Source organism: Trichosurus vulpecula, chromosome 9 (genome assembly GCF_011100635.1).
Source record: "Trichosurus vulpecula isolate mTriVul1 chromosome 9, mTriVul1.pri, whole genome shotgun sequence".
NCBI classification, from domain to species: Eukaryota; Metazoa; Chordata; class Mammalia; order Diprotodontia; family Phalangeridae; genus Trichosurus; species Trichosurus vulpecula.
In genome coordinates this window covers 110,503,048-110,631,707 of record NC_050581.1, presented here as the reverse complement: position 1 = coordinate 110,631,707, position 128,660 = coordinate 110,503,048, and the positions used below count along the sequence as shown (strand labels likewise).

At 43.5% G+C, this 128,660-nt stretch overlaps 1 protein-coding gene across 2 annotated transcripts; it reads left to right on the top strand.

Annotated features, from left to right (window-relative positions):
* The first annotated feature begins 10,440 nt into the window (after window positions 1-10,440).
* PLXNB1 (plexin B1) lies at window positions 10,441-82,479 on the top strand. Of its 2 annotated transcripts, none has more exons than XM_036737872.1 (38): window positions 10,441-10,510; window positions 29,813-29,873; window positions 35,669-36,811; window positions 38,925-39,107; window positions 39,545-39,673; window positions 40,256-40,356; window positions 40,825-40,957; window positions 41,826-41,982; window positions 42,254-42,362; window positions 43,386-43,494; window positions 44,430-45,260; window positions 45,539-45,664; window positions 46,407-46,529; window positions 46,995-47,088; window positions 47,459-47,625; window positions 47,830-47,981; window positions 48,976-49,081; window positions 50,168-50,304; window positions 55,895-56,071; window positions 56,241-56,424; window positions 59,182-59,424; window positions 60,188-60,355; window positions 60,440-60,588; window positions 61,066-61,166; window positions 61,290-61,507; window positions 62,650-62,828; window positions 64,318-64,384; window positions 65,240-65,386; window positions 67,491-67,659; window positions 67,877-67,980; window positions 68,078-68,162; window positions 68,361-68,533; window positions 69,728-69,888; window positions 70,143-70,290; window positions 78,606-78,670; window positions 78,875-78,950; window positions 80,384-80,458; window positions 81,545-82,479. In XM_036737872.1, exons 3-38 carry the CDS (start codon window positions 35,675-35,677, stop codon window positions 81,647-81,649), a joined length of 6,588 nt encoding a protein of 2,195 aa, XP_036593767.1. In that variant the 5' UTR covers window positions 10,441-10,510; window positions 29,813-29,873; window positions 35,669-35,674; the 3' UTR covers window positions 81,650-82,479. The 2 variants fall into 2 exon arrangements, with proteins under 2 accessions (XP_036593767.1, XP_036593766.1); XM_036737871.1 differs by having other exon boundaries at window positions 10,450-10,574.
* The last annotated feature ends 46,181 nt before the right edge of the window (window positions 82,480-128,660 follow it).

Here is a 128,660-nt window from a genome sequence, read left to right as displayed (position 1 = left end):
TTCTCCCTACTTACTTACAGCCTTCTCCACCTTAGCCCCTGCCCTTATGCTTGGAAACACCAATAAACATGATGATGTTCCCTCAAATATACTGGCCTCCAAGTTGTCAACCTTGAGTCCCATAACTGATACCTTTACTCGACCTTTGCTACATACAAGTATGATTAAACCCTTGATCTCAACATCATCTAAATGTTCTACAAATGTGTCCTTTTCCCCCACCCTTACAAAACCTTCATTTGATCTATCTCAAGTCATCACCCTATATCTCTCCTTGCTTTCAGAATGGAACTCCTGGAAAAACCCATCTGGCATATAGTAAGCACTTTATAAATGTTAACTTACCATTATTATCTTTTCCCCACATCCTTTTCTCTTCCTAACTTCCCCATATCTTTTGAGGACACCATAGTCCTTCTGGTTACCCTCTGACTCTTCGTTTTCTCTCACCTCTCATATCCAATCAATCGCCCAATCTTGTTGATTCTATTTCCAAAGCATTTCTTTTATTCATCCCCTCTCTACTCATATGGCCACCACCTTAGCTCAAGTTCATCATTTCTTGCCTGCACTATTGCAGCAATCTCTTAATTGGTCTCCTTGCCTTGTCTCTCCCCTTTCTGATTCATCTTCCACACACCTTCCAAACTGATGGCCCTAAAGCACAGGTCTGACCATGCCACTCTTACCTTTAGGGTAAAATACATTCTCCTCTGTCAAGCGTTTAAAGTTATTCACAATCTGGCTTCAGCCAATTTTTCCAGGTTAGTTACATATTACTCCATCTCATAGACTTGACACTCCAGCCTAGAATACTTCCTACTCCCCCCTGTCGGAGAGTCCATCTCCCTCCTGCATGCTCTGGCCTGGAATGCTTTTCCCTCCTCAGCTTCCATAAAGAATCCCTAGCTTCTTTAATGGTTCAAATCAAATGCCATCTTCTACATGAGATCTGTCCTCATCTGCCCAAGTTGCTAGTGCCCTCCCCACAAGGAAATTACATATATTTTGTATTTCCTTATATGTTGTCATGTTACTTCCTCTTATAAATTTGAGGGTAGGGACGTGTTTATTTTTGTATTTCTATCTTCATTGTCTAGCATAATGTTTGTTACATATTACAGTGCTGTTGGTAACAATGTATAATTGTACCTCTTATGCCCATGTTTTACATATTATTGTAGTATACGTGATGTAATTTCTCTACTAGACTATAAGATCCTTGAGGAAAAGAATCTTATGTATCTTAATGTCATTTATTTCTCTTAATATTTCCCTTATGACCAGCACTGAATGGTTGTTCAGTGAATTGGAAGGGGAAGACACTAGAGGCAGGAAGAGTGGAAGTCTTTGTAATAGTTAATGTGAGAAGTAATGAGGGGGCAGAAAAGGGGACGGGAATAGAAAAGAGGGAATAACATGAAAGATAATACAGAGGTGGAATTGGCAGGATTTGGTGGCTGATTAGGGATGGGACTACTGGGAGAAGTCAAAAGATGAATTCATTCAGCCCAGGTACCTGGGAGAATAGTGGGGAGAATTTGCAAGTTGTGGAGGAAACATGGAGTTTGGTTTTGGACAAGAATTTATTATATGTACTATGTGTGTAGCGGGTACTTTAGGCTCTGCAGGGGTTGCATCATTTATATAATAAAAACTGGCATTTATAGAGAACTGAAGCATTTACAAAGCACTTTGTAACCATCTCATTTGATCGTCACAGCCTTGGGATATTATCTCCATTTCGCAGATGAGCAAACTGAGGCACAGAGAGGTTAAGTGACTTGTCCAGGGCTCCACATCAGGTAAGCATTAGACAAGGGCAGCATTTGATCCTATATCTTCCAGACTTCAAATCTAGCACTCAAATGGGTCAAACTCAAAAAGAAACAGATTAGAAAACTGCAAATTAACATCATGTTTAATTTTATGTTTATTTGTTTTGTTTAGCATTTCCCAATTACATGTTAATCTGGTTGCAATTGTGTGGGCTGTGTGCCAGGGCTGCAAGTTTGATGCCTGTGCTGTACCTCATGCTGCTATATGTATGACATCATCCCTGAACTCCAGGAGTTTACAATCCAGATTAGAAGATAGGTACACAAATAATCGTACGGTATGAATGTATAGGAAAAAAGCATTTATTAAGTGCTCGTCATGTGCAAAATAAAGCATTAAGTGCTGAGAATATGAATAATAATAACTAACATTTCTATTGTGCTTACTACGTGCCAGGCACTGTACTAAGCACTTTATAATCGTTATGTCATTTGATCCTCACAATGACCCTGGGAGGTAGGTGCTATTATTATCTCCATTTTACAGATGAGGAAACTGAGGCAAACAGAAGTCAAGCGATTTGCCCAGGGTCACACATCTAGTACGTGTCTGAGATCAGATTTGAAGTCAGGTCTTCCTGACTCCGGGCCCGACACTCTCCACTGCACCACAGAAAATTCGAGCCTAAAAATTGAGGCCTATTCCATAGGTATTCATACTTTAATTGGGGGAGACAACAAATAAAATGCCAAAATGGCGAATGGCAAAACCCAGAGATCGATCCTTAGGTTGCATAGGACAACAGTGCCAAGAGACTTTAGGACATTAAGGCCGGGCAGATGGTAAGGCCTGGTGGTCCTTCAAGTCACCAAAAGGAGTAGAGTTGTTGACTCCTGTTTCATCCAAGTCATGTGAACTTGTTCTCTATAAGTACAGTAGATAACAAGTGGTATAGTTATAAACTTAAGAGAGTGCTTCTGGCTTGGGGATCAGTGAGGGCCTCATAATACGGAGACAGTATTTTAAGAAAGGGTAAGATTCTGATAGCTACAGATAGTGGGTGAGTGTTCCAAGTAGGAGGAACAGCAAAAATAAAGGCAAAGAGAAAAATTAAGGTGTGTTTTAGGGGGATGGTAACCAGAGCAATATGGCTAGATTAGATTAAGATTAGAAAGGTAGATTGGGCAGCCAAATGGTAGAGGGCCTTGAACTATCTTGTAGTCAAAGGAAAAACAAACTTGTTCTGTAAAACTTGGATTCTGTCAAAAGGCCTAACCCAAGGACCTAGAAGGCCACGTGTGGACCCCTGGCTACAGGTTCCCTACCCCAAGTGGATATTGTAGTGATCTAGAGAGATAGGGAAAATTGATTGGGAATTAATAATTCATTAGATGTGAGGAGCAAGTCAAAGCAGGGGACTCTTCCTTCTTGGGTTATGTCACTTTTCTAGGTAAATACAAATGTAAGTAACTCCAAAACTCCCTGAGCTGCTTTCCCAATCTGGGAGCCCCATATATTCGTCCCCTATTGTGCAGAGTCCCATCCAAGAGAGTGAGCTCATTTGGATCCTTCCCAAGCTCCAGGCTTTGAAATTCTCCTGAACAGACTTTAAGATGCCCGTGCATGGCAGCGGAAGGGAGGTGTTGTTCAGTCTTGCTCTTTCAAGCTTTCTAGAAGAAAAATCTAGTTCAGAGGCAAAGACACATTCAGTGTTTTGGCCCTGGCAAATGAGACAGCTCATTCTTCTGGCCTGTAGTTGGCTAGTCCTGAATTCACTCAAAGGGACCTCCTAGGCAAAGAGGAAGAAGTAGGGAGGAGGGAGAGTTTGGGGGTACTAGTGGGAAAGGATTTGATAGGTTGACCGGGCAGTGGACAGATAAAAGGTGGTGCCTAAATTCTTAGAAATATTTGTTAAATTTGAGGTTGTTAGGGAAGCTCTGGGGAAAAGGAACAAGGACTGGGACGATTCTAAATAAAAAAGTGATTCTTTTAGGTAAGAGCCTGAACTGAGGAGTTGTGGGGGATTAAAGGAATAGGGACAAGAGACAAACATCCTTGAGATAGAGGACTGATGGCAGGTATGCTCGTAAGATTTGCAGGTAATGCAGAAGTGGGAGGGGTAGCTACTCCAATGAATGACGGTGTCAGGATTAGCCTGACAGGCTGAATCTAACGAGATGAAATTCAATAGGGATCGATGTAAAGTCTTACACTTGGGCACAAAGCATCAATTTCACAAATAAAATGTGGGGGATCATGGGTAGGCAGCAGTCATTTTGAGAAGGATCTGGTGGTTTTAGTGGACTGAAATCTCACTATGATTAAGCCATATTGACATAGCAGCTAAAAAAAAAAGGCAGTGTAATCTTGGGCTGTGTTAGGAGGGACAGAGCTCCCAGAACAGGGGATGGATAATAAGTCTACCGATAGTCCTTTGTCAGACCTCATCTGCAGTGTTGTGTTCAACTCTGGGCACCACAGCTGAAGAAGGACATTAATAAACTAGAGGGTGTTCAGATGGGATGATGGTGAAGGATCTTGAGATCATGACTCACAAGGATCACTTGAAAGAATCCAACAGATCTGGCCTGCAGAAAAGAAGACTCTGGGGGAACGTGATGGCTGTGCTGTGATCGAGTATTGGAAGTCCGCTTAAGTCTAAAGGGAGGGATTAAGCTTGTTCTGTTTGGCAAAACCAGGAACAATTTAGGCTTGACATAAGAAAAGATTGCTAAGAATTAGTTGTCTAAAAATGGAACGGCTTGCCTTCAGAGGTGGTGGATTCCCCCTTCTTGAAGGCCTTCAGGCTGAGACTAGATGGTATTCCTTGGTATACAGGTTCAAATAAAATAGTAATATTAACATCTACTATTTTTATATTCCAGGCACCATGCTAAGTGCTTTACAAATATTATCTTGTTTGATCCTTAACAACCACCCTTGGAAACAGGTATTATTATCCCATTTTACAGTTGAGGAAACAGAGTCAGAAGTTAAGAGACTTGACCAAGGTCACACAGCATCTGAGGCTGGATTTGAATTCAGGTCTTTGTGATGCTAGGCCCAGTGCTCTATCCACTGCACTGTCCAGCTGCCTCTAGAGACATGGCCACTGAAGTCCCTTCCAACTCTCAAATTCTATAATTCTGTGACACTATTGATTGAAACTTTAAATTCAATACGTATATAACTTGCTTACATGATGAGCTAGGTGAGAAGCACTGTGATAGAGCTGGCCTTGGAGTCTGGAAGACCTGATTTCATGTCCTGCTTCTATCACCATACTATGATTGTAACACTGAGCAAGCCACCTCCCTTTTTGGTGCCCCAGGCAAATTGCTGCAAAAGAACCTATCTACATTGATGGCGTTTCTTTACCAACAGCTTCCTATACAGATGAAATCATATATCTGGTTAAAAAATAGTGCTAGGCGCTAGGGATAAGATGACAAAAATGAAAGTCCCTGCCCTCAAGCAGCTTATGTCTCATTGGGGGGAAATGACAGGTACCCAGATAAGTAACCATGAATTGTACATAAAGTAATTTCTGGTGGGGTGTGGGGGGAGAACTTTTAACAGAGGGTGATAGAGAAGATGAGGACAGAGCTGAGCTCTGAAGGTAGCTAGGAAATCTATGAGGCAGAAGTGAAGTTCAGAGAAATTTCAGCCAATAAGTCAATAAACATTTATTAAGTGCCAAGATGCAAAAGACAGCCCCTACCCTCATGGAGCTCGTAATCTAGAGGGGGAGAAAATAAGGAAGCAAATACATACAAACAAGCTATATACAGCATAAACAGGAAATAATTATGAGAGGGAAGGCACTGGAATTAACAGGGGTTGGGAAAGGCTTCCAGGAGTGGAGGTAGACTTTTTAAGTGCACAGAGGTTGAATGGAATATCTTCTATGAGCATCATAGGATCATAGATTTAGATCTGGAAAGGATTTTAGAGTTCACACAGTTTGGATGAATTGCAAATTTCCTGAGAGGGAGAAATATCAAATTAGTCTAGAAAGATAGATGGGAGCCAGACTGTGAAAGGCTTTAAATGCTAAATACAGGATTTTGTATTTTACCCTTGCGGGCAATACGGACCCACTAAAGCTTCTTGAAGAGAGGTATGGTAACAGGTGAGAGCTGGTAGAAAGTGAATGGGGAGTGTTTGTTAAACAGCTTTCCAAAGTTTCTTTAGTTTGGTCGGTCGTGGTGGGGATTTGGGAGTGCTTTATATTTTTGTTTGTTCATGGGCTCCTGTGAGCCCTTCCTAGCTTATCCATTTTCTGTGGTATGTGAAATAAAGGCCATCCCATATCCAATATCCATATTAAACACTAAGTACCTGTACAAGAATTGAGGACTTTGCTACCTACTTTTAGGGAAACCTAGACAGGAGCCATACCCTGACTACATTGTAAGATTTTCCTGGAGAACTCCAGGTAGAAGCATTGAGCTAAAGAGAGAAAATGACCCTAATGGTGTGAGGTCCCATCCATGTGAGATCAGAGTCCTTGGGGCCCTGGGTCATGGATGACAAACACAGATTGGCTTACCTTAATTGGGGGAAATGAAGCCAGGGTTATTTTGCGAATGCGGAACAGGATTTCTTTTTAACTCAATAGAGCATGTCCAGTACCATGCAAGGATGTGAATGTATTCTGTTAAGTATAATGCATTACCCCCCTCACACACTACCTTCCAGCCAAAGTGGCTGACATTCCATGTCTTGCCTTTGTGCTTTTGCATATGCCTGGAATACACTTCTTCACTTCTACCTCTTGAAGCCTTCCAAGCAAGATATCTGTACCCCTTGTGCCTCGGATACTGCCTGGCACATAGAATGTATTTAAGAAATCCTTAATGATTGTCAGTTTGGCAGTTGTGTGGAGGATTGGAGGTGCGGAGAGAGAATGAAGGCAGGGAAACCAATTAAAAAGGAAACAGTGATAAAGGCTTGAGCTAGGGTATAGAGAGAAGGGAATGAATTCTAGGGATGTGGAGGAAGAAACAAGATTTGGTAACATTGTGTGGGGCAGGGAAAGGGAAAGTGAAGAGTTGAGATAGTTGTGAATCTGAATGACAGAATCCTGAGAATCAAAAACAACTTGTATCCCAGTAATTAGCACAGTGCCTAGCACACAGTAGGAGCTTAATAAATGTTTACTAACTGACTGACATCTGGGACCTTGGGAACAGCCAATGTGGTTGATGAATCTGTCAGTTTCTGAAGGGGACTGGAATAGACCCTGACAGGTTGTGGATGGCAGGAGGCAGGCATTGGTTGACCAAGGGACAAAGACTAAGGTCCATATCTTTCACCTCTAGATGAGATTTCTTCCACAGTGTCACAGTGCAGTGAAGCATGGAGGCAGGTTGTTAGAATGGCTGCTGCCCATGCTTTCCCTCTTTTCCAGGCTGGGGAACAGCAGTGCCTTTTGGTTTTCTGAGGCTAGGCTTTTAGTCTTTTGCTCACCTCTGGCCAGATAGCACCAGGGAAATTAATTAGGCCAACGCAAACTAAAGGCAGTCGATGAGGGCCCAGCCCAGACCCCCAGCTGTCAGACACCTGAGGTCCTACTCAGCTTTGCCTGGTAGGTGGGGCTTAAGAGAAAAGACACCATTGAGTAGTTCGGAGAGTTGGGGAGAGGGTTGGCTCCAGTGAGCATGGGCGGTGCCAATGCAGCAGGGAGAGTTGGGGAAGGGTGGGGCAGGCCAGCTTTGAAGGTAAATCCCTGTTCTTGCCTGAGAAGGGGCCCAGACAGGGGCAGAGTGTGTTCCTGGGGTCCGCCTCTCAAGCTCCCCTTGCCTGGACAACATGTAGGCCACGTTTGGCAGCTAAGTCCTCACTGCCCCCCAACATAAATGAATCCCTTTGCTTTTTCCACTTCCCTCTTTACTCCCCCTACCTCAACTATCCCATTCATCTCCCCTTACTCATTCCCCATAAGGCTGCATGAATTAGTGGAAAGATCTTGGATTTGAAGTCAGAGGACCTGATTTCAAATGCTAACTCTGCTATTTATCATCCCCTGTGTACCTTGGGAAAATAACCTCTCTAGGGCTCAGTTTCCTCACCTGAGAACTAGATGACTTAAGCCTCTCCCATCAGTTAACTCTCTTATGGTCTCTCCCTGTCCCCTCCCCAAACTACTTCGTCTCATTGAGCCATCTTTTGTCCTCTCCTCCCCCATCCCTAAAATAAAGAATTCCCAGAGAACTCTAGAAAATTCTAGATGTTGACAAGATGTTGGTGGGTATGGTAAGAAAATAGGAATCAAAGGATTATAGATTTATGGCTGGAAAAGACCTGAATGGAGAAAGGGTCTCTTTAACCTGTTTCTTCACTGTCTTTTCATCCAACTCACACCCCGCTAAAGCGAGTCCACCACAAGAATTTAGTCTTGGTTCTTTCCTCTCTACATTGTTACTTGGCATTCTCTTTCACTCCTATGGTTGCAATGACTGATTCTAAGATCAGCCCTCAAATCTCTAGCCCTGATTCTTCTGAGCTCCAGACCTACATCTCCAGTTGCCTATGGAGCATATGACACCTGCAGTCTGGAGGTTCCACTTATTTAAATTCCATTTATTTAAACCTTTAAACCTCTTCCTGACTTCACTGTGGCTGGTACCACACGGTTCACCCCTTGTCACATGTTTGAAAATGTAAGGTTATCTTGGATTCTTCCCATATCCAAATGCTTAGCAAGTTCTATTGATTCCACTTCGGGAACATCTCTCCCATCCATACCCTTCTGTCCCAAATGACTCCACCACAGCATCACTTATTCCTCCCCCATGTCCCCCCCAGCTATTTCAATAGCCTAACAGGTCTTTCCCCCTCCAGCCCAACCTTTATATCACTGCCAGATTACCTTTTCTAACAAATAAATCTTGTCTTATTCCTTCTTGCTCAGAAATTTTTGGTTACTTAACTATTGCTTTTGGCAGTCAGGGCTTTCACACCCCGGTACCGAAGTCACCTTTCCATCTCACACTAATTCTCCCCCTTTACATTCTCTGAGCTCCAGTCAAATTGGACGACACTGTTCTCCCAGCTCAAATGTCCCACTTCCAAGAAGGCTTCCCTGACTCCCTCTCATAACCCTGTTGGTAGCAATCCCAGACAGATTTCACATATTCCCGTGTGCACTCTCTCATAGACTCTTACATTATTTGGCTTTGTGTGACTTTGTGTCATATCCCTCATTATATAGTTAACTATAGCGCATGGACTGTGACTTATTTAAACTAAATGCTGTCTCTCCCAGAACCTAGCCCAGTGCTTTCCCAGGGCTTAATGTTTAATTGTAGGAGGAGAGAGGGCGGGAAGCTTCATGGGGGATGAGGAAGTTGGGGGGGGGGAGGGGGAACAGGGGAAAAGCAGTTGAGAAAATGGTTGAGGGAAAATGGTTGAGAAGGAAGGGCAGCCCCAGGTCGGACTATGTCAATCCACTATTCAAAAGTCTTCAGTGCTTTTCTATTGCCTTTTGGATAAAATGCAGACTCCTCAGCCCGGCATTTAAAGCCATCCACTAACTTGGCTTCCCACCTACATTTCCAGATATTGCACCTTCCTCCCATCCACATGAGTAAAATTGGCTTTCTTGATGTTCTAGGAACTGGGTATGCTATGTCTTTTCTCTATTCATAGATTTAGACTCAGGAAGGGTCTTTCGAGATCTAGTTCACCTCCTCATGCCGAGAGATGTTAAATGACTTGTCCAAGGTCACACAGTAGAGCCGGGCTTTGAACTTCGGTCATCCCATCCCACAGCCTCCCTTTTCACTTGACCACTTTGCTCCGTTTGTCCTGACTGTCCGCACCCCAGTTTCTGGAATGTATTCCTTCCTTACCGCCACCTCACAGGACCCTGAAATTTCTTTAAGTGTTCAAGTATTCGGTCCACTCCGAACTCCTTAGTCGAGCTCACTTAGTATTTACTAATATATCCACCTGTGTGTGGGTAGTCCCCCAAAAGAATGCGAGCAAACCTTAGGGATGCTTTTGTCTTTTTCTTTCTTTCTTTCTTTCTTTCTTTCTTTCTTTCTTTCTTTCTTTCTTTCTTTCTTTCTTTCTTTCTTTCTACCTTCCTTCCTCTCTCTCTCTCTCTCTCTCTCTCTCTCTCTCTCTCTCTCTCTCTCTCTCTCTCTCTCTCTCTCCCTTTCTCTCCTTCCTTTCTTCCTAGTTTGGCGGAGAAAGTGGAGAGGAAGGAAAGGTAGAAAGAGAAGTGAGAAGGCTAAGGACAAGCAGGTGAGGGTTCTGGCGGAGAACATGCGGTGCCTCCCTTTGCTGCCCACCCTGCTTTATTCTGCAGCACTTTTCGGCCTGGTGGCTGGCTGGGGAAGGGACTTAGGGGTGGGGGTGGGGGTGTCTCTGTTCCTGGGCAGCCGGGGTCTGGAGGGAGGGAGAAAAGGAAGGCGCAGAGCCCGGGGGAGGACGCGGCTTTGTCTCCATTGTTCCTGGAGGTGAATGCGCCGGGCCGTGGGGGATGGGCGGGCGCAGTTTTCCGCCCCTTGGTCTCCGGGTAACAGCTGTGGCTTCGCCGGATCCACCTCCGGGGGCGGGGGTAGGGGAGGCCCGCGCTGCTCTGGGGCTCGGCTCAGCCCAGCTCAGCGCCCCGCCGCGCCGCGCAGCGCCACTCGGCTGGGCTGAGCTCTGCTCAGTCCCGCGCAGCGCAGCCTAGCGAAGCAGAGGATTCGAGCGCAGTGCAACGGTGTGCAGTCCAACGGTGTGAGTGCCTGCCTGCCTCCCTCCCTCCCTCTCTCTCTCTCCCAGCAGCTGGGGCCGGAGTGGTGAGTTCATGCGTCTTGGGGGTAGGCGAGGAATCCTAGCACCCCGGCAAGACTCCCCGACTCCCCTGAGGTGGAGAGCCGGTATCCCTAAGGATAGCTTGGGAAACAGACTTACTTGGGCCGCTTTGGGCTTTCTGTTGTGTCGATCTCCTACCTGGACGGGGAGAACTCTTGATCTGGGGACTGGCGGTTGGGCAGAGGGCTATTTCATTGGGGGGATTTTGGACCGAACTTCTTTGGTGGAAGAAAACTTCAGGGTGGTTTTGATTGGGAGAGGCGGGAGGCGGGATCGACTCCCCCTGAACTGGAGCTGAGTGCCCCCTCCCTCCGCCCCCGAGCAGCCCCTCCTCTCCTCCACCTCCATCCTTAGCAGCCAACAGCCTTTCCCTCCCCGCCAGGACCAGATAGGGTCTTTACCTCTTGGACTCTAGGGAAGAGATTCCTGTACTGAGGAACACTGGAGGTATACCACACCTCGAAGAGTGAAATATGTGGGAGAGAAGGTTCGGGGCTCCTGCACCCTGCCTAGGTCTGAGGAGCACTGGGAGACTGGATCGTAACTCTGCCTTTCTCACCCCACTAAATTCAAACACTCCCTGGATTGCGACCCCCCCCCCCCTTCAAAGCACACCTTAATTGTGACCCTCGTCCCTCCTTCAGAACACACCCTACATTATGACTCCTCCTTCAATATATATACAGTAGATTTGAATTTTGACACTTCTCGAATACGGGCATCCTTAATGTTACTACCCTCCTCAACCTCCCCTCCTCCTTCAGTACACATACCCCAGAGAGCGACACCCCTCAGTCAACAAACTGGATTGTGGCCCCTATAACACCAAAACACATATCCTGCGCTATGACCCTCCCCTTTCCCCTCATACATAATCTGAATTGAGACCTCCCTCTCCTCAACCCTCTTAAATGCTCAGATCAGAGTATAACTCGCTCACATTCTGCTGTTAATGAGTAACTGGCCAGCTCAGAGACAGGGGGAGGAAGCAGTTTCCCCGGCCATTCCAGTGAAAGCTGGTTTCTCCTGATTATGGCACCCAGGGAGCCAGCCAGGTGGTGGGCACCTCTTTGGGTACAAGCTGGGGGGGAGGGAAGGGACCGGAGGGGCAGGGCCTTAGAAGAAGGAGGGGGAGTTCCCTTGCTAAGAGCAAGGCTCTCTGCCCCACCTTTCACCTCTTGTCTCCTGCGAATGGAGAGGAGGGCTAAGCCTGGACTCTGGGGAGGGGGTGTTGTTATCTGGGGGCCATAGCTCTTGGGCATCTTCTTAACTGGTGGGTGAAGAAATCGTACTCCCCCTGGTGGATGAGATGGGGAGATGGTCTGGAAGAAGTGGGGGGCCCTAGAGTGGCAAAATCTGGTGCCAATTTTGACATTGTTGGAGGAGGGATTTTCTAGCTAGCATATTGGGAGGAGGAATAGTATGTGTTCAGCTCTGAGTGTTAGGGTGCAAGGGGGAGGTAGGGTGCAGAGGCCAATTAGGAGGCAGTATGAGCTTTGAAGAAAGTTTGGGGAGACTGAAGGACTTGCGCTGCTCCCACGTCTAATTTGTGTACAGATATCCTTAACAGACTCTAGTTCATGGTCACTAATTAGTAAAGCTTTTTCTGAAGCTGCCCAGATTCTCCACTTGACCTTCATCCTTCTTCTTTCTGTCCCTTCCCTTGACTCCCTTCACTTGACCCCTGTGTTGTCCTTCCCTCTTTCTCCTCTGTTACTATCCTTGGCACTTACTAAGCACTTACTAAATTGTCTTTTCATTCTCATTCATTCTTCCCTGACCCTCTCCATTTTATTTTCCTTGTCCTTCAGTCTTTCCTTCTCTGTCTCCAGCACCCTGTCTCCATGACTCTTCTTGCCTGTCGCTGGTTTTTGTCCGTAATGGGGAGAGGTATATAGGGTAAGCGAGCCGTGAGTCCTGCCTGGGAGGAAGCTGATGATAGAGAACAAAACAGAAGCAGTCCTGTCCTCTCCAGCCCCCTTTTCCTAGAGTCACTCCATCCATGCAGACAGCTCCTGGGAATCCCTTGGGAGGGGAAAAAAGAACTGATTGGCTCGCCAGGGTCAGTAGAGGAAAGGAGGGAGGAACATGGAGGATGAGAGCAGCTTTGGACCTGCCCTGCTCAGGAACCCGTTTTGCCTGCCCTCTGGCCCCATCTCCCCTCCAGTGCTCCTGAGTGGGAGAAGTAACAGTTCAGACCTTTCAGTTTCCACTGTGGCACAGGACATGAGTTCTTTGAGGAAGCTCCTGCTTGTTCTTGAACTGGGCAGCTATGGAAGTTGGCAGCCCTCATAACATTTCTGGATGCAGGGTGATTATCTTCTGTTGTGTGTTATGTTATTATGGTTTATATGGGCATCTGCTTCCACTCCCTCCAACAAACACGCTCCCTATCGGCTCCAGATGCCTGTGATATCTGTTTGATCAGCCTTCTTGAGTTCTTATCTGCTTCCTGCTTGGGGAGGTGGGGGGAGAGAGTGGAATGGAAGACCACAGAGTAGGAGAAGAAGGTGCTAGAGAGAGGAGAAGAGCAGTTGAATTGGAGGGGGATGGAAATCTCACCCTAGGGGATTCTATGACTTTAGGTTCATCTAATACCCTTCCCCAGGTTCCGGCCCCATTAACTAGTCCGAGAACCAACTGAAAGTCTTTGGGGAAAGCCCCATCCATGCCTTTTGTTAGGGAGAGGTACACTTGAACTTGAGGTCCTTCTGAGCTTGTCTGTTACTGGGTCTGTGCTGTAGGCATGTCCCTGCAGTTTGTGGGGGTGTGGGGTGTGGGGGCGGGGCTCTGCCAAGATCTCTCTCCTAAGGCTGCTGTCCTCCGAGATTGCAGTACAGGCTGTTGGAATCTGATGCTTTGGCTTAAAAGAAAGTCAGAAGCAAGCACTACATCCAGACATAGACTTCTTCCTTTCAAATTAGGAACTTTAGATCTCTAGATTCTCTCTGGTCCGTGGTGTCTTGTAGTAGTTTCTGGAGTCTGTGGGATCCTGGGAGAGAAGACATCCCCTCTTTGCTTTTTCTCCAGTGGCATGGGAAGCAGGAAATTCCCTTATTCTCCCACAGTGGGATGTATGGGGTAGAGGGAAGGTTTCAGGCAGCCTCTACTCACCTTTTTCCAGCCCTCCTACTCTCCATCCTCCCTTCTCAGTTCTCACCCCCACATCCTCTCTTCCATGCCACTCATTCTCCCCCCCTCCACCTTCATCCTTCCCCCCACCCGCCTGAGGCGGATAAACAAAGGCAGTGTTGTTCCCGCTCCCACAGAGCTGCCCTGTTCTCTCCACACTAAAAATGGAAACCCCCGAGCTATTTTGGGAGCAGTGCCCAGGCCGGGCCGTGGCCTACTGCCTCCCCATTCCCACCCAGCTTGGTCCCCACCCCCTCTTTCCCAGCTCCTTCCTTCTGGGGCCTAGGCACAGGGTCCAGCTCCGAGTCCCTCCCCTCTGGCCTCTTCTGTGTACTGACCATTCCCTGCAGTGCTGTTCTCTGACTTGATTGGGTCAGGGGGCAGGGAGGATTGGTTAGTGGGGAGCAGAGTTGAGTGCCAAGGTCGTCACTGCCTCCTGATTGTTCCTAATACTGGCAGCCGGTCTAGGGGTCTTAGGAGCTGTGCCCTCTTGCCTTTCCTCATATGAGAGACAGAGATGTCTGAGTACACACAGAAGAGCTTTTCTAAATAGGCTTCCACAGGACACTAAAGAAACTTCTCTGGCTTGGCTTACTTGTCCCTTTCTGACTGGGATAGACTGACTCCCTAGGCCACCAACAGCATACAGAAAGAGACTCCTCAACCCCCAGTCACTTAGGAGATCAACCTGTTGGGGCCAGACAGAACAGAAGGAAGCTGAAGACTGAAAAGATTCAGGTGCTCCACCCCCTACTCAGGTCCCTAATTATCTCCCTCATCCCCCACTCCTTCCCTTCTCAGCTCCCCAAACCCTGTAACATCCCCAACCCCTCAGAGCTCAGTTTCCTAATACCTTAGTCACAACTTTATTGAGACTCTCTCTATGGCAGAGTTTCTTACTCCCACAGGATCTTTAAATTTGTTTTAAAAATATTTTAATAACTATTTCAATATAATTGGTTTCTTCCATGTCTTATTTTATGCGTTTAAAAACATTATTCTGAGAAAGGTTCTACCAGTTTGCCGAAAGGGTCTATGTCATAAATATTCTATAGGCAACGGTGTGCAGAGCGCCCTGGAGTAGACACAAAGATGTGTCCTCCATGAGTGATTAGTCCAGTTGAGGAGACAACTAGTGATCAGTACCAGACAGGAAATAACCTCTTATCCTACTACTCAACATTTCTTTTCACGCATGACCTCCGGTACTTCTGACTCATCCCTGATCACCAATTCTATTTCCACTACCCTGGTTTCACTTTCCTCTAGACCCATCCCCTGGGCTGCCGCTTTAATATTTGACTGTTTATTATGGTAGTATGCCTTGATGTCTTGAATCTGTTAATCCTCATCGCTGGGTAACCCCTACTGTCTGTTTTCTCTGCTACTTTTAGTCTGAAGGGCAGCGGTCAAATTAAGCTAATTTCACCTACTACAAATTGATGGCACATAACCCCAGCTGAGACCTTGCTTCTCTTTGATAGACAATTCAACAAAAATTTTAAGTGCCTTCTAGGGGCACTGTGCTAGGTGCCAATGATACAGAGAAAAAAACAAAACAAAAGGAATTTATATCCTACTGGGAGAAACAATGTGTTTACAGATAAGTTACCATAAAACGTATACAAAATAAAGACTAATTTTTTCTTTTTTTGGAGAGGAAACACTAACAGTTGAAAGGATCAAGACCTCTTGTAGGAGGTGCTGAACCTTTGAAGGGAGTTAGGGATTCTAAGAGGTGAGGGTGAGGAAAAGGATCATGACAAACATGAGAAACAGCCTGTTCATAGGCAAGGAAGGGCAAGATGGAATGTTCTGAAGGAGGGACATAAAATAGACCAGTTTGGGTAGAGCGTAGTGTGAATTTGGAGGAGTAGAGTGTAATTAGCCTAGAAAACATAGGCTGGAGTCAACTTACAAAGGGGTTTAAATGCCCGGCAGGTAGGGTTTCTACTTTATCCAAAAGGCAGGGGGGAGCCACCAAAGCTTCTTGAGCCAGAGGAGTGATATAGTCAGACCTGTGTTTTAGGAATATCAGTTTGACAGCTATGTGGAGGATGGATTGGAGAGGGGAGAGACTGGATGTAGCAAGCCCAGTTGGGAGACTGTAGGAATATTCTTCATGTAAGAGAGATGTGGATGTGGCATGAATGGAGTTGAAGGGGATAGATGCAACTGGTGTTGTGGAGAAAGAATCAAGACAGACTTGTTAACTGATTGGATCTGGGTAGGGGCAGGGCTGGAGGGGGAACGAGAGGGAAGAGTCAAGAGTGGCTACATCTCCTTCCTCTTTGCTTCTGCACAGGCTCTCCCCCTTGCCTAGAATGTGCTTTGTCATCACCTCCCTCCATCTCTTAGTTTCCTTCAAGCAAGGATCAGCTCAGGTGGCACTTTCTTCAAGAGACCTTTCCTGCTTGCCCTCAGTCGTTAAGGCCTCTCTTTAATAACTGAATATATATATATATATATATATATATATATATATACACACACATTTGTATACACATATACACATATATATGCATATATCTCCCTCATAACCTAATATATGTATACATATATGTATACACAGATATGCCATATTATAGAATATATGTATGCATATATATAATATATATTATATATGTGTCCTATATTTTACTCATAAATGAATTAGTATCTCCCTAGTAGAATGTAAGCTCCTTGAGGTTAAGGACTATCTATCTCACTTTTGTATCTGTAGACCTTGTGCCTAGCACATGATAGGCACTTGCTTGATTGAACTGCGACTTCTAGGTTGTGATCCTGGATGACTAAAATACTGGCAGTACCCTTGAGAGAAATGAGGAAATTTTAGAGGAAAGGAGGATTTAGGGGGAAAGATAATTAGTTTCATTTTGGATATATTGAGTTTGAGATGATATCTAGCAGATGGTTGGAGATTAGAGAATGGAGTTCAGAATCCAGATGCAGCCTTGATATGTAGATTTAGACAATGGCATAGAGATATTAGTTGAACCCGTGGGAGCTGATGAGATCACCAAGAGGAGGGAGAATATATAGAAGAAAGAGAAGAGGACTCAGGTAAAGGGCCCTGGGATATATACCAGGGCCGGATGTGGGTGATGATCCCACAAAGGAGACTAAGAAGCATGAGTCAGACAAGTAAGAGGAAAACCCTTACAGAGAAGTCATAAAATCCTGGGGAGGAATTAGTGTCCAGAAAGAGGGATACTCAATAGTTCAGTAGTGTAAAAGGCTGTGGAGAGGTGAAGAACAAAAAAGGTTATTTAGGAATAAAGAAATCATTGGTAACTTTGAAGAGATCAGTTTTAAAAAAAATGTTAACTAATCCCTTTTATTTTTGTATTTATATGATGGCTGCATTTCTGATTATATCTCTATAAAATATCTCTTGTAACAAAGAAGAAAAAAAAATTCAACAAAACTAAGCAACACATGAGCGTAGTCTGACAGTACATGCAATGTTCCACACCCATAATCCCCCACGTCTTCAAAGAAGGAAGGTTATTATATATATATATATATGTATATATATATATATTTAATCACTTCTCTAGAGTCAAGCTTGGTTATAATAATTACAAAGTATACAGTTTAATTTTTTTGTTCCTTCCAAGTACATTATCATAGTCATTGTGTATATAATTTTTCTCGTTCTCCTTCCTCCTCTCTGCATCAGTTCATATAGGAGAGAGCAGTTTTGGTTGAATGGTAAGGTCAGAAGCCAGATTAAAAAGGGTTGAGGAGTGAGGTGAGACAGTGGAGACAATAAATTTAGAAAGATTTTTTCTGTAAGAGTTTGGCCGTGAAAGGGCAAAGAGATCTAGAATGGTGAAGTTTTGGGGAGATTGAGCATGTTTATAGGCAGTAGGGGAGGAATTAGTGAGTAAGAATAGACTGAAAATTAGGGAGAGAGGGGAGATGATTGAAGAATCAAGTTGCCTGATGGGATGTGATCAAAGGCAGAAGGAGACAAGCTAAAGTCTAGTAAAGAGAAGAACAATTTCTTCTTTTTGAGGATGAGCAACAGAGGAATGAAGGATTATGCCTGTCCATTTCTATTAAGAACCTACTATGTGCCAGGCACCATACTAAGCACTGAGGATACAAAGAAAGGCAAAAAACAGCCTCTGCTTTCAAGGAACTCACAATCTCATGGGGGAGAGGGGGACAATATGACAATAGCTCTGAACAAATGATATATCTATATCTATGCATATATCTTGTTTGTACAGATATTCTCTCTCTCTCTCTCTCTCTCTCTCTCTCTCTCTCTCTCTCTCTCTCTCTCTCTCTCTCTCTCTCTCTCTCTCTCTGAAAGCCAAAAGGTAAAGAAGAGGAAGGATAGAATTCTAGATATGGGGAACAGCCAGAGAAAATGTCTGGAGGAGGGAGATGGAGTATCTAGTTAAGGGAACAGGCCAATATCATTAGATTGCAGAGTATGGGGGTGGTGGTGGTTGGAGGAAGTAGGATGTAAGAAGATTGGAAAAATAGGAAGGGACCAGATTATGATGGGCTTTAAAAGCCAAATAGGATTTTGTATTTGATTCTGAATGTAATAAGGTATCCCTGGAGTTTACGTTAATATATTGAGTGATGAAATGTACAACTGAAGACCGGAAGGAGCTCAGTTTTTCCAATCAAGTATAATGCACGGTCCTGAGAGGTTTGGAATAGAGATGTTAGACTGCCTGACCTAAAACTCCCCAGTAAGACTGAAACCAAATTAAAATGTAATTGGGAAATGTTTAACAAAACAAACAAAAATATAATATAACATGGATAATGTAAATTTGTGATTTTCTTAATTTGACACCACTGTTTTAGAACACACCTTGTGGGAAGTATGATAGTCAGTCATGGAAAGGTGAAAGGTTTGTCATGCAGCAGTGAGGGTTCTGTTGAGATTATATAACATAAATTTGCAATGAACTGAGTCAGCCCAATAATATGACTGACTTCATCATTCAGCAGCACATAAGTAGGAGTAGAGAAAATAGATTGGGAGTAAGAGTTGGTATCTGAAAAGGGATGAGGGGACACTGCTAGAATGAGAAGGCAAGGGACTCAAGGCTAGAGGTCATTGCTCAAAGTTAAATTTGTAAACTACAGGGCTAAGATTTTGGAGGGAGACAAGTGAAGCCAGAGCAGAGGAAATAAACTGGGAGAGCATCGAGCATGGAAAAGCTGGAGGTTCTGATGGGGACAGATGGGAGAGATGGACAGATTGGAGGTTGTGCTCAGATAATTTCAGGGCTATGCATAGTGGAAGTGGACAACTACTTGTCCCCTGTGTGTGTCTAGGTAGAATGACGGTGCAGACCAGTGGACAAAGAGAATTGAAGAACTGGGAAGCAAGAGTAATCGAAGGGACAGCAGTATGTAAACTGAAGTTGCCAACTATAAAAGAAGGGGTCAGGGTGGAAAGAAGACTGTGAGCCAGGTGTACTTCTTGAGAAAGGAGGGAGAATGATCTGGAAACCATTGCAGAACATCTACTAGGATCTGGATAGGGTGATAAATCTGGATATGGTGATCCTCAAAGGAGATGTGGCCGAGGGATGGTGGCGGGGGCAGTCTGGAAGTGTCAGTGAGGACTGAGAACTCTGCTTACTGTTCTTGGCTGTCTTGTGGGGCAGGAGTGAAACAACATATACTACTGGACACATTAGTCAGAGTTGCACTGTCTTTTGGGAGGAGCAAGGTTTCCAGATTGCAAGAGGATGGAAGGAGTGTGAGAGGAAGGGTTTTAATAAGAAAAGAAGGGGAGGGTGGAGCAGGAAAGGGAAGGATAGGAATAACATGATTGCATACAAAGGAGTAGAAAATGGTAGTGCAGAAAGTGGTAGTAGAGAAAGCATGCTTTTGTCTAGGCAGTCTATGACTAAATCATGGGGATGCTGAGTGGAACCATAGGGCAAGAGATGGTCATATTCTTCCCAGTGGCAATAGTACTGTAGGGGAAAAGTGGGAATTGGAGGGATAGGGCTTGATCTTGGTGGTCAAAGCCTGATTAGGAAGGGGCCTGAGACTGGGTCTTAGCTACTTATAGAATAGTGAGTCATGGTTGAGTATTCTAACCCTCCAATCATCAATTGGGGGTAGTTCTGCCCCATGACCAGCTCTAATATTTAACCTACTTTCTCCTCTTGGGTGGTGTGTGCGTGTGTGCGTGTGCGTGTGTGCGTGTGCGTGTGCGTGTGCGTGTGCGTGTGTGTGTGTGTGTGTGTGTGTATGTGTGTAGGTAGGTTAGGGGAAGGGAGAGGATGGGTAGATTGGAAAAAGTTGATTCTTCTACTCTTTGTGCCCTATCTCATTTCCTCAATGATGGTTCCACACCATTTCTTCTCTAGTCATCTTCCTCACCACCCCCCCCCCCCCATAGCAGGTGGTATATCTGTTTACTTAAGTGTGAAGACTGAAGATTCCTTCTTCCATTTCTCAACATTTTCCCACATCATCATCCATTCCTATTACTCTTTCTCCTGTTAGGGTTCTACCCTAATTCCTTTATATCTGACCTCTTAGGATCTTGCTGTAATAGCCCTCCCTTCTCTTTTATCTGTATTCAGTTTCTTCCTTTCTGCTGGTTCCTTACTATTTACCTACAGACATGCCCAGATCTTCCCAATTCTAAAAAAAAGTCTTTCTTTGTTACTTCTGCTATTCAGCTACTATGTGCCTTATCTCTGTTTCCACATTTTCTATCAAACTTAAAAAAACTTTGTGCCTAATGTTTACCTTCTCTTCCTCAGCCCCTTGCAATCTGGCTCCCATTTCTACCACACCATTGAAATTGCCTCTCTAAAGTCACCAATGCCTTCCAATTTCCAAATCAAATAAACAGTTTTTTCTTAGCCTTTGTCATTGTTAACCACACCTTCCTACTGGATACTTGTCTCTCTTGGCTTTAAAGACATCTAAGTCTCCAGCATGATGCTCCTATTTCTCTAATCTTTCCTTCTATCTTCTTCACTAGGTTCTTAGCCTCATCTTAATTCTCGTCTAGATTTTGTTCTTGACCATCTTTTTTTCAATATTTTTTACCTTGGTCATGTCATTCACTTCTACAGTTTCAGCTATCACCTCTATGCACAGGAATTATAGGAATACATACAAAGTACTCTTTACAGAACTAAAGGAAGACTTAAATAATTGGAGAGGAATTAATTGTTCATGGTTGGGCACTGCTTATGTAATAAAAATGACAACATTACCTAAATTAATTTACTGACTCAGTGCCATACCAATCAGACTACCCAAGGATTACTTTATTGAAGTAAACAAAATTATAACAAAAGGAGGAACAAAAGGTCAAGAATTTTAAGGGAAATAATGAAAAAAGTGGGAAGGAAGGAGGCCTAGCAGTTCCAGACCTCAGAGTAAATTACAGAGCAGTAAATCAGCAAAATGATTTTGTGGTGGTTAAAAAATAGAGTTGATCAGTGGAACAGATTAGGTACACAGGATCAGAAACAACTGAACAGAGCAGTATAGTGTTTGGTAATCCCAAGGATACGAACTGCTAGGTAAGAATTCACTATCTGACAAAAAGTGCTGAAAAAATTGGAAGGCATTCTGGGAGAAATTATGCTTCTATATGATACCATATTCCACAATAAGCTTTAAGTGGCTTACATGACCTATGTATGAGTCACATACTGAATTAGATGAGAATGAAGGAGACGCTTTTTACAACTGTGAGTAAGGAAGAATTGATCAAACAAGGGAGATTGAGGATGAAAGGAGATACACTGTACAGTTTTTTACATAATATTGAAAAGTTTTTGCACAGACAAAAACAGTGCAGTTAGAATTAGAAGGGAAACAACCTGAAAAAGTATTTGCACCAAATTTCTCTGGTAAAAGTTGATATCTAAGGTATTTAGGGAATATATGTGTGCGTGTATATGTATATATGTATATATATGTACATATACATGTATATAGTGCCATTTTTAATGTAAATATTGGCCAAAGGATTTGAGCAAGCAGTTCTCAAAGGAAGAAATCTAAGCTATCAATAACCATATGTTAAAATGCTCCAAATCACTAATAACAAGAGAATTGCAAGTTAAAACAACTCAAAGTGCCACCTCGTGTGTCCATCAGATTGGGAATAATTATCAAAAAGGAAAATGACAATTGTTAGAGGTCCTTTGGGAGGATAGACCCACTAATGTACTGATGGTGGAGCTGTGAGTTGGTAATAACCATTCTGGAAAGTAATTTGGAACAATTCCCCCAAAGTTACTAAATTGTTCATATTCTGACTTAGTGATGCCACTTGTTGTTGTTTAGTTGTTTTAGTTGAGTCTGACTCTTTGTGACCCATTTGGGGTTTTCCTGGCGAAGATACTGGAGTGGTTTGCCATTTCCTTTTCGGGTTAAGGGACTTGTACAGGATCACACAGCTATTAAGTGTTTGAGTCCAGATTTCAACCCAGAAGTCTAGTCTTCCTGACTCCAGGCCTGATACTCTATCCATTGCACCACTTAGCTATCAAGTGACTAGTTATAAATATCAAAGAGACCAAAGACAGAGGGAAAGGACCACTGTGCACAAAAACTCTTTATAGTAACACTTTTTTTTTGCGACACATAACTGGAAACAAAGTGGGTGCTAACTCATTGGGGAATAGCTGAATGAATTATTGCAGGTTATTGAGCCATGAGGAATGAAAAGGATGGATTCAGAGAAACCAAGGGGGGACTCATATGAACTGATACAGAGTGAAGTAACTATTTATAAAACGAACACAACACTATTAAGGAAACTAAATGAACAACTCTGATCAACGAACCAATCTCTGCTCTAGAAGACCGATCACAAAGTATGCTTTCTTCTTTTTTGTGATAGATTGTAGATGTAGAGCAAGACATACATGTTCAGACCAATTCAATACAAATTTGTTTTTTCTTGACTGTATTTATTTGTTATTAGGGAGATTTTTATTGGCAGGACAGAGTTGTGAGGGGGAAGGGTTGTGATAGTGATGCATAAAAAGCATCAGCGAGACAAAGATGCAAAGAAGAGAACACAAGGCAGGTCAGAAAGGGACACAGACAAGTATGGCATTGTTGTTACTACCATGTTAATTTATATATATCTCACTATAAAAAAACTATTACCTTTATATAGATGACCCCAGAATTTCTCTCACTGTCCAATTCTGTGTTCCAGACCCACATTGCTAACTTCCTACGGGATATCTTTGCCTGGAAATATGACACAAACCTCTAACTTGACATGTCCTGAACCAAGCTTATTATCTTTCACTCTAACCTTGTTCCTCCTTTTGTTTTTCCAGTTTCTGTGGGTGGCCTGATCATTCATGGAGTCAAAACCATAGCTGTTCCCTCTCATCTCTCATATCCTATCAAGTGCTGTTGAGTCTGTTCCAGTTTTATACATTCTCTTGCATCCATCCATCCTCTCTTCTCCCTTTGCTATCACCTTAGTACAGGTCATATTACTACCCATCTGGACATTCTTTATAGCTTAATTATTTTAATTGACAAAAATCCATTCTCTCTATTGAAAAAAAAAGAAAAACAAAACCTTCAGAACAAATATATATAGTTAAGAAAAACAAATTCCTATATTGGCTGTGTCCAAAAAATACATGTTTCATTTAGCACCTGGAGTTCATCACCTCTCAGTCAGGAGGTAGGTAGTATGATTTACCATTGGTCCTTTGGAATTGTGGTTAGTCATTGTGTTGATTAGAGTTCTTAAGTCTTTTAAATGTTTGCTTTTACGATGTTGTCATTGTATAAATTGTTCTGGTTATGCTCACATCAGTCCATACAAGGTATCACAGGTTTCTCTGCACCTCTCCTTTGCATCATTTCTTACAGCACAATAGTTTTCCATTACATTTATCTATCATGATTTGTTTAGCCATTACTCAATTGATTGGCATCTCTTTAATTTCTAGTTCTTTGCCACCATAAAGAAGAGCGCTATAAATATTTTTGTACATGTGGACCCTTTTCCTCTTCCTTTGATTTCTTTGGGGAAAAAGGCCTAGGAATGTTATTTGAAATAGCCTTCTAAGGGCACCTTCCCCCCTTCTCCCTGTGTACTCCAATCCCTCCTTCTCACCATAGCCAGAATGCCTTTCCTTTGGAATAGATCTGGCCATTGAATTCAATTCAACAAACATTTATTAAGTGCCTACTATGCGCTGTTATGTCTTTGCTTAAAAATCTTCAATGACTCCTTCGTGCTTGCCAAGTAAATCACAAGGTTTTTGTCTGGCATTCAAGGCCACCCACAACCTAGAGCCACTCTCTTTTTCCAGCTTTATCTTATATGTTTCTTACCTCAGCATATATTGCTCTAGACCAGCTATGCTAGTCTCTCTTTCCTTCTTTACCTTCCTACTTTTGTTCAAACCATTCCCCAGGCTGAGAATATCTTCTCTGTTCCTCTGCCAGATCTCTACCCAGTCTTCAAAGGCAAACTCAGATGCTTGATGAAACTTTCCCTGTTGCTTGTTGGCAATGAGCTTCCCCCTGGGGCTTCGCATACCTGAGAGGCATTGTGGTGTAATGGAAAGAAGGGGCAGGTTTAGGAGTCACAGAGGCCTGGGCTTGAATCTTGCCTATCATGCTTACTAGTTGTGTGACCATAGACTCAACTCAAGATTTTTAACCTCTCAGAATTGTAGTTTACTTGTGTCTGAAATGGGGAATGATAACACCATAGTCCTTCCCTCCCAGGATTATTATCAGGATCAAATGAGAAAATGCACATAAAGCGTTTGGCAAACTTTGAAGTGTTCTATTAATGGCAACTACTATTTAAAAAATATTGTTATTTTTTGTTTTCATATCACCTTTATTTCCCATACTCTTCTCCTCTCCCCTAATCCAGAGAAGCGTCTCTAGAACAAAGAATTAAATAAAAAGAGAACTACACAGTTAAATAGTATTAACTGGCATGTTAGTCTAGTCTGTCAGTGTATGCTGTGTTATACCCCCATAGACTCCCACTCATTCAATGAATGGAGCGGAGTGCGTTCTCCTGTTTCTTCTTAGGGGCCAGGCTTGGTTGCACACTTGGTTAAACACTTGGTTAAACTAATTACACAGTGTTCAGTTTTGCCAGTATTGTCGCTTATATGTACATTGCAGTAAGATTGTTTTTCTGCTTCTGCTTACTTTTCAGTTTATGTATCTTTTCATGCTCCTCTGTGTTCATATTTGTAGTTTTCATGAGCACAGTCACATTTCATCACATTCCTGTACCGTCATTTATTGATAAACACCTCCTTTGTTTCTAGTTCTTTGCCAATACAAAAAGCACTTGTGACAATTATTTTGGTATATATTGGATTTTTCTTTCTATCTTTGACCTCCTGGGGCATATGCCTTTTAGTAGGACCTCTGGGTCAGAGGGCGTGGACATTTTAATCACTTTTTTTAGCATCATTTCAAATTACTTTCTCGATGGTTGGACCAATTCACAGCTTCAACAAGAGTATGTCAGTATGCCTGTCTTTCTACAATCCTTTGATGTTGACATTCCCATCTTTCATCATCCTTGCTGACATGTTGGGTGTGAGGTGAAATCTGAGTTGTTTTGATTTGCATTTCTCTCAATAGTGATTTGGAGCAGTGTTTCAGATGGTTGGTAATAATACACAATTCTTTTGAGAATCATTTGTTCATATCCCTTTTTAATGTTAGCTGTTATTAGAGTGCTATGTTTTGAACCTTTTTAGCATGCTTATCATAAAACATTCTACCTAAGAATCATAAATTCTCAAAGTTGGAAGAGAAAACAGAAATAATCAAAATCCTACCTGATAAGGCATCTCCTGATTTTCTTGACAGACTGTTATCCAGACTTTGCTTGGGGTCCTTTGTTTTATTTTTTTTCAAATTACAAGTAAAAAGTTTTCAAACATTCATTTTTTAAAATTCTGAGTTCCAAATTCTCCCCCTCTCTCCTTGAAAAGGCAAACAATATGACATTGATTATACATGTGCAGTCATGTAAAACATACTAGCCACGTTATAAAAGAAAATACAGACCTCCTCCCCCCACAAACCCCAAGAAAAATAAAATCAAAAAACCTTAATAGTATGCTTTGATCTGCTTTCAGTTTATCAGTTCTTTCTCAGGAGGTGGATAGCATTTTTCATAAGTCCTTTGGAATTATCTTGGATCATTGTATTGCTGAGAATAGCTTAAATCATTCACAGTTGATCATTGCACAATATTCCTCTTACTAAGTTCAGTGTTCTCCTGGTTTGCTTCACTTTGCAATCAGTTCATATAAGTTTTTCCGGGATTTTCTGAAACCATCCTGCTTGTCATTTTTTTTAAATTAATAGATTTATTTTTTATTTTTGGTTTACAGCACTCAGTTCCACAGGTTTTTGGGTTCCAAATTTTCTCTCCCTCCTTTTCCTCACCGCCCCCCCCCCAAGATGGCATGTAATCCAATATAGGTTCTTATATACCTTCACATTGAACTTATTTACATAATAGTCCAATTGTAAAGAAGAATTATAACCAATGGAACGAATCATGAGAAAGGAGAAATGAAACCAAGAAAGAAGGGAAAAAAAGGAGAGCAAAAAGTTTGCCTCAATACGCATTGAGACTCCATAATTCTTTCTCTGGATGTACATAACTTTTTCTATCATGAGTCTTTTGGAGCTGTCTTTGAACCTTGAATTGATGAGAGGAGTCAAGTCTATTAAAGTTAGTCCTTTCAGATACCGTGTGTCTATAATTGTGTATAATGATCTCCTGGTTCTGCTCCCCAGCATCAGTTCATATAAGTCATTCCAGGTTATAATGAAGTCCATCTGCTCCTCATTTCTTATAGCACAATAGTATTCAATTACCTTCATATACTATAATTTGTTTAGCCATTTCCCAATTGATGGGCATCCCCTTGATTTCCAATTCTTTGCCACAACAAAAAGAGCTGCTATAAATATTTTTGTACATACGGGTTCCCACTTGTATGATCTCTTTGGGATATAGCCTTAGAAGTGGTATTGCTGGGTCAAAGGGCATGCACATTTTTATAACTCTTTGGGTATAGTTTCAAATTGCTTTCTAGAGTGACTGGATCAGCTCACAACTCCACCAACAATGTAACAATTTTCCAATTTTCTCACATTCTCTCCAGCATTTATCATTTTTCTGTTTTGTCATGTTACCAATCTGACAGGAGAGATGTGGTACCTAAGATTTGTTTTGATTTGCATTTCTCTAATCAATAGTGAGTTAGAGCATTTTTTCATATGACTATAGATGTCTTTAATTTCTTCCTCTGAAAACTGCCTGTTCATATCCTTTGACCATTTCTCAATTAGGGAATGACTTGTATTCTTATAAATTTAGTTCAGTTCCCTGTATATTTTAGAGAGGAGGCCTTTATCACAGATACTGGTTATAAAGATTTTCTCCCAATTTTCTGCTTCCCTCCTAATCTTTGTCGCATTGGCTTTGTTTATACAAAGGCTTTTCAATTTAACATAGTCAAAATTATCCATTTTGCATTTTGTAATGCTCTCTATCTCTTGTTGGGTCATGAATTCTTCCCTTTCCCATAAATCTGACTGGTAAACTATTCCTTGATCTCCCAAATTGCTTATAGTATCAGCCTTTATTCCCAAATCATGAACCCATTTGGACTTTATTTTGTATATGGTGTAAGATATTGGTCCATGCCCGGTTTCTACCATACCGTTGTTTAATTTTCCCAGAAGTTTTTACGAAATAGTGAATTTTTAGCTCAGAAGCTGGATTCTTTGGGTTTATCAAAGAGTTGATTGCTATAGTTGTTGACTATTGCGTCTTGCGTACATTACCTATTCCACTGATCCACCACTCTGTTTCTTACCCAGTACCAAGTAGTTTTGATGACTGCTGCTTTATAGTAGAGTTTAATATCTGGTATGGCTAGGCCACCTTCCCTAGAATTTCTTTTCATTAATTCCCTTGATATGCTGGACCCCTTATTCTTCCTGATGAATTTTGTTATTATTTTATCCAATTCTATAAAATAATTTTTTGGTAGTTCAATTGGTATGGCAGTGAATAAGTAAATCAATTTAGATTAAATTGTCATTTTTATTATATTAGCTTGGCCTAACCGTGAGCAGTTGATGTTTTCCCATTTACTTAGATCTGACTTTATTTGTGTGAAAAGTGTTTCGTAATTGTGTTCATCATATAAGCCCTGGGTTTGTCTTGGCAGATAGGCTCCCAAATATTTCATAGTGTCTACAGTAACTTTGAATGGAATTTCTCTTTCTATCTCTTGCTGTTGGGCTTTGTTAGTAATGAATAGGAATGCTGAGGATTTATGTGGGTTTATTTTATATCCTGCAGCTTTGCTAAAGTTGTTTATTATTTCAGGTAGTTTTTTACTTGATTCTCTAGGATTCTCTAAGTAAATCACCATATCATCTGCAATGAGTGATTGGCTTGTCATTTCACATAGCACAATAGTATTACCTCACAATCATATTCCACAACTTGTCCAGTCATTCCCTTGGGGTCCTTTATTGATGGAGAAGTTATTCTTAACCTCTTACAAAAATATAAGATTCAGGGGTGCGAGGATTCTCTCTTATCTAAGCTTTATATTTCAGCTAAGATTCAACAGAGGTCCCTGTCCATAACTGTCATTTAATAAATGTTTGCTCAATGGATAAAAGTGTTAGAATGGCTTAGTCTTTTAAATCAGTAAGCATTCTGAGAAGAGAAAAGTTGCATATGAGTGTGCTGTATTGGGTACTGGATGGAAGACCATCATGGCTGGAGATGAAAAGTGGTGAGAGATCAAGTGGGTGTAGTCTGTTGAGGCTGCGAAAATCATATAGAAAAAATTAGATTTGATGTGATGGGTAACAGGTAGCAGCTGAAGGCATTTGAGTCTGAGATATGACACGGTGAAAGTGATACTTCAGGAATATTAATGAGACCACCACAGACATGCAGGTTGGGTTGTAGGAGGCAGAAGCTGGAGGGAAGGGAGGCTAGCTCCAAGCTTGAAGATCATTGCGCCTGTTGTCAGTATCTTGTAGTCATGGCTGTGATGCCATGTGATAGCTCACATGGGACTTGAATGTTGAGGGCTTACCCTCTCCCCTGATAGCACGGGGCTAGCATACCTAGCCCCTGGCTAGCCTCCTGGTGCTCCTGTTCCCAGACTCCTCTCTGATCACCTGTTCTGATTCCCTGCTTTCCCTTGTTATAGCCTGCCAAGGCTATAGAACCATTTCCTGGTTTCGTCTTCTCTGTGGAGCTTCTCCTCCACCCCTTTCCCCACCCCATAGCCCAGACCACAGACTTAGACTTGCTAGGGCTGGGATTCTTAACCATGGCTCCGTAATCTGAACTTGGATGGGGAAAAAAATTTACATCTTTATTTTCACTAACATCTAACCAAAATTTGACATCTCCTTCAACTTTTACAAAAACATTATTCTGAGGACTTCACCCTGGTCAGGGGTTCAGGACACAGAAAAGGTTAAGAGCTACTGGACTAGGGCATCTCTTAATCCCAAGACCCACACTGGGTTGAAACCTGCCTCCTTTTCTATTTCTGATTAATTTGCCTTGGGCTTTCACCCCCAGAGATGCCCCAAATATCTGTTACCAGGGCTGTGTAAAGATTCCTTTAGGGGCGTGGAGGAGGGTGCAGGGAAGTTGAGGACTATAATTCCATGGTTCACTTGCTTAGTAGGTATGGGGAGAGGAGAGGCAGTCCTGGAGTCCTGGGAGGGGAGCAGTAGCCTACTCTGGAATGCAAGTACCCTGCTCCCCTCCCCCCACCCCCACCTCATTGGAATGTGTGTAGTGGCAGGCCTCCAAGATAACTTCACTGCCTCTCAGCCCTCTGTGGGGACAGTGAGGGGAAAGCCTGACCACAGACAGCCTCCTGTGAACCCTAATGACTTTACTAGGGGTGGGGTGGCCCTGCTCCCTCCCTCCCATGTGCAGTGTTGGGATAACCTTCAAGTGTCTTCTCCATCCTTGCTGACACTGGCAGGGAGTGGTGTTGTGACCTCAGCTTTTCAGACTCGTTATGTGCTCTTTCTCCAGCCCAGGTGACCTGATCCATACTGGCCATGCTGCTGTTTGTTTGCTTTGCCTGCTGTACCAGGTAAGTTCAGCCCATGGCTCCACTTGACTTTATCTGGAGGATCTGAGTTAGTGGAGCCCAGAGGCAGAACTCCCCAGAACTATATTTGCCTGCTGTGAGAGCCAGAGGTCATGTTTCCCGAGGGGAGCTGGAAGGGTGGTAGTCCCCTGGCAGATCTGGGGGTGTGTGGTCCCCTTAGGGAGCTGGTCTTAGTGTTCTCCTTGGGGAACTGGGAGCTAGCAACTCTAGGAGGAGATGAAGAAGGTAATGGTCTTTGGGGGAACAGGGAGAGTAGCATTCTTGGTGGGAGCTGCTGTTCTCTGGGGGAGCTGGGTGCTGGTGTTCTCTGGGAGAGCTGGTGTGTTCTCTGGGGAAGTTGGGAGCGTGGAGCTGTTGTTCTCTGGGGAAGCCGGAGTTCCCTGGAAGAGGTGGAAGCTGATGTTTCCTTGAGGAGCTGGGAGCTGATGTTCCCTGAGAGAGCTGGGATCAGGGAACTAGTGTTCCCTGGAGGAGATAGGAGCTGGTATTGCCTGAGGGGGAGCCAGTGTTGTGGTTTTCCTCAGAGGATGGGGAGATCATGTCTCCTGGGAAAAGTGAGAGGCAGTATTTATGGGGACTTTATGTACTCCAGCAAAGTTCTGGCACCACTAAACTTTAAGCCCCCAAATGTTCCATCATCTGTCACTAAATCACTGACCTGCCTTCCTGAGCTCAGCAAGTTGATTCCTTTGCCAGATCTCCCTCATTTCTGCTGCCCCCTCCATCTGACAATGGTTTATTACCACTACCCCTAAGCCCACACTATTCTCTTTGATTAAATCTCTGTCCACTGATCCAACTGATAGTCCTCAGGACCTGTGATTATCTACTTTCCCACACTGGGTCACTGGTCATGGTTATGCAGACTAAGCTCCGCCTGTCCCCCTCACTCCCCCCACCCCTCCTGTTCAGCCTCTGTCACAGCTGGGCCGGATACAACATGGCCTCACATCCTTGTCCCTCTGTCCAGGAAACATGTCAAGTTGTGGGAAGAATGGGGGTGGCATGCCTCTCCCTCCCCTGCCCTCCCTTCCCCTCCCTTCCCCTCTTCTCTGTGCCTCTGTATGCCTTTTATCCTATTCCACATCTCCTAGTGCCCTGATGTGGGTCCTGTTTGTTTTGTTGTTCACTTTCCTGCTCCTTTGGGGGAAGGAGGGTGAAATGCTCCTCTGGTGTCTATGTCGGGGCTTCCTCTGCCTCCTGTCTCCCGCCTCCTGACCTAGAGAAGGGCAGGGGTAGACCAATACCTGGGGATATGGATCCGAGGGTTCTGGTTGTAGGGCTTCCCTGGAGGTCATCTCACCATCCTCTGCCTCCAGGCAGGATGACCATACAAACTGGGTTGGGGGGGTCCCTTTGCTTTTGTAAGTTTCTAGTAAAGGGCTTGGTTTGGTTACCTATTTTTAGTAACAGTTGCCACCCCTATCTCTCACTAGTTCCTCCTTAGGTGTAACTAAATTCCTACTATTTCAGAAATTCTTGTATTCCAATAGTATTCCTACTATTAAGTCCTCTTACCTCCCTCTCCCTCTTCCTCTCCCTCAAAACAAAACAAAACAAAACAAAACCTCTTGCAACAAATAAGCATTGTCAAGCAAAACAAATTCCTACATTGACCGTGTCTAAAAGTTCATGTTTCATTCTGAATATTAGTCCATCACCTTCCTGTCATTTTCTTCTTGTTTTAACCTGATTTAAAATATTCATCTTCTCTAAGTCCCTTGTCAAGAGAAAGACTATCTTGCAATGATCTTTAACTTTTCTCAGACTAAACCATTTCTTCCTCCTTCCCTCCTCCCCTCTTCTTATCTCCCACTCTTCAGCCTTCCTTTCCTCCCTAGGTGCCCTTGAATTCTCCACATTCTTGGGCTCTGGGGAATCTCAGGCTTCTGACCACGATTTGACACCTAACCTGAACTTCCCTGCCACCTCCCACTCTAGTCCTTCATTCCTTTCTTTCATTATATCCTTGGACATACCAGGGGACAACCTGATGTTCTGGCCATGACTTGTTACTTACCTCTGATCACAAGGATCCTGATTTTTTTGTCTCCTTCCTCTCTAGTGAGTGCACCCCTGCAGACCCCCCTCTTGTTCTTATTTGCTTATCCAGTTCAATTCAACAGACTTTTTTAAGGGTCATACTAGATGCATATGGGGCAGCTAGGTGGTTCAATGGATAGAGTGCTGGGTCTGAAGTGAGGAAGACTGTCTTCTTGAGTTCAAATCTGACTTCAGACACTAGTCGTGTGACCCTAGGCAAGTTGCATAACCCTGTTTGCCTCAGTTTCCTCATCTGTAAACATGAGCTGGAGAAAGAAATGGCAAACCACTCCAGGACCTGCCAAGAAAAACCCAAATGGGGTCATGGAGAGTTAGGCATGATTGAAATGACTGAACAACAACTAAATGCTTAACACTGTGCCACTGTGCTAGGCAGGCCTTTAATATTCTGAGACAAAAAGTAGACAGTGCCTCTCTTCAAGTTTGTGGCTTCTTTTTGTGTGTTTTGGGAAAGCATCCTGTATATGGCAAAGTAATTTGAAGGTGTTGAGAACACAAGCACCTGGGAAGATTTCACAGAAGAGATGGTACCTAAGCAAAACTTTGAAGGAAGATATGGATGCTGAAGGGTAGAGATGAGGGAGAAGTCCATTGTGGGTATGGGTAGCAGCTTGCCTGAGTGCACAGGTAGCATAATGGAAATGTTGATATGGGCAACAGCTTTAAGTCTGGTCCCACTGATCCAGAGCATGAAGGAGAGTAATAGGATATAAGGATGGAAAAGTAGGTTTTAGCTATGCCATGGAGGGCCTTAAGCCAGTGTAACAGCAAGCACCCTGGCACACCCAGGATGGCCTGCTAGCACAGGTTCTTAGATCTGCTTTTTAAGGAAAGATAGCTTTTAAAGGGGTCAACAGTCTTACTTTAATTGCATTCACTAGTTCAGGGGAAAGATCAGCACCCTGAATGTGGAGAAAATGCAAGCAGAGAAATTAGCACAAAGACCAACAGACAAGGCTCCAGCTGTCTGATTAAAGTAATACAACCACCTACATATACCACTGGATCGGGGGAGCACAGATACATCTGAGTAGCTGGAGGGCTGTGAACAAAAGCATACTCAGAGACTTGTTCAGGGCATCAAAAGGTCCTTCTCCCCAAAGCAAAATCTTACCTCAGAGTATATATACACTTTTGGCTAATAAGCTTAGAGCCAGAAGGCATCACAACCCTTGTGACTCAATGCCTAATTAGCTTAATACCAAAAGGAATGAAAACCTTCCTGCAAGCAAGCTTCCATTTAGGCAAGTTCCTCCCGCAATGGGCTCTATGTGATTCAGGATGTATCAAAGCTGTGATTGAACACATGTGGTCACATAGCCTTATTAATGGAGGGGGAAGATCTTCCTATTCCCTTAACATTACAGTCAGTCAGTTAGACAACAAGTTTTTATGAACCATTTACTATGTGCTAGGTACTGGAGATGCAAAGAAAGGCCAAAAAACCACCAGTCCCTCAAGGAGCTTCCATTCTAATGGGTGAAACAACTTGTAGATATGCAGATACGTGCAAGATGTATACATAGTATATGAAGGTAATCTGAAGGAGGACAATAACAGTCATGGGAACCAGGAAAGCCTCGTACTGCAGGAGGGGGAATTAGAGCTGAGTCTAGAAGGAAGCCAGGGAAACTTAGAAAGTCAAGGCATAGAGGCAGAGCAATATAGGCACGAGGGGTGGCTGATGCAAAGGCATGGGTGGATATAGGATGTGGAGTGTCCTGTTGGAGGAATTACAAGTAGTCCAGTACAGATGGATCATCAAATTCATGGAGGGGTGAGGTAAGATGTAAGAAATCTGGTAAGGCAGAAAGGGACCTGGTTATGCAGAAATTTAAATGCCAAAAAGAGGAGTTTATATTTATTCCTGGAGCATCACATGCAGGGATGATGGTGATATGGTCAGACTTACTCTTTTAGGAAAATCACTTTGGCAGTTGTGGAAGATGGGTTGGAGTAGGGAGAGATATAAGGTAGGGAGGCCAGGTAGAGGGCTATTGTAGTAATCTTGATGAGAGGTGATAAAGGCCTGAACTAGGGTCATGGCTTTATGAATGGTGTGAAGGGGATGTATGTAAGAGACGCTATGAAGGTAGAAATGACAAGATTTAGCAGCCAAACAGAGGAATTTGAGTTTTTTCTTAGAGGACAATAGGCAACCACTGAAAACTTTTGAGTTGGGGAGTAAAATGGTCCATTGGGTTACTTCAGAAGATTTTAGTCAAGGATGGATTGGCGAGGGGAGGGACTGGAGATGGTCTGGGCATGAAGTGATGAGGATCTGAATTAGAGTGATGCCTGTGTGAAAAGAGAAAAAAGGAAATGTGTTTGAGAGTTGTGGTAAAAATCAGTAGGACTTGGTGGCTGATTAAGTCTGGGGGTAAAGGAGAAGAGAGAGTTAAGGAAGAGTTTGAGCTTATAAATCTGGGTGACTGGAAAGATGGTGGTACTCAACAGAAATGGGGAAATTTAGAGGATGTGGTTTGGGTGAAAATAGGATGCGAAAGATGATGAATCTCATTTTAGACTATTCATGGCACCATGAACCATGATCAACTCTGCCATTGTTTTTAGATGGGTATGTCAATGTACTTCTCTATGGCCACAATGACCATCTTTGTATCTAGACCAGTAGTAGCTCCTCCCTGTGTGCTGCTTCTCCTATCAGAGCGTAAGCTCCTTGGGGGCAGGGGCTGCCCTCGCTTTTGTATTTGTATCCGAAGGGCTTGGCACATTGCTTGGCATATAATAAGGGCTTAAAAATACTTTTTATTCATTCATTCATGTTCAGCTTGAGATGGCAGTCAGACATCCAAGTAGAAATGTCCAGCAGGCATTTGTGGGACTGGAGTTCAGGAGAGAAATGAAGGCTGGATTTATAGATTTGGCTCAGTGATGAAAGATTCTGGCTGAAAGGCTAGAGAAGGTCTCTAAGCAACAGATGGACTCCTAGAGAGGATAATTACATCTGCATAGAGATGATAATTGAATCCATGGGAGTGGATGAGGTCACCAAGGGAAGGAGTATAAAGAAAAGGGTCCAGGACTGAGCTTTGGGAGACACATAATTATGGAAAAGGGGATGGCTGATGGTCTCGTAAAAGAGAATGAGAAGAAGTGGTCAGACAGGGAGAGGACCAAGAGAGAGAGAAGCTAAGGGAGAGTAGAGTATATTGGAAAAGCTGCAGAGAAATGAAAGAGGATGAGGACTGAGAAAAGGCTGATGGATTTGGCAGTTAGTAGATCTCTTTGAGAGAGCAGATTCAGTGGAGTGGTGGGGGTGGAAACCAGATTTTAAGGCATTGAGAAAGGAGAGGGTAGGGAGGAAGCTGAGGTAACAGTGCTTGTTGATATGTTTTTATAGGAGTTTTAAAGGAAAGAGAGATTCAGGATGGTAGAAGGGAATGAGATGAGCTTAGAGAGAGATTGAAAATGAAAAAAATGGGTGTGATCAGTGGGAAAGACACAGGTAAGGGTGAAATTAGCGCCCAAGTAGAGGGGTTAGACCTAGGCCCTTTCCCCATAGGCCTCCTTATCCAGACTAATTTGATCTCTCTTTCTCTCCTTCCCTCCTTCTCTCTCTCTCTCTCTCTCTTCCCCTTCTCCTTCTCTCCTTCCCTCCCCCTTCTCTTCTTCTTCTTTTTCTTCCTCCTATCTTCCTCCCCCCTCCCTCTCTTCCTCTCTGTCTGTCTTTCATATTTTACTCCCTTCAGGTGACCATGCTTATCCTTGGCTCAGCCCTTCTGCAGCTGCTCTGGGCTGTGTGTGTTCCAGCTACCGTGATGCGACAGTCCACTCTCGCCTCCTTCACCCCCAACAACACTCACCTTCAGCATCTGGTCAGGGACCCAATCTCAGGGACCCTCTATCTGGGGGCCACAAACTTCTTGTTCCAACTGAATTCAGAGCTAACACTTGAGGCCACTGTGTCCACGGGGCCTGTGCTGGACAGCAGAGACTGTCTACCCCCTGTGTTGCCTCTTGAATGCCCACAGGCCCAACCCACGGACAACCCCAACCAGCTGCTGTTGGTGAGCCCCGGTGGGCCTGGTGGAGATGAAGGGGCCTTAGTGGTGTGTGGGAGTGCACACCAGGGAGTGTGTGAACAGCGACGCCTCGACCACATTGGGCAACTCTTGCTTCGTCCAGAGCGCCCAGGGGATACTCAGTACGTGGCAGCCAATGATCCAGCCATCAGCACGGTGGGGCTGGTGGGACAGGGTCCAGCTGGAGAGCCTCTCTTGTTTGTAGGCCGGGGGTATACCAGCCGGGGTGTTGGAGGGGGCATCCCTCCCATCACAACCCGTGCACTGCGTCCCCCTGACCCACAGGCTGCGTTCTCCTATGAGGAGACAGCCAAGTTAGCTGTGGGCCGGCTGTCTGAGTATAGCCACCACTTTGTGGCTGCCTTCGCCCGTCGAACCAGCGTCTATTTCTTGTTCTTGCGGCGAGACCTGCAGGCCCATTCCCGAGCCTTTCGCCCCTACTTGTCACGCGTCTGCCTGAGTGATCAGCATTATTATTCCTATGTAGAGCTTCCACTGTCTTGTGGAGGTGCGCCTTATGGACTGGTGCAGGCAGCAGCTGTGGCTGTTCCTGGGATGGGGTCCCAGGGGAATGGTGGAGAGGTGTTGTTTGCTGCTTTTTCTACTGTCAACCCTTCTACTGCTGGCCGTGCCCCTACTGCTGGAGTCTCTGGGGCCTCTGCACTCTGTGCTTTCCCATTAGATGAGGTTGACCAGTTGGCCAACCGAACACGAGATGCCTGCTATACACGGGATGGCCGGGCAGAGGATGGAACTGAGATTGCTTATATCGAATATGATGTCAACTCCAACTGTGCTCAGCTGCCAGTTGTAAGTAGCCCTGTAGTCTCTGTACCTTTCCCCCTCGGATGGATGATCCTCCTCTCTCTTGCCATTTGCTGTCTCTAAGACTCATCACAGGTTTCCATGATTTCCTAAGTTGTTGGGAATTGAGAAAGAGTTTTAATAGAGTTATCAGAAGGTATTTGTTGATCGCTTCATGTGTGCCCAATGCTGTGCCAGAAGTTCTGAAGGTACAAAAGAAATGGTCTGTGCTCCAAACAAACTGTCCAGCTGAGGTGAAAAAGTATACACACTTGAAGTGGAGACTGAGATCAGATTCTTGACAATAAACTGCTGAGTTGTATGGTACAGATAATGTGTACCAAAGTAATTCAGAGAGTGATGATGTTTGTATGAGCTGAAGCAGCCAGAGAAAATATCATCATGGGGGTGGAGCTTGGACTGGGGCCTTGAAGAAGGGGTTGGATTTGTATAGGTAGAAAAGGAGTGGGGCAGTATTCCAGATTCCAGGGGTGATGGGGTGAGAATAGCATGAATAAAAGTGAACATGGAGAAACAAGACCAGTGCATCCATTAGAGGGATAGTTGGGAGTAGGAGAACAACTTAGCTGGTTGAAGAGTGTTTGTGTTGGAGAGAGAGGTTAGAGCTAAGGTAGGTTAGGTGGGACTGTGGCCTGGAAGACCTTGAATGTTGGACTGAAGAGTTTAAATCTGGTCCTGTAGACATTGGGGAGCCAAAATAGGCTTTGGAGTAAGAGAGTAATACAAGGAAAGTAGTGTTTTAAGAAAGATTTATTTGGTACTGTGTGCAGGATGAATTGGAGTGGAAGAGACCAGAAGTCAGGGAGATCAGTTAGAAGGCTATTTTAGTAGTCCAGCCATTAGTCAAGAAGCTGGACTAATAATGATAAGGTGACTATCATTTTTATGGCAGCTAACAGTTGACAAAGCTCTTTCCTATTTACAATTGTCTTTTTTAAAAAATTTGAATTAATTATGATTTTTTTTCAAGTCTACCTTCTTTCTTTCTTTTTCTCCTTTCCCCACTCCATTGAGAAAGCAAGAAAAATAAAGACTTACAAACATATACAGACAAGCAAAAGAAATTCCCTCATTGGCCATGTTTAGAAAAATGTCTTATTGTGCACTCTGAGTCCGTCACCTCTACCAGGAGCTGGGTAGCATGTCTCATCATGAGTCCTCTGGAATTGTGGTTGGTCATTATGCCACATTCTTTTTCTCTACTGGGGTTGTGGCCTTGGAAATGGAGAGGAAGGGACTAATCTGAGAGACATTTGGAGGAAGAATTGACAGTATAAAGGAGATAAAGAAGAAGACAAGAGTCAAAATTGGCTTTAGGTCTTCAAGACTGAGGGAATGGTGGTTACACGAGGGAGTCGAGGAGATTTGTTTTGGTGAGGAAGATGGAGTTTGGTCTTGGACATGCTTGAGTTGGAGGTGATGTTGGCCTGTGAGTAGCTGGAAATGAGGGACTAGAACTTCGGGGATAGTTTTTGGGGGAGCTGGAGATATAGATTTGGAAGATATCAGCCCAGAAGTGATAGTGAGAGCCTTAGGAGGGACCAGAGTTTCTAAGGGAGAAAGTGAGGCCAGCTCAAGTATAGCAGCATAAGAGTTCCATGGTAATGCGTACCACCTGCATTGTGTTGTGGGATGCTGGGGCAGGGTAGGGATAGTGGCAGGGAGTCCTGAGATTCTTGCTTCCTTCTCAAGTCCTAACACCTCTCCTTACTTCTCCCTCCCATTTGGGAACTCTACTGAAGGTGGGGATGGTGAGGGTTATTTTTGGGAGGATGGCTGTGGTGGTGGCAACCTTTAGCTACAGTGACCATATATTCTAGGTATTCCAGGAAGTCCCAACTTTAAGAAGAGAAAATACACTTCTTTTCATGAAGCTTTGCAAAAGGAATATATGATTTTTTTGGTTTGACCAATACCTTTTTTTTTTTGGTTCAGAAAATATAATCATGTTATCCTATAGATACTTAGTGCCCTCAAGAACTCCATCCAGGGGATTGTTTAAGACTGTTTTGGGTATGTGGAAGGAGTCACCTGGGTGTCCTGGGCTAGCTAGTGGTAGGAGTCGTGACCCCACCCTGAATTTCTTCCTCCTGCTAAGGATACACTGGATGCCTACCCCTGTGGGTCAGACCACACTCCCAGCCCAATGGCCAGCCGAGTTCCCTTAGAAGCCACACCCCTGGTGGAGTGGGCAGATGTCCAGTTAACAGCTGTGGCAGTCAGTGTGGAAGATGGACACACCATTGCCTTCCTGGGCGATAGCCAAGGGCAGCTGCACAAGGTGAGGTTAGGGATTGGGGACACCCATGGGTGAGTGAGGGTGGGTCAGGACTGTAGGTTAAGAGGGATACATTGCTGTGTGAAAGAAGAAAATCTTGGGTTTCCTGATCCCTCTCCCTCTTTTTTTGCCTATAGTATTTTTCTGGGGAGCCCATTCTGGAATGTGTCATTTCTGATCCTGGGACCAAGGCCATGTACTTATAAACTTCTGAGTCAGAGTATACTAGCTCTAATCTTAGGGATGGGCCATGTAACCTCTGATCCCAAGACTGGACCCCGGTGGTCTTTGATCTCTGGGCTTCATTGTCTGAAGTCTAAGATCCTTGATCCCTGACCCTGAGGGTGGGCATTATAATCTCTGATCTCTGGGTTTTGGGACATCTCACAGTCCTTACCTCTTCACTCTCTTTACCTCATTCGCTATCGCTGATTATCCAGGTTTACTTGGGCCCAGAAGGTGACCATCGTCCTTATGCAACTCAGCTCATCCAGGGTGACTCAGCAGTGAGCAGTGACCTGATCTTTGACTGGGGGCTGGAACATCTGTATGTCATGACTCAGAGCACAGTGAGTGATGGGGTAGGGCTGGGGGTAGAACTGGACCCTCTTTGTATAGGGTGTAGTGGAAAGAGTGTCCGATTTGGAGTCAGGAGACTTTGGTTTGAATCCAGACTCTGGCACTCACTGGGACACTAGGCAAGTCACTTTACTAGTCAGGGCTCCACATCCTTCATCTGTACAATGGGGGTAATATTCCTCACCCAACCACTGTCCCAGGGTTCGTTGTAAAGGAAGTACTTTGCAAACCTTAAAATGCTGTAGTGGTTTTTGTTATCATTTCGATCATGATTTGAATGGCTCATGATAAAGATGATGATGGGTGTGGAGAGCATAGAATGGTGAGGGGGAGGAAGCCTAGGCCTGGCACAGCTTTGCTGGCGGGCAACATTTCTTTTTTAAACTTAAAGTGCTATTGAAATGGGAATTATCATGTCCCAGAACATGGTTTATTAGAATGGGGTTTGAAATAAGTGGTGGAGTGGGGTGAAGAAGAGTTCTAGTTAATCTGGGCCCTTAAAATGAATTGCCCTGGGGTGTTTGGGTTCCTTTGTGGGTTTCTTTGTTGAGGTGACCATCTTATTTCCCCAGGTAGTGAGGGTCCCGGTGGCCTCCTGCTCTCAGCATTTGAACTGTACATCATGTCTGGCCCCCAAGGACCCCTACTGTGGGTGGTGTGTTCTTCTTGGACGGTCAGTACCTTGACCCTCTGACCCCTGTGGATTGCTAATGTGTATGGGGGTGTGGGGGGAGGTATCTCTCAGACACTAAGGGTCTCTGTTCTGGAAACCCCAGGGATCCCTCTGATGATCCTCAGATAGATACCTTTCTTTGACTTTTGAATATTACTTTGCCGTTACTAGAGACCCCCTAATATGTGGGTTTGAGGGATATGCTAAGGCAGTCAGGGCCCCATCTCCAGGAGACTGAGGTAGATGTGTACCTTGGACAGTCAAGTCCTTGACTGGGGTCAGCTGGAGGAGATCCTTTCACTGCTGTGATGCCTAGAGACCCCTCTTGACCTCTGGAGCTTTCTAGAGACACTTTGTGATCCTTATCACTAGTTAAAGGCATTTAGGGAGGGATTTCTTTTCTTTCCGTGCCCCCTGTTGGCTGGTGGATGCTCTGTGATCCTCAAATGTTTCCTCTGTCTGGTCCAGGTGCAGCCGTCATGCTGAGTGCTCCCGGGGCCGGGGCCCAGAGCCCTGGCTATGGAGCTTCAGTCCTGAGCCCAAGTGCCTGCAAATCCAGGCTGTGAGTCCTGCCAATGTTAGCAGGGAAGAGAAGAGAAATGTAAGCCTCCCAAGAGACAAGGATGGGGGGGTGTCTCTCTGAGGGGTCCAGAAGATGTATACAGAGGAGGGTCTCTGTGAAGAGAGGGGCCACATGGAAAGACTCCATGGACTGGGTCTCTTTGGAGAGCTCTGTGGTGGGGTAGGGAGTGTCTGCAGAGGATTCCACAAGGTTTCTGGGATAGTTTTCTTTTTTGGAGGGAGGCATATAGTGGAAGGCTCTGCAGTGGATAATTGTGTGGGGAATATGCTAGAGGAGTTTCATGGAGTATATGGATGGGCGAGGTGGTACTTTCTGTGTGGGATATGTTGAGGGGTCTTTCATGATAGGTATCTTGGGGAACTCTGTGGGGAGGTGTATTCTGGTATGGGGAGCTTTATGTATGGTGTCTGAGGTACTACTCTATGGGTTGGTAAGTGCAGGAGGCTCTGTGGGGAAGTATTTATAGGGAACTCCATGGAGTTGGGTGATTTTCTTGGGGGAGATGATGGAGCCCTCTTGCTGGAGGTCTCTGTTAGGGATGTCTGGGGAGTCATTGATGATGTATGGTGATACTCTGTGGGGAAGTATCCCTGGGGAGCATCTGTGGGAGGGCTTTGTGAGGAGCTGCTTGTGACAGGCTTCTTGAGATGTAATTGTGGAAATTCCTTAGAGGGCTTCTGTGGGGCTCATGAGGGATCTGGCAGATTTTGTTGCCCCTTCCTTCCGTGTATCTCCCTAGGTTTGGAGGGGTACAAAATGTGTGGAACTCTAAGTTTTCCAGATAGAGGTGTGTGTGTGTGTGTGTGTGTGTGTGTGTGTGTGTAGGGTGTGGTCCTTTCTCCTGTATGCACAGGCTGATATGCTTATCCTGCCCTTTGATTGGCAGATATTCCTGTCAATCTCAGATTTGCCTGTCCTTCGACCAGACGAATCATACTCATGTTATTTTGAAGAGTATGAGAGTCCAGCGGTTCGGACTGATGCTGGTGTGATGTGTCCCTCCCCGGACCCCAGTCGGACCCCTGCCCTGCAGATAGGTGCTGGTCAGTGATGGAGAGGGGCAAGTTGGGACAGGGCTAGGGTGGGAAAGATTCTCCTCTTGGGGGTGGGGGTGGGAGAGCCAGGGTCAGGGGCTAGGATAGGAGAGGGGCTAGCCCTGGAAGATGGCTGGCCTCTGGCTTGTTTTTCCTCCCTCTCCTTCCCTTCCTTCTCCCTGTGTCTTGGGTCTTTGGTTCTCTCTTACAGCAGAGCCTGTGAGTGTATCTGAGTGTGAGTCCCAGGCCCTGACTGGGACTCCCTTCCAACCCCTCACAGACCACGTCTTAGTGCCACTATTGCTGAAGTTTGGGGACATCGTCATCGCATCCACCGAGTTCTCCTTCTATGACTGTGCTGCGGTGGCTGGGCTTTATCCGTCTACGCCGTGAGTTTCCCTGCTCTGATGGCCAGGGTTCCTAACCCTGCTGCCTCATCCCAGTCCTGACCCTGCCACATTTCTCTACCGTGGTCCTTCCCTCCAACATCCCCTATTATGTTGGAAGCCCTTTGAGGGCAGGGATGGTCTTTTGCCTCTTTCTCTAGCTCTTAGCACAGAACCTGGCACATAATAGGTGCTTAATAAATGGTTATTTGATGGATTGAAGAACAACCTTCCTGCTCCCCACCAGTCCCTGAGCTTGTCCTATCTTTCCATTCCCCACCATCCCTTACCCATCCTTGACCCTGATTTATTCCTCTATCCCTAACCTTGACCATCTTCTAAATTTTGACCTATCCCCTCCATCCCTTATCCTGACCAGAGATCTCCCTATCTCTGACCCCCAAACCCAGTTTCCTGTTGACTGATTTCCCTGATCCTGGTCCCTAATCATGACAGGCTGTTGGGTGCAGGGATCCTGGGACTATGGAGGGTGTAGGTGACACTGTCACCATAGTGGATGCCCCCGAAGCAGTGACCAAACTCGAGGACCTTTTGCCCCCTGCCCCTTCACCATCTCCCCTAGGAGAGCAGCCCTCCGATACAACAGCTCTGACCTCTTCATCTTGGGACCTCAGTACCCTGGCCCTTCCCTCCTCTCCTCACTGGGATCATGCTCCCAGCGCTGGCCCCTCCACCACTTTCCCAGGGGTTGCTGGCTCCGAGATCCCTGGGCTGGGAGTCAAGATACCTGATTTTAGATCCTACTTCTGTCTGTGACTGGCTGCATGACTTTGGACATGTCACCTCTTTCTCACTCCCTGCTTTCTCATCGATGAAACAGGGATCATAGTAACAGTCCTGTTTTCCCTGATTTCAAGTATACGCAAAATACTTTGTGACCACAGCTCTGTCACTGTCTCCAGCAGTACTTGCCCTTGAGCTGGCTTCCTACCAAGCCCTGCATCAGCCCTATCATCATCACCCTTTATGTGCTCCTCTCCACCAGTATAATTTTCCTTGCTCTAGATGCCAGGCCTGTGTGCAGAGCACCTGGGGGTGCAGCTGGTGTGTGTGGCAGCATCTTTGTACCCATAAGACAGCCTGTGAAGCAGGGCCTATTGTGCACAGTCAAAGGGTGAGTGTGATACAGGCGGTATGAGCACAGAAAAGGCGTGTGTGTGTGTGTGTGTGTGTGTGTGTGTGTGTGTGTGTTTGTGTGTGCGTGTGTGAGTTTCAGGAATGGGTCAGGAGATTTCCCAAAGAGTAGATGTTCCTGGGAGGGAAGGTCTCCAGGGCTGGATGTGTGAGGGAGAGAGTGGACCCTTGGTACTAACTCCCTAGGGGCAGGAAGAATAGCATGTCTCAGTAACTCCTCAGGGACCTCACTAGCATTTCCCAAACCATTATCCTCTCCACCCCATGCCATGCCCATGCCCATGCCCTTGGCCTCAGTCTTTATCATAAAGTGCCTTCAGCTCCTGTGCTCTGCATTTGTCCTGGGTTGGGGGAACAACTCCCTGAATCCCTGTGTCTGTGCTTTCTACGTATGAGTGACTACGACCCTTCTGTATGTGACCCTCAAATGGAGTTTGAGATCGTCAACAAGTCTGTGTGCTCAAATGTGAGACATTTGGGTGTTTCTAGCTGTGGGTGAGATTTCTCATGGTCTGTGAGTGCCTGCATGTGAGACCACATATGGGGCTTACCTGTTTGTCTGTGTGACAATCTGTTTTATGAGTGTTTTTTCCTATGGTGGTTCCATGTGGGTTTACGGATTTGATTTGTATCTGTGTGTGTTCTGAAGTAGGTAGGTTGGACACATCCACCAAGCCCTCTGGTTCCCTCCCTTTCATGACACTTCCTGGGGCCCCTCCCTCAGTCACAGATGTTCCCTTGGATTGTTTCCTCCCTTAGAGAATTAACTAGATTTTTTTTGTGTGTTTCTCTTTTCTCTGGTCTCCTTATCTTTTCTCTGAAACATCAACCTACACCTCTTGGCCTTCTCATTTCCCAATTGTGTCCTTTGAGTGTGTCTCCCTTCCCCCTTCCTTCTCTGTCTCCAATCCCCAGCTGCCATCGTCAGCCTCCTGGCCACTCCTCTCTTCGGTGGCTCCCACGGGGGACATTCACACTTTTACCCCTTCTATGCCCCCCAAGGCCCCTGTTACTCCTGTTCCTAAACTCCCCCCAACAGAGCCTGGCACTCTGCTTGTGGAGTCCTCTTCTCCCTCCACAGATCCCATGCCTCCCCCAACAGAACAGGCACCCAGGACATCTCCCCCAGAGCCTGGGCTTCCCCTCACAGTCCCCATGCCTGCCACCACAGCCCCTCCAACTACAGAGGCCTTTGCCTTTATACCCAGCACTGTTGGGTCAGAGGTGACTCTTGGTCGGGCCCTGGAGACAGCTCCGACAGAGGAGCCCAGCAATCTCCCCAGTATCTCTGTGGATCCTGGGACTATGGAGGGTGTAGGTGACACTGTCACCATAGTGGATACCCCTGGAGCAGTGACCAAACTCGAGGACCTTTTGCCCCCTGCCCCTTCACCATCTCCCCTAGGAGAGCAGCCCTCCGATACAACAGCTCTGACCTCTTCATCTTGGGACCTCGGTACCCTGGCCCTTCCCTCCTCTCCTCACTGGGATCATGCTCCCAGCACTGGCCCCTCCACCACTTTCCCAGGGGTTGCTGGCTCCGAGGAGCATGCCCCTGACTGGTTGCTCAGAGAAGATGAACTGCCTGAGGCGGACGAGTGGACAGGGAGTGATGCGTCGCCCTTCTCCACTTCCACCCTCCTCTCAGGTGACGGAGACTCATCGGAATTCGAGGGCCCCAATGCCCCCCACATCCTTCTCCCTGACCTCGACTACCAGTATGACTCCCCCGGGCTCTGGGAGCTGGTGAGGCTGAGAGCCAGGAGGGAGAAAGAGCAAGGTCTCTGGGGCAGGAAGAGAGGGAGGGCAGGACGAGGGAGTGGGCTAGGGGCAAAGGGACAGGATGCTACCCTATTCCTTCCCTCCCTGTTGTCATCTGGGGTTCTGTGGGAGGAGAGGAGATGGCCTAATGTCCTCCTTCAGTGTCTGGGGTTTCTGTGGGAGGAGGGAAGAAAGGAGTGGGTGGGAGGGCAGGGAGAAAGAATGCAGCCCCACACCCTCCTTCTTTCTCTGGGTTTCTATAGGAAGAAGTAGTGAGCCAGGGTCCTGCTGCGTGTCCCTGTGTGGAGGGTATTGAGGGCTCTTCCTTGCTGCCTGTCCAGATAGAACATGAACTGACCCTTCTAGGAAGGAATTTTCATTTATACCAGGTGAGTTGTTGGGCCCATTCAGTGGCCCTTCTTATTTATTCTTCATATATTGGGCTCTTCAGGTTCTGGGAATTGGTTAGAAGGAAAGTTTGGCACCCTCTACATCTACTGTTACCAATAGAGTCCTCACCTTCTAGTTTTGGGGAACTAGGCAGAGGCAACTGCCATTTAGATCCCTTACAACTTGGTCTAAGCCTGTCTACTAAGTATGTAAATGCTCCCACCACGTTGCTCTAGTCCCAGAAATGTTCTTAAGATATCCCTGAGATCCTAGAGATGTTTCTGAGGCCTAGTGACATTCCCAAGATCCTGAAGTTGTTTCTGAGGTTCCAGAGATGTCTCTGAGGCCCTAGAGACATACTTAAAGTCCCAAAGGTGTCCCTGAAGCTCCAGAGATGTCCCAGAGGTCCTAGACATGGTCTGTAGGTCAGTCCTGGAGAAATTGCTGAGGCCTCTGAGGTATACCTCAGGTCCCAGAGCTATCTGTACTGCCTTAGAGATTTGACTCCCTAATCCTAAAGAAGCTTCTACATTCTTAGAGTTGTCCCTAAAGTTCTTACATTGCTGGAGGTTTTATAGGCACCACAGAGATGTCCCCATGCTACCTTAAGACCCTAGACAGCTTCAGAGAGGTCTTCAAGCCTCTCTTAGTTTAAAGTAGTTCAGTAAGTGTTTATTAAACACCCACAGAGTGAGTGACTTTCAGTAATTACATGTCTCAATTTTTCTTTTCCTTCCCCAGGATGGGCTAGGGGACTATGAATGTGTGCTGGAGCTTGAGGGCCATATGGAAGTGACTGAGGCCAGAGTGGAGTGTGATGGGGTCACAGGCACATTGTGTCGCATCATCTGCCAGTTGCATCAGGTAGAGGAATTGGGGATCCCAAGGTGGAGTGTATTTGTCCCCAGTTTCAGGCAGCTGGTTATTCTAGTGCATTAATCTCCATAAATAAGGGAGCCTCTGTCTGAAGAGAGAGAGACAGCTACTGCTCTCAGTCTCTTTTCCCTGCACCCCCTTCCCATTTCTTCAGGGTCTTTTGGCCTTGGAGAGCCTCCATACCTGAAGAAGACTTGGCCTGTTGACCTTAGAGAGACTCTGTGTCTGAGGAGGACATGGTCCTTGACATTAGAGATGGACACCTCCCATCCCCCTTGTCTGAGGAGGACACAGGACCTTTGATCTTGGGAGTCAGAAAACGTGGCTGCTGCTCTTTGAACCTTTGGAAGCTAATCTTCCTTGTTCTGATCCTCCTCTGGGTGACATCTACTCCAAGTTGCTGTCATTCCTTTCCCTTCTTAACCCCTTCTTTCCCACCTTGTCTCACTTCAGCTTAGCTATGCAGCCCCAGAACCTGAGTTCCATGTGCCTGTGTTCTTGCGGAAGTCGGGAAGGCTTCGGATGGATAGCGCTGAGGGGCTCCATGGTGAATACTTGAAGGGTGGAGGGAGGACAGTGTCATAGGAAGGAAGTAGAGCAGTGGTGTCAAATCCAAATAGAAATGGCAGCCACTAAGCCATCCCTAAGGATCCCTGTGAACCGCATGTTGATTTAGAAAACCACAAATTAACATTATCTTATACTCCATTGCACTTTTATTTATTTGGTTAAATATGTCCCAATTGTGTTTTAATCTGGTTCAGGCAGGCACTGGCCATTTGTGTGTCTGACACCTCTGGAATAGAGGATCCTTCAGTTTTAGGGGAGAGGAAGGGAGATCTGGGGGAGGGCAGTATGGTAAAGATAGGAGACACTAATCTTCGTGCTCCATTCACTATAATTCTCTTCCCTCTTAGTGACATTGTATGACTGCTCTGTGGGACGCCCAGACTGCAGCCTCTGCCGTACAGCTGACCCTCGCTACAGTTGTGTGTGGTGTGATGGCCACCATCCTCACTGTGCGGCCCGTGAGGCCTGTGCTGAGGCTGAAGCAGCTCTGTGCCCTGCTCCCCTCATCCACATGGTATGTGGATAACTGGATGCACAGGGAAGGAGCCTTGGGAGGGTTTGGAGTAGGGCAGAGGGGCCCTCAGGCTTGGAGATGGGGGGGAAATGAGACTAGAAGTCGGAGGGGTGACTATTAATCTGTGCCTCGGGGAAGCTAGAGTCCAGGGCATCACTCTCTTAGTGGGTGGTTCTAGGCTGTGACTGTGGTGTAACTGGACAGGTGGAGCCACTGACTGGGCCTGTGGATGGGGGCACCCGCATTACCATCCGAGGATCCAACCTGGGCCAGAAGCATCAAGACATTGCAGAGACAGTCACTGTGGCTGGAGTGCCTTGTGCTGTGGATGCCCAGGAGTATGAGGTCTCGAGCAGGTATCCTTTTCTAGGGAATTGAGACAGGGAAAAGAGGGGGTACCCATGCCTGCTGATCACCTTAAACCCAGGGCAGAGGACCCCAGGGTCTGCTGTTCTGCTTTCAGGTGCTCTCATTCCTTTTTGTGTGCTTTGGGGCCCTGCAGCCTGGTCCTCACCGGACTCTCCTCACCACAAGGATGATGATGACCAGCCCTTGATTCTTACCTCTGTGTTAGACCTGGCACTGCTTTACTGGCATCCCCTCAGTGTCCCTGCCTGGTTGGTCCTGACCCCCAGGCCATGTTACACTTTTACTCCATCTCCACCTTGGCCTCTGTCTTGAATCCTAAAGGAGAAAGATGCTTTCTTTTTGGAAGCCCTGGTTTCAGGCCAACCCACTTTGACCTTTATCCATTTACTAGATTTCTCTGAACTGTGACCTCAGAAAAGTCTCTTTTTCTCTTCTGTCTCAGCTCTCTGTGGCTTGAGTATAGACTAAGGGCGGTTCTGTTTGATTTTCATTTTTGAACCCCCACTGCCCAACACTGGGCACTTGACACATAGTGCTTAATAAAGATAGATAGTAAAGATAGAGCACCAAGACTGGGAGTCAGGAAGACCTGAGTTCATATCGACTTCAGAGAATTACTAGCTGTGTGACCCTGGGCAAGTCACTTAACTACTGTCTGCCTCAGAATGCTGTCTCTGACCATCCCATTCCATTGTAACATATAGTCTGCTCAGTGTCTCACAGTGTCAGCTGTGGTTATCCTTATGATTATAATGAAAAATCTCTCAACCATACATGGAAACACGAGACAAATAATTCTCCCAGGGGTTTTTCATATTACTTTGCTTGTGGGTGAAAGGAAGGAACTGCTCCTTTGAGCGCTAATTCCTGGAGATCTCCTGTTGGAACCCTGTGTGGGGTCAGCAGGGATGAGAGGGAGGTGACGTGAATGGGCTGATGAGTGGAGGGAGTACCGAATGGACTGCTTGTTGTCTTCCACAGCATTGTGTGCGTCACTGGTGGCAGTGGGGAGGAGAAGGTGGGTCATGTGACAGTGGAAGTTCCTGGTGGAGGACATGGTGTCTCTGACCACAAATTTGCCTATCAGGTACGCAGACCCTCTACCTGCTCCCTCAAACACTAGACTTCTTCACTTCCCTCCCACCCTTCTTGTGAGCCCCTCAGGCCTTCCTCCCAGTCCCCTTACTCTGGGGCCTTGGCGGGCTTGTACTTAACTTCTCCCCATCCTGTCTTCATCACTTTCTCTGACTCTCTTTATGTGTATCTGATTCCTTTGCTTTTCCCCTATCCCTCTGCCTGTCTGTCTTTCTCTGTGTCTATGTCTCTGTCTCTGTCCTGTCTGTCTTTGAGGCAGCTAGATGGTACATTGAATAAAAGCACTGGTTCCGGAGTTAGGAAGGAATGACTGAGTTCAAATCCTGCCTCAGATGTTTACTAGCTGTATGACCCCAATCAAGTCCTTTAATCTCTAACCATTTAACCTCTCTTAAGCTCCTCATCTGTAAAATGCGAATGATAATAGCCCCTCCCTCACAGGATTGTTGTGAGAACCAAATGAGATAGCATATGTGCTGTGCTTGTAAACCTGCGAGCACATATAAATCCTATTATGTTATAAACTATATTATTAATTAATATTCTTATCCTTAAAATATTGTTTATTATATGAATATATCATTATTAATAACAAACATAACGTATTCTAAACTATTATTTTGATAACTACTTGTCCCTCCTTCTCTTCATCTCCTCATGTCTCACTTCCTTTTTCCTCTTGTTTCTGTATCTATTTCTGTCTTTGTGTCTTTCTCTTTTTTTGTCTTCTTTTTCTTGCTCCACATATTTTTTCCTCTTGTTTTGTCCATCTCTATTTTTTTTTTTTGCCATTTTCTCTGTTAGGTTTAGTGTCTTTTTGTTTCTCTGTATCTCTTCCTTTCTTCTCCTGCTATGGTGTATGTGTGTGTGTGTGTGTGTGAGTGTGTGTGTGTGAGAGAGAGAGAGAGAGAGAGAGAGAGAGAGAGAGAGAGAGAGAGAGATTCCCGTCTTTTTCCTCTTTCTCCTCCCTCTATTAATCTTGTCTATTTCTGTTTCTCCTGGCTCTGCTTATCTGTCTGCTTCTCTTTCTCTTCCACTTCTCTCCTCCCCCATATTCATCGTTCTCTGTTTTCCTCAGGATCCCGAGGTGAAGTCTATCTTTCCTATTCGAGGTCCCAAGGCTGGAGGTACCTATCTGACCCTTCAGGGTTCCAAGTTGCTAACTGGACGATTGGAAGACATCCGAGTATTGATTGGTGACCACCCCTGTCAACTGTAAGGGCTATTTCAATACCTTTTTTTTTTTATCGCTCATTTCCTTCCATCTCTTCCATTTCCCTAATTCTCCAGCTTCCTTTTCCTCCTCTTTCCATACAAGGTCTGGGGGGTGTCCTAATCATAGAAATTCAGAGTTGGAAGGACCTTTAGAACTCATATGTTATAAATTGTACCTGAATGGGAATCCTCTCTACAGACTTCCTGACAGGGGGTTGGTCAGTTGGTAATGCTTATGCTTAAAGACCTTAAGTAACAGGGAACTCATCAGTATCAGAGGCAATGCATTTTGTCCTATTGTTAGGAAGCTTTGCCTTACGTTGAGCTGAAATGTGCTTTTCTTCGATCTTACCCATTACTCCTAGTTCTGTCCTCTGAGGACAATTAAAATGAGACTGATCCTTCTACATTACAGCTCTTCGGCTCCTTGAAGACAACTTCTCTGTAAGTTTTTTCTTCTCGATGCTGAAGCTCTGTGGCATTTATGGTTGATGCCCAGATGGCATGGCTACCAGATCCCTCACTGTCTTTGTCGTTTTCCTCTGGATCTGCTCCAGTTTGTCAGTGTTCTTCATGAACCATGGCACCCAGAACTGAACAAAATGCTCTAGATGTGGCGAAGTAGACAGTCAATCCTCTTGTGCTCAGCACTGTGCCTCAGTTTATTCAGCCTCAGTTATCCTGTGTTGCACAATTAGCTTGTATTGAAATCGCAAATGGCTAAAATTTCTAGATCCTTTTTACATCTGGCCCCTACCCTCTCCTGTATTTCCATATATAAATATTTCTTCTTTATGTACATTGCTACTCTATTTCACTTATCTTCTCTGTTCCTTTTTAGTAAAGTGTGCCCTTCATAGGCATATTTTAGTCACGAGCCATTTCATCAAGTTTTTGGGATATTTATCTCCTTATACTTTAAGCTCTTTAGTTTGCCATGTTCATTACAGTTTATTGCACACAATCTGTACATTTATAGACCTGAGGCCATGGCTTCGTTTCCTTTTTTGGGAGTATTATTATTATTTTTTTATGAATTGCTTGCATTTTTCTTCCTATATCCTTCCTTCTGCTTTCCTTCGTATCTGATTTGGCAGATACACATGAGTAGTTTTGTTTGCCTTCCTCTATGTTTCAAAAAATAAGTTTTTATTAGTGGCTTTTGTTTTTTAACATTACCATAATTTCTGCCAGAATCATTGCTTTTCCAGAGAGCCATCTCATGTGTTTTTAAAGCTTTGGATATATTTTGTGTTTCTAAATGAAGATCTGCCTTCTCTTTCTAACTTTTTTCCCTATTTAGAAAACAAAAAACCAAAAATTTCCTGTTAAAACACGTACAGTTAAGCAAAACAAATTCCCAGATTATAATTAGTATTTTTTAAAGACAAAAAAAGGAAAAAGAAGAGGGAAAAAAACAGTGTAATTGATCAAAACATCAGAAAAGTCAGAAAATATGTACAATATTGGTTGGTCGTTGTCCTTTGTTCTTGAAGAGGAGCAAAATGACATCACTTTGTAGGGTTCAAGGTACAGGGTGTCCAACTGTGGCTGATCAGACCAATATGAGCTTGGAAGGCTCTACCACAGGTCAGATACAAATAGTACAACAGTTGTGGGACCTTCCACCTCTGAAAAAGGTTGGGTTTTCTTTTGAGTTGTGTTTGATCTTCATAATATTGTAACATTCACTTTTGATTTTTTTGGTGATCATTCTTACATTGTCGTGGTCATTGTGTAAATTGTTTTCTTGGTTCTGCTCACTTCACTCTTCATCAGTTCATGCACACCTTTCCACGCTTCTCTGTATTCATCCCATTTGTCATTTCTTATAGCACAATAATGTTCCGTTTCTTTCATTCATGTATTATGGCTTGTTTAGCTCTTCCTCAATCAATGGACATCTACTTCATTTCCACTTCTTTGCTATCATAAAAAGTGCCACTTCACATTCCTTCCCCTACTTTTTTCAGTTTGAAGCCCTCTTAATAAGTTTCAAATACTCTAGGCAAACGTATTTCTGTCAGTCAATCAGTAAACATTTAATAACAGTTCTAGGAACTGTGCTAGGCACTAAACCGTCCCAGCTGTCAAGGAGCTTACAGCCTTTATTAGGTATTTTCTATCCTTGACCAAGAATCCATAATTCCTATATTTTAAGTCATTGTCCCCAAATCCACTAATTTATTAGCCAACTATTCACTTCTCAATTCTGCTTTTTCTTTAGCCCCTTTATTGGCAGCAGTGATGGAAATCCTAGCCATATTGCTAAGAACCTTCATCTGCTCGCTGAAAACTTCCTTATTTCCCCCCCACTTAATGGTATCTTGTTTTTTTCCAATTACACATAAAGATAGTTTTCAACATTGACTTTTATAAGATTTTGAGTCCCACAATTTTTTTCTTTCTCCCTCCCTCTCCCCTCTCCAAGACAGCAAGCAATCTGCTATAGGCTATATGTGTACAATCATATTAAACATATTTCCACATTAGTCATGTTGTGAAAGAAGAACCAGAACAAAAGAAAAAAACCACGAGAAAGAGAAAACAATAACAAAAAGAGAAAATAATATGCTTCAATTTGTGTTCAGACTCTGTAGTTCTTTCTCTGGATGGGGAGAGCATTTTCCATCATGAGTCGTTTGGAATTTTCTTGGATCATTGTATTGCTGAGAAGAGCTAAGTTATTCACAGTAGATCATCCTTACAATGTTGCTGTTACTGTGCACAATGTTCTCCTGGTTTTGCTCACTTCGCTCTTGTTGAAGACTTCCTAAGCCCTAGTGATGCTTCCTGGGTTCCTTCTAATTGTGTTACTTGTCTGTACGTGAATCACCAGGCAGTGAGAAGTGGTCATCAGGTTTGATGAGCCTTAGGACACACTCTTGTCATATTCAGAATATAGGCACCCTGACAAGACAAGAGACTTTTCTGCTGTTTGTGTCTGGCTAAGGTGGCTAAGGCCTCCATCCTCAGCAGAGAGTCACCAGACACCACAACTTGTCTCTTCTTCCTCTGACTCTTGTTGGATTCCTTCTATACTTTGGGTACTTGTAGAGCCATATCTTCATTCCTTGGAGCACTGAAAGCTTCCTCTTCCTTCAAAGATCTACCTGGAGCCTTTTAGGAATACACTTATTTATTTATTTTGAGGGAGGAAGGCAGGGCAATTGGGGTTAAGTGACTTGCCCAAGGTCACACAGCTAGTAAGTGTGTCAAGTGTCTGAGGTCAGATTTGAACTCAGTTCCTCCTGACTCCAGGGCTGGTGCTGTACTCACTGTGACACCTAGCTGCCCCTAGACATTTATTTATTGCCTAGCTTCAAAGTTATCTTTTGTGTCATTGTCTTCTACTCTGGACACAGGCTGGAATTTCCTTTCTGTCTTTTTTTTCCTTCAAAGCATTTATTCTTTGAGGGAATATTGGATTTCCTTCACTAGTTGGTCCTCTGACCCCAATTCTAGCCCTCTTTGCACTGAAGCACCTTCTTTACATCCTCTCCAAGTTTCATAAAATCATTGAGTTCTGCTTGGACCAATCACAGTACACATTTGAGACAATACTTTTCTACTTAGTTTAGTCCTGTTTATTCACACTCTTTTGGCTTGAGTTATTCTGGCTTTAACAGAAGCCAAAATAATTCTCTGTGAACTAGTCATTTCAAGATAACAGGTCATTCTTCTGGGCCCAGATAAGTTTAATTTCAGGTATACATCAGTGACTTGGATGAAGGCATAGATGACGTGTTTAATAATTTGTAGCTGGGAAGGATTGATTTTGGTGGGGAGGGGAATATGATTACTAGGCTCAGATGAATACTATAGATATATCTGAATATTCACGAAACATTTAATTTTAATTTAACTGGTCATGCTTTATAAAAACCTAAATTTAATGTTTTTCAAAAGTCTACTTTCTCCCCCTCCCCCCTTTCCCTCATTGGGGAAAAAAAATGGAAAAGCAAAACCCTTATAACAAGTATGAGTCAAACAAAACAAATTCGTGCATTGGCCATGTCCAAAAATATATGTCTCATTCTGAATTCTGGGTTTTGTTTGTACTTTTTTCATCATCTTCCCTGCTGTCCCTATAGGTGAGATGGTGAGGCTTGGACTAGCTGCTAGCATGTTTAGGTGAGTTCAGAACTAGTGGAATAACTGGTTTAATTTAAAGAAGAAAAGACCTAAAGGGGACTTGATAGCTGCCTTCAAATATTTGAAGGGAAGGGCTTTTATGTGAAAGAGAGATTAGGTTTGTTTTTCTTGGCTCCAGAGGGAAGAATTAGGAGCAATGGGTGGGAGTTACTGAGAGGCAGATTTCAGCTCGATGTAAGAAAAACTTGCTGACGCTTGGAGCTACCTCCTGGGATCTTGAGTTCTCTGACATGTGTGCCCTCAAGGGTGAGATGGTATGTCTGCTCCAAGTGAATGGTGAAGACGGGATTTCTTGATTTGGGTGGAATAGGAGGAATAAAAGACCTCTTGAGTTCCCCCTAACCATGAAATGCTATGATTGTGTGAAGGGATCAGTAAGGGACTTGGTTACCAAATCCTGAATTACCAGAGTCTCCTTTGAAGCCTGAAAGACATAAGTTTAGGACAAATAAATAGACTTTACACAAAGAGGAATACATTTATGGAATTTTTAATGTCAAGATGCAGTTAAATTGGAATTTTAAAAAAATTTTTGTTTGTACTTGTAATTTCAGTGAGTGTCAAGAAAGCCTCTCTGAGGGCAGCTAAGTGGTTGCAGTAGGTAGAGAGTGCTGAGCCTGGAATCAGGAAGATTCATCTTTATGAGTTCAAATCCAGCCTCAGACACTTACTAGTTGTGTGACCCTGGGCAAGTCACTTCACCCTGTTTGCCTCAGTTTCCTCATCTGTCAAATGAGCTGGAGAAGGAAATGGCAAACTACTCCAGTATCTCTGCCAAGAAAACCCCAAATGGGGTCACGAAGAGTTGGACAGGACTGAAAATGACTGAACAATAACAAAAAAAGGAGCTTCTGGCATAGCAGCTCTTTCCAACAATGGAAATCTGACATGCATATATAACTTCTGGATGTAGTTATGTGGGGTAGTTAAACAACTTGCCTATGATCACACAACCAATATGGTAGAGGCAGATCTTCTTGACTCTCAGACTCATTCTATACATGGTTCCAACTTGGGAGACATAAATAATTTAAAAAAAAATTTGGTTAAACCCCTGAATGACAGGGCCATACTACGTTACTGAGGGAAGCTTGGATATTTCTGTGTGTCCTGAGCCTGGATGATGACCCCAGAAATCCCAGCCATGACCTAGCTGGGCTTTCCCATTAGAGACTCTAATTGCCTGGCCTCTCATGTTCTTACTTTTTTTTTTTTCTCCTTCCTGCCTTCTTCCTTACCCTCACCTTTCCTCTTTTCTCCTCTTCACCTCTCCTCCCCCCAACTCCTGAACTCCTCTACTTTTGTCTCTGTTTCCTTGTCCTCTTGTCTTAGGCAGATTTAGAGAATCTTTCTCCTTCAGACCCTGCCATGGGATCAGCTCCCATTGTCTTCTTAAACCTGACCCAGGTTCTCTTTCTTTCCTATTGACCCCCAGCTTCTCAGTGGCCCAGATGGAACAGCTCCAGTGCCAGACGAGTCCGAGTCCTGTGTCTGCGGCACTACAGGTGGCCGTGTGGTTTGGGAGTGTGGAGAGGCAGCTGCAGCAGGGCCTCTTCCAATACACACCAGACCCCAACATAACCTCTGCTGGCCCAGCCAAGAGCTTCGTCAGGTGCAGGGCATGGTTGGGAGGCAGGGCTCTCAGCTGGGTGGCGGCAGTGTGTGGGTATGTGTTTCTATGGGGGAGAGGGCTGGGGAGCTTGTGTAGCCTGGCATCCATGGGGCCGTGGCTCACGTGGCTGTGTTGCAGTGGGGCCATGGCTCACATGGCTGTGTTGCAGTGGAGGGCGTGTGATCTGGGTCCATGGGCAGAACTTGGATGTGGTGCAGAAGCCAAGAATCCGGGTCACAGTATCAACTCAGGAGCAGCATCAGCGTCAACGACGGGGGCTGGGCCGAAGACGCCGGATCACCCCAGAGACTGAGACTGAATGTTCCCAGGATACCCCATGCAGCACACGACATGTAGGTCACCTCTTGGCCACCCAGGTTCTCATTGTGTCCTTCACTGTTGTATTGATGTGACCAATGGTAATGGTATCTGTTATATTTCCCTGTCCCAGAACTTCATCCTAACACAGTGCCTTGCATGACATGAGGTCTTCCCTGTCTGTCTTGGAGACTTTACCCAGAGTCAATCTGTCTCCAGCCCCTCAAGCACCTCTTTCTGTTCCTAGCTTTATGTACCCCTAGCCCCTTATTCTAACACTTCATTCTCTCTCCACCTGCCAGCACCTCAGTCTGCCTCAATGCATTTTTCAAGATTCATGTATTTTGTAAAATAAGTTTTTATTGATGTCTTTTGCTTTTTATATCACCATAGTTTTCCCTCAGTGTCCCCCTGCCAAAGAGCCACCTTTATAATAGCATTTTTTAAAAATAGTATTCCCTCCCCAATTACATGTCAAGACAATTTTTAGCATTCATTTTTACAAGATTTTGAATTCCAAATTTTTCTCCCTCCCCTCCCTTCTTCTGAAATTGGTAGGCAATTTGATATAGATTATACATGTGCTATCATGTAAAACATTTCCATATTAGTCACACTTGTGAAAGAAGAGACAAATCAAAAGGGAAAAAACATGACAAAGAATAAAGTAAGTGAAGAAGTATGCTTTGATTTGCATTCAGAGTCTATCAGTCTTTATCTGGATGTGGATATGAGTCCTTTGTACTTGTCTTGAATCATTATGTTGCTGAGAAGAACTGAGTCATTCATAGTTAAGCATCACACAATGTTGTTTGTACTGTGTGCAATGTTTTCCTGGTTCTGCTCATTTCACTTTGCATTACTTCATATGAGTCTTTCCAGGTTTCTCTGAAATCTGCCTGCCAATCATTTTTTATTGTATAGTAACATTCCATTATATTCATATACCATGGCTTGTTCAGCCATTCTCCAATTGGTGGACATTCCCTCAATTTCCAATATTTTGCCACTACGAAAAGGGCTGCTATAAATATTTTTGCACATGTAGGTCTTTTTCCCTTTTTTATGATCTCTTTGGGATACAGACCTAGTAATGATACTGCTTGATCAAAGGATATGCACAGTTTGGTTGCCCTTTGGGCAATCAAATTGCTCTCTGGAATGGTTGGATCAGTTCACAATTCCACCAACAGTGCGTTAGTGTCCCAATTTTCTCACATCCTCTCCAACACTTTTCATTTTCCTTTTTTCCATCTTACCCAATCTGATAGGTGTGAGGTGGTACCTCAGAGTTGTTTTAATTTGCATTTCTCTAGTCAAAAATGATTTAGAGCATTTCTTCATATGCCTATAGATAACTGATTTTTTCATCTGAGAACTGCCTGTTCATATCCTTTGACCATTTATCAATTGAGGAATGGTTTGTATTTATATAAATTTAACTCAGTTCTCTATACAGTTGAGAAATGAAGCCTTTATCAGAGACACTTACTGTAAAGATTGTTTCCTAGCTTTCTGCTCTCCTTCTAATCTTGGTTGCATTGGTTTTGTTTGTACAAAAGCTTTTTATTTTAATATAATCAAAATTATCTATTTTACATTTCATAATGCTTTCTGTCTCTTGTTTGGTCATGATAAAATCCACATAATTGATCAATATATTGAAACACCTGTGGACCTCCCACCTTTGCAAAAAGGTGGGCTGGGAGGGTCTTCTCACATTTCTTCTTTCAAGCCATGTTTGTTCTTTATAATTTTGCAATAATCACTTGATTTTTTTGTGTGCGTGATTGTCATTTCTCATTTATGTCATTATGGTCACTGTGTTTATTGTTTTCTTGATTCTGCTTCCTTCACTCTGCATCAGTTCATGTAGATCTTCACATGCGTCTATGTACGCATCATACATCATTTCTTACAACACAGAAATATTCCATTATATTGATGTACTTTTGTTTAGCCATTCCCCAGTTGACGGTCATCTACTTTGTTTCTAATTCTTTGTTATCACAAAATATGCCAACATAAATATTCAGTGTATGTGGGGACTTACTTCTTATCATGGCCTCCTAGAGGTATAAACCTAGTAATGGAATCTGTAGGCCAAAGTATATGGACAGTTTAATCACTTTATTTGCATAATTCCAAATTGCTTTCAAAAAATTGTTGTACCAATTTACAGTTCTACCAGCAATGCACCATTGCATTATCTTCCCACAACCCTTCCAATATTGACTATTACCCTCGGGTGGGAGCTGAATCCTCGGGGTTATTTTGATTTGCATTTCTCTTGTTATTAGTGATTTGGAGTGTTCTTTCATGTGGTTGGTTTTTTTTTTTCCAATTCCATTTCTGTTTGTCTGTATCCTTTGACCTCTTATCTATTGGGGAATGGCATTTGTGCATGTGAAATGTTCACAATGAAGATTGTGTGAGGGAGGAGAGAATTTTGTTCTGTGTGTCTGTCATTCGATCTGCACAAACTCTAGATTTTGCTCTACTGGTTTCTATCTTGATTTTCCTCTGTACCAGGATCTTCCTGGGGGAGGGGGGATGGATGAGACTAAGGGAGGAGCCATGACTGCCTTATTAGATGAGGTGCTTTCCCAGGGTAGGGACAGCATCCTCTTCTGTATTCCCTCAGCACCCAGCCGGGGCCCCAACACATGGCTGGTAGTCAGTGTTTGGTCTTGGCATGCTAGCTTGAAGGGAATGGTTGGGGCTGAGTAGCTGAGGCAGATATAATCCTACTGTCTCCCTCTCCTCATTAGCGTCTTTCCTCTTGCTCTCAGTTTGAGGAGCCGTGCCATATCAACTCCTCCCACCTGCTTGTGTGTCGTACACCAGCCATCCCTGGACTCCCAGGTGGTACATGGGTCCAGCTGGAGTTTATACTCGACAATCTGCTCTTTGACTTTGCTACCCTGCATCCCACACGCTTCTCCTATGAGGCCAACCCCATCCTGAGGCCCCTCAATATGGAGGACCCCTCCTCGCCATTCCGACACAAGCCTGGGAGCGTGCTCTCTGTGGAGGTATCTATCACCCCCTCACAACACTCAGGCTTCCAGGGAGGTCATAGCAGAGATTCTTCTCCTCACTCTTCTTTCCTCCTGCTGGGTCTGTGATTCCTTTTTCCCAATTGTCTCTGCTTCTCTGTTTGTTCGGTGGAAAGAGTGCGTTGGCCTTAGCTATGTGAGCCTACTGCCTTGCTGGCTTTGCTGAGTTGTGGGAGACAGATGGACAAAGCAAAGGCTTGAGGCTAGTTGTTGTGGGAGGGTTGTAGTAGCTGAAACATACCAGGAACATGGAGGATTGAGGCAAGGTTGTGAAGGGTTATGGTGTGGTATGGTAAGAGAGAATCATGGAGAGGAAGGAATAAAGGGATAAGAGGTAGAGATGAAAATTCAAGGAGGGGAGGGAACCCTATTGTGAGGTCTGGAAGTTTGAGGTGCCCATTGACCTTCTATTCCAGGAGGAGGGAGGTGGAGCTGAGTGACTTATCCTCCCTCTGTGGCATGGAGAAGGAGTCCCATTGTTTTAGTGTCCCAGGAGAAGTGTGGTTTGAGTGACTCTCATTCCTTCCATCCCAGGGGCAGGGGATCTGATGGACCCATTGTCCTTGCATCCTAGTGAGAGGAGGGGATTACTTGCTTGCTCTATATCACAGAGAGAGGATGGATACTGATTCTGACCCAGTGTTCCTGTGTTTTAGGGGGAGGCAGGTCAGAGTGACCCCATATTGCTCTTATTTTGGGGGACTGGGGCATCTTGAGTAACCCATTGTCTCTATCGTAGGGGGAGAATCTGGATCTAGCCATCTCTAAGGATGAGGTGGTTGCTATGATTGGTGATGGTCCTTGCTTAGTGAAGACCCTGACGCGGAACCACTTGTATTGTGAACCCCCAGCAGAGCAGCCCCCTCCTAGGCACCGGGAAGGATTGAACTCCCTCCCTGAGTTCACAGTAAGTGGGGCATGAAAAGTTTTGAGACTTGGGTGGGTATAGTCAGCAACTTATCTGGACTCAGTGATTCTGTTCCTGGTACAGGTGCAGATGGGCAACCTGAACTTCACCCTTGGCCGAGTACAATATGACATCGAGAGTCCCCTTGCCTTCCCTGTAGGAGCCCAGGTTGGACTGGGTGTGGGTGCCTCCCTCCTTGCACTTGGTGTCCTCATCATCGTCTTCATCTATAGGTGGGATACATCTTAGAAAGGAGATAAGGGAAAGGGAAGGAGAGGGGGCTTAGGGGATCAGGGAGGTCTATAGTCTCCTTCACCCTCCAGTGACATGTTACTCATGTTCTTTCTCTCCCCCTCTGAGTGGTCTTCTTCCTACCACATGTTCTTTCTCTCCTTCTTCTACCCACTTTATATCTGTCCACATGATGTTCCTCTTCTTTCCTCTGCATGGTCTCTCTATTCTTCCCCCCATCACATGGTCCCTAATGTCTTCTATTGTGGTACTCACTGTATGCTTATATTCTCTCTCTCTCTCTCTCTCTCTCTCACACACACACACACACACACACACACACACACAAAACTTCCCTTACTATCCCTCCTTCCACCCCTCATTTTTTTCTCCACTTTGTTCCCATCCTTGTTCTCCCTCCTTGTCTCTTCCTCCTCTCTTCTTTCTTTCTCTTTCCTTGCTTACTTCGGGGTTCCTAGGAGGAAGAGCAAACAGGCCTTGAGGGACTATAAGAAAGTGCAAATCCAGTTGGAGAATCTGGAAACCAGTGTTCGAGATCGCTGCAAGAAAGAGTTTACAGGTGACTTTCTTGCTATATTCCACTCTCCTGACTCAGCACCTCTTTATCAGTTTAGCCCTGGGGCTCTTCCCTGACTCCACACCCACCCAGCCTTCCAGAGCCTGGCATCTTTCTTCTTTACAGATTTGATGACAGAGATGACAGATCTTACCAGTGACTTGGTGGGCAGTGGGATCCCATTTCTGGACTACAAGTCATATGCAGAGCGTGTCTTCTTCCCTGGACACCGGGAGTCACCCCTACACAGAGACTTAGGGGTGCCTGAGAGTCGAAGGCCGACTGTGGAGCAGGGGCTGGGGCAGCTGTCCAATCTCCTCAACAGCAAACTCTTTCTTACCAAGGTACAATCAAGTACCTTTTTCTGTGTTCCCTTTTCTAAATCTTCCTTTGGTTCACTTCTCTTCTTCTCTTTGCTCCCCTCTCCTCTCCATTCCATTTCCTCCTTCCCTTCCCTCTCCTCCCTTCCAGTAAATGTAAATGCTACACTTGGGCTCAAAAAATCAACTGCAGATATAGGTTAAAGAACAGAGTATGGCTAGACAACAAATAATCTAGATGCACAAGATCTGGGGGTCTGCCAAAAGAGCTTGTGTGATCTTAGGTTGTATCAATAAGAGTATGGAAAGGAGAAGCTGATACTAGTCCTCAGGTCAGGTCAGATTGCATATAAAATACAGTTATCCCCTCCACATTGTGACTTCCCCCGTTGTGGTTTCGATGTATCTTGAGTCAGCATAAGAAATTAAATTGGAATTTTTTTGGGGTTTTGTGGAAGCTTGCAGATGACGTGTGAAGGCCAGCAGACAACACAGAAAAAGTTTAGAAACTCAGAAATGCATAAAATATATGTATAGTATTATATAATATCAACATATTTTATCTTTTAATACCATAATAATTCACACTTCTTTTCTGGTATGAAGGGAGGGCCAAAAATTTTTACATGGATTTTTCCAGATAGCAGGGATGCTATGCCCCCAACCCATGCAATGTGGAAGGCATGCCTCTACTGTATTCTAGTCTGGGTACCATATAATAGGAATGCCATTGGTAGGGAATGCCAAGGATAGGGAGGGGACTTAAAAACCATGTCATTCTAGGATCACTTGAAGGAAATGGGGATGTTTAGTCAAGAGAAGAATATTTGGGGGCAGGGAGAGACATGATAGCTGTCCCCAAGTGTTTTTAAGTCTGATGTGTAGAAGAGGCATTAAAGAGGGAAAAATTAGGAGCAGGGGATGGAATCTGCAGATTTGAGCTTAATGTAAGGAGAATCTTCTTGACAATTAGGGCCACTGTCCACAAATAGAATGAGCTGCTCCAGAAAGTGATAGTTTCTTGTCAGTGATGGTTTTCCAGCAGAGGTCATAGCTACTAGAGAATATTATAGAATTCCTGCTCAAGTATGAGTTGGACCAGACCTCTCAGGTCCCTTCCAACTTGGGACTTGTGTGATTCGATGATTCCTTTCCTTGATCCCCAGTTCATCCACACACTGGAGAGCCAGCGCACTTTCTCACCTCGAGACCGTGCTTATGTGGCATCCCTACTCACTGTGGCATTGCATGGGAAGCTGGAGTATTTCACTGACATTCTCCGGACGTTACTCAGTGACTTGGTGGCCCAATATGTGGCCAAGAACCCCAAGCTGATGCTGCGGAGGTCAGTGTTTCTGATGGGGACCTGGGACAGTAAAGGGTCTGTGCTGGGAAGGGAAATGGGGGTGGAGGTTGGGGTCAGAGATGAGGCAGGAGCTGGGGATTGGGAAGAGTGATGAGTGGGGTTCAGGAGTTAATACTGATGACAAAGACAAGTGGCCTCCAGAAGTTGGACGTGACTCAGTGAGGTTTGTATGCAGGATCATGCTATTCACTATAAGAGGGGATTGAAGGGCAGAACAAAAAGGGGCACACATGTTGCTATAGGGATAGAGATGGAGGAACAAAAGATAAAAAGAGGCAGTGGGTATCTGGTGATCCCATCTATACCTACATGCTCTGGACTTTTAAAGAGGCTTCTCAACACTAGCATTTTTTAGCTTAAAAACTCTGAGGGTTGGCAGGATTCCTGTTGGGAACTGATTCAGATAATAGTAACAGCTGGGGCTCCTCAGCTTCCTGCCATAAGGAGTAGTGCTGTGTATATGGGAAAACTGAGGGAAATTGAGTTTGGCCATTAGGAGGTCTTTGGTGACCTTGGAGAGAGCAGTTTTAGTAAAGTGATGGGGCAGAAGAATCCTCATTGCAAGGGGTTAAGGAGGGATAAGGTCATGGGGACAGGGAGGAAATGTTTGCAAGGTCATAGGATCAAGCTCTGAAGCCAGGAGAGGCCTTAGAGGTCATCTTGTCTCACCCCCTCATTTCCATCTGGAGGAATCAAGGCCCTTACGGTTGAAATGACTTGTCCAAGTTCTCTGTGGGAGAAAAATGAGAGAGGGGTTGAATAGGGTAGAAGAATAAAAGGAAGCCTTTTTCTTTTAGGATACAGGACCCATAGGCATTTTTGTAAGTAGATTGGAAGGTGCTGGAGGGCAGGGAAAAATTAGAGATTCTAGAGAGAGGGTGGACGGATGGATCAAGGTCTTGCAGAAGGTAGGAAGGAGTGGGGGTCAGGGCAGGGCAAGAACGGGCAGTAATTCTTGGAGTCCATTGAATCCCAATTACTAAATGCAGCTTCTAAATGATACTGTGTCATAAAACAACCACAATAACCTCGAATGTGCAAGAGGGTCTGGAAGGGGCTGCTGAGCTGGTGTGTGTGTATTGGGGGATGGGGGCTTGTGTGAATTGGGGGGACTGTCATGTATGATGTCCAGTAGCTTTCAGCCTCCTCTTACCGGAAATCAAGGTGATGAACTCTGATATTTTCACCGATGTATGTAGACTTTATTTTTCTATTTCAACTCTTAACTTTTGAGTTTTCGGAACAAGTTTTGGAACAAGCTGATTTAATAGGAATTTGCTATAAATCTCACGAAGACTTGTGTGTATTGCTTGGGTCTACACAGGTGAGGCCTTTGGTATTGATTGTGTTGACCATGTTACACAACCTCATCCTCCCAAAACACCCATCCTAGGCAGGTGTTCCCTTCCCTATTTCAAAGGCTGCATCCTAGTAACTTTAAGCCTCTTTCCTTTTTGCTTTCACCCAGGACTGAGACTGTGGTGGAAAAGCTGCTCACCAATTGGATGTCCATTTGCCTCTATACCTTCGTGCGGGTGAGGAGCCTTTGTTTCTTAGCCTGGGCCATTCAGTTAAATTCAATATACATTGATTAAGCGTGTCTTATGTGTAAGGCACAGTGTCTTCAAACTAACCCTGTGATCTGAGGGTCTATGATTAACCTTCTGATTACTGAGCAGCTGTTACCGAGGTGATGTATAAACGGTCTCTCCCCCGCCCCATTCCCTGAGGGTTGAGTTAGAAAATTAGACAAAATGATGCACATAGTTGGGTTTGGTTTTTAAAATGAGCGTGGTATGTTGCCCAGAAGGTATTAAGAAGGAATGAATTGTGAAGGTCATCTTCATCTTTGTGATTATAGACACATGCTCCCCCATATCTCCTTGTTGGTGAACAGCATTCCAGGTTCTCTGGTCCCCTTCTTCCTTCTCTCCTGGTCAGAAGAGGGTTGTAGTTGATTGGATGAGAAACTCCATGATGGGAAAAGCGCTGGATTTGGAGAGAGAGAACCAGGGTTCCAATCCTGCCATTGTTATGACCTTTATGACATCTTTAGACCTCAGTTTCCATCTTTTAAAAAAAGTGAAGCAGTTTGGGTTAGATGGTCTCTAAGATCCTTTTTAGCTCTAAGCCTATGATTTTATGATTCTGTAGGCCCATTTCACATAGAACAGTTTAATGATGAAAAACACAGAAAAAAAGGGACAATACACCTTAAAGCAGACTTTGGAGCTGGATTTTTCTGTGTCTCCAGCCAGGGTGCTCAATTAGTCCCTGTGAAAGAAAGCTGGTCCTTCTCTGTGGACACGCTGCCATTGCAGTGAAGTACCCTCTGTGTCTTCACATGCCACTCCAATTAGCCTCTGTAACATTCTGATCTCATCTGATAGGACTCAGTGGGTGAACCCCTGTACATGCTCTTCCGAGGGATCAAGCACCAAGTGGACAAGGGGCCTGTGGACAGTGTGACCGGCAAGGCCAAGTACACGTTGAATGATAACCGTCTGCTTCGAGAGGACTTGGAATACCGTCCTCTGGTGAGGGAATGACCTGCCTCACCCATTGGCAGAAATGTTTGTCATCGTTTCTGCTTTTGTAAGATAATTAGGATTTTGTGAAGCTACAATCATAGGATTCTAGAAGGCTCCTTTCTCTTGTGAGGGGCACTCAAGTGAGTCATCAGAAGGAAACTGGGGAAATGGGCAGAGCTGGTGCTTTGGCCTAAGAAAGACCTTATTAGCCAGTGGGCTCAGAACGTTAGTCATCCCTGCTTTGCCTATGAGCTGAGACTAGAGAGGAAAAGGGGAAAGGGAAAAAGAAGGAAATAATAATTTCTCTAACACTTACTACGTACCAGGCACCATGCTAAGTGCTTTATAATATCTCATTTGATCCTCACAGTAACCCTGAGAAGTAGGTGCTGTTATTATCCCCACTTTACAGTTAAGGAAACTGAGGTAGACAGAGGTTAAGTGACTTATCCAGTGTCACAAAGCCAGTAAGTGTCTCTGAGGCAGAATTTGAACTCAGGTCTCTCTGACTCAAGGCCTAGTGCACTATTCACTTGTGCTACCTAGCTGTTCTTCAGGCAAGAAATTTGGTGGGTGGGCCAAAAGGGGGGCGGAGTAAAGGGGAGTAAGACTTAACATGAGATAAGAGGTCTGTTTCTGGCCAATGGAGGGAGCTGACATGCCATAGACAGGATCCTGGTAAAAATGGTTCTACCTTTGAGGCCACATGGTTTAGAAACTGGAGCCAGCTTCTGATGTCAAGCTATACTGAGAGAGCTGGTGCACAAATTTCAGGCAAAGAGACTGCAGCCATCTTTCTGCGGAGAGGGAAGGATTCCCTGGACTAGAGTCACAGGAACCTCTAGGGAGTTGAAGGTCAGGGGCTTGTGATGTCACAGAAAAGTGATCTGAAGCCTTGGGGAGGAATCTATGGAACAAGAAAAGGAAGATTCTTCCTCACTGAGGAGCCAGAAAAGGAAGGGAGGAAGGTAAGAAGAAAGCGAAGGTAGGAAGGAAGGAAGGACGAAAAGAAAGGAAGGGAGATATTTAGGAAAAGGAAGAAAGGAATAGAAGGGAGGGAGGAAGGGAAGGAAGAAAGGAAGGAAGGAAGTTAGGAAAAAGGAAGGAAAGGGAGGAAGGTAAGAAGAAAATGAAGGAAAGAAGGAAAGGAGAGAAAAAGGAAGGAAGGAAGAAAGAAAAGAAAGGAGTATTTAGGAAAAGCAAGAAAGGAATAGAAGGGAGGGAGGAAGGGAAGGAAGAAAGGAAGGAAGGAAGTTAGGAAAAAGGAAGGGAAAGGAAGAATGAAAGGAAATAAGGGAGGGAGGATTTGTTAAGCACTTTTTATAGTTGGGGAAACTGAAGACCTGTGAGGGTCAGAGCAGCAGCAAATCAAATGTTCCACCTAAGTCAGGCAGAGGGGACAGCCAGCCAGGGGAGGAGCCTGGAATCATGTGGGAGGAACTGGGGATCTATCAACCTGGGCAGCAGCACTAGCCACTGCCTGTCCAGTGAGAAGTCTGTATCTTTGCTTAATTTCCATTCTCTAGTACCTAGCTTAGACAGGAGGGAAAGGGTGCTTCTGGCCATCCTATGAGCTATATAACAAACTAAACTCTGGCTAGATGCTCATGTTGGGGTCCTAGGAACATAGATTTTGAGTTGGAAGGGGATCTTAGATATCTGCTCCAAAGTCATACAGAGAGTGAACATCAAAGCCAGAGTGCGGACCCAGGCCTTCTGGTCCAAATGTAGCACCACGCTCTGAAATCCCATACTTTTCTGGATGTTCAGATGTTTCTTTTCTTTTCCTGTAGTTTCTTTCCTGACAAGATTCATTATGGAAATCCCCCACCCATTTTTTAGTGAAACTTAAGAGCCAAGGGAATTGTGCACAGGCTAGATAAGGGAAATGGTCAGTTCCTAGGAACTGGGGGTGGTGGTGACAGGCAGGCCCCTCTCTTGCTGAAGAGAGCCAGTGGTCCTGGTGGAACCCCTGCTAGCCGTGAAGTTAGCCGGTCATATTGATCCCTTCACAGACTGACCCCTGTTTCCTCTTCACTGCCCCCTGCTGGCCCCCTGGAGCCTTTGTGAAGGGACTGCTCATGATTACCCCTCTTTATGTCCTGCACAGACATTAAATGCAGTAACAGTGCCAGGGGTCGGGTTGGCAGAGGCTCCAGGCGTCCCCGTGAAGGTCCTAGACTGCGACACCATTTCCCAGGCCAAGGAGAAGATTTTGGACCAGCTGTACAAGGGGGTGCCACTCGCCCAGCGGCCAGAGCCCGGTGCCCTGGATGTTGGTGAGGTGGCTGGAGGGGTGGATACAGGGAGAGGGAGGCACGAATTGGATTGCATTGCTCTCCTATCGCAGGGACCAGGGTCTCCTCCAAAGTTGCCCTCATCCATAGATAATGAGTTTGAGGCTCAAGCTGACCTGAGCCCTCCCTAGACAGCCGCCTAGGAGCTCTGTCTGGTGACAGGGGTGATTGAAGCCTGTCCTTTCCACTTCCCTTGTAGAATGGCGGTCAGGGGTGGCTGGTCACCTCATCCTGTCTGATGAGGATGTCACCTCTGTGATCCAAGGTGCATGGAGGAGGCTGAACACCTTGCAGCATTATAAGGTGGGAGGGGATGGGAGATAGAGAACGAGGGTGAGGGCTGGTGGGGAAGGGTGCTGGGGTTATTGGCGGGTGGGGGAATCACCAAGCCTGTCAACAGGTACCTGATGGAGCAACTGTAGCCCTGGTCCCCCGCTTCAGCAAGCACATTCCCCGAGAAAACCAGGATTATGTCCCTGGAGAGAGTAAGTATCTCTCTTCCCCTTTCACTAGATAGCATGGGCATCTCCCCTAAATTCTTCCTTATCCCAAGGAGATCTCCAAGCACAATCATAGGTGGCACCTCCCTTCAGCCCCTGCCCATGGAGGTCACTTCACCATGGAGGTTGGAAGGATCCTTTGTGGGGACATAGGCTGATCCAGATATGCGGTCCCTAATGCAGAAACCCCAATGTTGGAAGACATGGATGAGGGAGGCATCCGTCCCTGGCACCTAGTGAAACCGAGCGAGGAGCCAGAACCACCCAGGCAAAGGAGGGGAAGCCTTCGGGGTGGAGATCGGGAAAGAGCCAAAGCCATCCCTGAGATCTACTTGACCCGCCTGTTGTCCATGAAGGTAGCAATTACATGGGAGTGTCATTCAGGGACAGATGGCATGGGCAAGTCTAGGGTTTGGTTGGGAATAGATGCACTCAGAGGTCATATAGGACAAGGGTAACCTTGACACAGTGCTTAATAAGCTCCTACTGGTGCCTTGTTATGGACTGAAGGGAACCCTGGGTTCCTGAAGGCTGTGCCAGTCAAGTCTAAGCTTTGGGAGAGCCAATCAAGGTAGAAAACCTTTGAATTGTGATCTCTGTGACAGAGGGTATGTCTATTGTTTGAAAGTCAGTCTAGCTAATGAGCCTTACAAGGGATGAAATTTTTGTTTCTTGCAGTTTTCAAAGACCATCTGGGGTGGGGGTGGGGAAGGTCATGATCTGAATCAGTGGAGGGACCCTACACTGGTGAAATCACAGATTATTGAAGTGTGTCCCAGACTAGGGACCTGATAGTCCCATTTTTTCAGTGTTGGGCTGGAGCTGCCTTCTACTGGCTCATGAAAGCTGATTGTTAAATTTTCAGTGTGAGCATTTAAATTTTACAACTTAGTAATCAGTAAATGCTACAAATCTGGGCTTGATTTGTTGTTTTGTTGGTGGTCTAGGCTTAAGATAATGATGAAGAAACTATTAATAATGCAGATTAAACTTAAAAGTGTGCCAAGCATACATTCCTTGTCTCCGCCCCGACCTGGTTGTTAAACATTTACCAGCACACTCCTGCATTGTTCTTTGCCCTGATCAGACCACATCCAGAGTATTGTGTTTGGTTCTGGGTACCACATTTTAAGGGAGGACATTGACAAACTGAAGTGAGTCCAGAGGAAGTGAAACAGAATGGTGAGAGGATGGGAGATTATGCCTTAGAGGATCAGTTGAAAGCACTAGGGAGTTTAGCCTGGAGAAGGGAGGACTTGGGTTACACAATAACTTTCTTCAAGGAGATAAAGGGCTGTCATTTAAAAGGATTAGATTTGTTTTGCTTGGCCAGAACTGGGAGTGCTGGATCAAAGCTGTTAAGAAGCAAAGCAAAGCAAAGATTTTTGTTTGATGCAAGGGAAAACTTCCTACTAATTAGAGCTGTCCCAGAAAGTGGATTGGGCACAGACTGGGTAAAGTTGCTGCCTTTGGCTGCACAACGGATATTTGTTGAGGTCTCAGTGTCACTTCAGACTTTGTTCTTTTCTTCTCTCATGATCCCTTCACAGGGCACCCTGCAGACATTTGTGGATGACTTATTCCAGGTGATCCTTAGTACCAGCCGCCCAGTGCCCCTGGCCATCAAGTATTTCTTTGACTTGTTGGATGATCAGGCACAGCAGCATGGTATCTCAGACCAGGACACCATCCACATCTGGAAGACCAACAGGTCAGGGTGCCAGTTGGACTAAGGGGGTAGTAGCCAGGACCATCCTCTGGCCTGCCCTGTCTACAAGTCTGTCCCTGAGGTTATGGTGGGCTAAGTAGTGGACAAGCACTACTCCACACCATCACTTACAGTGAGAAGAAGTTCTGGCTAGAGGCTTTGGGCTTTGGGAGGGAGAGGACATGGAGGCCCTGGGGGGCCCCCAGCTACCCAGAACTTACATTCTCATGCCCTGCCATGGCCTGCCCTGTCCACAGTCTGCCCCTGAGGTTCTGGATCAACATCATCAAGAACCCTCAGTTTGTTTTTGATGTCCAGACATCAGACAACATGGATGCTGTGCTCCTAGTCATCGCCCAAACCTTCATGGATGCCTGCACTCTTGCGGACCACAAGTTGGGTCGGGTGAGCCAAGGGCCGAGGGTGGCCTAAAGTATGGGGATCAGAGCTGTGAGATAGGTAGAAGTCGGGCCGTTGTAGTTTCGGAGTAGAGGGAGAGGGAGAGAATCTTGGGGTGGAGTAGATGTGTGGTAGAAGGAGGTATGGCATTGGAAGACGAGGTGTCATAAAGCATGGGGAAGTAGCATGGATTTGGGGTTGGTAATAAGATATAGGGAGGAGGTAGCATGGCATATAGATAAAGGTCTTAGAATCAGGAAGACTGGGTTCAAATCCTGCCTCTGATATGTATTATCTGTTCGACCCTGGGCAAATCACTTAATCTCCTGTTGTCCCAAGGAACTTTCTTAGGCTGTGTTACCAAAGGGTTCCTCATTTGAATAGCTATAGGGAATTTTCACACTGGGAGTTCTCTATACTGATAAAATCACAGGCTCCAACTGGCACGCCCCCTCCCCCCTTCAAAAAAATGTACTATGGGAAGGAATAAAGTATGTGACATGGGTGGAGATATAGATAGAAGAACTCATTGGGCTGTCCACTGAATGGCAGGTCATAATCCAGACAAACATATTCCCAATACATATTACCATATTTGAAGATAGAGTCTGAAGTAGAAAATCATCTGTGGAAACCTGTTTCCTTCTCACATTTACATCCTGGATAACCACAATATGAGCATACACAATTTTCATCAAGATGTGACAGTACATATGTGATCATTAGTTGCTGATGTTTTCCTGGTTCCGTTTCTTTTGGTGTGATACTACTGTCTGTCATTTTTCTCATTCTTTTGAATTTTTTCCTGCTTTGAGAAAGCTTGAAAATTGATGTCTAAGTGACTAATATTGTGACAAATTCAGCAAGAAGTTTTTCATATGTATTTGTTTAGGACAGCTGCTCTTCCTGAACTCATATTTTTAAGTGATATTTTTTTAAAATTTATTTTTTATTTTTAGTTTTCAACACTCAGTTGCACAAGTTTTTGAGTTCCAAATTTTCTCTCCCTTCTTCTCCTCCCACCTCCCCAAGACGGCATGTAATCTGACATGGGTTCCACATGTACCTTCGCATTGAACTTATTTACATAATAGTCCAGTTGTAAAGAAGAATTATAACCAATAGAATGAATCTTGAGAAAGAAGAAATGAAACCAAAAGAGAAGGGGAAAAAAAGAGAGCAAAAAGTTTGCCTCAATCTACATTTAGGCTCTGTAATTCTTTCTCTGGGTGTGCATAGCTTTTTCCATCATGAGTCTTTTGGAACTGTCTTTGAACCTTGCATTGAAGAGAGGAGCCAAGTTTATCAAAGTTAGTCCTTACAGAGACCGTGTGTTTGTAATTGTATATAATGGTCTCCTGGTTCTGCTCCCCTCACTCAGCAACAGTTCATGTAAGTCTTTCTAGGTTATAACAAAGTCCGTCTGCTCCTCCTTTTTCAGGGATATTTTTTACTTCTTCATTATAGCACATCAGACACTGAGGTGGTGGTTCCATTTATCAATGATGACAATAGATTCCAAAGAATTGTGAACAAATCTGTTCCATTACATGACTATTTATTGCCCTTCTAGTTTCATCTGTAAACGATCACAGGATGATCTGGTTTAGTTAATTCTCATACTAATTTCATATTCCTTTCATTGCTTTCCACTGTTTTGTGTGGCCAATGTTGCTTGTGATCTTCTGTCATCCGTTTCTATGGTGTGTTACAATTGGGCTTGCTTCCTCAACACTAGAATTGTTCTTGGTGTCATCTATCTGCTTTGGCACTGAGATCAAGTATTTGCTTGATTAAGACAATCACTGGGCCTTTTGGCTGCCTCATTATTGTGACTTTTTTTTTACATTCAATAAAGCTTTCTAAGAAATTGGGCTAGTCAGAGTCAGTGTCTTTTACCCATTTCCCATTTTTGGAGAACCAACAGGTCAGGTTTCAACTGTTTTAAGTGCATGCTCTCTTTCTTATCTGTATCCTTTCTTCTAATCTGGAGATGATTTTGACCTTTGTTCTAACTTGTTAATGATCTATCTGACTTTGTTCAGTGAGCTGATTCAGCTCTGATTTCCATTTTGGTAACTGTTGTTTACCTGTGCATTAAGATACAAATTAGACAACATAGGTAAAGTTCTTTGCAAACTTTGAAGTGCCATATAAAAGTTAACTCTTGTCATTATATAGTAAATCAAAAGTTTTGTGATATTGTTCAGGGCTTGTCATGACCAGACCCTTAGACTCATTTCTTAAATAAAGTACTCATGATATGTAGGCTTGAGGCTTCCAAGTAATCCATAAGCTTTTGGCCTTTTTCATTTCTTAATCCCAAAGCATATTTTCCAATATTTCTTCTGTCCTGCCTTGTGTCTGCCTTCACACTGAAGTTACCAAATAGCAGGGCATCTGTTGATTTAATTCAGAGGATCTTGTAAAGTTCTTCCTGGAATTTCTCTCTGCTTGTTTATCCTTCACAACCGATGTTGGTGCGCAGCCTATAATTATCTTCATGGTGGCCTTTTTGCTGATGCTCATCATGAGCATTTCAAGGTGAAATGAGCAAGGATTTCATGAAATGATATTTGGGCACCTGATGAAACTAACTCCGCTAATTCCTTTAGTTGTTTCTTTAAGGAGAAAGCATGAGCCATCCTTTCATTGGCAGCAAGTTCTTTTTCTTAGTTTTGTTTCTAGGGAGAATGTCAATATGAATGTGGTTTGGTTCCTACGACAGTGTATCCAACTCAGTGGTCTTTGGACAAGGATCTCACAGTTCGAGTACTGACAGTGTCTGTGGACAAATACTTTGTAATGTTTGTTGATAGTCTGAAAAAACACCCCTGATTCTTAGTCCCCTCTCTTCTCCCTTCTTACCATTCAGCCATTGTCTCTGGGAATCTGAAATTTCATGGGTCACCATGGCCTAAAAATTCATCGCTTAGTGGCCAATCTGCTGGTGGTGAGTCTTTATGTACTTAACCTAGATTGATCTTTGCAAAGGCAGCAGCCACTGTCTCCTACTGGAAGTGGTCCCAGCTTGGGTAAAGCTTGCTGGAGCATGTCTTCTATGGGCATGCTCTCGATAATATAAGCTCATCTCAATGCCACAATGAATTATGGAGTAGGGCTTTTGCAGAGGACACAGGAACCAAATAAAGGACAATTCTAAGGCAGTGAAATAGAATGTTCGATCATCTGGCATAGAATTCTGTGTGAAAGTGCAGAGGAGAGGAAGACTCGTTGAATGGAAGTGAACTTGGAGTCACTTCTTGGAGGAAGAGATGGTTATGGCTTTTTGGAGATGGGAATAGGTAAGCAAAAGTACTGTCGTGGGAAAGAGTAGATTGTGCAGAGATAAGTAAGGAATCTGAGTTGCTCAAAGTTAGGAGACTGAAACAGAGAGTAATCAAAGATGTCAGTTCCTTCCTTCCTTCCTTCCTTCCTTCCTTCCTTCCTTCCTTCCTTGCTTCCTTCCTCCCTTCCTTCCTTCCTTCCTTCCTCCCTTCCTTCCTTCCTTCCTTCTTTCCTTCCTTCCGTCCCTCTTTCCTTGTTCCCTCCTTTCCTCCCTTCTTCCCTCTCTTTCTCTCTCAGACTCTCTGTTTCTCTCTCTCCTCCCTCTCCCTTTCTACTCCTTCCCACCCCAAATGAAAAACAGAGAAATAAAAAGAAAACTCTTATAATTCATGTTCATAACCCAGAAAAACAAATTTCCAGTTTGGCCATGTCCAAGAATATGTATCTCATTCTTCATTTCGAGACCAACGTCTCTTTGTAAAGAGATTGGTAGCATGCTTGATCTTCATTCCTCTGGAATCATGGTTTTTCATTGCCCTGAGCAATGAAATAGACTTTCAAAGTTGTTTTACTTTATAATGCTATTGTCTTTTTTTATAAATTATTCTCCTAGTTCTGCTCACTTCATTCTGCATCGGTTCGTAGAGATCTTTCTAGTTTCCTTTGAAACAGTCCATTTTACAATTTCTTATGGCAAAAGGATATTCCATCTCATCCATATACTATAATGTGTTCATCCATTCCCCAGTTGATGGCCACGCCATCAGTTTCCAGTTTTATGCCACCACTAAAACAGCTGCTGTAAACATTTTTGTACATATGGGGCCTTTCCCTCTTTCTTTGATTTCTTTTGGGACAAAGGCTTAGTAGTGTTATTGTCAAAGACGTTTTCCAACTGTAAATTTCTGACCATTTCAGCCTTTCATCTTATGAGCTATTCTTAGCATGTATGAGGTCATAGGTTTGGGAACCAGTCTGTGTGTGGTACTTTAAACTCTGACTGTGGCTGAGCTCTCTGAGGGAGGAATTAAGGAGAGAGAAGAGGTAAAGACTGAGAAATAAGCCTTGGGGAATTCCCAGGGTTCAAACTCTGACTGTGGCTGTTCCCTGAGGGATGAATCAATGAGAGAGAAGAGCTAAAGGCCAAGAATAAGCCATGGGGAATTCCCAGGGTTAAAAGAGCTGGAGGAAGATGAGGAGACAGTAAAGGAAATGGAGAAAGAACTCCCAGAAATTCAGGAAGAATGGCAGGAGAGTAAAATATCCTGGAAGCCAAACAGGGAGAGGAAGTATGATGAAAAGGGCCAGACATCCTTCTTGTTGTTGTTGTTTCATAAATACACGTGGGAGGCTATAAAGAGTTACCATGTTCTATTTCTGATCATCATCTATGACTTTTAATATTCACCTTGGTGACCTTTCTAACATCTTGGCCTTGTTTCCTGAGCCCTCAGCTTCCTTGTATTCTGTTATCACGGAGGGGGTCACTCTGTGTTCCTCTCTATTCTTAGAGGTAAAATGACATCGTGTTGCATTAAATAGCATTGTGCTCCTAGTCAGGACATGTGTGATCTTGATGCTGACAATTGCTAGCTGTGTCACCTTCACCATGGGCAACTGAGCCTCAGTTTCCTCATCTATAAAATGGAGATGATAATGAATTCCCTTCCCACCTCACTAGGTGGTTCTGAGGAAAGCAATCTATGAAACTTCAAGCTCTAGATAAATGTGAATTACCATTATTTGGAATTCTCTCTGACCGTAATCTCCTGTCCTTCTACCTCTCCCAAGCTACAATTCTTCCCCAATCTGCTCTTCATCCTTATCTTGCCCTGTAGGTACCTTGGATCATCTCTGTTCTGCTATTCCATTGTTCCTATTCTAATCAATCATTTCAATTATGTACTATTCACTCTTGGATCTCATGCCCCTTTGTCCTTTCACTGTTCTTGTCATGCTGAAAACTGGAGCTTTAGAATAAATTTAATATTGCCTTTGAGGCAGGTAGGTGGAAAATTGGATAGAGCTTTGTTCCTGGAGTCAGGAAGAACTGAATTCAAATGTGACCTTAGACATGTACGAACTGTGTGGTCTTGGGCGAGTCACTTGTCCTCTGTTTGCCTCAGTTTCCTTAACTGTAAAATGGAAATGGTAACAGCATCTATGTTCTAGGGTTGTTGTAAGGATCAAATATGGTAATATTTGCAAAGCTCCTGGCACAGTTGTTGTTCAGTTGTTTTCAGTAGTCGTCTGACTCTTTGCGACCCCATTTGGGGTTTTCTTGGCAAAGATACTAGAATGGTTTTGCCATTTCTTTCTCTAGCTCATTTTACAGATAAGGAAACTGAGGCAAATAGGGTTAAGTGACAGATAAGGAAACTGAGGCAAATAGGGTTAAGTGACTTGTCACCCAGCTAGTAAGTGTCTGAGGCCAGATTTGAACTCAGGAAGATGAGTCTTCCTGACTCCAGGCCTGGCACTCTATCCGCTGTGCTACCTAGCTGCTGTGACACATAGTAGGTATTATATAAATGCTAGCTATTATTACTATCATCACCTGTGATAGACTCCCAAATTAATATTTTTGTCTTTTCCCTTTACTGGGAATGCTAGTCTCACATTTCCAGCTTGCCTAATAACTTCCTTCTCTCGATGCCTTACTGGGATTTCAGAATCTTCATGCCTTAAATTGTATTCCTCTTCCTCCTAGACCTGGCTCTTCTCCTAGCTCTTCTGTTTTTGATGATGGCACCACAGTTCTGTCAGTTGTCCCCACTCAAAACCTGAGGGTCATCTTTGACTTTTCCTTCATCTATCCCGTTGAATCAGTTTCCAAGTGGGCTTGTTGGCTCTCCTTCCCTTATATATCTCATTCATCTCCTTCTTCCCTTTCCCATTGTCACCATCCTCATTTAGGCCTTTTTACATATTGAATAGATTATTATATTAGTCTCCTAACTCATCTCTGCCACCAGGCTCTTCTTTCTCTAATCTCTTCTTTATATTATTACCTGAGTTCCTTCCTCTTTATGTACTTTATACTCAAGTTAAATCAAGTTAAAACTGTTATTTGATCTTTTTAAAAAAAGTCTTCATTTTTATCTTTTGTTATTTTCCACCAACCTAGTTCCCCATGGTGTTCCTCCTCTTCTTCCTCCTCCTTGAGTCATCTCATATAACAAATAGTACTTTTTTTTTTTAAAGAAAAAAAAAAGCAAAAATCAACCCAACTGACTAACACATCAAAAGAAGTCTGAAAATATATACAGTGTGTAATGCTTGTGGATCTCCCACCTCTGCAAACAGGAGAAGACATTCTTCTTATATTTCCTATTTTAAGGCATGCTTGTTCTTTATAATTTCGCAATATTTATTTTGGATTGTTTATGGTCTTTCCATTTATGTTGTCTTAGTCATTGTGTATATTATTGGTTTGTTTTTTTGGCTCTGCTTCCTTCATTCTGTAGTAGTTCATGCAGACCTTTCCATGCTTCTCTGTATTCATCACATGTGTCATTCTTTACGTAATATTATTCTCTTACATTCTTGTGCCACAGTTTGTTTAGCCATTCCCCAATCTATGGGCATATACTTTTTCCCCCTAATTCTTTGTTATCCCCCAAAGTGCTGCTATAAGTATTTTGGTGTATATGGGGACTTTTTTTTAAATCAATGATCTCCTTGGCTGTTATGTGATCTCGTTCTACCTTCTTCTATCTCCACTCCATATACCATGCCTAGAATGGACTTTCCTTCCACTCCCTGCCCTTGAAATCCTTCTTTGGCTTCAAGGCTCAGCTCAGATGTCATCTCCATAAGGAATAGCCTTGCTTTCCTCCACCTCAATAAATGTTTTTGAATTAAATAAACTAAAATCTTAAGAGTTTGAGGAGGAAGGGTAAAATGACTCCTTAGCCCAGAAGAATATTAGAAAGGAACAGAGAGGACTGTGACTGGAAGCTTGCCCCATTCATGGAATGGCAGCCTCAGAACCGGGTTGGGGAGTTGGAGTGGGAGTCTGATGGAGGAGCCTCTTGGGGAGAAACCAAATAAAATAAAATAGTAACTGATGTTCTTATGGTGCTTTGAGGTTTGCAAAGCATATTCTCTCTTCACACTAGCCCTGTGACGATGTTACAGGTGTTAATTGTTGGGTCCATTTTGCAAGTAGAAAAGCTGAGATTCACATGAAGTGGCCTCTCCATGGTCACACTCTTCAGTGTGGGAGGAAGAATTCCAGCCCAGGTCTCTGCCAACTCCAAGTCAGAGCTTTTCTCCTCTTACTAGGCTGCCTTTCCTGGTCACAGGCACTCAGGAATGTTGGTTGAATGAATTTATGAATGAATGAAGGGACAAACATGTCAGGAACTGAAGGAAAGTTACTTTGAAACTTTGAAAGAGATAAGGGTGAATTATTAAGCAAGGGCTGATTGCTAGAGCCTGAAGGGGGTGGATAGATTATGAGGTGAATGTCCCAGTTTGTACAGGGAGAGAGGCAGAAGCAGACCATGTGCACTGGTTGTTGGGTTTAGTTTGTATAGCCTGTGCATTGGCTCCTGCTGCAATGGTATGTTTTATTCAATGATGTAGGTGTTAGGAAATGATCAAACACAGGGCAAAGTTGGTACCATGTTTGACTGGGATTGCTTTAATCACGTTCGCCTGTCTGGCTGTGCTCACCTCTTTCTCCCAACTGAAATTATCAAAGGGAGGACAACATCAGAGGGCAGACTCTTGGTTACCAAACTCCTATTCCAAGGTCACAGGTCGGGGCTCTGAACTAGCCATCTTCCTGAAATGTCCAAATGCAGTGGGGATGAATTGGAGGCTGAGAAGAGACTGTTGGATGTGTCTAGAAGGAGGTCATTGGTAGCTTAAGGTAGAACAATTTGAGTGAAAAATGGTCAGGACAAAAGTCAAAGTGCAGAAGGGCAAGGAGAGAATGGGTGCTGGACATGACCCCTTCCTTTGGAGTTAGATAGTGAAGAGAAGGAGAATAACTCATTTTTATTTTCCTTCATCCTAATGTCCAGGACTCACCCATCAACAAGTTGCTGTATGCCCGAGACATCCCACGCTACAAGCAGATGGTAGAGAGGTACCAATATGAGCATTGGGGCTTAGAGGAGCTGGAGTGAATCTACCAGTTGGGAGGGTGGGGATGGGGAAGAAAGCTGGGGATGACGTAGAGAAACATTCTAGAGGGCGGAATCTGGACATGTAAGGGTGGAGAATGGAACAGAGAGGGACCCCAGGGGTGGCCAGCTCACTAAATCTCCTCTGTGGCTGTGTCTCTGGGCAGGTATTATGCAGACATTAGGCAAACCATCTCGGCCAGCGATCAGGAGATGAATTCAGCCCTAGCAGAGCTGTCCAGGGTAAGGAAAATGTTGTTTGACTCTTGGGGGGTGGGCTTTGTTTATCCCTGCGCTGGTGGTAGGACTTGTAGCGTTTTGCTGGCATGGACCTCCAGGCGCATCTCCAAGGAACACTTCCTTCTTTTTTATGGACTCTGGAAATTGGCTCACCTGCTCCATTCTACTACTTGCTGTTTCTGTTTGGGGTTTCTTTCCTTCAGGGTCCAGTGAAAAACAGAATATGGCCTCCTGGTGTCTCCCATTTCCTCCTGTTCCTGAAGCAAACATGCAGCCCTTTTCTGAGTTGGCAGAAATTTTTGCTTCTCGTCAGTATGGGTCTAAAAATCACACATGTGAAGAAAGCTATGAAACAAGAAATCTCTAAAGTTTTCCCTTCTACTCATGGTAGAAGAGCATTCTGGCTTGAGCTCTGCTGGGCTGTCCACTGAATTTGAGAGGCAAAAGGCACCACAGAGCTAAACTCTCTTTCTCTTTCCTTACCTTGGGTGTATGTATATAGCCCTTGGCCATTTATAGACTGTTCACATCCATCATCTTTAAGGCAGATTGATTATTTCCCCCCTTTTTCAAATGAGGAAACTGAGGCTCACTGAGATTGTGGCTTGCCCAAGTTCACCAATTAGTAAGGGACATGTTTTGGATTCATGAATTCATTGCTTTTTTTTTTTTTTTTGCAATGCTTCTCATTGGGTGTTCCAACCCAGCTCATTCACAGGTAGAAAAAAACGAGGCCTAGAAAGGCTGTGACTTACCCGAAGTCGCTTAGCCAGTGACAGAACAGGGACTAGAACCCGATTCCTCTGACTCCCAGTCCAGCGCTTTCTTCCATTCAGTCCAGTCCCTCTGTATCTGTTTCATTCGATGGGCCAGTGGTCCACAGCTCCCCTTCATGTGCACCCCGCCTTCTCCCGGGGCAGCCAGTACCTGAGTTCAGACCCGGCCTCAGATGCCTATTAGCTGTGCGACCCTGGGCAAGTCTTTGTTTAAACTCTCCCTCAGTTTTCTCAACTGTTAAACAGGGATAATGATAGCATCTACCTCCCAAGGTTGTTGTAAGGATCCGATGAGATAATATTTGTAAAAAGTGCTTAGCACACAGTAGGCACCATATAAATGCTTATTCCCTTCCCCTTGTGGTCAAACATAGCTGTGCTGTACTTATGGTGGATCTTTGGAAACATCAAGGGGTGAAATTAAAGTCATTTGTACTTGAGAAAAAACTTGAACTTGGCTACTCCATCTAGCTTTCTTCGCAAAGAGGGGGTTCTCCTAGGAGTTTCTGGCCACTTGAGGCTCACCATGGCCCTAGCTTACCTGCTATGGTCACTGGCCAACAGGAGGCAAGCCTGTGCGATGAGTCTCTTCCCCCCTAGAAGGGCTCCCCATTCTTGCTTTGTCCTTGTATAACCTGAGGTTCTGATTTTTCCTCTTAGAATTACTCTGGGGACCTCAGTGCCCTGGTGGCGCTTCATGAACTCTACAAGTATATCAACAAATACTATGACCAGGTGAGTAAGTCATCCTCAGGAAGGCAGGGGTTCTGTCTGTGGGACCCCGAATAAAGCACTGAGGGTAGGGCTGGGAGGGGACAGGGAGCTGGGGTCCTTGGTGCCCTGGACCTTGTGTGACTTGGGTGGGATCTCTGGTACAGTATGTGGTGGGGATAGGGGCAGCCCGTCCTATGTCTTCTGCACAGAAGCACCCACTGATTAGTGTTCTCTTCTCCCATTACCCTAGTGCCTCTCCCAGCAGAGGGGGGAATGGGACTGTTGTTTCCCAGAGACATGGCAAGCATGGTGGGGGTTGGGCTGGTCTTCTGATCCCACCCCTATCTTGTTACTATCTGGAAACGTCCATCTTGGAAGGCTTGCTCCCTCATTCCCAGATCCTGCTCTGTAATCCTCTGCCTCCCCCACTTCCCACCCATGGGACTGGGATAGAATTTCCCCTGGGGGAATTGGACACCTTAGGTAGGCCCGTCATCTTGTGGGCTGGGAAGTCCTTCGTTGGGAATTTTTTTCCTACAGGCCCTCACCCCTGTGTCATTCCTCTGCAGAGAAGCCTAGTTTTTTTGTGAATGTTTCCTAAACCTTAGATGCCTTCTCCCACTACAGAGATTTGGGAGTGTCTCCTTGCCTGCCTAGATGTCTCTGTCTGAGTCCCAAACACCACCTGACAATGAAACGAGCTTCACCCCCACCCTATCTGTGGGGCATTTGTTCATGGCACTCCCTCCTCCTTGACACTTGTCTATGGGCGGGATTGGGGAGAGTGTGCCCAGGCAGGAGGTGGTGGGGAAGCTATGGCATTAGAGTGGGTTTTCCCACAACGACCTGGTGGGAGAAAAATAGAAATGATAGTGATAGATCTTTCTGGGGTCTGTGTTCCTACCCGAGGGCTCTGGGTGATGTCTCCTCGGCCTACAGGTTCTGGTGATAGAGACCTCCGGTGTAGGCCTCCTCTCCATCCCCCCTCCCCCCCCCACCTTGAGTGATGCCTTCTTTGAAGCCTGAAGGCTTTTAGTGATGGGCCTCTGCTGTTCTTCCCTGTGGCTGCCTGTCAGGGCCCTGCATGATTTAGTCTCTGCCTTTCAGATCATCACTGCCCTGGAGGAAGATGGCATTGCCCAGAAGATGCAGCTGGGTTACCGGCTCCAACAGATTGCTGCTGCTGTAGAGAACAAAGTCACTGACTTGTGACTTCCTCTCACCGAGCTGGTCCTGACAGCCCCTCTCCCTTGACCCCTGTGGCCTGGATACATGCCTTGCTATGGCCTCAAAAGCCTGGGAAGTGGACTCTCCCACCTCCCTCCACCAGGGTGGCCTCATACAGGATGAGGGCCCCGGTGCTGGAAGACAGACTCTTTTGTGACTGATTTCCCAAGCAGAATTTAGTGGGAGTAACAGGGTCCGGGCCTCCTGGAGCTCTGGCTACAGGCCCCTCAAGCACTATGGCAGTGGCCTCAAGCCACATGTGGAGATCCTTCTCCATGAGCTCACTAGCCCTATAGGATTTGCCTTCTCTGTGCGGGACTGAGCTGGCCCTCTTAGCGGTTCCTGCTTGGACTGTGGACACAGAGTCAGGGTTCAGTTTTTCCTTGGGGGATAGACAGGGAGAACAAAGGATGCAGCTCACATAGGGGTTCCTATTGCATCCTGTCATTCTGCTCTTCTGGGCTAAAGTCAAGGGAGCAGGGACATGGTCCCATTCCCCTTCTCTGACTTTCCCCATCAGCCCTGCTGCATTGTGGGTCTCCATCCTTTGTGACTCTGAATCCCCTTCCAGGATCCCCACAGACTGATCCCTAGTCAGGTCTGGCTGCTTGAGACAGCAGTCCTGGGGGTGGAGAATGGGGGGAGGTGCCCCTCCTGCCCACCCTCATAACCCCTTCTTCAGTGCTAAAAGCCTGCCTCTATTGGGAAGAAAAATTGGTATAAAGTCTTGATGAGGTTCTGACCTTGTGACCTAGTGATGTAACTGTAGTGCTGGACCTGACTGACACCTGGTGATCATTAAAAGATAACACTGACCTCGTGGAGTTGGGATTTGCTCTTCAGGCCTTGTCCCTGCTGGAGGGCAGCAGACCTCTGGAGGCCCTCCTATCCTCAGTGGGCAGTGCAGGGAGACAGATGTTCACATCCATCCCTAGGAGGTGCCGTGCATGCCTCCCTGCCCTGCATAGGTATCTTGAGTGACCCGTGGGACCCTGAAGGGTAGCTTGTCCCCAATCCCTGTTGCTGTTTCTTGCTCCTCCAGGAGAAGGGAGATCAGTGGGGGTTAGCATATTGGTATGAAGTAGGAGAGGGTCAGAAATCTAGAGGTTAGTGGATTGCTGCAGACAGAGGGAAGGGATATGCACTGCAGGGATTAGCAAAGGGCAAGTATTGGGAGCTAAGTCCAAATGTGGTTTGGTCCAGCAGGTTCAAAGGTTTTCTCCCCCCCTTTTTAAAATATGCGATAGGCACTTATGAATCATAAAATCCAATTAAAACTAGTGATTGAAATTTCAAAATGTGTAAAACAGGAATAAAAAGGATATAAAATGTAATTCACCTGTAGTCATTGAGTCAGGAAGCGAAGGGGGAGACCAATGAGGCAGCTGAGATCAAGATTTCAGACAACTCTGGCTGGCCTCAGCCTAATCCTTCTAGAGTTTAAACCTAGCTGTGAGTGAGCTCCTGAAGCTCACTCAAGTTCCTACCGGAAGAATTAGTGGATTGGTGGAGGGAGTTTAGTAATCTGGAGGTGAGTGAATTCGTGGGGGAGGCAGGAAGGGAGAGGGTCTACTCTGGAAGTCCCCAGATTGGTGAAGGTGGGCCGGTAATCCCAGAGTTAGAGGAATGCAACATACCTGACAAGTGACCACTCATGCGGCTTTTACTCGACTACCCCTGGAGGAGGGGGACGGGTGTAGTAGATAGAGCTCTGGGTCTGGAGTCAGAGAGACCCGAGTTCAGTACAGCCTCACACACTTACTAGTTGTGGTGACCCCGGGCAAGTCTCTTAACCTCTGCTTGTCTCAGTGTCTTCATCTCTAAAATGCGGACAGTAACAGCACCTACCTCCCACATCTCAAATGAGATCACTGTAAAACACTTAGCATGATGCCTTGCATACAGTAGATGCTTAGTAACTGCTGGCTATGATTATTTTCTGAGGCAGCCCATTCTACTGTGTTAGTAAGTTTTTCCTCACATCAGGCCTAAATCTACCTCTCTGTGACTTTTACCTGTTGGTCCTAGTTTTGCCCCGGTGGGGCCAAGGAGAAGCAGGGGGTACAGTGGAAAGAAGGCTGGATCTGGGATTTGAATCCCAACTCTACTGTTCACTCCTGTTACATGACCTTGTGCAGATCACTTAACCTCATAGGCCTCAGTCTCCTCATTTGTAAAATAAACATGTTAGGCAAGATGACCCCTAAGGTCCCTGCTAGCTCTGAAACTAGAGTCCTCAATCTGATGTTTTCCATAGAGTGATCATGTCATAGAATTATAGATTCAGAGCTGGAAAGGACCTGAAAAGCTACTGCTCATCCTCCCTGATCCCTTCACTTTTCAGGTGTTCTTTCTCGTCCTTCCTCTTCCTCTGTCCAAATTTGGTGAAATAGCCCTAGTTAAAAAAAAATCCCATTACTATGGAGTGACCTCAAGGGCCTTCACTCATCCTGGTGACCCTTCCATTTGCCCTCCTGGCTCATCAGCGTCTTCCCTAAAATGTGGCATTTAGAATTGAACACAATATTTTAGCTGTGGTCTGATTAGGGCAGAGTGTAGTGGGACTATCCCCTTGGAGGTGGTGTGGTACTACCAGTGGAAAGAACACTGAATCTGGAAACAGAAGGCCTGAGTTCAAATCCTGCTTCTGTTGTTTACTACTCATGTGACTTTGGGCTAGTCGCTTCATTACCCTGGGGCTCAGTTTCCTTATTTGCAAAATGAAGGGGTCAGACTAGCTGGTCTTAACGGGCCTTCCCATCATTTTATCTATAATCCTATGACCTCCCCAGGGCTGAATGCCGGGCGTTCATTATTGCAATCTAAGATCACATTTGCTCTTCTTTGGGCTGCCACAGCACACTGTTGATTCCTATTGAATTTGCAGTGTGCTAAAATCCCCTTGGTAATTTGGAGGCAGCCAGATGGTGAAATGGATAGAGCACTGGGCCTGGAGTCAGGAAGACTCATTGTCCTGAGTTCAGATTTGACCTCAGACACTTACTGTAGCTGTGTGACCCTGGACAAGTCACTTAACCCTGTTTGCCTCATTTCCTCATCTGTAAAATGACTTGGGGAAGGAAAGGGCAAACCACTTCAGCATCTTTGCCAAGAAAACCCCAAATGGGGTCACAAAAAGTCAGACATGACTGAAACAACTGGACAAAAACAACAAAATACCCAGATGATTACAAAAAATTTATTTTTGGTTTTCAACATGCACTTCCGTAAGATTTTGAGTTCTAAATTTTCTCCCCATCTCTCCCCTCCCCCCACCCCAAGATGGTGTGTAATTTGATATAAGCTCTGCATATACATTCATATTAAACCTATTTTCACATTAGTCACATTGTAAAGAAGAATTAGAACCAATGGGAGAAACCATGAGAAAGAAGAAACAAAAAAAGAGAGAGCAAATAATATGCTTTGATCTGCATTCAGACTCCATAGTTCTTTTTCTGGATGTGGACAGCATTTTCCATTGTGAGTCTTTTAGAGGGAGTTGTCTTAGATTCTTGCATTGCTGAGAAGGGATAAGTCTACCAAAGTCAGTCATTGCATAATGTGGCTGTTACTGTGTGCAATGTTCTCTTGGTTCTGCAGATCGCTTTGGATGAAAAAATCCAGCCCATTGTTTCTATCTCATTCTGTCCTTGTACAGTTGGTTTTTCAAGCCAAATACCATAAAGCGGCATGGTCAGGTAGAAGTCTGCTGGATTTAAAGTCTGAAGGTCTGGGTTCGAATCCTAACTTTGCTCCTTAATGTCTATGTGACCTTGGGTAAATCATTCAACCTCTCTGGGCCTTAGGTTCCTCCTTTGGGAAAGGAAGAGATTGGATTACATGATTTTTAAGGACCTCAACAATTCTAAATCTATGGTTCTCAAATATATAGGAATTCAAATGGTTCTTTGACTCGGTAAGGTGAGAACTCCTAACAATTCAGATCACAAACCATCCATTACATCTGACTTGTGATGATGTCTTATGAGCTCACCACAGGAGCTGTAACCAACATCTTAGAGTTTGTCTGAAAAATATCTGCAGGTTCTGGTGGTCTGCAAGCTCACTATGAACCAACTGTGGTTTGATGGCCAAAAGAAGCTAATGTGATCTCCAGCTGATTGAGAGGGGTTACAATTCAGAAGAATGTTATAGTCCTACTATATTCCCCCTGGTCAGACCACACCACCAGAGGATTGTGGTCAATTCCAGGTACCACACTTAGTAATCTGCAGAATGCCCAAAGGAGAGCAACCAGAATGGTGAAGAGTGTTGAGTGTGTGCCATCTAAGAAACTAAGAGGGTGTGTAGCGTGGAGAAGAGAGGTTAGATTACTTCTGTTTGGCTCCAGAAGACATCCTTTAGGGCATTTCTGAATTAGTGTATTCTTTGCCTAGAAGGCTGAATTAGGAGCAGTGGCCAGAAGTTGTAGAGGCAAATTTTTAAGGGAAAACTTCCCTAAGAATCAGAGGTATCCGAAAGTAGAGTGAAGAGTAGAGGTATCTGAAAGTAGAGTGGGTGCCTGAGGAAGTAATGGGTACCCCCTCACTGGAGCTCTTAAGAGGATAGATGACTATCTTTTAGTTGTGTGGTTGAGGGGCTTATCTGGTAAAGATGTTGGCTTCACCAGTTGTTGGCTGAGGATCCTTGGATTTCTGGGACTGATTCTATCCTTGATCATTTCATGCCTAGATCAAGATTTAAATGGCAAAGTTCTCTTTCTAAAAACAGCAACTACCAACAACACTTTACACCTAGGAGTTCTAGAGGCCATAGTCCCCTTAGGTAGCTTTCCTGAACGATGGGTTTGTTTTTGGTTAATTTGGAAGCTCTGTGATCAAGAAAGTGACCAGAGTTCTTGTAGGGTGGCCGAACTACCTGGGGCCATGAAACACACGGACTAGATCTCACTGTTTTTCAGCAGTCACCCCATTCTCTGATCAGAAGATGCACCTTATACTTGGGAAGAGATCAAGAAGAAGTACAGGAAACATCATCTATTGCTCTCTAGGACCCCAAATTAATTGCCTCTGGGTAATTTTTGACATCTTTTTGGATGTCACCTTAATTCAATTTTTTGGACATCCTTTCAGGTGTTACTTATTCAATTTTTTGACATCTTTTCTGGTGTTACCTTCCTTGAGTGGGATTAAGTAGGGGAAGTCCAAAATCTGGACTTTGACCCAAGATTGTTGTGAAACAGAATTCCTTAAATCATATTTTATAGGGCTTATGCAGAAGGAAAGAGAGGCAGTAGGATGTCATGGACAGAGGCTCAGCCTTGGAGTTGGGAAGACTTACATTCAAGTCATATCTGTTTCTGATATATTGGTTCTGTGATTATGGACAAATTTCTTAATCTCTCATTGCTCCTGGCAACTCTAATGCTATAAGTTACAGATGTAGGGCAGATCTCCATGGGTGGAGGAAGTTTTCACACTGGGAATTCCCTCTACTGATGAAATCACAGGTCCAGGCCAATGTATGAGAGAAATGGGAATATTCATATTCAGAAATGATGCCCCAGGGATATTTAATGTCTACTATATCCAAGGTATGGTGCTGAGTGCTGAAGATACAAATGTGAAAAATGACATTGTCCCTACCCTCAAGGAGTTCATAATCTAATAAAGCAGGACACACATTTACACAAATATGTGTGATACCAGGTATTTTCCACCAAGACTGAGTGGCACTTCACCTTTCTGACCTAACCCTTAACTGAATGTCCCCAGGCTGATCTTCCCTAAGTCAGATCTTGCATCCCCTCTATTTGTGTGCCTTTCTTCTACCAAGGTGAGAATGGGATCTTCCCTTGAGAATATTAGGCCCAAGCTGAATTTGGAATTCCCTCACCTGGGATCTTTGGTCATTTCCAATTTGGGTTCATTTTCAGCCCATGGGAAGGTCTCTTGATGATGGTGGTGGTGGTGGTGGTGGTGGTGGAGTGGGGGTTGTGGTGCTTCACCTGTTTTACTTCCTAATACATAGCTGACTCTTTTTTCCCCCTTTCCTCTGTTCTACCCTCTCAAAGGAAAACCAAGATACAGAGTTTCCCTAACCTCAAAAAGCTAAGAATTCAAATGGACACACAAAAAGCAAACCCTTCTCTTTACATCAAGATTATCAAAGATCGATTACCAATGAGAAACAAGATTGGGTTACACACCACAGGGTGTCATGCTCACAACTTCCTCTCTCTCTCTCTCTCTCTCTCTCTCTCTCTCTCTCTCTCTCCCTCTCTTTTTCTCTCTCTCTCTCTTTCTCTTGTGCTCTCCCTCTTGGTCTCTCTCATCTATCCATCTATCAGTCTGTTTGTCTGTCTCTTTCTACCTACCTATCTATCATCTATGTCTGTCTATCCATCCACATACACACATATATATGCAATATACATATACCTATATGTATACACACATATGCATATATAATCATGGGGTTGGAAGGGAGTTTAGCAATCACTTGTTGCACATTGAAGCAGGCACAGACCTGCAAGCTAATTCTTTAATCCAGGGTAAATTCTCTCGTTTCCCAAGGGTTTCTCTCCCAGGGTATTTCAGTGTAGAGCTCTGGTGTTGTCCAAACTTAGTTGTCTAGGGGACTTGGCAGCAGCCTCAAATTCCTCTTCACAGACGCAGGGTAATAAGCAAATTGTGATCCTTGAGCAGCCTTGGGTACACCATAGTTCCTTAGGTAAATATGCAAATTAGGTTCTAGGAATAACCCTGGGTTACTTTTTGGTCAGTGTCGAAAAGCTCCAAACATTTTTCTGAGCAACTAGTACATAGGAAACTTTTGTCTATTGGTACTGGCAGAGCCCCAAATAAACCGATGTCAAAAAGAAAAATTGAAAATAGTCCCAGGCATTACCCTTGTATCTGGGTTTGTCTCATGATCTGGGCTTTAGCAATACTGGCCAAAGGAATCTCGCCTCTGAGCCAGATCAATTGAAGTTGAGCTCTAAAACCCTCTCCTCTGATCAAAAGGACTCTATGCTTGAAATCCAGGACTGAAATGCATTCCAAATGCTTTCTACTAGGCCTCTGGAGGAGCTCACTTCCCTCCTCCCCTCTCCCTGCCATAAAAAAATCAATCTCTTCTTGTAGATGAGAGGGAAAGGAAGCAGGGGAGGAAACTAAACAAGGAAGAAGTTTGTGATACTGGGTATTTGGGGATATGATGGTCTATTGTTGTAATACATCACCAAGACTGGAAAATACACATTTGGATCGGAAACTAGCCAGTTATTAGGCAGACTAAATCCTGCATAAAATTGTACCATCTTAAATCTCAGGGTTAAAGACCATCTAGTAATTTAGTGCCCCATGTGATACATTTTCCCTAATGGATGGTCAGCTAGCCTTTTGCTTGAATACTTCTAGTAATGAAGAGCTCACCTCTTTACAAAATAGTTCCTTTCATAGTTGGCTAGGTCTAATTGTCAGAATATTCTTTTTATTGTTGAAGCAAAAAAGGCATCTTGTAATTGCCACCAATTGTTCCTAAGATCTACTTTCTGGAGCAGCACAGAACATATTTACTTCTACTACAAAAACTTTTAAGTATTTGAAAACAGTCATCATCATTATATATTCTTAGCCTACTTTTGCTTTAAAATTTTTTTTGTTGTTTTTGTCGATGCTTTCTTGGATCCTGGCCCTCTTCTGAGGGAGGCAATTGTTCCTTCCCAGGCCTGGTGCTTGCCCTAATTACTGGCACACAACAACATCGTCCCTTCCCAACCCCCCAAACTCCCATCATCCCCTTTGTAAGAATTAGAGATGTGACAGTTATTGTTTGACTCCATGAATGTATGTCCTGCAGCTGACAATGGCAGAGGCTGACTGCTGGACTGGAAGCCCCCCAGCAGGGGCCTCCATAAGACCCCAGAGCTGCCCAGACGGTTGGCCCAGACCTCTGAGGAATTTTTCTGCCTGGTAAAGCACATTTGCCATTCGGAGGGATGCAAACTTCTGGCTGAAGAAGCAGTTGGAATTAGACCCTGGTGCCTGACAGCACCTGGAGTACCTCAGGGACTTCCCATAAGGCCATCAGAAGACCAGCTAGGATGTCAGGTCCACTGCAAATATTTCTAGCAGCCTGGGATTCTCTTTGGCCTGAGCCCAGGTGAACTTTGCGATATCCCATTTTGTGGGATGAGCTGGCTGTGGGGCACCCACAATATGCAGAAAAGAGCCCTCTATTGAATGATGTCAGAGGATTCCTTTGGGATCTCCCAAATGCACCCTCCACTGCCCCCAGCTTCTGAAACTGCTAGGTGGTGATGAGGATAGAATGCTGGACCTGGAGTCAGGAAGACCTGAGTTCAAATGGGACCTCAGTCACTAGCTATGTAACCCTGGGCAAGTAACCCTGACTCAGTTTCTTCAACTGTGAAATGTGGATAAAATGTAAAAAACAGGACCTACCTTACAGGGTTGTGATGAAAGAGGTAATTTTTGTAAAAGTGCTTGCTACTTAGTAGCCTCTTAATAAATGCTTCTTCTCTTCCCCTGTCTCCTTTCTCTTCCCCTTCTCCTCCTTCCCTGCAGTCAAGGCTGATGGTCAGTGCTCCATCCCTGCCAAGACAGTCCCTTCATTACCAACCTTGTAGGGGCCCAGGTCACAACTCTGACAGTATTCAACACTTCAGCATAGTAGGGGAAAAGAAAAGAGAAGCAAGGGAGATAAGAAAAAATAAAAAAAAGAGGAGAGGGAGAAAAGGGAAATGAGAGCTGAGTAGGGAAGAGGGTGCAGGAGAAGTCTTTAAGGAACTGGCTGAGCACCAGCTAGTGTCTTCCCCTCTGGGGTTACCTTGTATCTACTTTGTATGTATCTCGTGTAGAGCTATATTTGTGCAGGTTGATGCCTCCATTAGACTGTAAGCTCACTGAGGGCAAGAACTGCTTTTTACTTTTTCTTTGTATCCCCAGCAGTTCGTATAGTGCCCGTCATAGACCAAGTGCTTAATGAATGCTTGTTGTTTGATTGATTCTAATATTTTAGCTTCACTATAATATTAGCACCTTGAAATTCTGGGGGTTGCATAGCGCTCAGAGGCTGTGATCAATAGATACTTTTAAAAAACAACTGTTTACAAATTCAATGCTCAGTTTTAAGAAGCAACACTGCCAGATTCTTTGATGGCTCTGTGGTCTCATTGGTGTGAACACTCCTTCCACTGATTCAGATTACAGCCCATTTACATCTTCTTATTCTGCATGACTCTTGTCTATGCCCTATCAGTCCTCCAAAGAAAATTTATCCAACATTCTAGAGACCTTCTTGTGGTTCTTTTAATATTTCAGGGCCAACAGTATGACACTTGGGCTATCAATCTTTTATCCTGAATGTTTCTGGCCATGGCAACCCATAGACCCATGCCAGAAACCCTATAGAAATCTAAGATACACATATAGGCCAAATAATGATTATTATTTATGTAGTATTTTAATGTCTGCAAAGTGCTTCCCATATTTTATCGTACTTTATCTTCACAATCCTGTGAGGGAAGTAGTACAGGTGTTATCTCCATTTTACAGAGGAAGAAACTCAGGATGAGAAAAGGTAAGTAATTCTTCTGTGATCATACAGTTCATAATAGCAGGATTTGAAGCCAGGGCTTCCTGATTCCTAGTCCAGTGTGCTGTTACCACACTGCTTTTCAAAAACCATTGACCATGGATTCTTTCCCTGGTTCTTTCACTTTTTTCAGTCATTTTCAGTTGCATCTGATTCCTTGTAACCCCATTTGGGATTTTTTGGCAAAGATGCTGGACTGGTTTGCCATTTCCTTCTCTAGTTCATTTTACAGATGAGGAAACTGAGGCAAACAGGGTTAAATGACTTGTCCAGGGTCACACAGATAATAAGTGTCTGAGGCCAAATTTCAACTCAGGAAGATGTCTTCCTGACTTCAGGCCCACCTAGCACTCTATCTACTGAGCTACCTAGATGTCCCCACAGTCCTTTAACTAGCACTATCTTATTTATCTCTCATAATATTTTGATTGGACATGTTGGTTGCTTTTCAATAAACACCCCCAAAAATATCATCCTTAAAAAAAACAAACAAAAGCATCTAATATAACAGTTATGATTAAGAGCCTATGTAATGTTCTATTCTCATGGTTTATCATTTTTGAATAGAAATCAAATGTGTTTTAAGCTCAATCATCTGAAACCACCGTTGTTCATTGTATTTGAGCCGCATTCTCTTGTCTTTTAGTGGTGTTTCCATTTATCTTATTGTTGTCATTTCGAATATTTTTTTTGGGTCTGCCTTTTCTGCTCTGTGTCAGTTTTTACAAGTCTTCACACATTTCTCTGAATTCTTCATATTTGTAATTCCTCAGAAGTCAGGAATATTATTACACACACATTTTCCAATTTGTTCAGTCATTTCCCAATTATTAGGCACAGAATTTGTTCCCAGTTTCATAGTATTATGAATTATACTATTGTGAATATTTGGGTACAAATGGAGTATTTCTTTTTGTCTTAAAGACACAGATTGTTCTATCCTGGAAAGACCGGCTCTACGTGGGCACTAGAGACATAATGCAATCTCTGAGTGAGCCACCAGGTGGCATAAAAGCCCTGAACTACCAGCCTGAATCCCTTTTTAATCTCTTTGCTTAATGATTTTAGGTATTTATGTAGTCCTCGTGGAAAATCCATATTTTCAGCTCACAATTGGTATGGAGTCACTTTCTTCTTTTAGACTGGCTTTGTGGACATCTCTAGATCTATAAATTTTATACCGGTTGGTGTCTTCTTTGGTTTCTTGAAACCTTTGGGCCAGGGCTAGATTCCAATTGGTGCTGGGTTTTTGGGTGAGGTGGTCTGGCCTGCTTGGTCTCGCTCTGGGTTACTGGGGCTCCAGTGCTGATCTGCACCTCCTGGGCTTGTCCCACCCCCCCCATCCTGGATCTTTGAGTTTTAGAGCCGTGGATCTTCAGGGCTCTCCCCAGTATCTCAGGATAGAGTATTAGAGACCAGGAGGCCTTTGGGCTTTGTGGTTGTCCCAGTCTTTGTGCTTTGATGCCCCCTCTGGTCACTGCTGCTCTGTAGAGTTTCCAAGGTCTGCTTACCAACCTCCTGTAGTTTTCTAGAGGAGGGATCCTTTTGATCTGCTTCCTCTGAACCAAGAACCACGCATGTGTTTGCATGTTCTGGTGTTGGCTATTCTGACAACTCCCTTTCCTATTGCCCAAGGGCTTCTGGATGACCTTTTGTGCAGTTCTGGGGAGGAAGAAATCTCTTACTATAGTTTCTAATTGGATTTCTTGATTATTATTTGAAGTGAATTTCAGGTTTTTGTTAGAGTAGACATGTAGCAACTTGCTTCTGTTCAGGATGTTATCTTGGCTTGGAGGTTATCATCAACTTCATTTTTTTTTTGTCCAAAGGCCATCTGTAGAGGAGGCATCTCCTTGGCTCCTACCTCTCCTGTTTCAAAGTCACATAGAGGGAAGGGAGAACTACTTCACCATGTGCCATCCTCCACCCTGAAGCCTGGAAGGACAGCATTTGTTTCTTTGATCAGTTTTTAGGTGAAAATTATACAGCAGGAAATGTGATGCAGGAGGAAGGTCACCAGGTGGCCTGTTTGCTATCTTCTACATCATCACTTTATGCTGCTTTCCAGACCTGAGGTCTGATAAGGGACCTGAGGTCCCTTATCAATAGCACTGAGTGACCACCTAGTGCAGGGGTGGGGAACCTGAAGCCTTGAGGCCACATCTCTAGGGCCTCAACTGTGGCCCTTTGATGGAATCCAAACTTGAAGGGCCACATTTGAGGACCTGGAGGACCACATGTGGCCTCGAGGCTGCAGATTCCTCAACCCTGACTAGTGACTTCAAGTTCTTTGACCATTCTGTATCTCAAGCACATCTGCTGTATTTTCCTGTGTCCCTTTCTGACTCCTTCTGGCATGTTCTTTTTTTAGATTAAATGAAAAATTCTTTTCAATGAGTAAAAAAATCAATGAAAAAGAGAAAAACAAAACCCTTGTAACAGATATGCATGATCAAGCAAAAAGAATTCCTGCACTGGCCATGTCCTTTTAGCATGTTTCTTGGGAAGCGGGTGACTCTTGGGGCTTTTAAATGTTCTGCTCTAGCACATTACATGACCTGAAGGATCCCTTTGCCTAATGTGTCCCAGACAATTCAGCTCCTGATGTCTCGCATTTCCATTTGTCTCTATGACCTAGAGATGTGAGGAAAATGAAGGGAAAAACCCTGAGCATGCATGGCTACAAAGGAATATCACAGCTAATTAGCTGTTATTTCCTCGGGGCTTAAACTCAGTAGTAACTAGCTTTCCCTTAGAGAAGCAATGTAATAGAGTGAAACACATTGCACGGTGTTGAACTTGGAGTCAGCAGAAACATGGTTTTGGATCCCCCCTCTGACATTTCCTAACCACGTGACATCTAACTTCTCAGAGCCTCAGTTTTTGTAATCTGTAAAATGGAAGAACAGGCACCTATCTCACAGGGCTGTTTTGACAATCAAGTAAGATAATATATGTGAAGCAAAATAAATTGTATAAAGATTTGTAAACCTAGGTTGCCCAGTTGATAGAGTGCTAAACTTAAAGTTAAGAGGACCTGAGTTCAAATCCAGCCTCAGATACTTATTAGCCAATTTAATCTCTTTCAGCCTCAGTTTCCTCATCTGTAAATGGGGGTGACAGCTCTTATGAGCCCCTTCCTCCCGGGTTGTCGTGAGCATGAAATGAGATAGTATTTGTAAAGCACTTTGAAAACCTTAAAGTGCTATATAAATGTCAGCTGCCATTATTATTATTCAACCTTAAAGTGCCACCTAGATGTCAGCAAACAGGGGAGCAGGGTTACCTTAGGCAAGTGACTGTTCTACTTTGTAAAAGTCTCCTCTTGAACGCTGCTGTTGGTGGGGCTTCTGGTGTTCATGGAGGTGGAAGAAGACTTTTGGAAGCAAAATGTCAGTTTGAGGCTGGCACTTCTCCCCAGGTAGATGGATCGACTCTTTCTCTGGCAGAAGAATGACACGCAAGATTTTCATGTTCCTTGTAAGCAGGGCTATGGCAGCTTTCATTTCCCATTCTTAGGGCAGAAAACACACATGAAAATTCAATCATTTCTGAATGCATGAAGCCATAGCTCTAGACATATATATATACATATATATATATATACATATATATGTGTGTGTGTATGTATGTATGTATGCATATATTTCCCAATTACGTTTAAAAATTTTTAACATTCATTTAAAAAATTTTTGAGTTCCTCTCTCCCTCTCTCCTGCCCCTTGAGAAGGCAAGCAATATAATATTGATTATACATGTGAAGTCATGCAAAACATATTTCCAGATTTAGCTCTGAAGTTAATACGTGATCAAAGGCCGTTTTGAATGGCTATTTGTATTTTTAAGAGGAGATGCATACTTCAGAGGGTGTAGCTAAAATAACGGTAGCATTTATATTATATTTGAAAGTTTGCAAAAATGCTTTAAAAACATACTTCACAGCAACCACATGGGACAAATACTGTTAAGTATTATTACACTCATTTTACAGATGGAGAAACCGAGGTTCAGAGAACTTAGATTTAGGTGACTTGTTCAAGGTCACACGTACATTATGTAATAGGGACTGGATTTGAACTATGGTTCTTCAGCTCCAAGTCTTACAGTCTTTTCCACTGTACTTACACTGTCCCTCTTTTAATCTGGAAAATATGAAGAATTAGATAAAGAATGAGCCTGGGTCAGAAGTGTTCCTGGACACAGCCAGCGGGAAAACTGAATGAGAGAAAAACCCATCTTGACGGGTTTCCTGTGATAAGACTACTGATGAGGCTACGTCCCCTGGGAATTATCTGGCTCATGAGGAAATTAGTAATTGTATGCCAAAGGGGGATCTGGAGAGTGAGTAGAGAGCAGAGCAGCTGGAAGATGGGGAGATGGGAGGAGGAATCAGCATCCAGTCTGATTGTCCGAGCTAGTCTGTAGGAGTGAATGTGTGGGGCACTCAACTTCCCCAAGTGACTCAATAGTGACCTTCTGGGAGGTTGGGAATTGAATAACCTTGGGGTGTGCGCTCTATTATGGCTTTCTGTTACACTACTTCCTCTTGATTCTCCTTCTACCTGTCTGACTACTCCTTCCCAATCTCTATGGAAGGATCATAATCAATGTCTGCTCTGTGGATGTGGATATACTCCAAATTCTGGTTCCACTGCTGTTCTCTCTTGTCCTCTTCTCTGTCTCTGTCTGTCTCTTCCATCAACTCCCATAGATTTAATGGTTATATGTATGCAAATGGCTCAGATCTATTTTTGTTGTTTAGTCTTTTCTCAGTTGTGTGCAAATCTATGTACTTAGGCTCACTCTCTACCTCAACATGTTCAAAACATCTCATCTTTCTGACCTTCTTCTGCACTTACCTATTTCTGTCAAGGGTACAAGCATCCTTCTAGTCATCCAGTTTGTTAACTCAGACTCATCCTTGATTCTTGACTCTCAGTCATTCCCCGTATCTAAGCATAAATCATAGAATCTCAGAGTTGGTAGAGACTTCAGAGGTCATCTAGTCAAATAGTTGTTAAGTCTTACTGATTCTCCCTCAAAAACATGTCCCACATAGGTTTCCTTCTCTCCCACTTCCATAATCACCATCCTATTTCAGTTCTTTATTATCGGCCCTGTCTTGCTTACACCACTGCATAGTCTCCTAATTGAACTCTGTCCCTTTAGTTTCTCCCTCTTGTGGAAGGGTCAACAAACTTTAAATTTTACAATTCTTTCCATAATGTCTTGGTCTTTGTAGTATATATGTAGTATATACATCTTAATATATATGTAGTATATATAGTATACATGTGGTATATACATCTTAGTATATATGTAGTATATACAGTAGTATATACTACATAGTGCATATGTAGTATGTACATCTTATTATTTGTGTAAGCAATGGTTTTGCTTCTTATAATTTTGCAACTGTCAGTGTTGCTTGCAATAGTATATCTATATGCATACAAACATCTATACATTGCTATATTGATCAATAAGAGACGGTACGTCATATGGATAGAAAGCCAAGAAGACCTATGTTCAAGTCTGACCTCTAATACATATTAGCTGTATGACCCTGGGCAAATTACTTAACCTCTCAATTCTCTAGGCTCTTAGGGCTCCAAGACAGATTCTTGAGTAAAAATCCCTGAAATATTTTTGGGCGGATGTTTTACAGATTTTTGTTCAGATATTATAGATTCATCTGTACTTTTTCTGACAATACGTTTTGGTATGGCCTTGAATTTCAAATGAGTTTCACCAATAAAATTACCTTTTTTAAATCTTCAGTGCTCCAGTCTTTGTATCGTTTTGCCTATGTGTTTTTTCATCATCTCAGTGGTTAGCTTCTGTTTCATTACTGGTTTTCTTTATATTTTTCCAGCTTCAATAATCTATGCTGTTCTGTAGAGGAATCCTTGTGGCTTTCAGCTCTCTATGAAGATATTTACTTGTTTTCTGAGGACAGATTAGTCTGTTTTGTAGCAATAGTTTATCATTTTTTGGCTTTTTTTGGTTCGTTTTTGACCACACTTTCTTTTGAGCTTTGGTGTGACTTATTCTATTTCCTTGTAGCCTTAAATGATCCTTGAAATGTTTGACTTTCCCACATCAATAGACACTATAATATAGTTATTGAAGTATGCTCTCTAAAGGGCTACAACTTTTGCAATGTTTCTTTACATTTCTATGGACTTTTTTTAGGGGGGATGGCAGGGCAATTGGGGTTAAGTGACTTGCCCAAGGTCACACAGTTAGTGTGTCAAGTATCTGAGTACAAATTTGAACTCTGGTCCTCCTGACTCCAGGGTTGGTGCTCTACTCACTGTGCCACCTAGCTGCCCATTTCTATAGAGTTTTAAGATTGACAAAACACTTCACAACAATACTTTGAGATTGGCACTACAGTTTTAGTTGTCCCATTTTACAGATCAGGAAACATGCTCAGACTTGGCTACAATCATACAGCCAGGACCCTTTCAACTATATCTCCTTACTGTTAGATTGCAATCTGCCTCAGAAACAGAAATCCAGAATTAAGCTCAGGTGTCTGTGATTCAGATAAGCTACACTGGCATATGCTGTGTGTGTGTGTGTGTGTGTGTGTGTGTGTATGTTGCTGAATTAGCCACCAAGCCACGGATCTGTGTCCAATGCATATCCCTTCACCTCATTAACAATGCATTAACTCCCAAAATGTACTGCAGTTTCTGAATTGCCCTTCACTTACTCTCTGTTCTCATGCCAAGACATGATTGTCATATGTCGTTGTGACCTCCCTTGTCTCTGCACTCAAAGACACTCTCTCATGTCTCTTACACAAAAAATCCACACCTCTCTTTCTCACACACACACACACACACCAATCACTATCATTTTCTCTCCTTCCTTTCTCTAGTGTTCACTACACACGGGCCAGCTTCCAACCACCCTTTGTCACATACATCAGCACTCTGCCTACCTCCAGATGCTGCTAAAGACTCCTGGTAGAATTGTAATCAATCACACCCCTTTCCAGCTGCCCCTGGAACAGGGAGAGGTGGGAGGGAATCCTCCAGAGCAAGCTTCAGCACCTGCGTCTCTCTGTTCCTTCTAGCCCCGTAGTGTCTCCGTTTTCTGACAACTGATTAATTTCTATCTCTATTGTATGGTGCCAGGAATCTCCCAATGATCTAGAGGCTCATAGAGACACCATGAACATCAGTGTTTCCCATAAAGGATAAGGGGAAGAGCACGCATTTAAAAAATTGGTGCCCGTGCATGTATGTTCGTGTATGAGAGGGCAGATTGATTTGTAGTGCTAGAGCTTTTGTTAAAATGATTGGAATTATTGTTTGTGACCTCTTATAGGCTGCCAAACTCAGATACGAAAGCCTAACAGAAGCTTATCTGTAGCAACCTTGGGAAAGGTATCCCTGGCAACCTAAAAGTAGGCACTTAGGTTGGAATTGCCTGCTACAGGACAGCCCCAGGCAGGTTTTTCTCTGCCAATAACATAAACACGTATGTCATATATTCACATGCGTCTAGTTAAAACTTGAATATTGAAAATGATCCAAGATACAGGATAAAGTAAACATTGTCCAGAGCTCCATGGGCAGAAGAGAGGGTACAAATTCCAAAGAAGGCATAGGATGCCAACAGAGTAGAGGAAGTCATGAAAAATCATAGAATTTTGAGTTGGAGAGGCTCTTAGGGATCATCTGAATTATAGTATGATCATGAATAATTATGATATAAAATAATTTATAGGGAGACTTCCCCAAGCCTGGCTTAGGGAATAGAAGGCCATACTTGGAGTCAGCAAAGGTCAGGGTTCCAGTCCTGCCTCTGAAATGTTCTGGTGTCTGACCATGGGTAAGTCATTTAACTAATCAGCAGTCCAGACAACTGGTTGCCAGTCTGGAGTGGTGGAGGCTATTTCTACATTGGGTATTCCTTATACCAATGAAATCATAGTTCTAAAACATATATACATACATGTGTATACACACATATTTGTGAGTGTATGTATGTATTATGCACACACATCTAGTTGTTGCTCAGTTATTTCACTCTTTGTGACCCCTTTTTGGGGATTTTCTTGGCAAAGATACTGGAGTAGTTTGCCATTTCCTTCTCCAGCTCATATTACAGATGAGAAAGTGAGGCAAATAAGGTTAAGAGACTTGCCCAGGGTCCCACAGCTAGTAAGTAAGTGCCTGAGGCCAGATTTGAACTCAGGAAGATGAGTCTTCCTGTTTCCAAGCCCACTTCTCTCTCCACTGTACCACCGAGCTGCTGCACGTATTTATATAAATATCTGTATATAAATATACATACACAGACACATATAAATATATTTGCAATTAATCAACAAAAAAGGTTCTTGAGCACTTTGTGACTGACACTGTGCTAAGATATTGAAACAAAAATGAAATAATCTTTGCCCTCAAAGAATTTACACTGTATCAGGGGAGATATAACGTACATATACAATACAAAGTTATTTTTTGGAGAGAAGACTCTAGCGCCTGGAGGGTGGGATATGTGACCAGAGAAGGCTTTGTGTGGGAGGGAACACTTGAGCTGAGCTTAGGAGGAACTAGGGGTTCTAAGAAGCAAGGGTGAGAAGGGAGGATCTCCCAGAAATAGGAGGAGGGCAAGACAAAGGCCAGCTACTGGACGTGAGGTGTTGTGTGTGAGGGACAGCAGGAAGACCCTAGAGTGAGCAAAGGGGAGCAATGTATCATAAGACTGGAAAGGCAGGTTTAAATAAGGTGGTGAAGGACCTTAAGGGTCAAAAAGGGGAGTTTCTATTTGATCCTCAAGGCCATAGGGAACCAGAACGACATGGTTGAACTTTGGGAAAATCACTTTAGTAGCTGTATAGAGGATACGGAGCGGGGAAAGAAGAAGCTTATGTGTGTGTGTGTGTGTGTGTGTGTGTGTATACGTGTGCTCCTGGAGTCAGGAAGTTCCTCTTCCTGAGTTCAAATCTGGCCTCAGACTCTTACTAGCTGTGTGACTGTGGGCAAGACACTTAACCCTGTTTGCCTCAGTTTCCTCATCTGCAAAGTGAGCCGGAGAAAGCGATGGCAAACTCCTCTGGTATCTTTGCCAAGTAAACCCCAAATGGGGTCATGAAGAGTCAGACATGACTGAAAAATGACAACCACAAGAACAACAATGTACCCATACGTAGTGATTTTTTGTATTTCTGCATCACTTCAGAGTTTGCAAAACACTTCAGAAATATTTCATTTGATCCTTACAACAACTCTGGAATATTATTATTCTAATTTTCAGATATATTTGTATGTATACATTTTACAAGTGAATGATAAAGAATAATTTAGTGGTATAGCCTATCCCTGATCATTCCCATGAGGATGATACACGTTGTAGTGGTCTGCAGGGGGATGAAGCCAGGATGGGCAATGCTCCTTGCTATGAGGAGGGAGCACTGAAGCTTAGACCTGAGATTTGAGGCTCTCAACTACTCAGTTACCAGCTTTGGGGTTGTGCCAGGTGCTTTTGAAGCTTTAGAATGATGGGGGCTGGATGAGAAAGAAGTGGAAACCTGTTGTAGAGGAGCCTTCTGTATGCCATTCCTGCCAAAGGGTCACTGTCATTCCCTTCCTCAGGGTCATACAGGTAGTAAGTGGCAAAGGTCCTCCAAATTTGAACCTATGTCTTCTGAGTCCAAATGAAGCCCTCTTTTCCTACCTCCACAGAGGATAAGGACAGGGTGCTTGGGAGTTTATAAAGTGCTTTTCTTTTCAACAACACAACAAGGAAGTGACATGATGAATGTAAACACTGGAATACAAGGTAGAATTGAGACATTTAGCCTCTTGCTGCCCTGGGTAACTCTTGGTCTCTATTAGCTGAATAACGAATACTGTGAAGTAGTTGTATCATCCACGTTCACACTGCATGTTTCCATTGGGTTAGAACCAATCACCATAACTTTATATTATAACTATGAATAGTGCATATTCAAATACATGCAATCACTTCAGAAGATTCATTATTTGTACTAATTGGTTCCCTACTGTAAATTGCAGCAGAGGTACTGACCTGCATTCAAGGAGGGAATTTCCTCATCTGGAAGTTCCCCATACTACTAAGATGGTGGGTCCAGCTGTCAAAGTGCTTTCTGAGCCATGCCTGCAAAGCACTATTAGCACGGGGATGAGGACAGATCTCTCATGCTGCAAAGGCTTACTTTTACGAGATGGACCTTAAGGTTCTAATAAGCAAAGCAATCCAAATGTGGTTTAATGAAATTATATAGCATCCAAATTACAAAAATTTTAGATACATGATTTAATTTATTTTTATGTTTTTGAAGTAGCCAGTGAAGAGGCAAAGGGGGATAAATATAAACTCAAAGAAGAAGGGAATACAGCCAACCTGTCCTTCTCTGTAGTTATTAATTTGAGATGGTTGTGACTCAGGAGTTCTTCAAGCTTTAATTTTCTTTAATGAATGTATGAATGATAGGTTCATTGATACTTTCTGAGAAACACCACAGTCATATCCTGACATATCCCCCGCAACAGGCCTCTCCTTTTCAACAAAGCAAAACTGATAAAACTGTGTGACTATGTCTAATAGCCCAGGAACCATTTCCCACCTGAAGTACCCCACCTCTTTAACGAGAGAAGTGATTTTCATCACCTGTTCTCGGGGACCAAGATTGATCATTGAATTTGGCCTGAATTCAGGTGCCTTTAATCTTGTTTTAATTTCCATCATTGTAGCTATGTTCAAAAGGCATCAGATAGAAAATGAGCTGTGTAACCAGAAGACTTGGGTTCCAGTCCTGCCTCTGAAACTTCCTAACTGTCTGACTCTGGGCAGTCACTTAACCTCTCAGTGTACCAGTCAACTGAATGTGACTGTAAGTGGTGTAAGAATTGTACATTTACTTTGGCAAAGGAAAGTCTCTCTATGGTACTTTCCTAATCTAGTCAAGGTCTGGACCAAAAAAAAAAAAGTCATTCCTGCTTGTCAAGCAATTTGTTTTTACTTTTTAAAAATATTAACTTAATCAAATTAATGGAGATGAAGTGAAAAGTATTCATTAGAGAATATATAAAAACAAGTACAGTAGAGTAATCCATTTCTGGATCAAAATGAGATAATATATGTAAAGGGACAAGAAACTCATGTCACAGTTGTGACTTGCCTGGTTATAATTTATTGATATTAAAACAGATGGCCAGTCTGTGACATAGCCATCTGGGTCCCTTTTGCCCTGATTTGAGACGTGTCATAGTGTGCCTGAGGTCCAAGAAGGAACTTGTCCTATACGCCAGGACTCTAGATTGAGTGGTCCCAGATCTTTGAAGTTTGAACTGTTTTATAGCCAGAAGGATACAGGGAGCTGGAGCTTTGCCATTGTAACAATTTATGGTAAATAGGGTCCACGTACCTCTGAATGAGCCAATCAAAAGTTAGCTAGATAAGGTTTGTTCTTATTATTATGAGTTATTATTCCTTTGGATAATAGTGATAATGTCTGCAGATCCATCAGTCTTTCTGTTGAGTAACCCCACTCCTCTTTCTGTGGGAAGGAGTCAAATCTCACCTGACCATGTAATATAGCTTTATGACTTTCAAGGATCCGAAGTAACACAAATAAGGCAAAGTCTTGCCAAGCTCTTGTCCTTTGGGCATCTATTTTAATAAGAAGGTTTTTTATAAGCAGACTGGTATTGAATTTTATGTAATTGGATGGATCTAAAGTTCTTAAAAATGGTCCTCTTAATCAGTTTCTGAGGGGCAGTGTGGAATAGTGGATAGAAAGCTGGCTTTGGAGCTAGCAAGACCTCAATCCAAGGCCCTCCTCTGACCAATTCTGGTCAAATGACCCCAGGCAAATCTCTTAATCTCTCTGTGCTTCAGCCAGTTCTCTAAGATTATAAATTGCAGAGAAGGTATTGACCTGCATCAGTAGGGGGAGTTTCCTAATCTGAGAATCATCTATATCCATGAACTCATGGATTCTGTCCCTATACTCTCAGCAAATCTGTTTTTCATAGATAGTGAAGAGGTAGAATTTAAATCCAGCCTATGTCCCAAATAATGAGGTTTTATGGGATTAGTAGTTTCTTTGTCTTTTTACTTGGATTATTCTATGGATACACTGTCTAATTCAGGGGTTTTTAACCTGTGGTTGATGGTTAGATTTTAGGGGTCTAGGAATTTGTTTGGGAAAAAAATTACATTTTTATTTCCACTAACTTCTAATTGAAATTCTCCATTTCTTTCAATTACTTGTAAACATTATTCTGAGAAGGGATCCAGAAGCTTTACCAGACTGCCTAAGGCGTTCATGACTCAAAAAAGCTTAAGAACCCTTGGTCTAATTCATGGGAGTGGGGGGTGGGAGGGATACTCTCTCCTTCAGTGCAGATCCCAATCCATTTATGCCTCTCCTGTTCTGGCCTGATTCTTGCCAATATTCTTCCACAAATCCTTCATAAAGGATCTGTGCAATGCCTGGAGGGCTTCCTCTGGGTTGTTTAATATTTTATGGATGTCAGTTGATGCTGGCTGGCTAGATGAGCCCTTTCACCCAGAGGGGTTGCGGGGAAAGTGCAAAGTGCAGACAGAGACAGCTAGAGTGACTGATGAATATCCATGAGTGCCGCTCCTGACTCCAAAGGACTTGTGCTAACCCCTGTGTTTAATCTTATCTGCTTACCCTAGATTGGTGAATTTGTAAGAGGCACCAATTCTCCTTTGTCTACCGAAGTATTAAATCTCGCATCCCTTAGATCTGTGGGCCAGCTGGTGGTTGGGCTATTGTCTGGATAGAGCTAACTTCTTGGGAGCAGTTATGTGGGCAGCTTCCTTTCATTAGGCCAGACAAAGACAGGGACTCAGTGGTCAGCAAAGAAGCAGATGTGTCTGTCTCCTCATATCCTTTCTGTATGGGTGACTACATCAATGTAGTTTCTATATTGTTTGATAAATCCTATAGTTAGTTTAAGGTGGGTATAACTGTGACTGTTTCTCTTGTCCTTAAAACCCTGAACCCCAGTCATTCAAGAAATATTTATTTAAGCACCTACTGTGTGCCAAGTACCATGCTACTGGATAAAAGTAAAGACAAAAAAATTGTCCCTGCTCTCGAGGAGCTCATAGTAGATACAGATAAGTTATATACAGCAGATATTGGAACAGAGGGGAGGAACCAGAATAAAGAGGGATCAGGAAACACCTCCTGGAGAAGGTGGGATTTTAGCAGGGACTTGAAGGGGGCCAGGGAAATTAGGAAGCGATGATGAGGGAGAGGAATCCAGGCCTGGGCAAGGATCACCAAAAATGCCTGGAGTCTGGAGATACAGCAAAGAGGCCAGTGTCAGTGGACTGTGGAGTATTTGGGGGTTCTTGCTGTTATTGTTTGTCCTCAGTGGTGCTGGTGTAAGAAGAGTGGAAAAGAGTGTGTGTGTGTGTGTGTGTGTGTGACAGGTTAGAAAGGGCTCTGAGCAACACAGAGAGGATTTTGCATTAGATCTGGGACATGATAGGGAACCACTGGAGTGTGCAGCAACTTGTGGGCTGTTGATATAAATATCCCCCACTCTTCCTTTTTAACTAGTGAAGATAATGAACATGGATGTGCTTAAGACTCTATAGCAACTTTAAGAGATATAATCAGGCCTTTTCCATTGAAATCCCTTTCCTGAAAGACATAGAGTGCAATTATGTTCAAGTGAAGGGGCTCTTTACGGATAGTACAGTAAAATGGGAAGACTGGAACTGACTGTTCCAAGCCTGGAGACTTTTTAAAGCATGGCAAAGAATAACTAACAAGTTAAATGGGCTTTTTGGAAATAGGCTTCAGGAAGACTTGGATTCAATTATTCCACTGTTCCTTTGAGGATCTGATTATGGACTCGTAGCATAATGAGTCAGATTTATGGTAACTTTTAATTTTTATTTTCAGTTCCAAATTTTTTCCCTCCCTTCATCTGTCTCACTTCCATCCAGAAGGGAAGAAGCATAAAACTCATTATATATATGAAGTTATGCAAAACATATTTCCACATTAGCCATGTTGCAAGGGGGGAGGGGGAGGAAGCAAGAAAAATAGAGGGAAAAATTTACTGAAAGTGAAAAAAATATGTGTGAGTTAGGCTTTTTTAAGGACAGTTTAGGAGAAGGGGAACCCAAATTTACTAAGCACCTGCCCTGTCCCTGGAAGGGCAGCTAGGTGTTGCAGTGAATAGAGTGTTGGGCCTGAGGTCAGGAAGAGTCATCTTCCTGACTTCAAATCTGGCCTCGGATGCTTACTAGTTGTGTGACCCTGAGCAAGTCACTTAACCCTGTTTGCCTCAGTTTCTTCACCTGTAAAATGGGTTAGAGAAGGAAATGGCAAACCACTTCACTATCTCTGCCGAGAAAACTCCAAATGGGATCACAGAGTTGGATGTGCCTGAACAACAACACTGTATCCGGCACTCTGTTAATTGCTTTACAAATATTATCTCTTTTGCTCCTCACAGCAACCCTGACAGAGAAGTGCTATTATTATCCCACTTTTACAGTTGAGGAAATGGAAGTAGACAGAGGTTAAGTGCCTTGCCTGGAGATATACAGCTAATAAACATCTGAGGCTGGATTTGAACTCAGGTCTTTTGAACTCCAGGCCCAGCACTCTATTCACTGAGACCCTTAGCTACAAGAGCCTAGAACACTAGTCTGAGTCTAGTAAGACATAGTTTAATAGGAACAAATGTAAAGTCTTATACTTGGGTTAAAAGAAATTGATTCCATGAGTAAGAGATGGGGGAGACATGGTCTAATGTAGCAATTTGTTTGAAAAGGATCTTGGGGTTTTAGTGAACCGTAACCTTAACATGAATTCATGGTGTGATAATGGCAGCCAAGAATGCTTGTCTGGTCTTGGGCTGCATTAACAGAGCACTTTGGAGTAGATAGTTTCCCTGTACTTTGTTTTAATTCTGGGCACCACATTTTATGAAGAAGAGCTATAGAGAACCCAAGAAGCACAACCGGTGCTTTGAGATCATGGCATGTGCAGACCAGCAGGAGAAACAGTGAGAGTGTTTAGGCAGGAGAAGAGAAGACTGAGTGAGGACATAATAGTTGCATCCGAATATTTGGAAAGCTTTCATGTGGAAGACGGAGAGGACTTATTTTGCTTGGTCCTAGAAGGCAGAATTGGAGGTAGAAGCTGCAAAGAGGTAGGTTTAGGTTTAATGTAAGGAAAAACTTCCTAATGAATCAGAGCGCTCCGAAAGTAGACGGGGCTACTCAGTGAGGCAGGGGAGCTCTTCAGGCAAAGGCAGGGCAACACTCATCAGGGATCTTATAGGAAGAATGAATCCTTCTAACTCAGAGACAGCTATGATTCTATAGAATTCTAATAGAAGGAGCCAGGGGGTGAAGTGGATAGGCACTGGGTCTGAAGTTAGGAAGACCTGAATGAAAATCTGGCCTCGGACACTTTGTGTGACCCTGGGCCAGTCACTTAAGCTTGGTCTGCCTCAGTTTCCTCAACTGGAAAATGGAGATCATTATAGCACTTATCTCAGTGTTGTTGTGAGGATCAAATGAGTTAGCAGGGTGGGTGCTTAATACTGTAAATGCTTATTCCCTTCCCCTCCTCCAAGAAATAAAATCAGGGGCAATGTCCTGTACTCCAAAAACTAAAGTTTTTGAGGCTGAGTAATTTTATGTAGCAACAGTGACATCTGGTGGTTGATTTGCCTGCTTTTGGAAGTAAAAGACTGAATTGGGAAATCAAATGAGTATGGCAAATCCCTTGAAAACCGTAAAGCGCTAGACAAATGCAAGGTATTATGATTTTTCCTGTAAAAGAGAGAGTTCCATTTCCAGTACTACCAGTCCATGTGCAATGTTGCATGTATTACTTAGCTATACAACATCTCTTGACTTTGGGCATTTTCATCGCCTACCCCCCATGCCTGGAATGCTTTCTCTCCTTTTTTCATGGCTTCTCTGGCTTCCTTCAGATTTCAGCTATCTCACCTTTCTGTAAGAAAGATTTAAGCCTTCCTCGATCCCTCGTATCTACCCTCTGTTGATTATTTCCAATTCATCCTGTATATGGCTTGTTTATACACAGTTGTTTGCACGTTGTCTCCTCAGTTAGACTCCCTTGAGAATGGGGACTGTTTTTTGCTTTTCTTTGTATCCTTAGTGCTTATCTTTCTTTGATTCGGGCACACCACGCTGGGCGGTCCTGTGCCGGTGTCTCCCATGTCTCACAATTGATTCCAAAGTTCTTTGGAGGACCTTGAGAGTGTCCTTGCATTGCTTCTTCAGACTACCATGTGAATATCTGCCTTGTGTGAGTTCTTCGTAAAATAGTCTTTTAGACAAACATACATTTAGCATTCGAACAAGATGGCTAGCCCACTGGAGTTGCACTCTTTGCAGTAGAGTTTGAATGCTTGGCAGTTCAGCTTGGGAGGGCACCTCAGTGTTGGGTACTTTATCCTGCTAAGTGATCTTCAGAATCTTCCTAGGACAATTCAAATGGAAACGGTTCAATTTTCTGCTATGGTGCTAGCAGACTTTTCAGGTTTCACAGGCATATAACAATGAAGTCAGCACAATGGCTCTGTAGATTTGCAGTCTGGTAGGCAGCCTAATACATCTTCTCTCTCATACATTCTTTTGGAGCCTCGTCCCAAATGCTGAGGTAGCTCTGGCAATGAGTGCATCAACCTCATCATTTATGTGCCTTCCTGGAAAGTATACTGCTAAACTTGTCCATTTTCTATAACCTGATGGTTCCATATATGGATGCTGTGGTTATGGCTGGTGGAGAATCTCTGTTGTCTTGGTGTTAATTGTCAGGCCAAAAGTAATACGACTAGCAGAATCAATCCACGCCTTGTTGCATCTCAGCCTCAGAGTCTGCACAGAATGCACGATCATATGTGAACAAAAAGTCGTGCACCAACTTTTCCTCTACTCTAGTATTGGCTTGTAGCCTTTTCAAATTAAATAATTTACCATCAATGTGATAGCTGACCTTGGTGCCATTTTCATCCTCGCTGCAGGTGTCTGACAGCATCACAGAACACATCATGCTAAAAAACATGGGAGTCCTGCTTCACTCCATTGGTGACTGGGAAAGAGAGAGAGCATTGTCCATTATCCAGAACCTATGCAAGTATGCTGTTGTGGAACTGACATACACTACTGATGAGCTTCTCCAGGCAACCAAATTTTGTCACATTTTCCACAAGCCCTCATAATTGACAGTATCAAAGGCTTTCATTAGATCAACAAATGTTGTATATAGATCTCCATTCTGCTCCTGGCATTTCTTCTGGAGTTGTCAGGGAGCAAACACCAGGTCGACCAGTCCTCAGACCTTTCTGAAGACACATGGTCTCTCCAGCAGATGACCATCTTCCAGGTGAAGGATTAGCTCATTAAAGACTCTAGCAAGGGGATAGCTAGGTGGTGCAGTGAGTAGAACACTGGCCCTGGAGTCAGGAGGACCTGAGTTAAAATCCAGCCTTAGACACTTGACACGCTTACTAGCTGTGTGACCTTGGGCAAGTCACTTGACCCCAATTGCCCAGCCTTCCCAACTCCAAAGAAAAAAAAAAGAAAAAAAAGACTCTGGCAAGAAACTTGCCAGCAATGACTAAGAGACTCCTTTGTGGTTGTCGCAGGAAAACCTGTTTCCTTTTCCTTTATATAGATGAACAATGGAGGCATCATTGATCCTTTTGCCAGATTTTGTATGAGCAATAGACCCTCTGCCTTGTAAGATCTTGCCTGCAGTGGAATCAGTACCAGGTGCTTTGCCACATGAGAAGAGCCTTCAAAACCTCCTCTTCAGTTGGAAGTTTGGCTAGACGGGGATTGACTTCACCCTGAGGTAGACCATCAGTGGCTTTAGCGTTGGTTGATGATGGTCTGTTGAGAACACTATGGAAGTGTTCGGCCCATCTCTCAAGGATCGTGTCCTTATAATTGATTAGTGTGGCTCCTTCAGCGCTGAGTAGTTGAGATGTACCAAAGGTTTTTAACCCATAAATAGCCTTCAGGGCATTGTAAAAACATTTCGTATTGTTACTATCACCAATTTGGATTATTACTAAGTTACTATGAGCAAAGTAGAATTACGGTAGCTCAAAAGAAATGTGAGATATGCAAATTTAGAGACATCTCCTTCCCAAATGGTCATATGGACTATTTGTACCTGACCTATAGTAGAACCTTTGGAGTTCATACTGGTATGATCAGCCACAGCTGGATACACTGTACATTGGCCCTGACATTGGGATGTCATTTTGATCCTCTTTGGGCATGAAGGACAAACAACAAGCGCTTAGCACAGTACTTGGCACAGAGTAGGCTCTTAATAAATGTTTATTGACCAACTTGACTCTAGGTGTGTACATTTGCTTCATTGGTGACAATCACACCCCCTTCTCTCCGACTTGGTGCTTGATTCTCTTCTATGTTATTCAGTGGAGTCTCCATAAAGGCTCAGTACATCAAACATAATGAAAATCTTCCTCTAGTTCATTTAATATCTTTGTGCCTAGTTATCCTCTTATAATTCAAGGCAGTACTGGGACTGTCCATCTCTTATCTTTCATAAGACCATAGCACTAGAACTGGAGAGGATCTCAGAGCCATCTTGACAAACTACCTCATTTTACAGATTCAGAAGCTGGGGTCCATGGAAGTTAAGTGACTTGCTTGGGGTCATATAGGTAGTAAATGTCAGAGGCAAAATTTGAGTCTAGGTCCTAAGACTACAGAGCTAATATTCTTTCTACTGTACCATGATGCCTCCTAGACTGACTACATTATTAGCCCACATCCTTTTTTAATGTTCTATATCCTCAATGATATTGTATACATAACTTTTTGAACACTTTTTCTATTTCCCTTAAGGTCACAAGGAATCATCATGCCTTTTGGTATTCCATGATTTGCTGCTATACAGCACTGCTGAGAGAATATCTTTGTTAAAGAGATGGGTTGTTGTGGTACCACTATGCCTCTCACAATTTTTTAAATGTGATTCAAGTCTATCTTTTTCTTCTATTAAAATATGGGTGAAGTTTATTTTCTTTCTGTAGTACCTTTCCCAGTAGATGCTAATGCATCAGCTCAATATGGTACTGGTCAAAATCTGGGCCACATGCATTTTTCATCCACTTTGTTTTATGGATGTGGATGGTTAACGTGATTCCTTCCATAATCATGGATTTCACTGAAGAGGCTGTTGTGGGGCTCATTGCCATTAGAACTACATAATTTGTGAATAGAGCATTTTGACAATCTTGACATTGAAAATGAATTCTTCATCTGTTTAGACTTCAGGACACCCTTGTCTAAGACACTGTTGGACACCTCATGTGAACTTGTGCCTCCCTATTTTATATCTCACTTGACATTAATATTCAGTGGATCATTGAACAAAATTATCTTCATCATCATATTTGTCCTAGAGGCTTGAATACATGCAATACAGTAATTCCTGAAACACTGATTTAATGAACCTCTGAAAAATTGCAGAGGTACTGCACAATCTAAACGATACTACCTGACATTTCTATAGTCTATACTGGGTCCAAAAGGCCCCAACTCTTCATATCTGGACAAGATTGTAATGTCCTTGGTTCTCTGCAAGTGACAAAACAACAGGAGTTACGTAATAGTAATAATACTAAAAAGGCAATGAGCATCATCATCAGTCTAGTTGAAGAAAGCACTAATTGCTTAACTTGAAGACAGCAGAGACCTGTGTTCAAATCCCACCTCTGACATACTCTAACTTTGGGCAAGTCAATTAACCTCTCTGAGCCTCAGTTATTTTCATCTGTAAAATGGGCATAATAATATCTGTCGCATCTACCTTCCTGGGTTGTTGTGAAGATCAATTGAGATAGTTTTGTAAAGTCATTTGCAAACCATAAAGAACTACATAAATGGTCAGTTATTTTTATTTTGCAGGCTGTAACAGCATCTTGTATAGCCCTGCTTCCATTTACTGGCATTGGGGAGGAAGTGGGAGCAGCTGTTCTAGGGAAATGGCTGAGTCATTGTCAAGTTTGTGCAATTTTCCCGCCTCTTCCATCGCCTCATTACATGGGATGCCCTCTTACCTTTATCCTTGCCGATGAGTCATTTGTTGGTCTCACTTTCAATGAACTTCCTGTTGGACAAAATGTTCTTTTCACCCTTAGAGCAAACTTGGGATCTGGTGGCTCCTACCTTCCCTAGTTATGTTAGCATAAGGAGGCGTTCCCCACCCTTGGCTGTGTAGTTATGTGTTTTCTACATATGAACCTGGTGAGTGCCCTTCCCATCCCCATGGTAAATACAGAACTTGATGCTCCTATTCTTCTTATTTGCTTTGCCCAGTACACCAATACAGAGAGATAATTCCTAGTATACTAGGGGCAATGTAGGAATTAGCTCTTACCTCACCTGTCTTTGTCCTGCCCATTCATAGGGCTGTTGGAAGACTTAAATGGGGGAATGGGAGGCAACAAGAATTTAAGTAGCATCTACTATGTGTCTCTATGCATTTCTACAGATATTATCTCATTTGGTCATCACAAGAACCCTGGGAGGTTGGTGCTATTATTATCCCCAGTTTACAGATGAGAAAACTGAGGCAAACAAGAGAAAAAAAATAGTGTATTAATCTGTAACCAATCAATCAGTGAACGTTTACTGAGTTCCTACCATGTTTCAGGTACTTTGCCAGGTCCCAGGGATACAAAAAATAAAAACAGTCCTTGCCTTCAAGTAGGGCTATAACATATAAATAAATAAATATACCCAAAATATATGCAAAAAAATAAGGTTTTTTTTTTGATAAATACACTAGCAGTTGGGGGGGATCAAGGAAGGCATCTTATAGGAGGTGGCACCTGAACTTGAACTTTGAAGGAAACTAAGGGAGTCTAAGGAGCTGAGGTGAGGAGTGAAGGCATTCCAGGCCTGGGGGATAGTTAGTGCAAAGGCATCAAGATAGGAGGTGGGGTGTTAGATGAGGAACAGCAAGGAACCCAATTTGACTGAAGTAAATGAAGGGGTTGCTGTTGTTATCTGAGTTACATCTGACTCTTCCTGACCCCATTTGGGGTTTTCTTGGCAAAGATACTGGTGTGGTTTGCCATTTCCTTCTCCAGCTCATTTTACAGATGAGGAAACTGAGGCAAACAGGGTCAAGTGACTTGCCCAGGGTCAAACAGCTAGTAAGCATCTGAGGCTGGATTTATACTCATAAAGATGAGTCTTCCTGACTCTTTGTGTAATAAGATAAGAGAGTTAGGTTGGAGCTATGTTGAAAAGGACTAAATAATGAAAACATTTTGATAATCAGTGTAGAGAATACTTGATTTAGAATCAGAGTCCCTGGGTTCAAATACAGCCTCTGCGAGACCTTGAGGAGGTAATTGAGCTGTTCTGAGCCTCAGTTTCCTTCTCTGTAGAAGGACTAGAATCTAATCACTAGACAAACTCAGGCTCTAGAGCTATGACCTTCTGCATGAGACAAAAGCCAATTGGTACAATTGTTCCATTTTTTTATTATGGTTGTTATTGGTCTTCTTTAGCTTTGGAATACTTGATTTTTTGAATGATAAGTACGTCGAATAGCCCCTTTTCTCTCTTCCTCCTACAACTGGTACAGAGCTTTTCCTCTCCTGCTGCCATGGCAACTCTCGTTCCCAGGCGGCTGCTGCCAGAGACCCCTCTAGCCAAAGCCCTTTGCCAGAGCTCCTCGTCCTTCCAAAGCCTCCTGGGACAAGCTCCAGAACTCACTTGCCCATCTCAGTTTCTACCCAACACCCCCAAATGGGATAACAAAGCACTCAGCCTAATATTTGGCACATTGTAGGTGCTTAATAAATGCTTTCCTCTCCTTTCCCTTCCCTACTCTTGTCTACAGGATCACAGCTAAATGGAGCTCAAAGTTGAGGTTGGGGAGGGGGCTGGGGGACTAAGGATTTGGGACTTAGGACACCATAGTTCAGTTACCTTGTTCTCTATGCCTTTGCAGAGGCTGTCCCACACATCAAGAATGTTGTCTCTTCTCACCTTTGCTTCTTAGAACACTTTCCCTTAAAAATTCAGCTCAACTGCTACCTCCTTCAAGAAGCTTTTCCTAATACTCGTCCTTCCTCTAGCCCCACCCCTGAAAAAATCACTTCTTATTTATTTATCTACGAATATGTTGTATCCCCCTGCTCCTTGTGGGCAGGGATTGTGTCACTTTTGTGTTTGTGTCCCTAGCATCTAGTACAGTGCCCTCATGGTATTGAGTAAATGCTTATCGATTGATTTCTTGATCATGGTCTAAAAAGGCCTTTCACCAGCTGGGCTGTTAACATAACCGCAGTTTACCTTATTTCCTTCAGAAAAGGTAATGTTAAAAAATCCACTTCAACTCTCTCTCTCTCTCTCTCTCTCTCTCTCTCTCTCTCTCTCTCTCTCCTCTCTCTATCTTAAAAGATAAGCTTCATTTACAGCCAGCAGGTGGCTCTAACGAGCTCCATATCTTTTTCTGCTCTTGACCTTAAGATTCAACTCTTATGGTTCTTTAGGGAAAACCTCCAGGAAAAATCAATGTTTCTAAAAATTGAGTTTATTTTTTCTATCTTCACTTGTTAATTCTACTATCAAAGGCTCTGTAGCTTATAGAGACTCAGTAATTTAACTGTGAAATCAAACACTTCCCCTTTTGCTTTTATCTCCTAAGCCATGAAAGAATTTTTAATGAGCATTAATTCACTTCTTATCTTTGTGAATAATAATGAATTATAGTTATATAGCCCGTATTTTGGAAGTTTTAAAGAACTTTGTAGATTTCGCCCCAAAGTCTCTCAGAAGTCAATCCATGGGAGAGCTGATCCATGAAAAGATGAAGAAAAGAGCCCAAGAGAGCAAGTCAGTTGTGATTTCAGGAACTGGTCATGTTTTCCTCTTCTTGAGGACATCCTTTAAGAAAACCTGGGAAAGGGATCAGCAAGCCTTTGGATTCATCATTGCGTTGTGGTGCAGTATAAGGAGGGCTGAGCTTGGAATTCTCAGAGCTTACATTCTATGAGGGAAGTGGGGGGCACAATACATATGGGGGAGTGGTAGCCAGATAGGTCAGTGTGCCTGGGGAGTCACAGGAATTGTGAGCAGAGCCATGGGCAAGTGAGTTGTCATTTCCTTTCCAGAAGTACTTGTTAGTATTGATTTGATTACTGTTTTATGCAGTGGATGGAGCACTGGCCTTGGACAGACACTACTAGTGTGTGACCCTAGGCAAGTCACTTAAACCTGATTGCCTCCCTCCCCCGCAAAAGTTCTCCAAACTCCCAGGTAGCAAGAGGTGGAACAGGGGTGAGTGAGTTAAATGCATGGTGGTGGTGGGGTAAATGGTGAGATGACCCAAGAAGTCAGGGAAAGAGGTATGTAAAGGTCAGGGACCAGCTAGATATTGTTGGTTAAGTGGATGAATGAAATAAAAAAAGCGTTTACTAAGTGCTCACTATGTGTTAAACAATGGGCTAAGAGATGGGGATACAAATAGACCAAGTAGACAATAGATAATCTTGGCTCTCAAGGTGTTCACATTCTTATGGGGGAGCCAGGATATACAGAAGATTTTAGATGCAAGTCAGATGGAAAGGCCCCATTGTCCTTAGGGTGAAGCAGCAAAGCAGATGTCAATGCCTCTTCTTTTATGTCATTATTTAATTTAATTTAATGAGTTTATTCTCATTCACTTGCCAATGAAGCTCAGGCTTACAAGATGGCTTCCAAAGCTGAATGGGTTAACTTACCCAGGGAGTGTGGCATGGTCTCTGGTCCATAGTACCTGCTTCATAAATGCTTATTGACTGATTGTCTAGTCCAGAGGCAGTATGATAATGAGATAATTGCCACAAGCTCAGGGACTGCATACTCTAAGAATTGCAGTGCACAGACAGGTTCAGAGACATTAAGTGATATGTCTGTGATCACACAGCTGGTATGTGTGAAGGGTAGAATTTGAATTCAGGTCTTTCCTGACTCTGAATGTAGAGTTCTGTTCCTTACTGCCATACATGGTAGCATGGGGTAAGAAAATTGGTAGAAGAGATGGGTTAACCACTAATAGTCTTTGAAAGATTGTGGAGAAGTTTCATTTCAAAAAAGAGGGTGGAGTCTTTAAGCTAAAGGCCAATGAACTTGACTTTGATTCCTGGCGAATTCTAGAATGTGTTATTGCAGCAAAAGGTTATGGGCATTTTGAAAGGGGAGCAGTGACCACAAAAAGTCAACATGGAATCGTTAAGAATAGGTCATGTCAGACTAACCCCTTGTCCTTTTTAGACATGGAAACAAGACCGTTAGATCAGGGGATTCTAGAAACACATCATGGTAACCGTCTTCAAGTATATCTAGTTGTCACATGGAAAGCTTGTTCTTTCTGGCCCCTGGGAAGCAATGGGTTGGAAGTTCCGAAGAGGCGGATTTCAGTTTGGTATAAAGGAAATTTTCCTAACACTTTTTTCCTGTCTGAAACCAGAATGACTATCTCAAGTCGTAGTTCCCCATCACTAGAGCTTTTTCAGTGGAGACCAGATCACTACATGTCAGAAATATTGTAAAGGAAATTTCTGTTCAGGGAGGGGTTGCTAGATAGCCTCCAAAATCACAAGGAGGAGACATTTTGCTTGTTTCCCTTAGTACCAGTGGAGCAAAGCATGGTAGAGAGAAAAAAGCAACTAGTTAGCATAGTGGAGAGAGTGCTGGGCTTGAAGTCAGGAAAACCTGCATTCAAATCCTGCCTCTGACACTTACTGTATAACCCTGGGCAAATCACATAACATCATTCTCAGTTTTCTCACCTGTGAAATGGGGATAATAGTAGTACTTCCCTCCTATGGCCATTGTGAGGCTCAAATGAGATAATAGAGGTAAAGCGCATTGCAAACCTTAAAGCGCTATGTAAGTGCTAGATTATTATTAAGTTGTAGAAAGGTAGATTGCAGTTTGATTTGCACAATAGGTTGTTATAAGAGGTAGTAGAAGGAATAATGATGTTTATCCAGGAGAAGAAAAGACTTAGAGGGAGCATGATGGCTGTCTTGAAGTATTTGAAGGTCTGTCCTATGGAGGAGTTAGCCTTAATCACCTTGTCCTCAAGTAGAAGGTGCCAATAAAAAAAACAAACTGAAGCTTAATATAAGGAAAAACTTGCTAACAATTGGAGCTGTCCAAAGGTGGAAAGGGCTATCTTGTGAAATAGTGGATTTACCATTACTGGCAGTCTTCCAGCAAAGCTTAATGGCTACTTGTTGAGAAAGTTATAGATGGGATTCTTGTTCAAGTGCTAGTTGGACTAGATGCTCTCTGAGGTTCCTACTGGCTCAGAGATTCAATGGTTCTGTGGGTAGTTCTGAACTCATGTTTACAACATTATAGGGGTAATATTTTTTTTGGAGGGGGGAAGGCAGGGCAATTGGGGTTAAGTGACTTGCCCAAGGTCACACAGCTAGTAAGTGTGTCAAGTGTCTGAGATTGGATTTGAACTCAGGTCCTCCTGACTCCAGAGCCAGTGCTCTACTCACTGTGCCACCTAGCTGCCCCTTGGGGTAACATTTTTTGAGGGAGAATAAGCCAGTTGTTCAGTGCTCCCCAATAGAAGCAGATAGCCTAGATAAGAAAACAAATATAAGGAAAGCTTAGGGTTGACTTATTTGATTGTTTTTAGAGTAATAATAATCAATATTATCTAATATAATTAGTATCCATGATAGATTTTAAATACAAAATGGTGCCATTTATGTCTCTACCATGTATAAATCATTTGACATACAGCAAATCATTTGCTCCTTATAACCACTTTGTGGGGTAGGCTGAGTAATAAAGAATCACAGAATCCAGGTTGGAATAGACCTCAGAGATTATCTAGCCTAACATTTACTTGTAGGAACCCCTGAAAAATTCAATTCAATTTCAATTTATTTGAACATTTATTAAGTTCCTACTATGTCCTAGGCACTGTGCTAAAATGAGAAAAAGAAAGACAGTTCTGTCCCTCAAGGAGCCAGCAATTTAATGGAGGAAGACAATACACAAAAGGAAGCTAAAAAGCAGGGGAAGTAAAAGGAGGAGAGGTTACCAGGGGGTGTCCCACAGGGGCATAATGTTCCATGAAGTTGAAACCAAGCAAAGCTACCACTGAAGAAGGTAGGGTTACCTGGAAAGTTCTGACAAGACTAATGGTCATTTATCCTCCACCAAAAGACCGCCAGTGATGGGAAACCCCCAACAGTAAGATTTTTAGTGATCTTGTCATCCTGGTCACTTTCTTCTGAAAAGTTTTCAATGTCCTTCCAAGGTACCCACAATTTCTCCATCATTCTCATATATATTTGTGTGATTGCCTCTTCAGACCATATACAATTTCTAGGCTCTCTTATCCCAACTTCTATTCTCATAGATGAGCTGAGTCCCTGGGACTTGGCTGCACCTACCCCTCAGACTTCTAATGGTACCTCTGAGGGGCTAGGGCTATCTTTCCCTGATGGCACTGGCTCAAGCTCCCATTCCAGTGTGTTCTTCCCAATGTTAACTGCCAGTGATTAGCAATCCAGTTTCATTTAACCAATTAACTTGAGTAAGCTTTCACAAATGGATGTTTGCTTGGAAGATATAGCAAAAACAGAAGTAACAAAGCATTCCTTTCCCCCCTACCCTCCATTCCCACCCCCCAAATGGAGGAATCAAAATTTTCCAATATATCACTTCAGTCTCTAGAAAGAGTGGGCTCATACATTGAGTAGATTCTATAAAACATTTGACCCATCAAGTTCACTTCCAAATGCAGCACATCCTCTGAACGGGTACTCATTTTATCTACTGCTGGATTGGGCAAATCAGACTGCCCTTCAGGGCCTCTGGTACTATGTTACTTGTTCTTTCTCTTTGGCTTGGCATGGATTCCAGCTCCTGGACTTTTGGCACTTCTGACCTTTCAAAGCTCACAATATTGACATCATCTCCAATATTTCTTCACCTAAAATCAGGAAAGAAGGGACACAACAGAAACAAAAGCAATGGCAGAGCCTTTCATGCTTGAATTCATGGTGGCTCTGGGTGAGAGACCTCTCTCTGACCTGGTGGTTCACAGCTCTTCTTCTCCTTTCTCAAACACCAGCTGGGAAGGAGAAAGGAAGAGACTTGCTCATGTTGGTTAGTGTCTTTTGAATGCAACACATTTCAGGCTTTTTTGTTGTGCTCTGTCATCTCAGTCATGTCCAATTCTTCATGACCCTATTTGGGGTTTTCTTGGCAAAGATACTAGAGGGGTTTGCCATTTCCTTTTCCAGATCATTTTACAGATGAGGAAACTGAGGCAAACAGATTTAAGTGATTTGCTCAGCTAGCAAGTATCTGAGACCAGATTTGAACTCAGGTTTTCCTGACTCCAGGCTTGGCACTATGACAACAAATTTTCCCATTCTCTGCTCTAAAGGACCTTATATTTTATTTCAGGGACACTCAGAGGGTACCCAAGTGTATGACAGGGCAAACTGAGGAGAGAACACTAATACCTTAGGGATGAGGAAAGGCTTAATCTTCTCATCAACATCCCTCTCCCTGCCAATCCAGTACCTCCTGATTGGCAGTTGAGGTTCTAGTGTTTAGTTAAAAGTTCCTTGGGAGATTTGGCTGTGACTGATTTGTGTCTCAACCAGGAGAAGCCTTGACCTTGAGAATAGCTTCTGAGGCATCTGCCATCACCTATCCACCTTAGGGGAATACCTGTATTGGTTGGGTCCTGGGAGGATGCTGACAGAAATCTCGCTCTCCCTATTGTTGACTCTCTCTCTCTCTCTCTCTCTCTCTCTCTCTCTCTCTCATCTCTAAAATTTGATCTGATAGAGCAGAATGTCACCTTAGGGCCTCTCTTTCATATGTCAAAATTATACAAGATTCCTTGAAAAATGTGACAACAGGGAGAACTGTTCTTAATGACCACCTGATTATCAGTATCCAAAGAGGCCTAAAACAGGGAGACAGGCTCATCAAAGGTATTTGTACAGCTATTCTCCAACTGATGGGTAGCCCCTTATTTCCCAGTTTTTTGCCAATATGAAAGGAGCATAAATGTAAATATTTTTGTGCATATGGGTCCTTTGCTTTATTTTTTAATCTCAAAAATAGGCCTTGGTGTTAGTAGAGGTATTACCGGTTCAAACGATGTGCCCAGTTTAGTCACTTTTGGGGCACCGTTTCAAATGCTTTCCACAATGGACAGCTCCACCAACAGTGTATTAATGTGACTGTTTTTCCACAGACTCTCCAACATCTGTCGTTTTCCTTTTTTTTTGTCATCTTTGATGTCTCTTCCTTTTCTTTCAATTTTAAAGGAAACTGGAAGGAAAGTTTGTTTGTTTTTGGTAGCTTTTCACTTTACATGGGTTCAATTTCCTTTCTTGGAAAAGTCTGCTCATACACATGTCATTCTCACTTTTTGGTCTTCTTATAGACATCCTTATGGATGGAATGTTCTTTATTCTACCTCTTAGAATCTGTAGCTTCATCTAAAGCATGGCTCAGGTGACATAATTTGTTGTGTTTATGTCATATTCTCCATGTAAGCTTCTTGAGTGGAGGGAATATTGTTTTTATCTTTGTGCCCCTGGTGCTTAACATGGTGGCTTAATAGATTTTTTTGAGTTATTCAATTAAAGAATAGCAGACTACTTCATAATACTGATGTAGAGGAGTAGATTAATACTATTGTAAGCATTTATTATGTTACTTTTTTGAGAAGGGAGGGAGGAAGGAGGCAAGACTGGACCATTAGACTATCTGAAGTTATTTTAAAAACAGTTTTACTACCATGTCTTTATAAATTTGATCAACAACATTGTCTTTTGGGCTATTCTATAAAACTACATTTTCTTTTCTTTCAGAAATTTGCACCTCATTAAAGAAAGATGATCATAACTGTGATCTCAAGTTCCGTATTTCACCTCAAATGTCTCTAATTGGCTCGTGCTTGTGAAGAATGTCTCTTATTCCTGCTAGACAAAACTATGAATTTTATCTGCCTTTCCATAGAGGTTTTTTTTTAACCCAAGATCAGACTTGTATGGTGTGTTGGATATTTTCTTTATAAACATGTTTATGATAACTGGATTTAATATAATTCATTAGTTTCACAAACCTCAGCTAGAATCATGCTGAACAGCTCATTATCTCAGGAAGACAATGTCCTTTTAATTCCCTTGCTCTAGATTTGGGATTTCAGATTATTCATAGATTTCTTCCTAGGATTTTCTTTCCTGTGAATACCAAGGGAGAGAACATGTCTCCTTTCTAAAAAAGGGAAAATGGATTCTTTTTTCTCTGCCTCAATACATTTTTGATACGGGTTATTATGCAAACAGAACAGAAATCCCACCCCTCCTGTCTCTGCCGATATATCAAGGGGATTGCTGCTTTCCTTAAGTTAAAACTAGTACCTAGTCTAAAATGAAGAGAAAAAGTCCCTGAAAATTTTGGCCTTTAACAAAAATTTATTGACTTAGAATTGTTGAAAATCCTTTTGGCTGAACAGGTGGAAATGCACATCTGTTGAAGAGGAACCTTCCATAGAGTTGTAACCTCTTTCTCAGTGAACTTTGAAGAGGCCCCCAAAGAATTACAGATCCTCTTACTTCATAACATTGTACATTAGAGTAATTTAATTTACATCAAATTAATTCTCCAAATGCTACTGGGTATCAGTTGCAAATTGAATTTTGGGAGTCATTACATTAGGTGGCAGTGTGATTGACACAAGTTTAAAAATAGGAACACTGTAGCTTCCACTCCAAGGAAGAGCTTTTATTTTGTTTTATCTTTTTGATTTTTAAGTAGAATAAGAAGTCAGAAAATTGGTGGTATTTTTCTATGAAACCCCCCTGCCCCGCCCTGGATTTGGAGTCATAAGACCTGGGTTCAAATCCTATCTCTGCCTTCTACTATTTTTATGAATTTATTACTTCTTGGTCAAGTTACTGTGCCCCAGTGGGCCTCAATTTTCTCAACTTTAAAATTATGGAGCTGAAGTAGAGGACTCTAAGGTTATGTCTACCTCTAAATCGATGATCCCATGATTCTAAATATTATGATGGATACAGAACTGTGGGACTCTTGCTGTTGAAGAAAATACCCCATACCAATTCTTCAAGGACCTTGATTATTCCATGGATGTATTTCTCAAGCAATGCTGATTTCAGTTCTTCTACAACTTAGTGGAGGAGCTTTGGGGGTGGCTATGGCTGAAACATTCTTCACCCTGTAGCCAACCTCCTGATGACTCTTTACTAATCTAGTGAGGCTGGCTCTTGGACTAAAGTCATGTAGTTTATCACTGAATCCATACTAAAAACCTTTCCACCTTGGCTAGACCTGACAGAACTTGAATTCCATAGCCATGGCTTTGAAGAACCCAGGGTTAATCTTTTCATTCTAATGAAGCATTGGAGTTGGGCTTTGTTGGAGATTCAGGCAGGGGTGTGCTTGTAAATGTTTAACAATCAGCTCTTTGACAGGGAAACAAATTTTGCTTATGACATACTTTAAAGTTTAATCTGCATTGTTAAAATTTTCTTCATTACTTTCTGAAGTCTGGGAAATCAACAGAACAATAAATCAAACCTTGATTTGTAGCATTTACTGATTTCTGAAGTGTAAATGCTCACAGTGAACATTTAACAATGATTTCAGGAGCTCGCTTCAGCACATGCCTCCATTATGTACCAGTTAATTTAAAAAATAGCAGTCTTTACCTGATAGGACCTAGAAATTGAATGTGTAAGTTTTATAGATCCTGTTTAAGTCTACAAGGATGTATTGAACACCTTGGTGTAGGCAGGATTCGCTTTTGCCTGGGTAGAGTTGAGGTCAGGAAAGTCTCTTTGCCTTAAAATCTACTTTCCTTATCAATTTCCTGATGCTTGAAATTCCTTTATGCAGTGTAAAAGAAAAGTGTTTCAATCCACAATTGGAAATACATTTTAAAAAGTCAATGTCTATAGCCTATATCAGATTGCATGCTGTCTTGGGGAGGGGGAAGAGGATGGAGGGAGGAAAATTTAGAACTCAAAATCTTATAAATGAGAATGTTGAAAACTAAAAATAAAAAAGCAAATGCCTGTGGGCGTAATAACCCATAGAGTCAATAGTTTTCACACTGTTTAAGAACCAGGCTGAGACAGTCACAAAAGCCAAGGGATTTGGACAAACAAGGGGACATGGAGTCAGATTGCTCTGAGCACCATTCTAATCTTATAACACATAGCTTTACATTAAAAATAATTTAAAGGATAAATTAAGCAGTAGTAGAAAAATGTCAAAGCTGTTGAAACATTTTGTAATTTCTGTGTTTTCATTCCAATTCCTCGATGTCTCTGTTTTATATTCTAAAACGATTTGCTTTACAAGCATTCATGTGATTTCATAAGGATGGACTTGTCCTGTTGGTTCTGTTTTGGCTCTAAGATGGAGTGAATCTTGTTGTTCCTCTTCAACAACCAGGTGAATGACTGATTTAAACAAATCATCTCTTAAGAGCAAGTTTTGGTGGGAAGCTTTTGATAGGGGGCATAAAAGCATTAAGGACCAGAAAGGGGAGCAGAGATGTAAGGGAACTTGATGTGTACACAATGAAGCTCATGACCTTCCTCCCTAAAACTCTTCCAGTTTTCCCGATTTCCATAGAGAACACTGCCATGTTTTTGGACTCCCAGGGTTTGTAACCTCAGAATCAGCTTTGACTCTTTCCTTCTCCCAACTCCCTAGATCCAATCAGTTTCCAAGTCCGGAGGATTCTATTTTCACAACACCTCTTGTATCAGTCATACCAGTCCCCTTCCCTCTGCTAACACAGACAAAACTGTAGGTCAGGCCTTCCTCCTCCTTTTCTGCCTGAACTGCTATAATAGCCTCCTAATTGGTCTCTTTGTTTCTTGTCTCTTCTCTCTCCAATCCGTCTTCCACATGGCTACCAAAAGAAACTTTCTAAGGCACAGGACTGATCCTGTCTCTCCCTTGCTCAAAAGCTCATTGGCTTTCCACTGTGCAGAGAAGCAGATAGGTTGGCTCAGTGGTTAGGTTATTGGATCTGGAGTTAGGAAGACCTGAGTTCAAATTAGCCCTCAGACACTAACTAGCTGGGGAAGCTGGGGTGGTCACTTAACCTCTGTTTGCCTCAGTTTCCTCAATTGTTACATAGGGATGATAATAATAGCACCTACCTTGCAAGGTTCTTGTGAGGATCCAATGAGACAATATTTATAGAAGCGCTTAGCGCAGTACATTGTCATTTTTGTTTAGTCGTGTCCAACTCTTCCTGATACCATTTGGGGTTTTCTTGGCAAAGATGCTGGAGTGGTTTGCCATTTCCTTCTCTGGCTCATTTTGCAGATGTGGAAATGGAGGCAAACATGGTTAAATGACATGCCCAGGGTCACACAGTCAATAAATATCTGAGGCCAGATTTGAACGCGGGAAGATGAGTCTTCCTGACTCTAGGACTGCCACTCTATCCACTGGGCCACCTGGCTGCCCTGGTATATATAGTAGGCACTCAATAAATGTTGGTTCCCTTTCTCCCCAATAAGATAAAATACAGATTCTTTCCTTAGTGTGGCATTTTGGTCCCTCCACAATCTAGCTTCCACTTACTGTTGTTACTTCATTTCATACTACTCTCATTAAGGTGTCTTTTTACATGTCTCTTATATCTTCATATTCACAGTCCCTTAGCTATAACTCATGGTTTCTATATTCTTCACTTTTCTTGTCATCTTCTCTTGTGTATGCTTTAGTTTGTCAATATCCTTGTTTCTCTCTTCAAATATGATGCCTAGGAATATGGTATTCCAGATATGGTCTGACCAGGGCAGAGGACAGCAGGACAGTCATCTTCCTTGATCTGGACACTTTACTTCTTTTAATGCACCCTAAGATTGCCTTAACTGTCTCGACTAACACTTTACGCCATTGGCACATATTGAATCAACTCTTTTCTGGATTTTTTTCAGAAGCATCATTTATTTGTAAGCCACTTCTTATCCATCTTGTGCTGCTGAGAGTTTTTTTTAAAATCAAGTGAAAGGCTTCATATTAAATAAATTTCATGTTAGTATATGAAACACATTGCTTCAGGCTGTCAAGATCTTTTTGGATACTGATTCTGTAATAAGTTTGCTATCTATTCTTTCCAGCTTTTTGTCATTCATATATTTGATAAGACCACCATCTTCACTTAAGTCAATGATCCCATGGTTTCAGCTATCACCTTTATTCAGATGGCTCCATTACCACATCACCAATGACTTGCCAGACACTTTCATGGGTACAATCTATAGGTATCTCAAACTCATGTCCAAAACTGAAATCCTTATCTTTCCCCCAAAACCTTTTTTCCTAACTTCGCTATTTCTGTCAAAGGCACAGTATTGAGATATGAGTTGCCTTGGCCTTACATTTTCATTGTAGTCTAAGTTCATGCCCCTTATTTCCATGGGAATTTTGTGTATCTGTAGGCTCATGTCTGGTAGTGGTAGAGGGAATGTTTTGTTATTACTATACTTACTATGGCATCTTAGTAAACGTCTTTGCTTTGAGCTAATTGTATCTATTGGCTGACCATAAAAGGTAAGCCCAATGAAGGAGGTTTACGAGTCATAGTTTTTGAAGTGTGGACCCACAGGATCTCCTTTGAATTCAAACCTGGGAGTAGCCATTCTCTAGAGGGGCAAATTGAGAACCAGTGAGTGCTGATTTGGGAAGGTAGCCCAGAGAGGGTGCTACAAAAATATTGAATGGATGGGGCTAAAGGTCTATGTGACTACTAGTGAGCTGCTTCTAGGGGTATGTTGGAGTCAACTCTTGTTGAGAGCCTTGTTAAATTGTCACTGTGACATTTATATCTTGGAAATTGGCAAAACACTACAAATTGGGATTTGATTTATTGTCTTGTTGATTGTCTAGACTTAGGAAAGTGATGGAGAAGATATTAATGCAGATTAAATTTAAAAGTATGTTTTATATACATTTCTGGGGAAAGCTGGTTGTTAAACATTCACCAGCTTGCCTCTGCTTACCTCTACAACAGAGGAGTCAAACACTGGCCATGCCTAAGTGTAGACAGAAACAGATTAAAATGTAATTGGGGAATATTTACTAAAACAAATAAAATAATATGGAATGTAGATAATTTTAATATGTAGTTTTCTAAGTCAATGTGTTGTTTGCAGAGATACTCATATATAGTTAAGCTGAGTTTGACATCACTGCTTTATAACATATCTGAAATATGAACTCTGTTTAATATCAAGTGGCAGCTAGGTGGCACAGTGGATAGCATGCCAGGCCTGAAGTCAGGAAGACTCATCTTTCTGAGCTCAAATCTGGCCTCAGACACTTACTAGCTATGTGACCCTGGGCAAGTTACTTAACCTTGTTTGTCTGAACTTCCTTGTCTGTAAAATGAGCTGGAGAAGGAAATGGTAAACCACTTCAGTTCTGCCAAGAAAACCCCAAATGGGGTCACAAAGAATTGGATATGACTAAAATGATTGAACATTAACAAAAAATTTTATGCCAATGGCAATATGTCAATGAGAATAACTGAAGTAGAACTGTGTTGTTGACTCTTGGTCTAGACCAAGGTGTCCTGGGTGTAAAGAAGAAAGGTATAATTTGGCATAGCAGAGTAAACACTGGTCTTGGAAGAAAGAGACCTGATTCAAATCCTGGTTCATGCCATTTACCAGTAATGTGAGGTCTTGGAAGTTGCTTCATTCTTAACTTTATTTTCCTCCTAGGTAAAGTGGGGATGAAAATAATAATTGTGTCACCCTAGCTTGCAGAGGCTCCACGAGGAAAGTTCTTTGTAAGTTGTAAATCATGGGCTGAATGTGGAGAGTCATTTCTGCAATAGAAGGAGAAAACCTTTAGCTGGTAGCAGAAAACACTGATTCATGTGATGAGAGAGAAGGCCAACTTTCTATAGCAACAGCTGAGGGTAACAATGGTCTAGAGTATTCACTTCACTCGCAAGTGAAGGCCCATTTGGGGGCTAGATTCCAGTTCAGCAGCAATTGGAAAATCGCACCCGGGCATCCAGTGTCATCACTTGGTGGAGATGCCTGAGCCATTAGTGCCCCATCTTTGTGAGGCAAACAAACAGAAGGATGTAAAGATGGCCAATTACTGGCTACAGAAGTTATTTTTCCAACTGGCCTTAAACGACACGAGCCCGAAACAAATTGACATGCACCGGTTCATGTTTCTGGTATCATCACTGATTAATTTCTAGATCTTCCCCTTAATCACAGAATCTTCCTGGGCCCAGGACTCCAGCTCAGTTACTGCACTGGCTTGTCCTGTTCGGTGCACCTTGTGATGAGACAATAGCAATGGGGCTTGTTTCTCATCATTACAGGAAAGCAAACAGCAGCAGGAATTCTCAGCAGTTTAGCCCCTGGTGGCATGCTGTGATTGGCAATACAGAATAAGCTCCTAATGGGTGGGAGGATGAGGAGTGAAGGGGAATGTGGGAGAATGCAGGCGGAGGAGGAGGGGGAAGAAAGTGGTGGAAAGGATGCTGTCTTTTAGTTTTGGGTAAAGTGGCACGAGTAGTCTCCTGTTACTTCGTAGGGATTTTGGAAGAGACTTAGTTTCTATAAAAGGCATATTCTCACTCAGGGACTTGAAAGCTGTTACAGAAGTGCAAATGATCTTCTGAAATTCTGGTAGGTGGGGATAGTTCCAAAGAACTCAGAAGGGAATCCATAGCAGAAGGGGGAACAATAACTCCCGATATTCCTTTACTCCCTATGGGGTGCCAGGTGGTTTCTAGGATTCTAAGGGGTTTCTCCTATTTTGGAAAATCCGTAAGAATGGCTAAAGGCCTCCAGAGTCTGATATTTTCATTTTCCGTTGGTAGATGTGACAGAGAGTGGGAGAGTTGGAAAAAAGTTCAATCTGGAGTTAGAGGATGTGGATTTAATCCCTGGCTCTGACACTTAATGCCAGAACAATCAGTCAATCAATAGACTTAAGTGCCTACTATGTGCCAGGCACTATGCTAAGCACTGGGGATATAAAAAGAGGCAAAAGACAGTCTCTGTCTTCAAGGAGTTTATAATCTTATTGAGTACATCTCTGGATCTCAGTTTCCTTGTTTGTAAAAGGGAAGGTTTGATGCTTTTCAGCTTCATTCTATGATTTTCTGAATAGCTTCCTGCATATTAAATATTAACCAGACTGGGGGCAGTGCTGCAAGAGGCCCCTAGGGGACAGCCAAAGGCAGGGATAGAAGCAGAGGAGTTAATGAGACTAATTGGCTGGAAGAGAATGACCTCAAGAGAAGCTGGGCCAGATTGAGGTCTAGTTTTAGTTCATAGAATAATAGACTTTTAGGGCTGGGAGGGAACTCAGAGGGCATCCAGTTTAACTCTGTCGTTTACCAAGGCCCAGAGAATTTCATGACTTCCTAAAAGTTGAAATAACTTGCATAAAGTCTCACAAGTTGTAAGTGGCAAAGTCAAGATTTGCTGGTCCCTAAACCCAGGGCTACACTAAGCTACTTTTTAACACAGAGTGGGTTAGATAGATGGTAAGCTTATAGGAGAAGGCACTAGTAGCATGAGGGACCAGGAAAGAAGGTTGTGTCTGAGGTGTCTTGAAGGAGGCTGGGGTTCCAGGAGGTAGAGGCAGGAGGGAGGGTAATAATTCCAGGCACGGGAGACAGGTATTGGAGCATTGTGTGTGAGGAACAACAGGTAGGCTGTTACGGCTGGATTGTAGAGTGCGTAGAAGGGAGTAATGTATATAAGGAATAGAGAGATAGATAGCTAGAGAAAGAATTTATTAAGTACTTATTTAAGCATCTATTAAGTACTTATATAAGTACTTATTTAAGTATTTATTAAGTACTTATTGTATATTCCCAGGTACTTTCAGAAGTACTGGGAATACAAATACAAAAAGACAGTCTCTGCTCTCAAGGAACTCATATTCTAATGGGGGAAGGCAACACACAAAAGGGACCTGGAAAAGTGTGCAGGGGGAGCAAAGAGGGAGGAGCAGAGAGGCACGAGAAGAGCCAGGGGAGAAGAACATGGATGGAATGGCTACTCTCTTGTATGGAGATTCTGTGCCAGAACTCACCATGTAGAGGAGGAAGCTATAAGAGCGGAAGCCTCTCTAGGGTAAGAATCCTGCCAGGGAAGAGAGAGAAAAGTCCAGAGAGGCATGAGCCATTAGCAGAGCCAGAAAAGAGGTGAATATATGTAGCCCAGACACTCCCTCACATGGTAGAAAGGGGCCAGGTTGTGAAATGATAAATGCCAAATAGAGTTTATAAATAAAAGACTGTATAGCAAATTAA

What these genes read in the sequence shown, in the direction of transcription:
- PLXNB1 (XM_036737872.1), top strand. Translation starts at nt 35,675, where the DNA reads ATGCTTATCCTTGGCTCAGCCCTTCTGCAGCTGCTCTGGGCTGTGTGT. An exon ending in TAGCGCTGAGGGGCTCCATG is followed by an intron (nt 47,089 to 47,458) that starts GTGAATACTTGA and finishes CTTCCCTCTTAG; the next exon opens with TGACATTGTATGACTGCTCT. An exon ending in CTGCAAGAAAGAGTTTACAG is followed by an intron (nt 61,167 to 61,289) that starts GTGACTTTCTTG and finishes TCTTCTTTACAG; the next exon opens with ATTTGATGACAGAGATGACA.